Consider the following 144,179-nt stretch of genomic DNA (forward strand, 5'->3'; position numbering starts at 1 on the left):
GTAGTGTTTCAGCGGAAAACTTTTACTTAGTGGAGTAAAATTATTGGGATTTAGGAGATGTCTATTTTTTCCTAGTCTACCAATGAGAAAGAAGAAAGACATAAGCAATTTATCCTTAAACTCATAAGGAAGGATCTTATTTATCAACCCTCTGGTCCACCAGAGAGGAATTGAGATAATGATTTTATGCACATAGTTGCACAAATATTGGTCTTTTATTGAATGCACCTAATTTATCTTCTACAGATTATTATAAAACACTAGTATCGTTACTAGATTTTCATACATTAAAAAAGTCACCATCTAGGTGTTTAATTATAAATTTGGAGTACCATAGCCAATTTATACCAGGTTTAAGGATTAAGCAAAAATATAGCTATTCTGTTGTTGTTAAAATAAGGTTTGAATATATCTAATTTTACTTTACGTCCTTTCTGATATTTCCTATATTAGAAACCTTTAAAATGGTCTTTCCTTTTCAGTTATCAGCTTTTTTCTTCCCCGTCATATATGATTTTATCATATCATTATCCCATCATATCATATATGATTTCTTGCCAACTTTATATGTCAAGTTATATATGTACATGTTATCATGCCAGATCAAATGCTCAATTATATGCTTTAAAGTTTCAGGAAGCTTAATTTTTAAACACATTACAATTTCTTTACAGTAGATATCCATTGATAATTGTTATGCTTTCCTAATTAAATTGGCCCTTTATTATTGTGAAATGTCCCCTTTATTAGTTAATATTTTTTTGTCTTGAATTCTGTTTTACCAGCTATAAAAATATTCACTCCAATCTTCTTATGCTTACTGTTTCCATGGTATATTTTTTGCTATTTTTTCAACCTATCTGTGTCTTTATATATTTAACTGCATCTCATCCATAGCATATAGTAGGGTCTTATTTTTTATCCATTTTGTCGATCTCTGCTTTTTGATATAATTTTTGATATATTTAGATTTAGGTCTATAATGTAACCTATTTTATTATTTGTTTCTGTTGTTCAGTCTATTCTTTTGCTTTTTTCCCCCTTTCTATCTTTGGACCATTTGAATATATTTTAATATTCCATTTTAAATTACATATTGGCTTCAGCTACATTTTTTAATATATATGATGAATTCTTACTTCCATTTACATATATAATAAACTCAATGTTTAATTTTAAAAATATTCTAAATTTTAAGCATATTTGAGTATATAATGCACTGAATACATTGTTTTACCATTTGTTATCATTATTATTGTTATTAATAGAACTTAAAAAAACATTGCTTTATAGTCATACAAGAATATAAGTAGAACCCAAATGTGAATTGTGTATGTGGAATTACATATACATAATTATTTTTATTTTGATCCAAGAACTTAAAATTCATGGCATGTTAATTAATTAATTAATTAAGTAATTAATTTATTCATGGTATGTAAATTTAGACAAATATCCAGGTTAGTATAATTCCAATGAATATTCTTAAATTTCCTGAGATCTTCATTAGGGAAGATATATTGTGTTTTTTTGTTTGTTTGTTTGTTTGTTTGTTTTATGGCCATGGGTCATGCTCCACCCTCCCTGGGTGGGCCTCAGTCTCCCCTCTGGGCACAGACTCATCAAGTGACATGGCTTTGGCACAGCTGGGGCCATGGGCAGAGGCAGCCTACAGCCACAGCCTGGGTAGAATGAGGCTCCCGGGGACGGTAACCTCATCTCCTAGATTCTCACAGACGTTCCTGGTGGCGAGCAGCTCATGGGCTCCATGTGGTCTGGGCAGAACACTGGGAAAGCCATCCTTCCAGCTGTTCTTTCTGGCCCCTCCTTGCAAGTTCTCCCCACCCCAGTGCTCACCACAGTTACTGTGGACACAGGGAGGGACCACCAACCGTGTGCCTCTACATCTCAGGACTTGGGCTGAGCCACTGTCTCAACTGTGTGTGGGGGGACACTTTATCCCATTTTGGAGATAAGAACACTAAGGCTCCAGAAGAGGTAATGTGCCCAAGGTCACTCAGCAGGACAGTGGCAAAGTCAGGATTCAAACTCAAGTTGGGGCAGTAAATCCATAATCTGCACTAGGCTTTAGAAGTCCACCAGAAATTAGAAAGCCCAGACTGCCGCCAGAGGGACCTGACAGAGGAAGATCCCTGCCCCAGGGGGAGGGCCAGCTCTTTCTAACATAACAGAGCAGCAGGCCAGAGGCCAGAGCCCAACAGGTCCCCTTGCAAAAACCACAGCGGGGCCCTCAGAAGATGCTCTGGGGCCAGCTGCCACACGGTCACTCCTTTCTGGGTCTTCCGACTCTAACGTTGAATAATGTGGCTCAGAAAGGAAGGACAATCTGCACTAGAGCTGGCTTACCTAGCCCTCACAGGGCTGGCCTGATGAGGCCATCTGGTTGGCCCCTGGAAGCCCTCATCAGGGCCTCTATCCTCACATTTTTACCCAGCCTTCAAGGTCTAGCCCAGACTAGGTCTATCCAAGAACCATTCTCCAGTCTCACACTACCCTCCCATATGGATCTCTCACCTCTGAATTCTCTGTACTAGGGGAGGGGGGGATATCTTCTTTGCCAACTTGGCACTCAGCACAGGGCTGGGGGCAGCAGGTGCTCACCCTTGGTAGAAGCATGGCTTCTATCCAGCACCCTTCCCACCGCTCAGGGAGGGAAGTCAACCCTGGTCACTTTATGTTCACTGCCTCTCTCAAGATAGCTGTACTGTTTTTAGCTGCCTTGGATGAGGTTAGCTCAGGAGTAGAAGAGGACTGCATTGTGGACAACAAGGGACCACCATTTTCCTGTTCCTAGGCTCATAGAGAGTCCATCTGGCCCTCCCCCCTCCCTTGGGAAACCAGTGGAAGCTCAGCACAGCAGGAGGAAGAAAGAGCATGGGATCCAAGATATATTGTGTTTAGATAGCATAGCACACATGATTACTAAATAGCAAAATGATAGATATAAATAAAATTTTGAGACGTGTAAACTTTTAAAACTCCTTATACATTATTAGAATTACAGATATAACTGTCATATACATACATAGTATACATACATAGTCTGGTTTCAAACTTTTAAATATTTAAATATCTAGAAATATACAAAGATTTTTATTAATGTACGTACATATTCAAAAGTCAGTGAAATGCCACAAATATCTGACTTTTTAAGGAAATTAACTTGAACAACCAATAATTATTTAGAATACTACTTAATTTACTTGCAGACACATATTTATATTGTATTACATGTCTTTAAGTATCATTTTAGTAATGATAACTATTTTGACATCAAAACAAATAATTCAGAAAACTTTCTTTAAATCCTTTGTACAAATATCCAAATTCTTAGAAAAATTCAAGTGTCATGCTTTTACTATAATCTCTTTTGTAATCTGTAGTAACTATATTATTCTTAATTCAATTTATTAAAAGGATTTTTAATCAGGAAAATTATGCAAATTTTTTCTGTAAATTTTAAATTAAACTCTTGATTTTATTTTAACATAGAATTTAACCTACTTTAAATTTAAAATTAAAGATTTCTCAACTGGAAATTATTTCTAATTTTTTTTTTTGAAAGTATTACCCGTTAGTAAAAGAATGTTGTGTTGGGAAGGACCGTTTCTGAGTCTGAGCCACTTTCAAACCAAGATGCTATACTGTTTGAACATCTGGCCTTCTATTTTTAAAGATTTATTTATTTATTTGAAGGAAAGAGACACAGAGAGAGAGCGTGACAGAGAATGAGTAGGGTATGGCTGGAGAGAGAGGGAGAGGAAGAGAATATCAGGCAAACTTCTCACTGAGCATGGCGCCCTATGTAGGGACTGATCCCAAAACCCTGAGATCATGACCTGAGTCAAAACCAAGAGTTCCATGCTTAATTGACCCATTCAAGAGTCCCTGCACATCTGGCCTTTTAATGACAACTTATTACTATCACATCCACTTGAAAATCTATGTTCTTTTTCACTTGCTAAATTTATAACTCAGAAGGAATACTTAAGTATATTTAAACCAAAATTAAATGTAAAGTTCAGAAGCCAATTATTTAAAGTAAAGCTCAATTTAAACCAAAACTAGATTTGAAATTCAAAAGTTTTTAAAAAAGAGCTTGATTTAAACTTAGTCTAAACTAGGGGAAAAAAGAAGGAAACTTAAAATTACTTGATTACATAATTATAATTTTTTATGGCTGAGTGGAAGGAAAGGAGGGGGTTAACTGCCCTTTTGTCCATGCATGAAGCCTTGATTTTTTTTTTAAGATTCATTTATTTATTCATGATAGACAGGGGGCGGGGGGGCAGAGACACAGGCAGAGGGAGAAGCAGGCTTCACACCGGGAGCCCGATGCGGGACTTGATCCCGGGACTCCAGGATCATGCCCTGGGCCAAAGGCAGGCGCCAAACCGCTGGGCCACCCAGGGATCCTACCCCCCGCCTTTTTAAGAGAGAGTGAGAGAGCTCACACATGTGTGTGGGGGGTGGTGGTGGAGTAGGGGCAGAAGGATAGGAAGAGGGAGAATTCCAAGCAGTCTCCACACTCCCCACAGAGCCAAATATGGGGCTTGATCTCATGACTGTGAGAGATCATGACCCAAGCCAAAATTGAGAGTTGGGCACTTAATTGACTGAATCACCCAGGTGCCCTGAATCATTGACCTTTTTATCACTACAGATTCTCCAGTTGACCTGAAGCTTTCTATGAGAAATAAGACAAATGAAAAGGATTAAAAAGAATGAAATTCATTAAACTTTTCTCCCCACATTAAAATTTTCTGGGTAACATCTGCTCAGACTCCTATTCTCTAGTCAACTGAATATGGGTACACTTTTTTCTGATTTTTATTTATTTACTTATTATTTTTAAAGATTTTATTTATTTATTTATTTGAGAGAGAGAGTAAGAGCAAGAGCTCAAGCAGTGGGGGTGTGGAGCAGAGGGGGAGGAAACAGAAGAGGAGGGAGCAGAGTGAGGGGAGAGGGAGGAAGGGAAAAAAATCTTAAGCAGACTTATGATGAGTGACAAGCCCCATGTGTGGCTCAATCTAAGGGCCTTGAGATCATGACCTAAGCCAAAAACAAGAGCTTCCAACTGACTGAGCCACCCAGGTGCTGCTTTTTTTGACTTTTAATGCAAACATTAAATAATATAGAAAATTCAGATTTATTAGTTAGTTATTGTATTGTTTTTACTGAGTTGTCCTCTAGTATTTAATTTCATTTCTCAAGAATTACAAATTTAGACTTATGTTCACAGCAAATTAAGAGATCTACAACTTAACTACGACAAGATTGCTTCTACCAAATTATACTAAGCTACTTTTCCTCGACATAAAGTAATGCTTGTTTCTTGGCACTTAAATATGCCTAAATGTAAGACAGGGCCTTTCTGGTACATCACTGCAAATTGAATAAAAAGCAGGATATTTTTCCTCTTGAAAATACATTCACTATGAGACAGTCAAGGCTTTTACCAAGTAGCAATAAAGTCAATTTCAATTAAACTTTAGTTCATAAGTTGATTACATAAGAGAAAGGAAAAAAGAAAAAACATTCTTACTTAGGGGAGACATATTTTCCTGTCTGTTTTGATTTGACCATACAGAAACTGTGTTCTTTTTTCTTTCCAATAATTTTTAATACATTTTAAGCCTTTTCCTTTACCTTACTTTAGAGATAATTCTTACAAGTTCAGTAGCAAAAAAGGAAGCAGTCAGCACTGCAATGCTCAGTGGCAAATTGACAGGAATACCCAACTGTATTTCTTAAAATTCCCTTTGGAGACTTGGAACCTCACCTAGGGTCTGAAGATTTGGCAACAGTTGCTGTCTTGCAAGTTTGCTGTTTAAATGACAGCAAAACTTTGCTGGGAGCATAAGTAAAATTCTGCATTATGTCCATTTTTACCATTGTCAGAAGTTCTTCTTTATGATTTGCTTAGTCTTTTGCAAACCTGAGTCTGATAATAGAAAACAGTCAACACAAAAAAGCTCTTGCGGAACTTTTCTGACATTTTGGGGAGCGAAAAATGTAAAGGGAAAAACATACATAATATCATTCCCACTTATGGTGTAAATTTATCTGTTTATTTTATTAACTAACACTATTTCCTTAAAAAGGGATTGTTCTCACACCTAGGAAATTCTGTTAATAATGGAGGTTAGAGGTTACATCAAAGATATAGCTGTCATAATAAAATTTGACACAAATGTCCTTGGAAAGATATCACAAATGATAAAAAATCTGCTTCATGAAATATAGAGCAGAGTATGGTTAAATTTAGTCTTATTAGCACCTTGCTTTACTTGATAAATCAGCAAATCAAGTTCTTCTTTAGTGTCAGTATCATTATCAAGGAGATCAAGTCTTTCCAACATATAATCTGCACAGGTCAAGTATCTTTCAGTCCAAAGAGACTGTTCCCTCTTTGGCAATAGTTTTTATTTTTGTTGGAAAAATGGAGACCAACAGAGACACAGAAATGTCTACTTTTATATTTTGATTAATTTTACTCTAAATATGAAATATTAGACATAATAAAAAGGTGGAACAGCAAAACAGAACAAAGAATCCCCATGTACCAGCCAAAGATCTAAATATAATCAAAGAATTAGACACTTTTGTAACCCCCATCCCATCTATTTTCCTCCGCAGAAGTGGAGGAAATTTCTTCTCCACAAAAATAACTACAATTTATAATTCTTATGAAAGTCATTTTATTATATTCATAGGTGTTTCTATGAATAGCTCCAATTAAAATTTTATATTTGAAGCTTTTTTCTTTGTTGGATGTGTTTCTTATATGTTGGTCTGCTTACTATTTTTGCTAGAGTGTTGGATCATGCTTTTTATTTAAAATTTTTGGTGGATAAAGATGCCTTCTTGCCATACCTTAATATCCTCCAGCTTTATTCTGTCTTTGCTGTAGTCAATTAATTTTGTTACTTAAATTCCATTGACTTTCTCTTCTTTTTCTTGACTTTCTCTTTGGACCATTTATCTCATATTTGAGATTACTTTTTTGTACAAATTTTTGGTTTTAACGTAACATATAGTTTACATCCATTTTCAAAAAAAGTATTCTTCACCTTGGTCAGATGGCCATTTTTATTCAATTTCTCAGTTATTTAGTATTCTTTGCACCCCATAATACTTACTTTCAAGCTCTTCATCCTCCCTATTTCAAGCTGGACAGGATATTCTCCATAACTGCCCTTCTGTATTGGGTCCCATTGTTCCCATTTCCTCTTTCTTGGTTTACTTCCTCTAGAATTTCAAAAAGCTTCCTGAGCAAAGGTGTGTCTGTAACTTGTTATGGACTCATATCTTTCCCCCTTTCCTTCCATCCTTACTCTCTTCCTTCCTGCCTTCCTTCCTTCCCTTCTTTCTTTTCCCCTTATATTTTAAAGGTAGCTCAGGAAGAGGAGATTAATAGCATATGTTCATTATAATCTTGGTACAGCAGTCTCTGTAAATTATTATTTTTTAAAATTTCAGATTCATAGAAAAGTCATAAAAATAGCACAGAGAGTTCTCAAATGTCCTTCACTCAGATTCTCTAAATGTTAATATTTTACCATATTTGCATTACTTTTTAATTTGAAATATTTGAAAGAAAGTTGCAGACAGGATATCCTTTCTCTCTAAAGACTTCAATGTGCATTTTCTAAAGATGATGACATTCTCCTACATTAGGACTTTGCAATGATCAAAATGAGGAAATTAACCTTGAAATAATACTTAAATTTATAGGTTTATCAAGTATTTAAATAATGCCCTTTATTACAGAAAGAAACTTCTCCCCTTATTCAAGGTCTAATTCATGACCACACATTGTGTGTAATTATCATGTTCCTAGTTATTTTGGAACATTTCATCAAATTTTCTTTATCTTTTGTAAGTGTGACATATTTTGATATTTATTATTTATTTTTAAAGATTATTTATTTTAGAGAGAGAGCACGCACATGCACGTGGGGGGGAGGGAGTCTGGGTGGGGCAAAGTTAGAGGGAGAACATCTTAGGCAGACTCTATGCTGAGTGTGGAGCCTGATACAGCGCTTGGTTTTACAACCCTGACATCATGACCTGAGCTGTAACCAAGAGTTGGCCACCTGAACAGCTGAGCCACCCAGGTGCCCTCCATGATGTATTTTTAGTATCAGAGGTCAATTATTTGTAAAATGTTCCTCAGTTTGTGCTTGCTGAATTTTTCTTTATGACTAGATTCACAGTATGCTTTTTTTTTTTTTTTTGTAGGACTATTTTAGAAATGCTCTTGTATCTGCCTTAGTTTGCCATATCAAAATCCATAAGATGTCATTTGACCAATTAATGGTGATACTAATTTTGGTCACATGGTTAATACTGTGTTAAGTTCTCTTTTAAAATTTATAAGGGAGATGTGCCTGGGTGACTTAGTTGGTTAAGTGTCCAACTCTTGATTATGGCTCAGGTCATGATCTCAGGGTCATGGAATCAAACCCTGCATTGGGCTCTGTGCTCAGTACAGAGTCTGCTTGTCCCTCTCCCCCTGGTCTCCACCCTCCCCTCATGCTTGTGCTCCCTTTCTCTCTCTAAAATAAACAAAATCAAGAAAATAAAATATATAAGGGCTTTCACAGACAGGATAATGAATAATGAATAGAGAGGGTCAGAAGATCAGATAAAGAGCCACTAATCAATCTTCCTGGGACACAGAAACAGATGGCATGACATGTAACAAGACCTTGCAAGGGAATTCAAGATACCAAGCATATCCATTTGCCAAAGTAGGAGACTGAGGGAGAAGCTTTGGGAGAGTTCTACAGGATCCTGTTGTGTCTACCTGTTTTATTTCCTCTGTAGATATACAGATAAGTTCTGGCAGGGGGTCTAGAGTTGGTCTTCCTCAGCAGAATGAGAACTATGTGGATAAACTTTTCTTCTTAGCTCTGAATGTCAAAAAAAGTGTCAAATGACAATACTATTTATACTTGTATTAAAAATATGAAATTCTTTGGAGTAAATTTAACAAAATATGTTTAAGACTTATATAGTCACAATTACAAATCAATGCTAAGATATATTAGAAAATACCTAAATAGATAGAATTATACCATACCAGTAGACTGGGAACGTCAACAGTGTTAAGATGTCAATTATTCCAAAGTCAATCTATAGTTAAATGCAATCCAAATAAAAGTCCCATTAGTCCTTTTTTTTCTATAGAAATTGACAAGCTCTTTTTGTGATTATACAGAACTAAAAAGGGCACAGGGTAATCAAAATAGTTTTGATAAAGAAGAAGAGAGTTCAATTACCATATTTCAAGATTTTTTTCAAGCTACACAGATCATAACAGGATTGGTACATTAGGATCAATGGAACAGAATGCAAATTCCAAAAATAGGCCAAATATATGGCCAGTTGCTTTCCAGCAAAAGTGTCCTGGCATGTCAATGAGAAAAGGACAGTTTTTTTTCCACAAGGGGTGCTGAAAAAATTGAACATCTATATGCAGCAATATGAACTCTTACCTTACTTCATATTTTATATATATATATATATATACCCACACATACACATATATGCATACATGTATATGTGTATATATATACATACACACACACATAGACTCAAAATTGATGAAAGACCTAAATGTACCTGATAAAACTGTAAAGTTTTTAGAAGAAAATATGAGACAACCTTAGTGAACTTGCAGTAGATAAATATTTCTAAGTAGGACATGAAAAGCATGATTTACTTTAAAAATGATAAATTCATTTCAACAGAAAAAGGATATTTCTATAAAACATTAATTATTGTCCCTGAAAAGTTAAAGATTGCTTTATGAATCTCTGTCACCTAATTCCAGGAAGGAAAAAGTGAATCGATCTTGTAAATTTTCTATTATTCAGTATTTAATTGCTAAATTATTATTTGTAGTGGGGTGAATGTTCTGAACTGCAAGTTAACTCATGAGCATTACCATTTTTGAGAAAAATAGCAATATGCTTTTCAAACATGTTTTCTGTGTAATTTGGAAGTTTGGGTTCCACTTACCTCTTCAAGTTTATTTTTCCCAGCATGTGGCACAGTAGATAGTCTCAACTAGTTTTTTGCATGGTTGAATTAATAGCTTAAAAACTTAGGAGGACTTCTTGAGATAAATAATCAAGGCAATATAATTGGATGTATGGTATTTAACTATATAATGCACAAGAGTTCATTTTTAAGTATATATTTATAGTCAGATGGTAAGAATATATTCTTTTATATTACTTATGAGAGCTGCATATATTCTCCCTGCCTCCTCATAGTAAACATAAAAGTATATATGTGTGATGTATATATATGTATATATATATGTCATATATATATGTTTCACATTAAAAACTTTTTTAAACCACATAGCTTTATTATCTTACACTTCTGAAGGTCAAAAATCCAAGTCCTGCATGGCTCAACTGAATCCTCAGCTTAAAGTTTCTCAAAAATAAAATCAACGGTTCAGCAGGCCTATATTCCTTTCTGGAGGTTCTGGGGATGAATCTGCTTCCACAACATTGAAAAAATTATTAATTACAGATACTTATATCTCATTGGGATAAACGAAAATACAATAATCAGGCATGAAATAAGGTAATGGGGATATATGCACATCTGGAATATAAAATAAGTGAATTTAATAATGAATTTTAAAAAGTAAAATAGTGTCATGTTTTTAAGGCTATGACAAATGATTTTCCGAGATTTCAATCACATAACAAATTGATAAAATATAGTGCTTGTTCTTTAAGAATTATAAATAGCATATGTTTTCCTACTATTTTTAATTTTTCACATTTGGCATTTACTTTTGCCTGACATTTAAGACATTTGAGTGTGAGAAAAACAACAGCCTTTTAGTATTTTAGAAAAGGTCAATTAATCTAATTTGATATCTCTAAATGACATCTTACACTTTCAACAATAGGTCTTTGAAACTGACTTGCTTACTGAGTGGTAAATGAGAAACTTGTTTTAGAAAACACCACCATCATAGAAAGTCTTATGATTCCTTATTTCCTTTTGAATTAACAAAATAAGGAGTAGATAATATCCATGAGCCAGTAGTGTCTCGCTTTCATTTTGGGTTGTTTGGTTCAGTTTTAGTGGGGAATATGCAAAAGGCCAGATGAATTCCATTTGATGGCCACTACTAGCGCTGCCTTCCCTAGGGATGTCAAAAGAACAGCCCTGCATGTTTTCCTGACTGAGAAATGACAAAGGATCTTGTTAAAGGCCATTTACTAGCTTCAGATCAATATCAAAAATATGTACTAGCCCTTTATTGAGTTCTGGAATACATTTAGAGGTTTTATGCTCAGGTAGCTCATAATCTAGCAGAAAGACAGACATGCCAACTTAATTATAATTTAATATGACAAGGAATATAATAAATCTAGCCAGATATATACTTGAGATGCAAAACATACCATTCACTTAGTTTTAGAACCAAAATGTAAGCACAATTGGTGAAGGCCTATAAAGTTGTTTCATTCAGACGTGGCCTCTATGTAAACAGACTTACAGGTGAAGTGAAATGGAGTAAGGAAGAAATCTACTCATTCTCAATCAATGATTTTCCATCTAACTAGGACAAAATCCAAAATTCTTCCCATATCTTTTTTTTTTTTCTTCCTATGTCCTTTGACGCAAACATGATCTGACTCCAGGTTATGGATCCAGCCTCACCTTTCTCTACCCTCCCTGCGCTCCCTATGTTTTGGCCACATTTCTCCTCAGAATGGCTTCCTGAAACATCTTATATAAAATAGCAATGCTCCATTGCATTTTCCATGTTACACTTTTCTTCAGAGCACTTAGCATAGATGACATATATTTGTGTCTGTGTTTATTACTGACTTCTCGACCAAAACATAAATCTCTAAAAGCAAGGACTTTTCCTATTTTATTTAATACTGTGTCCTAGTACTTGAAACAGTGTCTGCATTTTAGTAGAAATGTGTTAAATATTGAATTAAGTAATTACTAAGATACCAACTGGTTATCTTTCCTCACCATTAATCATTAGGAACTTAGAGCTTCTCAAAAGAGAGACAGAAAGACTAAGCTATATCTATTTTATGCTCCAAATACCTCTTATCAGGGATAGTGATTTAATAGTGGCCTTAGATATATATAATTCTCTGTCTCATTGCTAACAGTTTCTGCTTTGTTTTGGCATAATTTTTTGGTAGCTAATTCTACTTTGTTCTCATATAAAGTGTTCATCATGTTGTTGTCAAATCTTCCTATAAATTTAGGCCAAAAGAAAAAAACCTCTCAAATACTAATTAAAATCTAAATTGATGTAACTGCAAAAGCATGTGCGAAGAGAGAATACTCAAGCCCCAAGAAGGTAACTTATCTCAATTAAGGACAAGAAAAGAGAAAGAATAAAAAGCACCTGAAGAGTACTGCCCAATTAAGAGCTAATTGGAAATGAATAGTGCACAAAAAGAGTGCTGAGAAAAGAAGTCAAATTGTACCCAGAGTACTTTGTTAAAGTGAAGATCTGGAACTGACCATTAAAAGCTGGCTACAAAATGTTCAATTATTTGCTAATGTCAACAAAGTATAATTGAATTATGCAAAATGACATCCTATTAAAAGCCCAGTTAACTGCTTGAATCAATAGCAATAATTTCCCCTCTATTTTTGTGTAAAATAATTAGCAGTGATTATAAAATCCATAACAGGCTTCAGAGTAAGGTTGGCTAAAAACGATTTCTCCTCATTTTAAAGTAATGTGGGAAGGGTTCATCAACCTAGACAATTTCATTATATAGGGGACACATGTAACCTCATATGTGTTAAAACACTCCAATGTTAGTCCTAATAGGTTGATAATGGAATTTAAAAAAAAAATCATTCAGCCTAAAAATTGAAAATCTGCTTAAAGCATACCTAGATATATGTCTTATCTTTATAGTTGTGGTACAATGATTATAAGTAGGTTAACTTTGAAGTTTGATGAGGAATGGTAAAGTAAAAATTATCGATATGTTGTACAATGTTTAAAGAAACAAACTAAAATTTTGTCAGGATACTAGCTCATGACCTCTATTGGCACCCCTAAACCAATATGGTATACAGAATATAATTTGTGGGGGCTTCATCAGTTAAGTGTCTGACTTTGGCTCAGGTCATGTTCTCAGAGTCCTGGGATCGAGCCCAGCTCCGACCCTGCTCCCTTTATCTCGCTCTCTCAAACAAACAAACAAACAAACAAACAAACAAACAAACTCTTTAAAATATAAAGAATAGGATTTGGAGTTACCAGATCTGGGATCAAATGATCAAATCCTTTCTTTGGCATTTAATGTTAGGGTCCCCTTTGGCAAGTAAAATACGCCTTTTGGAACTTTAGTTTTCTTGTATGTAAAACAGGTGGATACGTATGCATGTTTGTGCATGTAGTTTTTTTCCCCTAGGATTGATTATGGTGAGTGCCTGGCAATGAGTATATTCTCAATTAAATATAACTATTATCATCACTGTAGTAATCGATCAAGTACTCTAAAAGTAACCAAAAAGATACTAGAGTTCCCTTCTAATTAGCTAATTTTCATGTTTCCCTGTTTTCAAAAATAAAAATGAAACAAAAGTATAGCTGGTTCTCATTAAGAGCAGTATCCTTTATTTCACTGCTTTTCAGGTGATATCTATCTATCTATCTATCTATCTATCTATCTATAGATATAGATATATATAAATTCATTAGTTTTTGTCTTCTTTTTTCTTTTTTTTTATTGTATTTATTTATTTATTTTGATTTTTTGGTATTTTTTTAATTGGAGTTCAATTTGCCAACATATACTATAACACCCAGGGTTCATCCCGTCAAGTGCCCCCCTCAGTGCCCATCACTCAGGCACCCCAACTCCCCCGCCCACCTCCCTTTCCACCACCCCTTGTTCATTTCCCAGAGTTAGGAGTCTCTCATGTTCTGATCTCTTCCTGATATTTCCCACTCATTTTTTCTCCTTTCCCCTTTATTCCTTTTCACTATTTTTTATATTCCTCAAATGAATGAGACCATATAATATTTGTCCTTCTCTGATTGACTTACTTCACTCAGCAAAATACCCTCAAGTTCTACCCACATTAAAGCAAATGGTGGGTATTTGTCGTTTCTAATGGCTGAGTAATATTCCATTGTATACATAGACCACATCTTCTTTATCCATTCATCTTTCGATGGACACCGAGGTTTCTTCCACAGTTTGGCTATTGTGGACATTGCTGCTATAAACATTGGAGTGCAGATGTCCTGCAGTTTCACAGCATCAGTATCTTTGGGGTAAATTCCCAGCAGTGCAATTGCTGGGTCATAGGGTAGTTCTATTTTTAGCTCTTTGAAGAACCTCCACACAGTTTTCCAGAGTGACTACACCAGATCACATTCACACCAACAGTGCTCCCCTTTCTCCACATCCTCTCCAACATTTGTTATTTCCTGTCTTGTTAATTTTCATCATTCTCACTGGTGTGAGGTGGTATCTCATTGTAGTTTTGATTTTTATTTCCCTGATGGCAAGTGATGCAGAGCATTTTCTCATGTGCTTGTTGGCCAAGTCTATGTCTTCCTCTGTGAGATTTCTCTTCATGTCTTTTGCCCATTTCATGATTGGATTGTTTGCTTCTTTACTGTTGAGTTTCTAAGTTCTTTATAGATCTTTGATACTAGCCCTTTATCTGATAGGTCATTTGCAAATATCTTCTCCCATTCTGTAGGTTGTCTTTTAGTTTTGTTGACTGTTTCTTTTGTTGTGCAGAAGCTTTTTATCTTGATGAAGTCCCAATAGTTCATTTTTACTTTTGTTTCCCTTGCCTTCGTAGATGTATCTTGCAAGAAGTTGCTGTGGCCAAGTTCAAAAAAGGTGTTGCTTGTGTTCTCCTCTAGGATTTTGATGGATTCTTGTCTCACATTTAGATCTTCCATCCATTTTGAGTTTACCTTTGTGTATGGTGTAAGAGAATGGTCTAGGTTCATTCTTCTGCACGTGGTTGTCCAGTTTTCCCAGCACCATTTATTGAAGAGACTGTCCTTTATCCAGTGGATAGTCTTAACTTCTTTGTCGAATATTAGTTGATCATGTTGTTGAGGGCCCATTTCTGGGCTCTCTATTCGGTTCCATTGATCTATGTGTCTGTTTTTGTGCCAGTACCATACTGTCTTGATGATCACAGCTTTGTAGTACAACTTGAAATCCGTCATTGTGATGCCCCCAGCTATGGTTTTCTTTTTCAATATTTCCCTGGCTATTCAAGGTCTTTTCTGATTCCACACAAATCTTGAGATTATTCGTTCCAACTCTCTGAAGAAAGTCCATGGTGTTTTGATAGGGATTGCATTGAATGTGTAAATTGCCCTGGGTAGCATTGACATTTTCACAATATTAATTATTCCAATCCATGAGCATGGAATATTTTTCCATCTCTTGTGTCTTCCTCAATTTCTTTCAGAAGTGTTCTGTAGTTTTTAGGGTATAGATCTTTTACCTCTTTGGTTCGGTTTATTCCTAGGTATCTTATGCTTTTGGGTGCAATTGTAAATGGGATTGACTCCTTAATTTCTCTTTCTTCAGTCTCATTGTTAGTGTATGGAAATGCCACTGATTTCTGGGCATTGATTTTGTATCCTGCCACATTGCCGAATTGGTGTATGAGTTCTAGCAATCTTAGGGTGGAGTCTTTTGGGTTTTCTATGTACAGTATCATGTCATATGCAAAGAGGGAGAGTTTGACATCTTTGCCAATTTGAATGCCTTTAATGTCTTTTTGTTGTCTGATTGCTGAGGCTAGGGCTTCTAGGACTATGTTGAATAGCAGTGGTGAGAGTAGACATCCCTGTTATGTTCCTGATCTTAGGAGAAAGGCTCTCAGTTTTTCCCCATTGAGAATGAAAATTGCTGTGGGCTTTTTGTAGATGGCTTTTAAGATGCTGAGGAATGTTCCCTCTATCCCTATCAGTTAAGACCTGATTTGTGACCCAGTATGTGGTCTATTCTGGAGAAAGTTCCATGTGCACTTGAGAAGAATGTGTATTCAGTTGCGTTTGGATGCAGAATTCTGTAAATATCTGTGAAATCCATCTGGTCCAGTGTATCATTTAAAGCTCTTGTTTTGTTGGAGATGTGCTTAGAAGATCTGTCATTTGCAGAAAGTGTCATGTTGAAGTCTCCTACTATTAGTGTATTATTATCTAAGTATGTCTTTACTTTGGTTAATTGATTGATATACTTGGAAACTCCCACATTAGGGGCATAAATATTCATGATTGTTAGGTACTCTTGTTGGATAGACCCATTAAGTATGACATAGTGTCCCTCTTCATCTCCTACTACAGTCTTTGGGATAAACTTTAACTTATCTGATATGAGGATTGCTACCCCTGCTTTCTTTTGAGGACCATTTGAATGGTAAATGGTTCTCCAACCTTTCATTTTCAAGCTGGAGGTGTCCTTAGGTCTAAAATGAGTCTCTTGTAGACAGCAAATAGATGGGTCTTGCTTTTTTATCCAGTCTGAAACCCTGAGTCTTTTGATAGGATCATTTAGCCCATTCACGTTCAGAGTTACTATTGAAAGATATGAATTTAGTGTCATCATAATACCTATTCAGTCCCTGTTTTTGTGGATTATTTCTTTGGGCTTCCTCTTTCTTTTACAGAGTCTCCCTTAATATTTCTTGCAGAGCTGGTTTGGTGGTCACACAGTCTTTCAATTTCTGCCTATCTTGGAAGCTCCTTATCTTTCCTTCCATTCTGAATGAGAGCCTTGCTGGATAAAGTATTCTTGGCTGCATGTTCTTCTCATTTAGGACCCTGAATATATCCTGCCAGCCCTTTCTGGCTCTCCAGGTCTCTGTGGAGAGGTCTGCTGTTAATCTAATATTTCTCCTCATATAAGTTAGGGATCTCTTGTGTCTTGCTGCTTCAAGGATTTTCTCTTTATCTTTGGAATTTGCAAGTTTCACTATTAAATATTGAGGTGTTGAACCGCATTTATTGATTTTAGGGGGGTATCTCTCTATTTCCTGGATCTGATGCCTGTTTCCCTCCCCAAATTAGTGAAGTTCTCAGCTATGATTTGTTCAAATATGGCTTCTGGCCCTCTGGCCATCTCGGCACCCTCTGGAACCCCAATTATATGTAGATTTTTCCTTCTGAGGCTGTCCTTTATTTCCCTTAACTTTTCCTCCTGGTCTTTTAATTGTTTTTCTTTTTTTTCCCCTCAGCATCCCTCTTTGCCATCAACTTGTCTTCTATGTCACTCACTCTTTCTTCTACCTTATTAGCCCTTGTTGTTAGGACCTCCAGTTTGGATTGAATCTCATTTAATTGATTTCTAATTTCAGCCTCATTATATCTGAATTCTGCTGTCATGAAGTCTCTTGTTTCCTTTATGCTTTTTTCCAGAACCACCAGTAGCTTTATAATTGTGCTTCTGAATTGGCTTTCTGACATCGAATTGTAATCCAAATCTGTAACTCTGTGGCAGAGAGTAATGTTTCTGATACTCTCTTTTGTGATGAGTTCTTCTTTCTAGTCATTTTGCTCAGTGCAGAGTGGCTGTATGAGTGGGCTGCATCGAGTATCAACCACAACCTAAGTAAATTTTACCCTAGATGATTCTGCAAAGGTCAGAGACCAGAAATTGAAATCAAGGATAAGAATGAAATAAAAAAAAGAAGGACCACTAAAGTGGAAAACAAATTTTAAAACAAAGTTGTAAAAAATAAAGGCCAGGAATCTTAAAGAAGAGGAAAAAGAAAGAAAAGAAAAAGAAAAAAGAAAAACAAAGGAGAAGAAGAAAAAGGGGGAGGGTCTGGGAGATGGTGGTGGTAAAGAAGTTGTAGTGGAAGGAGAATGTAGTCTCCTTGAGGGGTCCTAGATGGTGATCCTCTTGTTTCTGAGTATATTAAGTTCTGTATGTTATCAGATGCTCAGTCCCAAATTTTTATAAACCAAAAATACTTATAGAGGGCCCCAACATTGACTACCAAAACATAGATAAAAAGGGGGGGCAGAATGGGAATGAGGAATCTCAGAGAATGAACCAGGATGGTATACAACTTGGTTCTGGATGCATACTGGTCATGTTTTAGAAGGTATTAACTTCTGCCATTGTAGAACAAAATGAGGCAGAGAATAAAACAAAATAAACATATCTTGTATATTTCCCCAAATTGAGTATGTTGAAGGGAATTTAGAAGTGGAAAATATCTAGGACCTGTAATTGTAGAAATATGAAAGTCAAAAAGGAAGAATCTTAAAAATGAAGAGGTGGTAAAATATTTTAGTAAGGGGGGAAAGAGAAAAAATAATTGGAAATTTACAGTCTGATATAAAAACGATTTGTATTGGAAAAAGGAAGAAAAAAAAAGGAGGAGTACCCTCTAGTTCTATATACTGTAAATCCCTCAACTTTCCCTGGATCTTTCCAGGGCTGCTTCCTCAAGAACTTGCTCTTCCCCTGTCCTTCTAGCTGGTCTTCTGGGGGAGGGGCCTGCTGTGCTGATTCTCAGGTGTGAGCACCTGGGGGAGCTGCCCCACCCCCCACCAGGTGCCGGGCTCAGTGGGAGCTGTTGACCCCGTGAGGCCTCTGTTCCCTGTGGTCCCCCCCTCTCAGGCACCGGTGACACAAGGAGGAATAACACTGCTGGGAGCCAGCTCCCCAGCTTTGGAGTCAGCTCCCGCAGTAACTACCCCAGCTCCCAGTCTGTACTGACCTGGATGCTCCTGGGGCGGGGGGCGCTGATCTGCACAGCTCGGGGCCGCCCGGCAGCAGGAGCATCCTCGCTGTCCTGTGCCCTCCCTGCCTCCGCCTGTCCCGGAGGGAGCACAGCATCCTGGGCTGTGTCCCCGGCACCCTGGGATCCCGGGCCTGTGCTGCTGGAATCGAGCTCCCAGGTCACGCAGCCCCCTCGGTCTGGAGCCGCAGCCTGAGCTGCTCCCCAGGCCCCGCTGCGTGGGCTCCAGCCCTTTACCAAGCTCAGCCCACGGGGTGTGGGGCGCTCTCCCCCGGGCGCACGTCCTCTGTTAGTGATCCCGGGAGACTGGAGGCTCTACTGCCCCTCCTGCGATCCTGCCCAAGTTCCTTGCTGAGTGCCTTCTGTCTGGGAAGAATGCTGGTCGGATTTTTAAAGTTCCTGCTTCTCCGGAGCGGGGATCTCCTGTCCCAGGAGGCTCTCATCGCCCCCCCACCCCCGGCCTTTGGCCCCTTATTTCTTCTTCTCCCCCCCCCACACCTTCCTACCTTGTTAGAAGCAAAAACCCTTGTCTCTGTAACATTCCAGCTATTCTCTGTTTAAATCTCAGGTCGAATTAATAGGTTTTCAGGATGATTTGAAAGTTATCTAGGTTAAGTTGGTGGGGCCAGGTGACTTGGGGACCCTGCTCCTCCACCACCTTGCCCCATCCCCCCACTTGCCATTTTTACATTTGTGCTGTGATATGTAGCAATGTAACGTATCTTTTGTTTTCTGACGGATCTTAGATTTGCTCTTTATCATGGGGGTCAGCAGTATGATTACTTAGCTCTTTAATTTTCATAAGGTGACATATTTTTTTTCTCTTGTTGATTGGTTATATATTCTTGCTTCTTTTTACGACTCATAATTTTTAATTCTCTACCATGCATTGCATATGGGAGATCAGGGGAGACTGAAGTAAATAATATTTATGCCCAGAAGTGAGCATTCCCCTTTTGTTAGAGTGTTGGTGTGGGGACTTGAGTCAAATTTGTAGCTAAGATGTGGCTGGATTTTCTGGTCACTTTAGATTTTTCACCATTGGATTCAAATAATATGAAGTTAGGATGAGGACCTTCTCTTCAGTTTGGGACTAGAGTGCCTGAAGGTTTTATTGCCTACTCTTTCCCGTCAGACTTCTACAGTCACAATGTCTGTGTTGTAGATGGTGTGTCTCAGTTCTCCTGCCTCTCTCCCATCCATGTGTTTTCTCTCCCTAGTATTTAGTCTGGTTACTTGAATATTTTTCTCTCATATTTTTCTGTCCTCAGCCTTTAGCAAATTTAAGTTTGGTAAATGCATATTTCTTTGCATTCTTAGCTCTGTAATGGGTTTAAAATACAATTTTGTAGTTACTCAGCTATTCATGTCTGAGTAGTGACAATTTTCTCTTCTGATTTTCTTTGTTGTAAATAGAAGTGGAAGTCACAATGTAATTTTTGATGAAAAGAGCAACTTGGTTTTACAATGGTTCATTTATCAATTTTTTCTTTGGAGTTAGGGTATTTTTTTAGCATTTTTTTGTGTTATATTTGAGAAATCTTTGCCCATTCCAAGAACGCAAATGTATTCACCTCTATTTTCTTCTAAGAGTTGTATTGCTTCTTGACAATTACTTTAATGAAATTTTAACTCTACTTGAGATTTGAGGAGAAACATGTCTGCTTGAGAGATGTATATTTTATGTTTTATTGAGGGTGGTCCTCACCCCTTATATGTGTTTTTTCTTTTCTTACTTTCATTGGGTTTGAGAAAAAGGACCAATAACAATACTTTTAGTTTGCTCCTTTTAATAAAAGTCTCTTTTATTGCTAAATATTTTTAGATTATAATAATTCTCTAACATCCTTGGAATTACATGAATTCATCTGAACTAATTAAGAGTTTGACAGCACTATTCCAATTTTTAGCAACATAAAAAGAATTTAAAGTGGATTACTTAATCCCAGTATAAATGTCATCAGAAATGAATAGGCTAAAGTTTTGAAAACTTAATATGTCTATACGTATGGCTCAAAGGATTTTATTGATTTTACCTCTCTAATCAGTCAAATTCCAATTACATGGTCCAGCCTAGATTCATAAGAAGCAATCCATCTGATTTTTGTATTACTTGCCAGATCTGCTTATTAGAAGAAAAGTAGGTTGTTAGGCTATTTAAAATAAAAAAGATTTTAGCCTGAATTTGAGACCAATTTCTTTTAATTTATAGGTTTATTTAAAGCTATGTTTATAGGAGATTAATGTTTTAGAGGGAAAAATCTCAATGGTAATTCATACTAATCTTTCTATCATCTGGAAGAAATAATATGTACAGGTGACATATATTATACGTGGTTTTTATGCTGTGCAAAGGTGATTGATTTAAATTTCCTTTTCTATAAATACAGAAGGAAAATTGTAGAAGGACCTAAATCCTTATTATCACAAAAAAATTCTAAAATCTTTAAAAGTAGTTTATCTTCCTTGTTCCCCTGTTCTTTCCAACAATTACAATATAGTAACTTATAGCTGAAGTCACATAATTTTGTTTTTATAGAAAATATATCGTGTTGCAAAGACAGGGAATATAGGTCAGTCTGTTTTTGCAATAGTAAGTTTAATGTAGCATTTTTATATTAAAAAGAAATATGTTTTTCTCTTTACAGAGGTATCTCTCATAAAAAGATATTAGAATTTCATCATCCAGATTGTTTATCAGTGAGCAATGTTTGTTCTTTCATTTAATATTTATTTAATGTATCATTTATCCTATGCTCTCCCAGAGATATAAATGCATATGAAAGGTACCATATTGATGAACAACAACAACAACAAAAACAACCAAACAAACCCAGTATGCAATTCTCAGCTAGTTTAGTCGGGAGAGCATGAGACTTTTAAAAATACAACATTCAATTTTTATGAAAAATTAAAAATTATGGTCTAGCCATTAGTGCTTTCAGAATTCTAAGATGACAAGACTAGCTAAAATTAGAATTTGGAAATTGGAAATTAACCATTAATTCCTAATTGTTTTCATAAAGTTTTATAGTAGTTGAGTAGTTGGAGGTTGAATGTGAGATGATATAGTAGACAGCTTTCACAGATGGTCTCCATAATCCCCACCTCCTGGAATTTACAACCATATCCTGAGTGTGAGCTAGGGCTACTGACTTGCAAAGAACATAAAGCTAAGTGATGAAATTTTACTGGGGTAATTAGATTGCAAAAAACTGTAACTTTGATCTTACTGGTATTCTCTATTTTTTCCTCAGCTTTTACACTTTGATTAAAAACCAAACAAACCAGGGCACCTGGGTGGCTCAGTCAATTAAGCCTCTGCCTTCAGCTCAGGTCATGATCCCAGGGTCCAGGGATCAAGCATCAAGCCCCACATAGCATCAGGCTCCCTGTTCTCTCTCTCTGCCCCTACCCCTGCTTGTGCTCTCTCACTCACTCTCTCTCAAATAAATAAACAAAATCTTTAAAAACAAACAACACCTTAACTGCAGCCTGTGAGATAGTCTGAGCAGGCACCCTAGATAAGCCATGTCTGAATTCTGGAATTTCCAAAACTACAAGATAATAAACGTTCTTTCAAGCCACCAGGTTTTGGGGTAATCGTTGCTTACACAGCAATAAATAACTAATAGAGGTAGAAAAGTTGAGGTCTAAAAGAATGGGAATAATGGGAATGAGCAGGTTGAGGAAGAACATTTTGGATCAATAAACAGCATGAACAAAGACAAGGAAGTAGAAATTAAATTGGGCTAAAGTAGAGAAGGTATACCAGGGAATACTGAGGAAGACAAACATAGATATAAATCTTAACAATCTTGTAAGCTAGGACCTGGAAGGCACATTAATAACAATAGAGATGGCAATAATAGCTAGCATTTAATTGTAGTTAGTGTAGCTAATATTTAATTTTATTAATATATGTACTACATGATTTGCTGAGCATTTTATGAGCATTATCTCATTTGATCCTCACAATCATTCTTTGAGAAAGAGATACTTTTTATTTTGCTTACAGATGTGTAAACTGGGGCTCAACTTATTTATTATGAGCAGTTTTCGTCTGGAAAGATCTTAAGCATATTACTTTTTCTCCTAGTTTAGTGGAACAAATATCTCAGTTCTGCATCTATTCAACTGTTATATAAGTTGATACATTGATATAGTTTCATGAACACGTAAATATTTCTTCTGTCAAAAATAACTATTTGAATGATTAATGCTTTAATGGTTAGGGCACAAAAATTTTACAAATTTTCAACTGACAATTAGGTTAGCTCAATAGAAATTAAGCAATTCCTCTCACTAACTTTCCATCAAGAGATTCTATTTCTATATAATTAACTCTAGAAATAAGTCATGATGTTAAGAAAAATAGTATATGGGAAACATCTTGCTCATTGTCAGTGAGACTTTATTTTTCATTTGATAGTAGTGACTCATTGACTAAAAATTAGTGTATTTTTAAAAATGTGATGAAAACCAATGTTAAGAATCAAATGTAAATGAAGAAATATAAGAGAGAGGAGCTAAGTAGTGTCTCTACTTTGCAACTTAAGAATTCTAAGTCACAACAACAACAAAGCTGATTTGTGAGAGAGTTGCAGGGATAGTTTTCTCTGCAAAATGTAAGTTCAGGGTTTTAGAGAAGTGGAACTCTTTTAAGTGATATAGTAATAATTTTGCGATTAACTCAGTTATAGCAAGATAAAAATAATCATGATTACTTTGAAGAAGGGAGTTCAAAATTGTTATTTATTTGTTTATATTTAAGCTGATAATAAAGCTGCTTAAAATTATGGCAAAAGAAGGATATAGGGGAAGATGTTTTAAAAAATCAAATGCCAACAGGGGAAATCTGTAGAATTTCTAAAACAAATACTATCATCTCCTTATCAATTCATATATAATACTAACTTGATTAAAAAAAGTTGCTCAGGATTTGAGAAATATAGAAGACCTGTCTAGTTACTCTATGAATTACGGTTACCTTATTGATTATTAAGCAATTGGTAGGGACATTAAAAGGAAAGTTGAGTTGGATTATTTATTATAGAGCAACTGGAAGATAACCTTTTGAGACTATGAAAATAATCAGCAATATTTTATCATTTTACCATGAGGTGTTGCAAATGTATTTTTTCACTATAGAGATAAACTTATATGAGAGAAAATAAACTATGAAAAAATAATATTAAGTTTTTAAAGAAACTATCAGTATTTTAGTCAGCCTTCTTGAGCATGAATATTGTACTTATTTCTTAACTATCACTCATTACTTTTCTATTCATTTAACTATTTGATCAGTGAGGTGAAATTGAAGAGAGAGATTTAGGCCTTTCCTCACATGCAAAGAGAGCTGAAAGTAGCATAAATATTACATAAAATCATGTGATTTGGAATAGATAAATATGTTCCAGTGCTAAAAAAAAAAAAGGCAGAGAGGTCCTGATTGTTCTCTGCTCTATGAAGAACTAAAATTAAAACCTCTACTCCTGAAAAGGTGATTTATCTTGTGCAAGGCCCATATATATGTCTGGAGGAACTTTATTTCTGCCCATTTCTGATATGCTTACTAAGACACTTTTGAAATTTGGTGACTGACTTTTTTAATGATGATGAATTTGGCTAGTATTATTCTCTGAGATTTTTCCATCTACACATATACGCAGTGTGATAAGGTTTGTACTTAACAGGAGAGAGTGCTCTTTTAGGTTGTGAGGCTGGGAATATCCTCCCAAGGACTATGAGTTTTCTTTGGCCATCAGCTTTTAATGCCAGGTGGTTTCCTAAGGCCCCTATGGGAGAATTTCTAACACGTGGCACATGGAGAGTGAGAAGAAAAGGTAGTTGAATCAAAACTTGTTTTTTCCGGGGATCTCAACTCATATTTGCCATATCTGGCCCCTTAGGCAGGATAAAGCTTGCAGTATGAAATGTATACATTTTAAATGCAAGTCAGACACTGCCCACAATCCAGCGATCTTTTCTGAGGAGTCCTTCCCCTGAAGCCTTCTCAAGGAGTAACTTTTTCCACTCCAGCCATCCTCCTTCTGGCCTGGTTCAAAAAGTAGGATTGATGCCTTACTGTTTTCCATTCTCACTTCCAGACTACTTTCTCCCTCCTCCCTAAAACTCCCAGCATTGGATTTCTTGTCATCAACATTTATCATCCACTATCAACTGCTGGTCCCAGAGTCATTCTCCTGTATACCCTTATACTTTTTAATTCCTGGCTCACTGTCCTTCTCTCTGATACGATTTCTGTGTTAACGCTGAGTGTCTCTGAAATACATGTGGATGATCGTTCCAAAAACTTGGCCTCTCAATTGTGTCAATGCCTCTTCAATTATTTTTGTTCTCGTCTTATCTTTTCAAGTCATATACTCTCCTGGTCAAGCATCATGGACCTTGTCGTTACCAATGACTGCAATCCCTCCAGTGTCTAAATTTTATCCAGCCCACTCTCACCTCACTTCCTAAGTTTCAAAGTAACTCCCACAATTATTCTGGTGCTGGCAATTGTTTGGCTCCACTAAGACCTCAATCCATTGATTTCACAGCTTTTTGTTGCTCTTTAACTGTTTCATGCCCTCTCTTTTCAGTGAACATAAACTCCATGATAATCTAGCTAAATTACTTCTTTGCATTCATTCCATAAATCCACTGTTTCATCATGTTCCATTGGCAAAATCATAGCCCTACATGCTTTGTACCAGCCCTCATGTTATGGATGGTGGCTGATGAAAACCACACAGACATGTTGGGTATGCCGTGGTGACATCAAGTGGACCTTTATGCTGCCTGACAATCATAATCCACTGCCCTAGGCCATGCATTTGTCCCTTCTCTGAAACAGGTATTGTATCCCTTCTCCTAGCTCCTCAAACTCCTGACTTTTCTTCCCCATATTTACTTAAGTCCCTATTTCACTGAGATTAAAGCAGCCAGACATTAAAAGACATTTCACAGATTGCCACCATTACATCTGTCACGTAACAGCATCTGCAACCACACACTCTGCCTTCACACCTATGATAACAGTGAGGATTTTTTTCTTCCCATCTCAGACTGACTTTTCCAAATGTGGCTCCCCCCACCCTTTTCACTTGCTTCCTGTTGTTGTTCAACTATCACTTCGAAATTATGCCTACAGTTGCAGTCCTCTTTAAAATTGCAAAATGCCTTCCCATTCTGATAACTGACCTTACTTGCCTCTATGTATTTCCATAGTACCTATCATCTTCTATATGCTATGTAATATACTCATTTATTATAATTTTATTTTTAAAAATATTTATTTACCCATTTTAGGGAGAGAGATAGCACAGGGAGGAAGAGCAAAGGGAAAAGGCAAGAAAGTGAGAGAATCCCAAGCAGACTCTGTGCTGAACATGGAGCCTTACAAGAGGCTCAATCACATGACCCTGAGATTATGACTTGAGCTAAAACCAAGAGCCAAAGGCACTACCCAAGTCCCCTTTATTGAACTTATTTATATTGCTTGTTCCCCTGCGAGAAAGCAAGCTCTGGTGAGGGCAGAGATGTTTATGTTTCAGTCTAGGACTGTGCCTGGATATAATATGCACTAAATACTTTCCATCAAATCTACAAATTATTATTCAAAAGAATGTAAGTAATTCAATGTGCGAATTGTTGCAGGACTAAAACTGTGGTAATTGGCTAATTTCTTGGAATAAAATATTTCCTATCTTGCACTTTTTTCACCTATTTTGGAAAGTCTGTAATAATTAGATTACATGTTATTTATTATATTATGTTATTTATTATAAATAACATAATTTATCCTTACAAAAAGTATTTGGGCTGAGGATCTTTGCTATGATATGTTTAAAGGATCCTTTGGAAGCCACCCCTACTTGAAAGCACTTATGTCCTTCTCTCCTGAACCCTCACTTTCTCTGCACTTTCTTTTAGAAGAGCATTGACCTTGAAGGGCACATATATTTCCTTACAGACAAAAACTGCATAGTAATAACCATATTCTTTGAATGCACAATGTTTTCTAGATTATATATTTTTAAAAGTTTATTATTTTTAGAGAGAGAGGGAGAGAGTGCATGTGCACAGGGAGGAGGGGCAGAGGGAGAGGGAGAGAGAGAATCCCAAGCAGAATCTCTGTTGAGCGTGGAGCCCAACATGGGGTTTGATCCCACAACCCTGAGATCATGACCTGAACCAAAACAAGAGTCAGATGTTCAACCAACTGAGCCACCCAGGCCCACCTTCTAGATTATGTTTTTTTAAATACATAGGTGTTTTTGTTTTTAAAATGAGGAACTGTTGATATGCTCTAATTTTAGACATTCAAATAAAATATAAATACACATTTTAATTTAACCATGTATTTAGAAGAGTTACCTTATACTGCCATGGTACTGTATTTACATGTCACTACTTTTACTATTTCTTCATTCACAGGTATGCAAAACATTTTGCAAACAATTTTAAAAAGAAAATCGTTACAGTGTTATTACTTAGAAATCAAAACTTCATTGTAATTCAAGATTATCATCTCTTTTTAAAATATCCACTTAAGTCTATCATTTCATTAACTCACATCAATTCAACATATAAGCCCCCATGAGTGCATTTATTCCATAACTTTTTTTTCAAAATGCTATTAATATTTTCTGATTATACAGCAGAAACCTGAAAAGTCCCTGGAGTCACTAAAACTGCCTTAATTGATTTGTGTGTAAGGCAAGCTAAATTCAGACATGCATTTATCACAGTTGAAGTATTTCCTTTTTTTTTTCATGCTGAAGTATGTATGAAGAGTACAAGTGTCACTCCAGCGTACTCGCATTTGCAGGCAGCCTGCACATAGAGGATTCTCCAGCACTTGTAAGGTCACGCCACTGGCACCCAGAGAAGGGACCAGAGCGGTGTGTGCTCTGCTTCAGCCTCCCTAACCCCATTCTCTCAGTGCTCTTTCCTCTCTTCTGGTCACAGAGTGCCAGGAACCGTCATACTGACAGCTTTCTCCATGTCTGTGAACTGATCTGAAGCTGCATTTTCGCTTTGTTCTGTGGATGGCTTTTTCAGTCTACCGCCTGTTTGCTCCCGGCTCACCTCCTCACCAGAAAGAATATAAGTGAGGGATGAGAGAATGGTAATAAAATATTCTTTTCTTTCTTTATCAAAGGCAAATAGTACATTCACAAGGTCAGAGTTCTGATTTTTTTTCCTAAAGACTTCAATTCAGAAGTTCCTTGAGGTGTCTGGAGTAGAATAAGTATCAATTGGAAAGCTTTATTGCTTTGAAACTTTACATTCCTTTGTCTTCAAAAGCAGTTTTATTAAGTCAAGCTTGCTATTTACCTCAGACTTGCCACTCTATGGGGTATGAAAAAGGATTAAGCTAGACCTACTTAGATGCTGGAAGTTATTACATATTCCATTAGTAAAAGGCTTCCTACTTGGTAAAAATGGGATGTAAAATTGGTGAAATAAGCATATTGTGATGCTCTTCAGAACTTAGCTCACTGTCATATCATCTTTTCAGTGTTTTTATTCCTGAGTAGATGGGGAGCTGCATTAAAATACTAGGCAACTACCCATATTGATATAATTTGAAAATTTTCCAAACTTCTTTGTCTAGAAATCTCTCCTTATCAAAGATTCCTTAAAACTCTTGATCTGCAGGATCAAGACAGGGAAGTTAGCTTTTAATATGATGATATTATTGGGATGCATTTAAAGATCATCAATAATTTAGCTTAAGTGTACTGATGAGAATAATTAGCTCTGAGGGTATAAGACTACTACTAATTTTCTGTGGTTAGGCTAAGTGTGGAATTAGAAAATGTGAGTCCTATAGGGACTTTGGAGAAATGGTAGCATGGTAATAAAGAAGCCATATGGTGGCCTTTAATGATTTTGAGAAGAGAATGATCAAAATGAGTTAGAGAGGAAGCAAATACTAACTTTATATGTCAATTGTTCAACTTAGCTATTTTAATGTGCATTTAATAATTATTTTTAAAATTAATTTTGTCTAAGAGAACTATTTTAACATTTGCTGAGAGAAAGGAAGGAAGAAAGGCAGGCAGACAGGCAGAAAGGAAGAAATTCAAATTCAAAGGGAGCAGTAGTGGGCAGAGCAAAACAGAAGGTGAATTCAGGCAGAGTCAGGAGCCAGATCATGCAAACCTATATTAAAAACGGCAAGATAAGCCTTTATCAAATGCAACCTGATAGTAAACAGCCCAAAGGGGGGCTCATCTGGTGGAGGACTGAGAGGCTGTGTGGATTTCTTGGGACCAGGGCCTCTTGTATTCTACTTCTGGCTGGCTCTGAACATCCTGAGGCAACACCAGGGAACCCCAGGGTTCTGTGAAATTTAGTTAGAAATCACTGAATAAGTGAAAGTTTTTCTTTTTGAGGTAATTTTAGATCAGTATTTTTTCCTTGAAGGTCAAGGAAGCACTTTTTTCTACGGCCAACACCTGAACTTCACTAACATGTTTCTATCACTATTTTTATGGGTTAGATTCCTAAAAGAGGGATTGTGATCCCTATAATTAATGTTATTTTATCTGTCACTGCTAGCTTATATTTGGTCAACTAATATCCCAAAGCCTTTTTATATACTCTGCTGCCAAGTCAGTTCTCCTTCATTTGGTTTTTGCATAATTGAAGTGTTAATCCCATCCTTCCTTAAATGGGAGATTTATTACCAATGGAACTCTTGAACAATGTGGCTTGAGTATTTCATAACAATGGCTCTTCCTATAGTTTCCTCCAGAATTATGCAGAACTTTCCCATCAGACAGGCTCTGTGAAAAACCACAGGGCTTTCTGGTGAGGGTGGACCCACATCCCCTCACTGAAGAGAGCAGAGCTGTTTACGTATTTTCTACAAGCATGTAAATCCCAATGGGCAATGCGATAGGAAGGTTCAGGGGCCACTCATGTCCTATTCTTCTTCTGGATTTGACCAATCTGGTAACTGGTACTCTCCTTCTAGTCAGGAGTGAATTCAGTGGCAAGGAGAGCCTTGAGTGTAATTCTAATGGAGGTCCCTCCACATAGAGACCAACACTATGATAAAGGAAGTTTCCCCCTCGCAGGCTGATCCCTATTTAATTCTTAAATATGTGACTGGAGATGGGGAGTGGAAGTAGGGTCACCCCAAAGGAGGCATTTGTTGCCAGTAAAACGGGAGGACAGCTCTTGCACTAACCCATTTAAGAGGGCCTATGTTTAGGATTTCCTGACTCACATACATATCTCCCTAGTAATATTCTGCTAGTTGTACTCTTATGTTTAGGTCTCAAATCTGCCTAATTCTGTCTTTTCCTGGGTCTTGTTTTCTCAAGTATTGTCTGTCCTGTATTTATCTGATTCTGAGTGACAGACCTACTTCCTCTAAAATGCCCTAGGATTATATATAATAATGTATTCCTGAGTGTTTCTAGGGATCTAGAATTCACAAATCTTATTCTGTTTTTGGAAATTATGATATGTCCCCTCACTCATAGATTTTTGACGTTTCTCTGGTTTTCTTAAAAATTGCTTAAATTATTTTGATTCCACACCCTTAGTGAATTTGATATGGAACTGAACACTTAGGTGCATTTAAAGCCGAACTTCCATAAAGTTAATTGATTTTATCAGTAATCTGTATGGACAATATTTACCTGTAATTATTTTAAATCAAAACAATATGGGCACAAGGCAAAATACCCATTAGTATAGTATGAGTGGTTTTTGATAAAAAGGACCAGTCTCCTAACTTATGCTTCCTAACCTCATTCCCATTCCCCAGAGGCAAATCTTTTCTACCACTTATGTTTTTAGCTTTTTGAAGGCCACCTTCATAACTCTAGATAATATGTTTATACTGCCATTTCTGAACTTAACCACTTTAAACACTCTCTTATGACTTTCCATTTTGAAAGAGTGAAATTTATTTCATATCTTCATGGTACCATATCCTTCTTCTCTATATTCAAAATCCTTACATTTTTTACTTTAATTCTTTTCTGGTTTACTTTTGTAACTGAAAGAGCTGTATTTCTTGCTTCTATCATTTTAATCAGCAAATGATATCATTTTATATAATTTTAGCACTATTCTTCCCTCCATATTTCCTACCTGCTTTTTCCACAGGTGTAATTTTACTTTTCCTTTTCACATTGTCAAGGCTGTCAGCATCTACATTATATGAACCTATAAGTTAAGTCTTCATGTTATATTTGTGAGTTGACTATGAATGTTCAAAATTAATAAGTAGCTTATATGAATTTTGACTAGGCAAAATGATATAGTTCATATTTTTCATTATTTGGTTTTGGTTTTCTATATTCCACAAGATTTTTAAAAGTTTATTGACTATTTATTGTAAAGTTTATTGACCATTTCATTTCAAAGCATATTTCTAACCTTTTAATGTTACGTGTTCTCTGCCCATGCCTTCTAATTCCTTCTTTATTTTTATTTTATGAATTAAATATATTCTTATACTTATTGAGTACATAGAGTAGAATTTTATTTAAAGAGTTCTCTTTCTTGAATTAGTTCTACTTAAGATTTTTTTCCCAGAATTTTTTAAAGATATTTTTTATCTTGTTATTTCTTTTTTATGGCTTTCCTCCTATGTCTGGCCATCCTTGGTCATTCACATACCTGTTTACACTTGAGCAAATCACATATATTTGCTCTAAGGCCTCTTGTAGTCTCTCTCTGGATATTTTTCTTGATTAGCTAGGTCACCAGTGTTGTCAGGATTATGAAGTTACTGATTTCTCAAATGCAAACATCAGGAGGATTTTACCCTGCTGTACCACCCTCCTTACAAGAAATTGTCAGGCTTCCCAGTTTAAGTGTCAATTAATTAGGGATGAGCTCTCTGATGTTTTTTTTGTGGATAAATCCTATTGTTTGCATTCTGCATTAGGGGTAAGAAAGAGGTGTTCAGATTACAGATCTTCGATTAAATCCCCTGTTTCCAGCTTTATTTTAATTCCCAGCCTTATTCCTTTTCCATGAGTTCTAGCCTGGAGTGTCTCTGTCACTATAGTAGATGGACTTCTCTCACCTGCAACCATTGGAGAGATGTGCTGGTCTGATTCTAGCTTCCTTGGGGCTTTTTCCATTTGGCAAAACTGTCCCATCATCTTTCCAGCTCTCTGAAATTTGTGAAATGGCCTTAATTCTGATGATGTTGACTTTAGCTTTCTTCACTCTTGTTCTTATTCCAAATTTATTTTTATTCTCTCATTTCAATGAGATTTGTGCTCTTCCTGCCAACTTGAAATAATAGTTAATTTCCTAATTTTCTCTAAATGCTACTAATCTTGGAAATGAAACCATTTTAAATGTGTGTTTCTAAACCTGCATTTTATCACAAATAAGTGGAAATGTGTTTATTCTTGATACGGACCATGGAAATCATTCATAGTTTATTTTACTGACAACTTGTGTGTGTGGAAGGTGGAAGGCAGGTGAAATGTTTAACTAGAAATTACTCTATGGTGAAGGTTCTAATATGGGGAGAACTTGCTGAAAACTCTTGTTTACCAAGTATTCTAGGAATCTTTCCCTCCAACTACCACTTACTGGCTCAGAGAGAATTCAGACTAGACCTGATTGAATCCTAATTCATACCAGACCCAATAATGACATCCATTTTTGTAAAAGCTGGGCACAGAAGCAAATTGCTGGCTTCATCGTAGTGAAGCTGCTCATGTGAGTCTGAGATGTGCAAGGGGCCATGCCTATATCTGTGTGGACGAAGTCATCCTGAAAGAATGCAGCTGACTTTTAGAAAGAAATGAAAATGAGCTATAAGACAAGAGAAGGTCCTTAGTTGTGTTTGTATTTCTTGTTCTGGCAGTTCTAGTCATTTGTGAGGTTGAGTCCACTTAGGCTCTTCTTATGCTTCAGCATCCTAGGCAAGAACATCTCCTTCTCACTAAAATAGCATACATTTCTGTCACATGCAACTAAGAGTTCTGATTTTAATTCACAGGGCAGCCATCATTTCAGCCTCTCAGAAACATATGCAAATTGACTCATAAATAATTTATTCATAAATAATTCCAACTCTGCCCTCTGTATTCGCTCCCTCAAGACCCAGGTATAGAAAAGATTTCACAAAATAACCAAGTGGCTCTACTAACTATGAGTGACACACAGACATATAAAAACAGTGATTCTTCTCTTAGATTCACTTATCTCTTAATAGAACAATCGAAAAACTTTCAAGTTATTCAAAGGAATTGAAATGTGTACTATCATTTGAAGTTTACTAAAGATGAGGATTAGAAAATAATTCACAACTATTCTTGCATCTAGTTAATAACTAGTATTTTCTGGACTCAGTAGAGAAGGTGACTGGTCAATTATTTGAACTTTTCTTCAGAACTGAGCTACTCTGTTAAATCTCTTCTAAAATAATGAAATCAATTATCTGGGTTGTTGAGCAGGTGTTAGCCTGGATTCTCTAAAAATAAATCATGTCAGGCTAATCTAAATTTTTTGATGAAGTAACTAAGTTAATTTATGAAAAGGCATAATTTATCTTGATTTTAGCGATGCTTTTGATAAAGCATCTTTCAAAAAGCTTGTGAATAAGTCCCAACATACTGGCATTAGCATAGGATTGCTAAAATAGATGACTAACTGGCAAACTAGAGAAGGTAATAATACACAGACAATAATTCTTTAGGGCAGAGTTGACAAGCAGGTTTCCCATGGGCTCAGAGTTCAGGAATACTTTAAATAAGATTTATATTGCTAATTTAGCAATAGGCTCACAGTGTGCCAGCAATGCAATCTGCTGATGACTCATAGACAGTAGTCTGAGATTAAGAGGAAGATGGGCAACAGGGATGGGTAAACAAGTAGGTCCCCAAAACAAGACCACAATCTGAATATCAAATTTCATCTAAAATAGTGGGTCAGTAACTGAACAGTATTACAACTGAGGTAGAGTCAGGTGGCTATGTGGATAGAGGTACTATGCATTAGACTTCCCCATTGTCTAATGGACTATGTTCTTTTTTAAGAAAGATTTTATTTATTTTTTTGAGAGAGAGACAGAGAAGAGTGTGAGAGAGAACTTGAGCATGAGGGGGGAAGGGCAGGCGCTCCATCCCAGGACCCTAGGATTATGACCCAAATCTAAGGCAGATGCTTAACTGACTGAGTCACCCACGAGCTCCTGGCTGTGTTTTACAACTGAAAAGCTAAAGGCTGGGGATTGTTTGCAATCCTCTATTATTAGTTTAAGCACTCTCATTGTTGTATAAAATTTCTGAGCTTCTAGTTAAGTGTTTGCCAGAAGAAACTCTGATGTCTTGTCACTTAGTCCTCTAATGAAAGGCCAGCATTCCTTACTCTGCTTTGATATGCATGGAGACCTCTTTCTTCTCAAATATAGTGTGTGATACAGTGAAGCTGATCATTCTGAAAAATCAGGACTCCCCAAATAATACACTTAAGTGCTTTTCCTACTGGTTGATCTCTTTGTTGGCTCCCAATATATGGTTCTCAGAAACTTCCTTTAATAGGGCTGCTCCTGGCAGCAGTAGCAGTTTCTCTGGTGGCAGTAACTCCCAGAATTAATTCTCTGTGGTGGCTCTTCTGTGACAAAAACCCAGCCCATTCTCTCAGTATCTCATCACCACAATCTCTGGTGGTGAGCTCTATCAGATCTAAAAAGAGTTGATCATAACCTGTCATAGTTCTAGATCCTTTCTTTGGCTGTGAAGAGCTCAGTATCAGACTTCCTCTGGACTCCTCTATAAGGGTAACTGATAGTAACATCTGAAATTCGCCCTCTAATTTCCATTTCATGAGAATTTTCACAGCTTTCTAAAAGAACTTAAGTAGTACAAGGAGTCTCTGGCACCTTGTTACTCAGAGGGTATTCTTCAGACCAGCAGCATTGGCATCATCTGGGACCTTGTTAGAAATCTAGAATGTTGGCCCCTTGCCATTGAAATAGAATATGCATTAAAATGATTTTCAGGTGATATCTATGCAGCTTAAAGTTTGAGAAGCACTGATCTGGAGTTGATTTAGGGACAGACTAATTGAGAAAACTGAATTTTGGTGTCACATGGTTCAAAATTGACAGCACACTTTAAACTTCAATTACATCTTTTTTCCTCTCTGCCATACTGTATTCTCTGGTTCCTATCACTCCTGGTATATCTAACAGTAAAAGGATGTGTTTATGCGGCCTAAGACATACCTGGTAGTGAAGGAGAAACTGCTGGAAACAGTTTTTGCACAACTACTACTGTATAGGAGGGCCATAACCAAGGTTGTACAGTCTTGCATATTAGCAAAGAACATGAAGTTAGTAGTCGATGTAAGTACAAAGAATCACCCTCTCCAACCCCATTGCTGTCATACTTGAAGAACAAAATTGTAGTGGTAGTGGTGGAACAAAATTGTCCTATTTCTTCTTATTGCACTGTATCTTCAGGGCCACAGCTTAGAGATTTGGAGGAGTAAAATCTCATTTAAAAATCAAGTTGTTTCATAGTGAACTTTGTTCTAAATCAAGGAAAATCATGCATCTGTTTTACGAGTCCTCACAAGCAATGCTATATTTGGTTCTAAATATTGAGTGTAATTAAAGAGTTTAAATTGGTGAATGATACTGAAAATGACTGTAAAATTTATTCAAAAATCAGAATAACTATTTTTTTGTGAGTGAAGATTCAAAATGAATACATTTATATCTGGAAAATACATTTTAAAGCAGGCTGAGGAGATCTGATTGCATCTAACAATTTTAGAGGGCTAGTAAAGAATGACTGCATAATAAGAGAAAAAGAATAACCATCTTGAAAGCCTGAACTGAGGAACAATACCAGTTTTAGTTGTTTAATGGTGTGATTGGGGCAAAGTCTGGTGTCAACTCAAAAATATAAACACATACACTGGAAAAACTCTTGAAAAGTAACCTAAGTCCACGTACAAATTGCCTAAGGAGATATGTATGTGAAAATTGCACTATTGGTTTTTTCACATTGTCTCAAATTTGCTCTTGATCTATCTACATTCTTTTTAACCCACCTATTTCTTTTCTGAGGTTTTTCTCATAAGGTAACTGTACTACTTAGAATCCCTTTTCACTGACTGCCCCCTTGTTAAAAATCTCTAATCCTCATTGCATGCCAGAACTCTTATCTTCTTTTAAGTTTACTGCAGATTAATTCTTTATGACTTCTATGAATCTAGCTTCTCCTGATTTTTTTCTATGCCTACTGTTTTGATCAGGGTAACAAAGTCTAGCTATTGAGTATGTAAACTGAGGAAGTGTAGAAATTTTCTTAAAAAGGGATGAGAAGAATCCAGGATGTGAATAGTAAAATAATACTTTTGGACTCTGTTACGATGATACTTCAATACAGTTCCTTGTTTATACTTAGCCCTTACTGGGCTCTGATTCTCTCAGAACAAAGATCGAGATGAAATTCTTATTTCTATGATCTCCATAGTCTAGCAGAGTGTGGAGTACACAACTCATGAAATGTGATTGCAACAGTTTGTTGCATAAATATATTTAAAGAAGAGGTTAGCATGCAATAATATAAGATTATAGACATGTTTGATATCTACTGACCATTTTAGCAAAAGATATAAAATGCTGTAGACTACAACCTTCCGACCAGAAGTGTGGGCCTTGGACCAGCAGCCTCAATATCACTGTGGGGCTTAGAAATGCAATCCTGGGCCCACTCAGGTCCTACTGAGTTAGAATGAGAATTTCAGTGAGGTCTCCAGGCGATAGGTAAGCACATTCAAGTTTGAGTAATATCACTCTAAACTGAACAAACATGATTTTCTTCTTTGTTCAACAGTGTAAAATGATCCATTACTCAAGACATTTCATATTTCTTATAGCACTTTTGTTACTGTTCCTTAAGATTTTATTGTACAACATGTGCTATAGTATAGAGTAAAATGCCAATTGGACACTGAAAACAAACAAACAAAAACATGAAGGGAAGATCTGTAGGCAGGTGAAGCACAGATTTGAAGTACATAGATTTCTGAAGATGGGACTATGTTCCCAATGAATCTCCAGGGTCTAGTTGTAAACCTGGAATGTAATTGGAGCTAAGTAGACATTTAATAAAGAATAAATGCATTTAGTAAATGAATGAATGAATTTTAATGAATTAATGAAGAAAGTCCACTGGCCTGTTACAATGACTTTCTTAGAAGCATTGTGCAGGGCACCCAGGTGGCTCAGTGCCTTAGGCTCCAGTCATGATCCGGGGGTCCTGGGATCCAGTCCTTCATCGAACTCCCCACAGGGAGCCTGCTTCTTCCTCTGCCTATCTCTGTACCTCTCTCTGTGTGTCTCATGAATAAATAAATAAATAAATATCTTTAAAAAAAACCATTATGCTAACTTTTATTTATTTATTTTTTTGAAGTAATGGCCTCTCACATATTGTTTTTTTGTGATCAAGTAGTTTCATTAGTTATCTTAACCTTGTTCAATGGGTGGTTGGGAGTCTTCTGTATGCCCATCATATTTTCTTGGCTTCCTCGCTTATGGTTATTAGCAGTCTACATTTGTTCTTCTTTAGTAGTAACTCCTTATTGCATTGAGGTAGCTCTATAAGGTGTTTACTGTTCACTATTCATTAGCAGACATCTTTTAGTTGGAAGTGTACTTGCTTCTGTTAACCTAGAACCACAAAGATTGCGCTTTGTTTTCTAAATTTGGAAAAAATATTTTGCCTTTTCTATTTCTCTGAGGTTGTCCTGCTACTTCCATTGAAACTTTGAATCTAGAATGTGGTTTGATATTTGTGGACCAGAAATAGTGGTTGGAGTGGGTAGTGTAACACAGGAGGATTGCTAGAAGGGACTTCACTGCATTAATTAATGTTCTGCACCAGGGAGAGGAAATTGCCTGCAGGCAGGGACCAGACATCTGCACAGAGGTATGTATTACAGACCAGGCTGTGCTTAGATAGTTAACTTGTTTATGGTCTGGCTTCCCTATGCTCACCACATATATTAAAATGTTTCCATAATGTATCCTCCTTACCTTTCCTTTCTTTCAATCCTTATCATTTGTCTTCTTACATGGGTGTTGTCTAAGCTAATGTCAAGGTGAGAAAGTATCTGATAAAGTTCCCAACTTTATGTAAACTTCAAAATAAGAAGTAAAGTTCACAATAAGATTTTGGTACTTGTCCAGGCTTAGCAAAGGCAAATTACCAAGAAAGTTTACATTTTAATTGAGCTAATTTCTTAATAACCTAAAGTCAACTACTGTTAGTACAGCTGGTGATTAAATATGAGAGAGATGGAAGTAGGGTCAGGCATGAGACAGAATAAGATTTCCCTCTAGAATTTATATTGATAGCAACTGATGGACATCTGGTTGGGTGATGTCACATGAGTAAATTAAATAAAGTGTGTTTTGAACCTGATTCCTGGGTCCAAGTATCGAAGAGCAGCATTAGTTCAATGAAACTTGCTTCTAAATTACTGCTCACTTATAAAATAACATTTAGACAAATTTGCTATTTTGGGGAACATTTTTTAAACTTGTATTAAAACACTTAAAAATACAGATTAAGAAGTTTTGAAACTTGCAAGAAAGAAAGATAATTCTATAATGATATTTTTGACCTATAATACTATCTTTCTTCATTGTGTCTTAGTGCCTTTCATACACTTTTTTCCCCTAAAACTTTTACATTTGAGAATTTGTGATATTGGCTTTGTTTTATTTCTTGAACTTGTTGAAATAGCATTGAGCCATTACTATATTTGGACAATTATATTAGAAGTTTTGTATCTTTGAAAAAGTACCATTTTTTTATTGATATGCAGCAAGTCATCTACATTTTATTAAAGAAAATTTGTAGGAGCCTGGGTGGCTCAGTCAGTTAAGCATCTGCCTTCAGCTCAGGCAGTAATCTGAGAGTCCTGGGATCGAGCCCCACCTACATGGGGCTCCCTGCTCAGCCAGGTTTCTACTTCTCCCTCTCTCCCAGCTTCTCCCCCTGGCTTGTGCTCTCTCTCTGTCTCTCTCAAATAAATACATAAATAAAATCTTAAAAAAAAGAAAAAAGAAAATTTGGATCATATAGAATGTTTCCTTGATGAAGCATGAGCCTCAAAATACACTACCCAGCAAATGATAGGAAATCAAAGAACAGAAACTTTACAGACATATATAAATTGCTTGAATGGCATAGTTTATTTCTTCAACTTTTTCACTTTCACTTTCAAAAGTACTTTTGTGGAAATGAAAAGGATGGACATTATATAGAAGGTTGAAAATAAAAATAAAAAAAAAATAAAAGCAAGGACAAAGAAATTGGATAGGTTAACACACTGATAGGCTACAAGTTGGTAGAAGGCTAACTCTTAGAGTATGCAGTGTTCGCAGTCTTCTTTCTTCCTCTGTTCTATAAATCTTCCTTTCTGATGGACAGTTACAGAAACCAGAGTGGAAGCGTGAGCAAGGAGGCCCATGAATAGAAGATGTCCTGGTCTGGTGACATATACTTGCCTATCAGGGAAAAGCAGAAGTCTCAATGCTAGATGCAGTTTAGACTGTTGAATATCCATGGGTTTTATTTACTGGTCCAGTCAAGAGCATACATGGGGCTAGAATGGGGACCTCCTAGGAATGACCAATACATACTTGTTTAGAGGTAACAGTTGTCAGACTAGAGGTGGCCTGATCATAACTTGGTCTTTTCATGCCTTGCTTTTGTGATACCGCTGTTTGTTTCCATTATATGTTCTATTTATATAATCTTTAACATATTTTATTTATATTTTTAAAGATTTTTATTTATTTATTCATGAGAGACACAGAGAGAGGAGAGACAGAGAAGCAGAGACATAGACAGAGGGAAAAACAGGCTCCATAAAGGGAGCCCGATGTGGGACTCGATCCCCGGACTCCAGGATCATGCCCTGGGCTGAGGGCAGGCGCTAAACCGCTGAGCCACCCAGGCGTCCCTTTAGCACATTTTATGTTACTAACTTACCTACACTTAACATGTTTGACAAATTCTGCCTGTGGCTAACCACCTACTCTTTTGCTCATTCTCTTGACATAGTCTATGAGTTCCATTTATATTTCATAAGCTGCTAGCTTACTCACTATCTATGTTTGCTATTTCTTGTGAGTTTCTTCTATCCCATTTCTTTTAATTACACAGCAGAATGAAATTGCTTTAAAAAATCCAGCAAAGGAACAATACAATTTGCATATGGCATTTCATTGCTAATACACTTTTATTTTTTTTTGTATTTGAAGGCTGTTTACTTAAGAAAATACTATTCAAATTTCACTGCAATATAAATCATATTAGTAAACAGTGTTAATGTGAACACAATGCTGATATTAACAGTATCGATATAACATGAGATTAGTGTTACCATGGATGAAAGACCAAGAAAATTAGGATCAAAAAAAAAAAAAAAAAGAAGAAAGAAAATTAGGATCAAGGGTGAGAATATTGATATTGAAAGTCCAGCTGATGTTGGACATATGCTGAAGAGTCACATAATCCACTGAAATCAGTTCATCTAGGGTTTTGTATTTTTTTTCCCCTACAATAATAGTCTATTTTTAAGACTTTTTTTGTGATCTGCAGGTTTTATTTGCCTTAAAGGACTAAAGGAACAGGAATGTATAAGGGATTTCAAGAAACAATCTTTCTCTTTTTCCTTAAAGATTTTATTTATTTTAGAAAAAGAGAGCACAAGCAGGCATTGAAGGGAGCAAGGAAACAAGCAGACTTCCTGCTGAGCACAGAGCCTACATTGAGCTCTAGCTCAGTGACAAAGGATATTTGGAAGGCAGGCAGGGACAAGGGGCTCCCAGCCCTAAGAGGAAACTACTTTTAGAAGGACTTAATGCTTCCCTGAAATGAGCCTTCCACCCTTTCCCAAGTGACAGGTGACACACACACACAAAAAGCTTGATTGGATGACAGGCTCAGGGAGGGTTAATCAGATCAAAAACAGCCCCCTAACAAGCCCATAAAAACTCCTAGACTTAGAAACTCTGGTGGCAAACTTCTCAGGTCCCCTCCCTCCTTGGGAGCTTTGTACTATCACTAAACCTTGCTTTGCTACCCACCACTCTGTCTGGTCTACCTCTTCATTCTTCAAAGTGGAGTGACCAAGAACCATGGGCACCATGGAAGGAGAAAAAATCCTGTAACAGCAGGATCTAGAGATCATGACCTGAGCTGAAGTCAGAAGCTCAACTCATTGAGCCACCCAGGTGCCCCAAAACAATCTTCTCTTTAATTTGTCAGTTTGGGTGAACAGGTTGGCGCCAAAGCACTTCTTCAATGCTTGCTGCTAAAATGTCTCTGTAGCACTGGCTATCTCCTAAGCTAGTTTCCCTCTGCCTGTTATGCTGCTTTCAAGGCAATATTCAGTATGCAGAAACCTATCTGTATTTTTGAATTCATTGAGTCAAAGACTGTTGTTTAGCTTTTCTGCTCATACACAGTGCTGTGTAGTGGCTGTGTGCCAAGATTTTGGAGTTGGGTTGAATCCCAGCTCTTCCATTAACTAGTTGAATCTAGTTCACTCCTCCTGACTCAGTTTCCACGTATGTATAATGTTTCCCCAAATAAAAATATAAGTTAAATAAGAGCAGGATAGTCCTACCTTCAAAGATAATTATGAAAGTTAGGTTAGATAATATTGCCCATCTTTTTTTTTTAAAGATTTATTTATTTTTGAGAAAGAGAGAGAGGGCATGATCAGGAGAGGCAGAGGCAGAGGGAGAAAGAATCTCAAGCATACTACTTATTGAGTGAGGAGCCCAATGCAAGGCTCAATCTCATGACCCTGTGATCACAACCTGAATGGAAACCAGGAGTCAGAGGCTTAACTGACTGTGCTACCCAAGTGCCCTTGTTTTGCTCATCTTTACAGAAATGTAGTAAATTTCAGAGTTCAGCAATCATTTCTACTAAATTTCAAGGATTTTAGGATTCTCTGTTGAGGTTCTCTTGCCCACTATATTCAATTTTACATGTGCTATATATAGAAATGAGAAGGTAAGGTTTTTCTTTTCTTTAATGAATGAGTGAAAAATTCACTGAACATTAACATTTTTAAGACACTTCAACTCCTAATACTTTCATTTTCTTGATTTATTTAGGTAAATGAGAAAAGAGAAGCATTTTTGGTCTATATTTTCTGGGTTACTGAAGACCTTTTAAAGATAATTTAAAACTTTTTTTACTTCATTTTAATTTTGTACACTTGATATTAAAGTGTCCTTTTGACCATTTATTTAAATAATATTCCAGTCTTTTCCTTAATCTGTGTAATTATATCCTGCTTAAAGATTTATATTACATTTTCCTAAGTATCATTTTTATGTTGCTATTAAAATTTTATTGGTATACTATGTCACTGTATTTTTCATTTTGTTCTTATTCTATTGAGTTTCATAAAGGGGTATTTTTAAGCTATGCTAATTTGCTTATACAATAAATATGACTAAAAGAAATGACTTACTGATCACAGTAAAACTTAATCATTTTCTGAGTAAACAGCTTGAACCCAGTATGGCTATTAATCTGGTAAAGAGAGGCAAGTAAATATACTCTTACTAACTTGATTACATTTGACTTTTGGCAAAGAATCAGCGTATTTAACCTATCTGTAGCTTTCTCACTTTTATTATTTTTCAGACTTTCAGTCAGAATACTTAGAATAACAAATACTAAAAAAATTAGTAGTATTTCAGTGAATGATTTGGAATTGATCTTCTTAGCAGGGCCAATTTTGCAAATAACAACAGATTTTGAAATAGAAAATGGACTTGTCTCTCTGGACAATATCAGAAAGAAGTATTTTGAATGAGCTGATTGTTTTCTTACTGGGTTGACCAGATGTTTTGTCATTATTTAGAACGACACCTTGTATTCTTTCAACATAGAAAACTCCATTTCATTTTCAGATACTCATGTAATCTTCAGAAATGGCATCACATTTTGCAGAGGAAGTAATAGATATAAATTTTGAAAGACAAAAAGTGTTTGCATTTAAAATGCCCCAATATTTCTCTGTTCCCAAGCCTCCCAAATGTTTGATCACTTGAAAAGGATACCTGAATTTATTCTTTGTGTTTTTTTGGGGGATTTATTGTTTGTTTTGTTTTTTATTATTTAAAAATTTTTTTTCCAACAAGAACATTTTTTACTTGAAGCATATTTCAGAATGGTTTTAAAAGATACACACAAAATATTCTATCCAAGAAACATGGAATACACATTTTCTTAAAGTACATACAGAAGAATCTCCTGGCTAAATCACATAAAAAGAGACAAAACAAATATTACAATTTTAAGAAGACTGAAATCATGCCAAATATATGTTTTTAACCACAATGATTCAAAACTATAGGTCAACAATAAAACAAAACTGGAAATCTACAATATAAATAGTACATATTCAATATGTAAACATTAAACAACACACTACTATACAAGCAATGGGCCAAATAAGATAACAAACAGCAAATCAAAATATATCTCAAAACAAAAGAAAAAGAAAATACAATATTCTAAAACCTATGAGATGCAGCAAAAGCAGATGTTAGAGTGAAATTTATGCGATAAGTGCTTGTATTAACAAATAAGTTCTAACAACATTACACCACAGGGAACTAGAAAAAAGAAGAAACTAAGTTTCAACTTAATAAAGGAAGGAGATAACAAAGAAAAACTAGAAAAAAAAATAAAATAGAGACCAGAATAAACAATAACATAACACTGGAAACTAATGACCAGATTTCCCAAAAGAACAAAATTGGTAATGCCTTAACAACATTAATTCAGAAAAGAAAAAGAGAGACAAGACTCAAAAAACCAAAATGAGAAATGGAAGAGAAAACAATGTAACAGATAATCACAGAAATACATAGTGTGATAACAAATTACTATAAACAATTATATAGTAACAAATCAGATAACCTAGAAAAAAAGAAACAGACAATTCCTAAAAATGCACGTTACCACAATTGAATCATGAATCATGAGAAGAAACAGGAAATCTTCTTAGACCAATAATAAGAATTAAAGTTGAACTAGGAATCAAAAATCTCCCAGCACAGAAAAGCCCAAGACCATGTGGTTTCATTGGTGAACTCTACCAAAATTTAAAAAATAATAATAGGGATCCCTGGGTGGCGCAGCGGTTTGGCACCTGCCTTTGGCCCAGGGCGCGATCCTGGAGACCCGGGATCGAATCCCACGTCGGGCTCCCGGTGCATGGAGCCTGCTTCTCCCTCTGCCTGTGTCTCTGCCTCTCTCTCTCTCTGTGACTATCATAAATAAATAAAAAATTAAAAAAAAATAATAATGACAATCTCTATCAAAATTTTACATATGATGGGATAGAGGGAACACTTTCAAAATCATTCCATGAGGCCAATACTCATGATACCAAAGCAGGATAAAAACAACAGAAGACAAAAAAAAAAAAAAAGTCTAGTTTGTCCAATATAAGTATTGCTACTCTTTCTTTTGAGATCTGTTCACATGATAAATGTTTCTCCACCCCCTCACTTCCAATCTTCAGGTGTTTTAGGTCTAAAATGAGTCTGTTGTAGGCAGTATATAGATGGGTCTTGTTTTTTAATTCGTTTAGACACCCTATGTCTTTTAATTGGAGTGTTTCGTCAATTTACATTTGAAGTAATTATTGATAGATATGAATTTAGTGCCATTTTATTACTTGTTTTTTTGTTGTTTCTGGAGATTTTCTTTGATCCTTTGTCAGTTATGTTCTCTCCTTTGCACTCAAGGAGTTCTTTTTAACTTTTCTTGCAGGGCTGGTTTAGTGGTTATGAATTCTTTCAGTTTTTGTTTGGGAAATTCTTTCTCTCTCCTTCTATTCTGAATGATAGCCTTGCTGGATAGCATTTTCATGGCTGCAGATTTTTCCCATTCATCACATTGAATATAGTATGCTACTTTTTTTCTGGCATATTAAGTTTCTTTTGAGACCTCTGCAGCTAACCTATGGGTCTTCCCTTTTAAGTTAGGAACTTCTTTTGTCTTGCTGCTTTTAGAATTTTTTTTTTTTTTGTTATATTTTTGCAAATTTAATTTTAGTATGTCTTGGCATTGGTCTGCTTTTACTGATTTTGATGGGAGTTATCTGTGCCTCTTGGATCTGGATGTCTGTTTCCTTCCCCAGATTAGGGAAGTTTTCTGCTATTATTTCTTGAAATTAATTTTCTATCCCCTTTTCTCTCTCTTTTTCTGGGGCTCCTATAATATGAGCATTATTACATTTGATGGAGTCACTGAGTCTGAAGTCTATTCTTGTATTGTGTGATTTGTCTTTCTTTTGTTCAGCTTCATTATTTTCCATTATTTTGTCTTCTAGGTCACCAATTTGTTTCTCTACTTCTTCCATCCTGCTGTTCTTTGCATCATGCCTGTTTCCAGTCTTGTTTATTGTATACTTCATCTCTGGTTGATTCTTTTTAGACTCTTTTATCTCTACAGTAATGGTTCCACTGATGTCTTCTTTTCTCAACCACAGTGGGTATTGTTATGAATATTGCTTTTAATTCTCCACCAAGCATTTAACTTATATTTCTTTTGCTTAGATCTCTGTCCATGACTTTATTTTGTTCTTTAATTTATGATAATTTCTTCCATCTTGGTATTTTGTCTAAGTTTTTGCCTTCTTCTGGGTGTTAGAAAAGCCAGTTATGTCTCCTGCTCTTAAAAGTAATGAATGGCCTTTTGAAGAAGAGGTCATGTAGTGCCCAGGGCCTGGCACATCTGGAAGTAACTCTAGAGTGTGCTGTGTGCACTGTGTTATTGTGTTTTGACTGCTCTAATCTTCAGGCCAGTTGTTTACAGAGGTTCTCCTTGCCTGCTGTGGACAGTTTTTGATCCTGACCTGAATGTGGCACATTTCAACTAGGTGTGCTCTGGTCTTCTTGTGAAATGAGACCTGATGCCAACTCCACCAGAACTGAGGCTTTGTAGAACTTTCTGGTTGGGAGATATGGTGTGGGAGGGGCTTGTGCTGGTCTTTGGGGGAGAGGCCTGCCACAGCTGTGACTCAGGTGAGATTGACTGAGAATGGCAGTCCTGCTAGGGTGCAAGTGTGTGGGGGTTGGTGTAAGGAAATTAGTCAGCTAGTGTCAGGGCTGAACTGCCTCTTGCTAGTGGCTCTGTGTTTATGCTGAAGGGAAGGGAAAGGAAATGTCCCTGGCAAGTTTCCTTGTTCTTGGAGAGATGTCTTTATGAATGCTGCCTCCCACACATGCTCTCCAGAGATGAATGAATAAGTCCTTCACTCATGCCCCAGGCACTCTTCACTGTTTCCATTCTGTCTGCTAATGGGGTTGTTTGCCTGTCTTCTCTCCAAGAGCAGGGCTGTGGCCTTCAGGATCTATACCAGCCAAATCTGTTGACCTTTAAAATTCCAGGCTTTAGCTCCTCTGGCTGCAAGAAATCATGAAATCCAGTCCCTTTCATTTTCTAAGCCAATGGCTTTGGGGAAATGTTCTTGTGCATTGTGCTTTTTTGTCTATTTGTTCATGCGTTCATTTATTGAGTACTAGAATGCTAAGCTCTGTTCTGGAATCTTGGTACTGGGATACAGCAGATAACAAAACTAACCAACTTCTTGCCCTTATGGAACTTATGTTTTTATTTAAGAAGACAGGAAATTGAAAAAAATGTACATATTGGCTTAATGCAAATTCTGGTACTAGAAAATGGACTGCTATAAAAATACCTAAAAGTATGGAAATAGCTTTGGAATTGGGTAATGCAAACAGTGTAGAAGAGTTTTGAAATGCTTGATAGGAAAAAACCTAGATTGTCTTGAAGAGAAATGTGGACATTAAAGGCAAGTCTGGTGAGGGCTGAGAAAGAAGAAAGGAGAGAACAGTAGTGAACAATTTCTAGAGAATACATTTATCTTCATGAACAGAATTTTGTGAGGAATATGAATGGTTAGATGCTTCTGGTGAGATCTCAGATGGGAACAAGGAACATTATTGAACACTGGAGGGAAGATGAACTTTGTTATAAAGTCACAGAGGACTTGGCTGAATTATGATTTGCTATTGGGAGGAAAGTAGAACTTGTAAGCAATGAGCTTGGATATTTAACTGGGATTTCTAGCAAAGTACAGAAGTTGCAGCCTGATTTTCCCTTGCTGCTTAGAGTAAAATGTGAGCAAAAAGAAATAAATTGAAGATGAAATTCTTAAGAAAGAATGAATAAGCACTTGATGATTTAGAAAATACTCAGCCTATCCAGTAGTGTGTTTTAGTAACCAGGCCAAAGCTGTGGCTGGTTACACACTTGCTAAGGAGATTAGAAGTTTGACTTACAGATCTATTCAACCAGAAATCAGGAATAGAGATGTAGTTATATAGGAAGGGTGTCTGGGGGTCACTTGTTTCTAATGGTGTGGGTCCTTTGACATCAATGGAAGACTAAAAGAAGTTTAAGAATTTTATACCAACAGAAAAGCTGCCAGCTGGGCTTTCAAAAGACAGAGATGGGGTAAAAAGAGGGAAGAATGACTGTGAAGGCAGAGACATGGATATACAGAGGTCTGGGCTAACAGGAATTCCTTGGACAGAGAGATTAAAGATGCTGCCCAGTGGGCTGAAGCAGTGGAACTGCCACCCATTGGTCCCAGAGTTCAGGGCTGCTGTTGGGGGAACAGGGGAACAAAGTATCCAACCATAAAGGATTATTGTCAGGCCCTGAAATCTAATGGAATATGATTCCTTTTTTTTTTCTTCCAATTTCTCCCTTTTGGAATAGGACTAGCTACCTATGCTTGTCTCACTGTTGTATTTTGGAAATAGATAAATTTTTTCCAGGTTATACAAGTCCACAAATAGAGAGGAGTATTGCTCCAGGATGAATCAAGCTCAGAGTCTCAACTATACCAGATTAAGATGATTTAGAAGATGAGATTTAAGACTTTTTGAGTAACTCATATTTAGATGAGATTTTAGACTTAGAATTGATGCTGAAATGGGTTAAGGCATTTGGGGATATTGGGATGGGTGAAAGTATTTTGTTTGTGGGAAGGTCATGAATTTTGAGGGTTTGCTGAGGAAAGGCTGGTATTAATTGGACTATGTCCTACTAAAAGATGTGTTTAAGTTCTAGCCTATAGTACCCCAGAATGTGACCTTATTTGGAAATAGGCTCATTGCAGATGAATAAGTTAAAGTGAGATCATACTGGAGTAGTGTGCATTCCTAATACAGTATAACTGGTGTCCTTACGAGAAGGACATGTAGATACAGACATGCACAGAGGGAAGATGATGGGAAGATATACAGGAAGAAAATGCTATGTTAATACAGAGGCAGAGATTGGAGTGATACATCTACAAGTGGAGCAATGCACAGATAGGTAAGAAATGCTAGAAGCTAAAAAGAGCAAAGTCCCCCCCAGAACACTCAGAGAGAGGATGGCCATACCAAAATCTTGATTTTGTGAAGTTAGAGTGTCCAGAACTGTAAGAGCAATTTTATGTTGTTTTAAGCCAGAAATTTCTGGTACTTTCTATGGCAACCCCAGGAAACTCCTATACAGGCTTTAGATTCAAACACACAAATAGGTTGAAAGGAAAATGGTTAAAAGATGTAGAATACAAACAAGTGGAACTGAATTGGAGTAGTTATACTGATAGCAGAGAAAAAAGACTTTAGCATAAAAACTGTGACTGGAGATAAAGTGATAAATGAAGGAAATTTGATAATGCTAAAAGAATCACTCCATCACGAAGATATAAAAATTGTAAAAATATATGCACCTAACAACAGAGCCCCCAAAATCATGACACAAAAGTTACAGACTAATAGCCTTTGTGATTACAGACATAGAAATCCTCAATAAAATACTAGCAATGTAGTAATATGTGGAAATGACTAGATACCATATAAAGCTCTACACAGGAATATTCATAAGCGTATTAATTGTGATAACAACTGTGGTAAAAATTGATAATAACCTAAATATTCATCAACAGGTGAATGGATAAACTCTGTCATATATCTATTCAATAATACTACCTAGCAATAAAAAATACTGAATCACTGATATGTTATGAATAAGTACCAAATAATTTGATGAATAAAAGGAAAACATATTTATGATTCCATCTACAAAAAAGGGTAAACAATATAAATATCTAAAGTGATGGAAAAATATATCAATGTTTGCCTGGAGACTGAAGTAGAGGAATAAAAGAGAGGAATCACAAGGTAGCAAGAGGAACTTTTCAAGGTGGTGATGTTCATTATCTTGAGTGTGTTGATAGTTTTATGCATATGTACATATGCCAAAATTTACCAAGATGTACACTTTATTATATTCTGCATACTATACATCAGTTAAGCTCAATGAGGCCCTTGAAAAAAGGGAAATCCAGTGAAAGAATGAAGAAATATGAGGTGAGGTATTTGTTCTCACATAAAAATGTCACATGCTTGTTTTGAATTTAATTATTCTTACTTGAAGTCTTTCTTGACATCATATTTTAGCATAAAGCCTACTCAGAGTTATTTGTATTGACTAGAATTAAAAATGAGCAGTGTTTGGGGCACCCGGGGGGGCTCAATGGTTGAATGTCTGCCTTTGGCTCAGGTCATGGTCCTGGGGTCTTGGGATTAAGTTGTGCATTGGGCTTCTCGCAGGGAGCTTGCTTCTCCCTCTGTCTATGTCTCTGACTCTCTCTCTCTCTGTATCTTTAATGAATAAATAAATAAAATCTTTAAAAAAATAAGCAGTGTTTCATCCACATAGTTAGGTAAGTACCCAATGCTGAGTGAATAATTCTATTCACTCTTTTACCTATAATTTTTCATTGGCTTTAATTGAATGCAAATTTTCCAATGTTAATCATTGGTGTTTCTAATTAAAAACAGAAGCTAGAGATTATATTACAAATATTAGAAGAAATGAATAAAATGGATCAAGAAATACTTTCCTTAAGAGGCTCATGACATATTCCTGGGTGTCATTAAATCAGAACAGGTGAAGTTGCCCTACTTGTACCAATGGCAGGAGAGAAATCATTAGAAATAACCTAGAAATAATATATGAGGTCAGTATCTTCTAGGAGAGTGAAAAGTATTCCTATGGCTCAAGCACTTTTTCCAATTTAAAAAATTAAAAACTTTGAAAATGATATTTAATTAGTTCAAAATTGCATTGGTGTAATGAAATGCAGGTCAAAAGAACAGGCATTCTAGAATACCTGATTTTTACAGTAAAGTGAAAACATGACAGATTGAAATTTTAATGAATATTTTCTGGAACCAAAGACTCAAATTTCTTGGCTTTGGGATGTGATAGAAAATACTTGGTAGATGGAATAAGGCTTGGTACTCTAGGAGCATAATTTAACCATAAATATCTTTCTGATTTAGTTAAAATTTTTTCTTTTCAGTTTGTTCTGTGATTACTAAGTCCTTGATTTGGATTTACAAATTCTTTTATAAATAGTATTAAAAGAAAAAGGAAAACAATTTTTTGCTGCTAATTATATAAGTAGCAAGTGTAGTATTTCTGTGATTAATTTATAGTATGTTTATCTATAAGTTATAGGCAATCATTTTTTTTACTAGTATTATAATCTCCCACTATTTGAATTTTATTTGACATCTTCAATTTTTTTAAAACTTATCTTTACTTGTATGTAGACTGCATCTAATGCTTTCAACATAATATTTTGCATAATGATCAGTATTTTTAAAGGTTTAAAGATAGTGACTGGTTTATATATGAACTTTTTCATATGAACAACTGCTTAGTAAAAGTTTTACCAGCCAAGATCCTTCAGCAGTGTTTTCCTTCTTCCCTGTTTAGCTGTTGCCTATGAGTAATATCCGGTTCTTACTTTGTTCCAAAATTTGTCTTTGGTAGTAATTGATGGAAAGGGGACATTCAAAGCAAAGCTTACACTCCTCTTCCTTGTTATGTCTAACTAAAGTTGCATCTTTCTGTATCCTATTCCCTTCTATATACTTTCCAGGTCCATAGAGTCCAGATTTATCTCTAATTTTTCTGAGAAGTCTTCAGCGTACCTAGGAAGTCAGGGGCTCAGTTCTTGAGTTAGCTCAACTGGCTGCTCCTGGTTCTGTTTTCTGGGAACAACTCCCTTCTTCATTCCTCTCCATGGCCTTCTGGAGGGTTCTTCCTTGTGACTTACTCTTCATGGAAGCAGGTAGAATGGACACAGGCAGGCTTTTTCAGTTCACTTTCACCCTGAGAACGTTTGCCGTTCAAGAGATTGTTTTGAAGTTTGAATAGGTACAGGTTTTTGAAAGATATGCTTAGGATTGTCTTGACCATACAGTTTCCTCAAAAAAACTTAGTGAATCTCTGGTCTCTATTTCTGGGCACTTCTGTATGGAAATAACCATGCTGAAGTTCCTCAGAAAGCAATTTTTAAACATGAAAATGGGTCTTTTACTTGTACGTTCCTTCTTTGGTTATCTTTCTGGTTGTGACACATCTGAAACAATGCGCTTCCAAACAATGAGGAAGGACGGCAATATTCTTAAGAAAGTACAGGGAGCTAGCTACCTCACAGGCTCCAATTGTCCTGAGCTTTCCTTGCTTGCTTTAGTTTTAGTCTCAAAACTACGTATTTTGGGATCCCTGGGTGGCTCAGCGGTTTAGGGCCTGCCTTTGGCCCAGGGCGTGATACTGGAGTCCCGGGATGGAGTCCCATGTCGGGCTCCCTGCATGGAGCCTACTTCTTCCTCTGCCTGTGTCTCTGCCTCTTTCTCTGTGTCTCTTGTGAATAAAGAAATAAAATATTAAAAAAAAAAACCTACGTATTTTATGGGTTGAATTAGGTGAGAGTACTTTAGTGAGAAAAATGAGACTGACTTCTAAGTTAAGCTTATTTAATAGGTCTGAAGAGAATTTTGTGACTATTTTAATAAGTTTCCACAAACTTGTCAAGAATACTTGCCGAGGACACTTGCAAATTTATGAGTTATTTTGATGTACTAAAATTTAATGAAATTATCTGTCAGATATTCATTAATTAATATGGTAAACATTTTTCAACTCAATATCTGGTTAATCATCTCTGAAGTGTTTTCTGGCCACTTCTGAGAATGATAATCATTCGAGGGAAATAAGTTTGGGTGCTGAAATTTTGTATTTTGGGATGTTTGGATAATCTGTGAGGATAATCAGCATATATAATAAGATTCTCTATAATATTTTATGCCACTAATGTGAATATTTTAAAAGTGAGGAATAGTTAAAAATACATTTTATCTATACTATACCAAATAGCTTACTTTGTCTTCTTGGTGAATTGTCTGGATATTTGAACATCAAATATTACTTAATGAAGTAGATTGAGGCTAATATGATATAGCTGCCCAAGAAACTATATGTTAAGACTTGTTAGAAATTATTTTAAGAGGTAAAATCTCTAATGTCTTCTAAGAAAATATATTGTGGATAAGCATATCAGAGAACACACTTGATGGTATAATTTGGTGATGATGTGGATGCTGATGAAGTGAAATTGGGGCAGGTATCTTAATTTGAAGAACGTACATGAGATGACACTGCTGCTGAATTTTATTCTAATGAAGCATTTGCCCTCAGAATATGTTTAGTGCTAACAGTTGAATCATTCTATTAACAAGGAAACATAATGCAAGAGAACTAATAGTCATTTACTTCTTTATAAATAATTCTTGAAAAATGCCTGAGCAGCAGGAAGTCTGTTTGTTTTAATTTGTCTTCACTTCTATCATATAAAATTGGTACCTCATCACACTTGCATATGAACTTATCAGTGTTGCAAATTCTAGGCCAAAAGGGTACTTACTAAATGCAATTCAATGATTCTATTTGTCTATTCATTAATGTTTGAGAGTAGTTAGAGCAGCGAGCTGCAGATGTGTGACTGACCTGTAACAGTAGCAGTAATGGAAGTACTTGGGTCATTACTGAATAAATTGTTGTTTCTGTTCTAGAGCAAATCATGAAGAAGACAGGTCAATTAGGGCCTAATTAATTTTCTCTCACTATTTGTCAAGCATACAAATCAAACAATCTCCATCATGTTGAAAAGGGCTTTTTTAACCCCAAATTTTTATAGTCTTGATTGTAATTATCAGAGAAATTAATAATTCCACTTCTTGTGTGTATATGTGAGTGTGTTTGTGTGTGTTTGATTAGCCTCCAGGGTCCAAGCTGAATTTTTCTCTTTACCATAATAAGGCTTCTTATTAGAATATGGCAATGATGGCAGAGCATTAAGGTAAAATATATCAAATTTCCTAGGTTGTTAATGAGAAGAAATGGTGTGATTTGATTTTCTTGTATTGGAACAAGATTTTCTTCTGATATAACTGGATGCTCTTTGAACTGTTTAACCCCACTAGGCTATGACTATTATGATAGCCCATTAGGCTAATGACTTTATCAAGATTATCTCCCAGTTGGTAAAAGAAGTTAAGTATCATCAGGTTTAAAAAATACTCTGAAATAAATATGGTAAATGTATTAAAAATAGAGGAAAATATAGAAAATAGATTAGAAGATGGATAATTTCACCAGAAAAGTGGAATCTATAAAAAATATTATGTAGATTTTAAAAATGAAAAAATAACTGAAACAAGCAACTGATTAATATCATTATACATGCAGCAGATGTGAACATTAGAAAAGTGGAAGAGAGGTTGAATAGAAAGAAAATGCAAACTGAATTTCAGAGAAAGAACAGATTTGAAAACAGAGGAAATGCAAAAGAGATGTGTGGGATACAATTAAATGTTCAATGTGTGTAATAGGAGTTAGTAAGGGGAAAGAGGATGTGAAAGAGGCAATAACTTGAAAAATAAAAGTATCCCAAAACCAGTGAAAGACAACAACATACAGATTCAAGAAGCCCTGTGAACCCCAACCAAGATAAGTTGAAAGAGAATCATGCCAAGACACATCATAATAAAAGTCTTGGAAAACAAAGGCAAAGAGAAAACTTAAACACAGTTGGGACCAAGATTGGGAGATGGGTAGAAACATTATCTTCAAAGCAGAAACAGTAAAAAAGAGGCTGACAATGGACCTTTCAATAAAAATGATAAAAAGCAGATGATAATGGAATGATGTCTGTAAGTTGCTGGCAAAAATGGAGTTACTAACTTTGAACTCTATACCCACAGTGAACTATATTTTTTCAAAAATATGGTCTAATAATTCTCAGCAAAGGAGGCAAGAATATGCAATGGGAAAAAGTCTATTTATGACTTTGAGTTGGGAAAACTGGACAGCTCCATATAAAAGAATGAAACTGGACTACACTGTTATACCAAATGCAAAAATAAGCTCAAACCAGATTAAAGACCTAATTGTGAGAGATAAAACCAGAGAGCGCAGGCAATAACTTCTATGACATTGGCCATATGGAGATATGTCTCATGAGGCAAGGAAACAAAAGCAAAGATAAAGTACTGGGATTACATCAAAATAAAAAGCTTCTGCACCTCAGGGGAAACAATAAAACTAAGAGACTACCTACTAAATGGGAGAAGATATTTGCAAATGACATATCTAATAAGGGGTTAGTATCCAAAATATATAAAGAACTTATACAACTCAGCCACAAAAAAACAAATATATAATCCAATTAAAAAGAGCAGAAGATATGGCCAACAGACACATGAAAAGATGCTCAATATCGTTTGTCATCACAGAAGTACAATCAAAACCAGAATAAGCTATCACCTCACACTTGTCAGAATGGCTAGAATCAAAAACACAGGAAACAATAGGTGTTGGCAAGGATTTGGAGAAAAAGAAATCCTCATGCACTGTTGGTGGGAATGCAAACTGATGTAGCCACTGTGGAGGATAGTATAGAGGTTCCTCAAAAAATTAAAAATAGAACTACCATATGACCTAGTAATTCCACTATTGTGTACTTACCCCCAAAATACAAAAACACTAGTTCAAAAAGATACATGTACCCCTATATCTATTGCAGCAGTTTTTACACTATTTGAGATATGAAAGCAACCCCAGTGCCCATTGATGGATGAATGGATAAATAAGATGTGGTACATTTTCATAATGGAATATTACTTAGCCATAAAAGAGAAAAAAAAAACTTTGCAATAACATGGATGGATTTATTTTTTATTTATTTATTTTTTTAATAATAACATGGATGGATTTAGACAGTATAATACTAAGTTAAAAAGTCAGTCAGAGAAAGAGAAATCATACGGTATTTCTCTTTCTAGTATATGGAAATTAAGAAAAAAACAAATGGACAAAGAAGAAAAAGAGACAAAAATCAGGCTCTTAAATATAGAGAACAAACTGATTGTTACCAGAGGGGAGTGGGTTGGGAGATGGGTGAGACAGGTGAAGGGAATGAGGGTACACTTATGATAAGCATTGAGTAATGATGTATAGAATTGTTGAATCACTACATTAAGTACTTGAGACTAATATAACACTATGTGTTAATTATATTGGAATTAAAATAAACACATATAAAAATTTTAGAACAGGAAACAAAAATTATAAAATTTTGACCTAAGAAGATAATTCTGGTAGTGCCTGCAGAAAAAAAAAATTTTACAAAAGGTAAACTGGAAGTAAATGAGCTAGAAGGAAAAAAAATAACTAAATAAAATTATTTGACATTTCTAGACAGAAAATTAGATATATATATATATTTTTTTTTACCAACTGACCTGAATTAAAATAAATGTTAAAGGATTTAACATCATTAAGGAAAATGATACCCAATGAAAAGAAAATGAAATGCAGGAAGGATGAAGAACAACAGAAATGATAAATATGCAGATAAATACTGATGAATAGTGACTGTTCAAAATAGCAACAGTAATATCTAGTGGAATTTAAAATATATGACAATGTAACACAAAAGGTGGGATTGGGGCACATGGAGTTAAAGTCTTCTAAAGTTTGAGAAATATTAGTAAAATATTAAAGTTAATTTACTCTCTCCTGTGTAATAAGTCAAGGACTCATGTAAATCTTTTGGATAAAGTAATAATATACAAATAAGTAAGTTACAATTCAATAGAGTTAATATGGAATTACCAAAAATATATGATAAATCCAAAAGAAGTTTGGAAAGTAAAAAGAACATTGAACATATTTTATATTAGGGTTCTCCAGAGAAACAGAACCAATAGAATATATGTAATGAGATTTATTTTTTATTTTTTAAATTTTTATTATTTTTATTTTTTTAATAAATTTATTTTTTATTGGTGTTCAATTTGCCAACATATAGAATAACACCCAGTGCTCATCCCATCAAGTGCCCCCCTCAGTGCCCGTCACCCAATCACCCCCACCCCTGGCCCACCTCCCCTTCCACCATCCCTAGTTCGTTTCCCAGAGTTAGGAATCTCTCATGTTCTGTCTCCCTTTCTGATATTTCCCACTCATTTTTTCTCCTTTTCCCTTTATTCCCTTTCACTATTTTTTTATGTTCCCCAAATGAATGAGACCATAAAATGTTTGTCCTTCTCCGATTGACTTATTTCACTCAGCATAATACCCTCCAGTTCCATCCACGTCGAAGCAAATGGTGGGTATTTGTCGTTTCTAATGGCTGAGTAATATTCCATTGTATACATAGACCACATCTTCTTTATCCATTCATCTTTCGATGGACACTGAGGCTCCTTCCACAGTTTGGCTATTGTGGCCATTGCTGCTATAAACATCGGGGTGCAAGTGTCCCGGCGTTTCATTGCATTTGTATCTTTGGGGTAAATCCCCAGCAGTGCAATTGCTGGGTCGTAGGGCAGCTCTATTTTTAACTCTTTGAGGAACCTCCACACAGTTTTCCAGAGTGGCTGCACCAGTTCACATTCCCACCAACAGTGCAGGAGTGTTCCCCTTTCTCCACATCCTCTCCAAAATAATAAGATTATTATAAGAAATTGGCTCTCATGATTATGAAGGCTGAGAAATTCCATGATATGCCATCTGCAAACTAGAGACCCAGGAAAGCTGGCAGAACAAATTCTAGTCCAACTCCAAAGGCCTGAGAACAAGGACAGCATTGGTATAAGGCCTAGTCTGAGGACAAAAGAAGAGTGGACATCTCAGCTCCAGCAGCCAGGCAGAGAAATAATTCAAATCTTCTTCTCCTTTTTATTCTATTCAGGTCTCAGTGGATTGGATGATGCCCAACCACATAGCAGAGCTCAGTCTACTTTCCTGAGTCCACCAATTCAACTGCTAATCTCCTCAAGAAACACCCTGATAGACACACTCAGAAATAACATTTAACCAGATATCTGGGCATCACATGGCCCAATCAAGTTGACATACAAAATTAACCAAATTAACCTTCACAGTGTATCAAATTGGAGACAAATAGCAATATGGTATATACTATCACAAATATATCAGTAATTACAAAAATGCAAGTGCTCTAAAATTCTCTAAGGAAAAGTCTAAGATTGCCAGGCTGAATGCAAAACCAAAACGCTACTGTATGCTGCTTTATACAAGTACAACCCAGGTACTACCTGGATGGTTAAGATAAGCTTCCTTGAGAAATGAGATTGGAGAAAAGACAGGTTGGGTTGAACAAGTACATATTAGGAGGAATGTTTGGGCGGAAGTAACAACATAAGCAGTGGTTCTCATTGGATATAGGTGAAACTCAGACTAGAATTAGAGGGGTGGACCTCCCTGCCACTGGCTTGAATGTGTCCACAAATAATCTGATTTAGGATTCCATAAAGCAGAGCCAAGATACAGCATTTAATGGTGATTTTTAGCCTCATAGATGACTGAGTAATTGTATTAGTGAACATAAACCCATCATATGTGGGAGGTGAAGTATTACAGAGTCAGTAAGACAAGAGGCAAAAATGTCCATGAATCAGTAATGCCTACACTTCTATTACATTTGTTGAGCGTCTTTCTCTTTGAAGTTAGGTGTTGATGTGGGATTTTACTGCTGGAAAAGCAAGCATTTTCAAAGGCAAATGCATTATGGATGAATGTACTTTTTTAAAAAAGAGAAAAAAATATCTGTCATTTTTTTCTTAAACTAAGATATTTATAAATAAATATTGATTTCCTTCCTCTCTGCTACCTATCTTAGCATCATGCTGAGTGTTTAAACATGCTCTGTTAACAATGAATTAGTCATACAATAAATGCTGATCAATGATAAATTTGAAAAGAATATTTACAAAACATAAGTTACTCTTTCTGACCTAGGTGCATTTATCTTATTTTTTTATCATAATAAATATACTCTTTACATTAAAAATTCCAGTAAACATATAGTGTTATATTGGTTTCAGGTATACAATATAGTGAGTCAACAATTCTAGACATCATTACTCAGTGCTCATTTTGATAAATGTCTTAATCCCTATCACCAATTTCACCCATTCCCCCACCCACCTCCACTCTGGTAACCATCAGTTTGTCCTTTACAATTAAGAGTCTGTTTTATGGTTTGTCTCTTTTTTTCATTTTGTTTCTTAATTTCCACATATGAGTGAAATCATATGGTATTTCTCTTTCTTTGACTGACATATTTCTCTTAGCATTATACTCTTTAATACATCCATGTAACAAATGGCAAGATCTCATTTCTCTTTTATAACTGAGTAATATTCCAGTGTGTGTGTGTCTGTGTGTATGTGTGTATTTACATTTTTATCCTTTTATTTATCAGAGGGCTCTTGGGTTGCTTCCATATCTATCTGGACCATTGTAAAAATTGCTACGATAAACATAAGTGTTCACGTATCTTTTTGAATTAGTGTTTTTGTATTCTTTTTTAAAATTAATTTTTATTATTTTTTAAAGGAGGGAAAGGGCAGAGAGAGAGGGAGAGAGAGATTTATAAGCAAGGAAGTCTGACTTGGAGCTCTATCTCAAGACCCTGAGTTTATGAAGTGAGCCAAAATTGAGTCCAATTCTTAACCGACTGAGCCACCCAGGTGCCCGCAGTGTTTTTGTATTCTTCGGGTAAATAAACTGTAGTGGAATTACTAGATCATATGGTAGTTCTATTTTTAATTTTTTGAAGAACCTCCATACTATCCTCCACAGTGGCTACACCAGTTTGCATTCCCACCAACAGTATATGAGGGTTTGTTTTTCTCCAAATCCTTGCCAACGCCTGTTGTTTCCTGAGTTTTTGATTCTAGCCATTCTGATAGGTGTGAGGTGATAGCTCATTGTGGTTTTGATTGCATTTCTGTGATGATGAGTAATATTGAGCATCTTTTCATGTGTCTCTTGGCCATCTGTATGTCTTCTTTGGAGAAATGTCTGTTCATGTCTTCTACCCATTTTTAAATTATATCTCCCAAGGCTCTTTGTTGTTCTGTCTCTTTACAGGCAGGGATTCAGTTTCCTTTCCCCTCTCCTAGTTCTCTTGGAGCCAAGCCTGCTGAATTTTAAAGTTCCAGATGTTAAGCCTCACTTAATTAAGAACTCACAAAATTAGGCCCTTCTGGTTTTCAAAGCCAAATATTATGGGGATTTATCTTCCCTGTGTGGGTTTCCTGTGCCTAGGACTCTGGGTGAGAAAAACTGTTTCTCTTATCCATGCCCATAGCATCCCTCTCTCCTGAAAACAGTCTTGAATGTTCATTTAGCTCAGACAGTGTCTCTGGCCTTCCTACCGTCTTCGACGGCCTTCCTACTGTCTTCTCTCCGTTTACCTGTGGTAAGTCTGTTCTTCCAGTCTTTGGGTTGTTTTCTGGGTTATTTACACTGATGTGGGTATTATCTAGTTGGATCTGGGGAATGAGGTGGGCTTGTGATCTTCCTACTCTGCCATCTTCCCCAGAAGTCTCTAGGTGTATTTGTAACAGAAGATAATTCATTCTATAATCCATAACAGGCATTTTAATTTTTAGAAAGCAATAATCCATATCTATTTTTTCCTTGTAAAAAATCCTATTGTAGGGATCCCTGGGTGGCGCAGCGGTTTGGCGCCTGCCTTTGGCCCAGGGCGCGATCCTGGAGACCCGGGATCGAATCCCACGTCGGGCTCCCAGTGCATGGAGCCTGCTTCTCCCTCTGCCTGTGTCTCTGCCTCTCTCTCTCTCTCTGTGTGACTATCACAAATGAATAAAAATTAAAAAAAAAATCCTATTGTATCCTATTGTTATGAGCATCAGTTAGTTAATCCAGTAGGGACAAATCAATGACACCACAAAGAGTAATGCTCCTGTGATTTCTAAGACAAGAGTATTTTAAAGCCTATTGATTGAATTGCTATCAGCATCTTGTCAAATTATATAAATATCTACTATAGGACATTCTTCTGCAAAGAGCAAGATTGGGGCATTGCCTTTAATCAAGAGATAGATATATACTCTCAGGGTCTCCTATATAATTTGCTTTATAAAAGCCTAATACTCAATTATAAAATATTGATTTTTGCTAAATTAGAAATCAAATTTTGTTTTAGGATAAACTCTATGAAAGAGAGGCAGGTTACTAGATCTTGTTTACTTGGTATCCAAGACACTTTGCAAAATGGCAGGTCCAGAGTTGACACTTCATGCATCTTTACTGATACATCATGCAAGATACAGAGTGCTTATCACCTTGACAAAATGCAGAAAACTTTTTGTTTTTCCTGCATCTATATAGAGAATATCATGAAATATGAGGTTAGAAGGAAAGCACTTGTAGAGGAAAACTGCTTCTTTTCATTTTAACCATGAAGATGGATATTTTGTACAATTAATGAAACTGGAGCAATAATTCTAATACTCCTCACGTTGGTGAGCATTAAGAAAGATAATGCTTACAGATGAAAATTTTGCACAGAGATCAAAACTTTGCATAAAAACATTTAAAAATAAATTCTAAGTAAAAATAGTAGTCAATTGATTAAATGGTGAAGTTCTGGGAGAAGAAAGTAGAATCCTATTTGTATGGTAAGATTATAATATTTAATGAAGGAAAGCCTACCATTTTAAGAGTGAGATCATTTTTACCTAATTCCTTCCTAAAAATTATGATTAAAAATGCAAATAATTTCTTTAGAAAATAAATCTAAAATAAAGAAACTTACAGTGAGAAACTTATAAAAATATTGCTTTTATTAACATCAGGCAGGTGCATAATGCTGAGAAAACTTGGCTTTAAAATTGCACGTATTTCAAAATTTGCTATGTGAAATCACATTTGGAAGAAAAGAATGTGTCACTTTTGTCTGAAGAATCTGAGCCACATGGGTCATGATGACACAGAAAAGCAGCTTCTATTTTCATAATAGGTACAGAGCTTCCATGAGAATGTTTTGAGCACAATGTTCCACATATATCTTAATTTTGTATTTTCTAAGGAAATAGGACCCTGAATACTCTCGTAGCCCTGGTGGTAGTCAGATTATGACGTTTCTAATGTACTTTAAAAAAATCCTAACAGGATAGAGCCTTAGTTACATAAACAATGCTTTCAACAGGCCACACTCTGGCTGAAAAATGATTGCCATTTCTCTTCTTTTGGGTGATGACTATTTTCTTACCTATGACTCCTTTAGCCCCACTTTGTTCCTTCTCTGTTTTGAACAGAGATTACATAGAATCCAATTTCTAAATTTGTCTTATGGTCTGGTCTCCTGTTTCCCTAGTACTTAAAATCATTCTGCATTGCCCATCCCCTATAGAGGGGCCCTTTCATTACCCTTTTTCTGAGCCACCCCACGATCCCTTTTGCATATCCTCCCTTGCTTGCAGCAAAAGTCAATACACAACAGACCTAAATTGGCTCAACCATAATGTACTTGTAGGGTTTTTTTTCTCTGCTGTTCTATATTAAAACTCTAGTTGTTACACCAAACCTGAATACATAGCAAAAACCATATTCTTTTCTGGGACATAAACTGAAGGACAGCAATCATTTTAACTCTTTTTTGGTATTTACATTGATATCACTACAAGCCTGGAAAAAAAAAGCTAGATAATTTCAAGAGGAATTGTAATTATATTATAATTCTCCAGGGAATGTTTAGAAGATGTGCTTCTAGGACATCTAGGGTAAATTATATTTTTTTAGAAGTACTAAAAAATGTAGAATGGGTAAAAGTGTGGATATAGGTTAATACCTGGATTTTCAGAAAAAAAGAAAAAATGAAGTATGTTCCAGAAACAAATTTGGGGAACTTGATATTAATTCTTATGGGTGAGGAGGTTGCTGATTAATTGGTAAATTTCTGAATAAAGTTAAGCAGCCCTAGACTCAAAAGAGTATACTTGGGAATGGGATAGAGGAATAAGGCAGTGAACTGGTTACTAGAAACCCACCAGTCAGATATAGGGGACAACTTCAGTTCTGCTGGGAAGCAAGTTTGTCTTCGGGTAGCATGCCAGTGCTTCACTAAGGCTCTTCAGTCCTTTCTGATAGTCACTGTCCATCTGGGAATGCATGGGGCTGATGTCCAGGCAAGGAAGTAGGAGAACCTGCAGTTCTGTCAGGGGCGGACATCCTCTGCTTATGTCCTATGTATGATAAGGCTGATCTTGAGGCTCGTGTTTTCAGATATCAGTGAAAATAACCAAGGGGGAATTCGCAATAGAATTGAACACTTGAAGTCTCAATGCATAATAAAGGCAATATTATTCAAGCCAAAGATATTCACTTCATTATATACATGATGAATAAATGAGGAAGACAAGACAAAACTTTTAGTGAATGATCGTACTTCTTTGAATATTTATTTCTCAATATTGTATGCTCCAATTTTTTGCTACTGCGTGTGTGTGTGTGTGTGTGTGTGTGTGTGTGTGTATGTTTTAACTAGTTTTTCTATACAGGGCAATTACAGTCAGAGTTAGTTGGTGGCCCTATGTAGAATTGAGCACAAAAATCAATTAGAAAAAAAAAGGATTTTAGAGTGAAATAAACATTTAAAATGCTTTTTTTTTTTTTTTTTTGAGTTTTTGACCTTGGCTGTTACAACCAAGCCAATCAAGCACTAACATAAGTCGAACTAATGCCTGCCAGTCATCTAGCACCCTTCCTTTCATCTTTCTCTCCTTTGCAGTCCTTCACTTTCTTCTCTTCCATAGTGTTTTTCTTAAGCAGTGTTGGTATTTTAAGATTAAAGTTCCCAGTTGCCTTTCCTCCAGGCAGAAAATACTGTAGAAGGGAAGGCAAACTATTTCCAATAAACGTGATGTAGGTGTGAAAGTCTTAAAGAAAGTGACATTGCCTGTGTTCCAACAGGGAAGGATTTAACTGTGTTTGATATTAAGGTGTTAAAAAATACATTTCCTCTAATTCTGTGACTTCTCAAATAAAATTGCCTTGTCTGGCCTACTAACAAGCAGCCCACAGTCTTTATCTACAAAGTTAATTGAGAGAGGGAAATGCAGAAAGAAACCCCAGAAGATAAGAGTAATTTACTCACTCATTCAGCAAATATTCTATTATATGCCTACCATGACAGCAAAGCAGGCTACTAAGTTCTAGAGATAAAATACTGAACTATATTGCCTAGACTCACTCAGTTTTAGTTGCATGGAGTGAAAAAAATAAATTTTTGTGTTACAATAGGTATCTATGGCTGTATAACAGTGAGTTCCAGCTTGAGGAGGAAGGTGGGTCAGGGAAGCTCTCTAAAATAAATTTAGGTGGAGACAATCTAGAGATGAAGCTAACACTACCACTTTTTGAGCTCTTCATAAATGCTTAGCATTGTGCTAAGTATATATATTGTAGAATTTAATTCTCTCATAAATCTAGAGTAGGAGCAGCAAATTATCCTTTTTTTCCAGTTAAAATATTAAGCCTTATAGACATTAAGTGATTTATCCAAGATCAGAGCCCATTTGGGACAAATTCAGGTTTGAAATTCATGTCACTCTCACTTCAGCACCACTAAATTTTTTTATCTTCTCATATATTGAAGGCATTATGTTTAGTAACTCATGAGAAATGTGGTTAATAATGTTTTCCTTCACAACAGTTCTGGTGGCTATGGTAATAATATAGATATCCTCATATAAAAAATTCTTAGGCTTACATTTATAATGTGAATATAATATTATAGAAAGGCAAAATGTTAATCTTTGATGCAGTAGAATAAATACCTTGATTAGGTAACTCTTTATCAGAACATGGGGTTGGGCAGCCTGGGTGGCTCAGCAGTTTGGTGCCACCTTCAGCCCAAGGCATGATCCTGGAGACCCAGGATTGAGCCCCACATCGGGCTTCCTGCATGGAGCCTGCTTCTCCCTCTGCCTCCTCTCTCTCTCTGTTTCTCATGAATGAATGAATGAATACATGAATAAATAAATAAATGAATCTTTAAAAAATGGGTCAATTTGGAATAATTGAAACAGATTAAACTAAAAATTCAAGTTCTGATGTTTTTAACGTAATGCATATCTTTCTTTACATGGACAGTGGGGATATAGTGATTGTCTCAATCACTACTAGCAGTGGTGTCAACCCACCACCAAAGCATCTGCTACTTCAGTCAACAATAACATTAAAGATTAATGTGATAGGAAAAGCGAGCCATTTGTTCACAGTCACATAGCAGAACAACTCGTTTATTGACTCAGCAACTCCCATTTAAATTAGTCTCTTCAATATTGTCAGTCTGCCATTGTATACCTTAAGCAGATGTAACACATTATCCCAGTACACTAGACTATGTATTCTGATTTGTACTATTTATTTACTTTGACATTGATATCTTGTTTCAGGTTTCCCTTTTTTATTGTTTTAATTATTAATACACTGTGAAAGTCCTACCTAAGGCATTTGGCAAGAGTTTCTATAGGGAATAACTGGAAAACAGACTGCATCATTTAAGGATGATTTTGGCTTTAAGAAACATTAAAAAAAAAACAACAACTCCAAATGGCTAAATGATAAGAAGGAATATAATCTACAAAACAAAGTTTTAAAGTAGAGTAGCTTAAGGGGTCTTTAATTTCTTGACTAAATAACAATATTAAGGATGCTGGCTCTTCGCTGCCATTCTCCATGTCTTCACTAGCTCCTCTCCTGGTAACAAGTTGGCTATACTAGCTCCCAGCATCACATACAGACTAACCACACTCTTCTTGTGTGACTGCTTTTATGATAAAAAAGAAATATTTGGTAGAAACTGCCTTGTAGACTTTCCTGACATTTGTCAGAAGTGGGACACACATGCTGCTTGTTCAGGTCTCTTTGCTCCGTATCACAGGAGGGGTTGGACTTTCTAGGCTGTTTCTCACTCTCCTGGCTGGGTTTGACAAAAGGGAAGGCATTCAAAGGAAATTGAAGGGTAGAAAGAAGAGAGAAGAGTATTTACTTCTCTTCCTTCGACTCCCTCAAACTACACCTCCAGCAACTGCTTGTCTCTTCTGTTGCTCTTGTACCTGCAAGACTGGCTGGGTCCAGATTCTGTAGACAATCTAGGAAATTCAGGCTGCTGGGTTCTGGTTAAGCTTCACATCCTATTTTTTTTTTTTTTTTTCTAATTTGAGATAGTTGGGGGTTGGTTGACTTCCCTTCTCAATGTCTGGTTTCTCCATCACTTGTGTGGAAAATCCATGGCACTAAATATTCTTTGTTTCAAATATTTGCAGTATTTATGTTTTCCTGCTTAAATCCAGAATGAAACCCATGTCCACCTCTAAACCAATTACTAGCAAGGAGAAATGGGTCTCCAGGATTAGATAAAACCATTCAGAGTTCACTTTGAGATGGAAATCTACCAGATTTTCCACATTTTTCTTGAGTGTAGATAACCTCAAAAGAAGGTACCCCTAGTCACAAGGATAAGGTAGGCGGTTTGTACTATACAGATTATGGAGTTACTCTTCTGTTTTCTAAGATCCTGTGTATGTAGTGGAGAGAAAAATATTCCTATATTTGACAGTAAATTTTTTTTAATTTATTTTTTATTGGTGTTCAATTTAGTAACATACAGAATAACCCCCAGTGCCCGTCACCCATTCACTCCCACCCCCCACCCTTCTCCCCTTCCACCACCCCTAGTTCGTTTCCCAGAGTTAGCAGTCTTTACGTTCTGTCTCCCTTTCTGATATTTCCCACACATTTCTTCTCCCTTCCCTTATATTCCCTTTCACTATTATTTATATTCCCCAAATGAATGAGAACATATAGTTTGTCCTTCTCCGACTGACTTACTTCACTCAGCATAATACCCTCCAGTTCCATCCACGTTGAAGCAAATGGTGGGTATTTGTCATTTCTAATAGCTGAGTAATATTCCATTGTATACATGAACCACATCTTCTTTATCCATTCATCTTTCGTTGGACACCGAGGCTCCTTCCAAGGTTGGCTATCGTGGCCATTGCTGCTATAAACATCGGGGTGCAGGTGTCCCGGTGTTTCATTGCATTTGTATCTTTGGGGTAAATCCCCAACAGTGCAATTGCTGGGTCGTAGGGCAGGTCTATTTTTAACTCTTTGAGGAACCTCCACACAGTTTTCCAGAGTGGCTGCACCAGTTCACATTCCCACCAACAGTGTAAGAGGGTTCCCTTTTCTCTGCATCCTCTCCAACATTTGTTGTTTCCTGCCTTGTTAATTTTCCTCATTCTCACTGGTGTGAGGTGGTATCTCATTGTGGTTTTGATTTGTATTTCCCTGATGGCAAGTGATGCAGAGCATTTTCTCATATGCATGTTGGCCATGTCTATGTCTTCCTCTGTGAGACTTCTCTTCATGTCTTTTGCCCATTTCATGATTGGATTGTTTGTTTCTTTGGTGTTGAGTTTAATAAGTTCTTTATAGATCTTGGAAACTAGCCCTTTATCTTATATGTCATTTGCAAATATCTTCTCCCATTCTGTAGGTTGTCTTTGAGTTTTGTTGACTGTATCCTTTGCTGTGCAAAAGCTTCTTATCTTGATGAAGTCCCAATAGTTCATTTTTGCTTTTGTTTCTTTTGCCTTCATGGATGTATCTTGCAAGAAGTTACTATGGCCGAGTTCAAAAAGGGTGTTGCCTGTGTTCTTCTCTAGGATTTTGATGGAATCTTGTCTCACATTTAGATCTTTCATCCATTTTGAGTTTATCTTTCTGTATGGTGAAAGAAAGTGGTCTAGTTTCATTCTTCTGCATGTGGATGTCCAATTTTCCCAGCACCATTTATTGAAGAGACTGTCTTTCTTCCAATGGATAGTCTTTCCTCCTTTATCGAATATTAGTTGACCATAAAGTTGAGGGTCCACTTCTGGGTTCTCTATTCTGTTCCATTGATCTATGTGTCTGTTTTTGTGCCAGTACCACACTGTCTTGATGACCACAGCTTTGTAGTACAACCTGAAATCTGGCATTGTGATGCCCCCAGATATGGTTTTCTTTTTTAAAATTCCCCTGGCTATTCGGGGTCTTTTCTGATTCCACACAAATCTTAAAATAATTTGTTCTAACTCTCTGAAGAAAGTCCATGGTATTTTGATAGGGATTGCATTAAACGTGTAAATTGCCCTGGGTAACATTGACATTTTCACAATATTAATTCTGCCAATCCATGAGCATGGAATATTTTTCCATCTCTTTGTGTCTTCCTCAATTTCTTTCAGAAGTGTTCTATAGTTTTGAGGGTATAGATCCTTTACCTCTTTGGTGAGGTTTATTCCTAGGTATCTTATGATTTTGGGTGCAATTGTAAATGGGATTGACTCCTTAATTTCTCTTTCTTCAGTCTCATTGTTAGTGTATAGAAATGCCATTGATTTCTGGGCATTGATTTTGTATCCTGCCACGCTACCGAATTGCTGTATGAGTTCTAGCAATCTTGGGGTGGAGACTTTTGGGTTTTCTATGTAGAGTATCATGTCATCGGCGAAGAGGGAGAGTTTGACTTCTTCTTTGCCAATTTGAATGCCTTTAATGTCTTTTTGTTGTCTGACTGCTGAGGCTAGGACTTCCAGTACTATGTTGAATAGCAGTGGTGAGAGTGGACATCCCTGTCTTGTTTCTGATCTTAGGGGAAAGGCTCCCAGTGCTTCCCCATTGAGAATGATATTTGCTGTGGGCTTTTCATAGATGGCTTTTAAGATGTCGAGGAATGTTCCCTCTATCCCTACACTCTGAAGAATTTTGATCAGGAATGGATGCTGTATTTTGTCAAATGCTTTCTCTGCATCTAATGAGAGGATCATATGGTTCTTGGTTTTTCTCTTGCTGATATGATGAATCACATTGATTGTTTTACGGGTGTTGAACCAGCCTTGTGTCCCAGGGATAAATCCTACTTGGTCATGGTGAATAATTTTCTTAATGTACTATTGGATCCTTTTGGCCAGTATCTTGTTGAGAATTTTTGCATCCATGTTCATCAGGGATATTAGTCTGTAATTGTCCTTTTTGGTGGGGTCTTTGTCTGGTTTTGGAATTAAGGTGATGCTGGCCTCATAGAACGAATTTGGAAGTACTCCATCTCTTTCTATCTTTCCAAACAGCTTTAGGAGAATAGGTATGGTTTCTTCTTTAAACGTTTGATAAAATTCCCCAGGGAAGCCATCTGGCCCTGGACTCTTGTGTCTTGGGAGGTTTTTGATGACTGCTTCAATTTCCTCCCTGGTTATTGGCCTGTTCAGGTTTTCTATTTCTTCCTGTTCCAGTTTTGGTAGTTTGTGGCTTTCCAGGAATGCGTCCAATTCTCCTAGATTGCCTAATTTATTGGCGTATAGCTGTTCATAATATGTTTTTAAAATCGTTTGTATTTCCTTGGTGTTGGTAGTGATCTCTCCTTTCTCATTCATGATTTTATTAATTTGAGTCTTCTCTCTCTTCTTTTTAATAAGGCTGGCTAATGGTTTATCTATCTTATTAATTCTTTCAAAGAACCAACTCCTGGTTCTGTTGATCTGTTCCACAGTTCTTCTGGTCTCGATTTCGTTGAGTTCTGCTCGAATCTTTATTAACTCCCTTCTTCTCTTGGGTGTAGGATCTATTTGCTGTTTTTTCTCTAGCTCCTTTATGTGTAAGGTTAGCTTTTGTATTTGAGTTCTTTCCAGTTTTTGAATGGATGCTTGTATTGTGATGTATTTCCCCCTTAGGACTGCTTTTGCTGCATCCCAAAGATTTTGGATGGTTGTATCTTCATTCTCATTAGTTTCCATGAATGTTTTTAATTCTTCCTTAATTTCCTGGTTGACCCTTTCATCTTTTAGCAGGATGGTCCTTAACCTCCACGTGTTTGAGGTCCTTCCAAACTTCTTGTTGTGATTTAGTTCTAATTTCAAGGCATTATGTTCTGAGAATATGCAGGGGACGATCCCAATCTTTTGGTATCAGTTCAGACCCGATTTGTGACCCAATATGTGGTCTATTCTGGAGAAAGTTCCATGTGCACTTGAGAAGAATGTGTATTCAGTTGAGTTTGGATGTAAAGTTCTATAGATATCTGTGAAATCCACCTGGTCCAGTGTATCATTTAAAGCTCTCGTTTCTTTGGAGATGTTGTGCTTAGAAGACCTATCAAGTATAGAAAGAGCTAGATTGAAGTCACCAAGTATAAGTGTATTATTATCTAAGTATTTCTTCACTTTGGTTAATAATTGATTTATATATTTGGCAGCTCCCACATTCAGGGCATATATATTGAGGATTGTTAAGTCCTCTTGTTGAATAGATCCTTTAAGTATGATATAGTGTCCCTCTTCATCTCTCACTACAGTCTTTGGGGTAAATTTTAGTTTATCTGATATAAGGATGGCTACTCCTGCTTTCTTTTGAGGACCATTCGAATGGTAAATGGTTCTCCAACCTTTTATTTTCAGGCTGTAGGTGTCCTTCTGTCTAAAATGAGTCTCTTGTAGACAGCAAATAGATGGGTCCTGCTTTTTTATCCAGTCTGAAACCCTGCGCCTTTTGATGGGGTCATTAAGCCCGTTCACATTCAGAGTTACTATTGAGAGATATGAATTTAGTGTCATCATGATAACTATTCAGTCCTTGTTTTTGTGGAATGTTCCACTGAACTTCTTCTTAAAGGGGAATTTTAAGAGTCCCCCTTAAAATTTCTTGCAGAGCTGGTTTGGAGGTCACATATTCTTTTAGTTGCTGCCTGTCTTGAAAGCTCTTTATCTCTCCTTCCATTTTGAATGAGAGCCTTGCTGGATAAAGTATTCTTGGTTGCATGTTCTTCTCATTGAGGACCCTCAATATATCCTGCCAACCCTTTCTGGCCTGCCAGGTCTCTGTGGAGAGGTCTGCTGTTACCCTAATACTCCTCCCCATCAAAGTCAGGGATTTCTTGTCTCTTGCTGCTTTAAGGATCTTCTCTTTATCTTTGGAATTTGCAAGCTTCACTATTAAATGTCGAGGTGTTGAACGGTTTTTATTGATTTTAGGGGGGGATCTCTCTATTTCCTGGATCTGAATGCCTGTTTCCCTTCCCAGATTAGGAAAGTTTTCAGCTAGAATTTGTTCAAATACATATTCTGGCCCTCTGGCCCTTTCGGCACCCTTGGGAACACCAATTAAACGTAGGTTTTTCTTCCTCAGGCTGTCGTTTATTTCCCTTATTCTATCTTCATGGTCTTTTAATTGTTTGTCTCTTTTTTCCTCAGTTTCCCTCTTTGCTATCAACTTGTCTTCTATGTCACTCACCCGTTCTTCCACCTCGTTAACCCTCTTCGTTAGGACTTCTAGTTTGGATTGCATCTCATTCAATTGATTTTTAATTTCTGCCTGATTAGCTCTAAATTCTGCAGTCATGAAGTCTCTTGAGTCCTTTATGCTTTTTTCTAGAGCCACCAGTAGCTGTATAATAGTGCTTCTGAATTGGCTTTCTGACATTGAATTGTAATCCAGATTTTGTAACTCTGTGGGAGAGAGGACTGTTTCTGATTCTTTCTTTTGAGGTGAGGTTCTCCTTCTAGTCATTTTGCTCAGTGCAGAGTGGCCAAAAGCAAGTTGTACTGGGAAAAGGAGAAAAAGAGAGGAGAGAAAGAAGGAAAGAAAAGAGAAAGAGAAAAAAAAGGAAGAAAAAAAACGAAAAAAAAAAAGAAGAAAAAGAGAAAGAAAAAGAAAGAAAGGAGAAAAAAGGGGGGTGGGGGAAGGAAACAAATCAAAAAGCAAAGCAAAACAAAACAAAACAAAAACAACAACAACAAAAAAAGAACCACGGGGGAGTATCTTCTGATTCTGTGTACTTTAAGTCCCTTGACTTCCCCTGGAAGTTGTCCGTCTAGCTGGTCTTCTGGGGGAGGGGCCTGTTGTGCTGATTTTCAGGTGTTAGCAGTTGGGGGAGCTGCTGTGCCCCTGCCTGGTGCAGGGCTCAGTGGGGGTTGTTTACCCCGTGAGGCCCCAGGAGCAACAGCCCTAGTGGCGGGGCCAGCTCTGCAGCCCTGGATTCAGCCCCCGTAGGAACTCCGGGGCTCTCCGTCTGCAGGGCCTGGAGGCTCCGGGGCGGGGCCGCTGATCTGCTCAGCTCGGGGCAGGAGCGTCCTCGCTGTCCTGGGCCCTCCCGGCCTCTGCCTGTCCCAGAGGAGGCGGGATCCTGGGCTGTGTCCCGGCGCCCTGTGCTCCGGGGCCTGCGCTGTTGGATTCGCGCTCCCTCCCGCAGCCCCCTCCGCGGAGCCGCCCCCGAGCCCCCCCCCCCCCCCCCAGCTGCTCCGGGTGCGCGCTGCAGCCCTTAGGGAGCTCGGCGCACTCTCCCGGGGCGCAGGTGTCTGTTAGTGTCCCCGAGAGCCCGAGGGCATCCCCGCCCTCCTGGGTCCTGCTCCACCTCCCTGTGAGCCCCTTTCCGCCCGGGAAGGTCGGTGCAGCTCCTGCGTCTCCGGGACGGGGCTCTCCTGTCCTGGGGACACTCCCCCGGCCTCAGCCCGGCTCCTCGCGGGCCCCTCCCCCTTGGAGGCCTTTGTTTCTTTATTTCTTTTTTCCCATCTTCCTACCTTGATAGAAGCGCGAACTCTTCTCACTGTAGCATTCCAGCTGTTCTCTCTTTAATTCTCAGGCCGAATTCATAGATTTTCAGGATAATTTGAAGGTTTTCTAGGTAATTTGGTGGAGACAGGTGATTTGGGGACCCTACTCTTCCGCCGTCTTGCCCCTCCCTTCCCCCCAGTAAATTGATATAAAAGTACACAGGGGATAATTATTGCAAAGTAAGAGGTGATTGAAAAAGGAATTCAAAGGTTTGCATATGGTTCCTGTATTAGTCTGTTTGGGCCACCATAACCAAAAAACATGGACTGGGGGCTTAACCAACAGAAATTTATTTCAAAGTTCTGGAGGCCAGAAGTCTAAGATAAATATGCCAGTGGAGTGATTTCTGGTGAAGACCCTCTTCCTGTCACATACAGCCGTCTTGTCACTATGTCCTCACATGTTCTTTCCTTCCTGCATGCGTATGGCAATAGAACATGAGCTCTTTGGTGCCTTTTCTTAGAAGAACATTAATGCTATTGGATCACAGCCCCACCTTTTTTTTTATCTCACTTAATCTTAATGCCTCCTTTAGGCCCCATCTTCAATATAGGTCCATTGGGTTCTTCAACATACAAATTTTGGTGGGATAACACTCAGGCCATAGCATTCAAATATTGATTTTGTCATATGTGATGATGTTTTGCAATTTTGTGTAATTGCAATGCATATCAGTTTCCTGTCCTGAAAAGGAATGTTAACAGATTTTTATCAGCATGTAGGGGGCCACATGTAAGAGAGAACAACAGACGTTGTTGATCAGACCTTATATACTGTGACTAAGAAAAAATAATTTAACTTCTTTTATTTAGCTTGGTTCTGTTTTGAAGGCTATGCAAACAATATGGATACTCTTTCATCTTGCTTCCCTTGTGTTGACTGTATCTGTTACTGGTGGGTTATGAATTGATGAATTTTCAATGACATAGCAAGGACTGACTTAAGATTTGAAATATAGGTGCCAAATACTCTAAGAGGAACAATACATTTTCCTTTGCTGACTAAATCAAGACATGGATTTGAGATACTTAAATTTCATGTTAACTAGTGTGAAGAATTAATCACGTTTCCCCATGTGTTGTAAATATTATCCGACGTCTTTATTCTATGTTCCAGACCAAAGGTTGGATATGAATATGAAAAATAGAGGTCTAGAAACACTGATTTTTGTATAAATTAAGATTTATTAATAAGAAATCTAGAGATCTGAATATATGTAATGAGAATAGACCCAACACAGAAATAAAAGTTAAATATTTAGAAAGCAACAGGATTTGACTGAGGGTATAGAATATGCATGAGAAGTTGGAAATTAGTGTGTGTTAGTAAGAAGTTGTTAGAATTTGCCATGAAGACAGAAAGGAATTTAAAAAGATGTAAAATCAAGTTTTAGAAAACACAAATAAAAAATCATGATACATACTCTCAGGCTTTATTCTCCTGTGAATAATAAAGAAGGTGAATGTTCTGGAATGAGATGAGTTGAAGAAAGGTCCTGAGAAGAGGTACAATAAAGGATAAAACTCCTCTCTTTCCAGGTTATTAATGGTACATGCATAGTTATTATCTAGAAACAGGGCTTTGCATGCTTTGGAACTTAGCCAAATCAAGAGAATGGTCTCTAAGGATAGAGGAAGGATTATGAATGGACTTCATGAACAGAGTTATGAATGGAATAGAAAATACTCTACAAATGTAGGAAATTAATTAGTTGCAAATATGGACAAGATTAGTAATTTTGTTTTTCTTCATTACTTACCATTCTTTATGCTGTAATAGCTAACATAGCATATTTTTGGCTGGATTTTTGACTGGGACTATAAAGCCAAAGGGAACTCTGGATTTCTTATCTTCTTTTTTTTAAGATTTTATTTATTTATTCATGAGACACACACACACACACACACACACACACACACACACAGAGGCAGAGACACAGGCAGAGGGAGAAGCAGGCTTCATGCAGGGAGCCCGATGCAGGACTCGATCCCAGGACTTCAGGATCACACCCTGGGCTGAAGGCAGGTGCTAAACCACTGAACCACCCAGGGATCCCCTGGACTTCTTAATTTCAAAGAAAAAAATAAAACAGAACAGAACCTTTGAGGTAGATATAATTAGCTCTCTTTTATTAATTTTTTACTTATTTATTTAAAGATTTAGTTATTTGAGAGAAAGAGAGTATTCATGCAAGTGGGAGGAGGCACAAAGGGAAAAAATCTTCAAGTAGACTCTCTTCTGAACATGGAGCCTGATGTGGGGCTCAAACCTACAAAACCTGAGGTCATAACCTGAACCGAAACTAAGAGGCACTTAACTGACTGAGCCATGCAGGTGCCATTTAGCTCTCTTTCAAAGATGAAAAAGTTGACACCCAGAGAATTTATAATTTTCACTCCAAAATACGTGAGAACTTCGTAAGACTAAAATTGAATTCTGCATTTTAGAGCTTCGTCCATTTCTTTTCCCTAGTGATAAAGGAGCATTGCAACCGTGTAATAAACTTTGTATTTAGGCCCATTATGTTGGCACCTATATATGAGGTAACATTCCTGTTGTTTCTGCCACTGACAGTGGGATGATTTCTTTCTTGATGAATGAAATAGAAATACAGAAAGGATAAGTCCCTCTCAATGGAATTTACTATATATACATAGAAATGTGTCCATGGTAACAATGTGAATGGATGGAAATACCATAAACATTTACATTTTGTAGTAGGTTCAAATTTCTTAAGTCATAAGTCTCTGATATGAGAAAAAAACCCATAATTTTCTAGCTGTAGATTGCATCACAAACTCCCATGTAGTCTGCTGCCAGAAATCTTAGAAAAGCCATGTGAAGAGGGCCCCCATCTGTCTTCTCTCCATCTCCATAGGTATTTTATCCCACTTGGCCCTTCAATGTGGCCATCTTTCCACTGGTATTAGTTTAGTCTTCTCTTTCCCTCTGTCTTTTGTCTTTACGGCCTATGCTACTTTCCACTTTGGCAGCCATGACACACAACCCACAGTCTCTGTCTCTATCTCTTCTCTCTCCCTTCTGTCTTCTAATTCTCTCTCCTCATCTCTGTTGAGGCACTGGAGAGGTTTGGTGGCCCCACCTCTCTGGTCTTCTATGACACTGGGTGGGGCAATCAGAAGCCCTCTCTCTGATCGATAACCATCTATTTCCTATTGATCTCTCCACACTCTGATGAGGTAGGAACTTTCCAATGTTTCAGTGAAGCTTGGAACAATTATCTTCTACTTTTGATGTCTCACATTAACTGAGGAACTTTTCTTACTTCCATATCTACTATTAATATTGGGGAGTGAAGGGCAGGATATATGGTGCTTTTGGAGAACTATCTAGTCTGATGCACAGTTAGCAGTTGGTGGAAGGAAGAAAGATACTGTTTTATCCATTTTTAAACTTTTAAAAACTCAGAATCTGATGCTTTTGTTTTCATGCTGCAGAGTGACTCTTCCCTTTTGGGGCAAAGCCAAAGTCATAAATGGCACTCAATGTAGGAGAATCACAGGGATAAAGAAATACAAGAGTCTTATCTCACTGTAATTATTTTGATTTCATTTTGAACAAAAACTCCATTTTTTTTTTCTGTATTTCACAGCACATAAATCTTCTGATCTACACTGGTCTGTATAAGTTTGAATTCTTCTTTTGTCAGTGAAGTATAATGTAAGTCAATGAGTGGTTACCATTATGTTACATCTTTGGGAGAATTTTTTTCACTCTTGTCCAATGATTACTTGCAATAAAATCATTTGTGATAGCTGTTGAAAATGAAGATGCAGGTACATTTATTGAATCTAGAACAGGACCTACGCATCTGCATGTTAACCCCCCGGGCCCCAGAGATTCCTAGATTAATCAATTTTGAAAAACACTGATGTAGGATTTAAATAAGGCTGAACAATTTCACTTGTAACGGTAGTGAAACAGGAACACAGCTAACTGAAGATTTTTTCTTTTTTTTAGAGAGAAAGAACTTAATATGTACTCATGTATTAGAAAGACTTAACAGTTTTATTTATGTCATATTTCTAAAGATAACTATTTATAGTAATGGAAATGGAATTTAACTGGAAAATCCTCTAAACTTTTGTCACTCCTATTATGTTTAAAGAGATGAAATTCTGGTTTCTGATAGTAACTACACAATATATTTGAGTTATATTTTGGAAAAATTATTGATTATCTATGCTTATCTTAGACATATGCATATATATATATATACACACATATACATATATACCCTAAAACACTCTTCTGCTTTCTGTCCAGAAGAAAAATAGAATGTGGATCTAAATCATTATTTTATGATTTAATTTCATGACTTCATTACTGGGAAGTACCATATACCACAAAGTTGAAGACTTAAAACATAGAAATTTATTCTCTGGAAGTTCAGGAGGACAGAAGTCCAAATCAAGGTGTTGGCAGGGCTGTACTCTCTCTTCCTTTCTAGTCTGCTTCTTCTAGCTTCTGGTGGCTTCAACATCCTTTGGCTTGTGGCTACATAGCTCCAACTTTGGCTTCTGTCTTCCTATACCTTTCTCCTTTTGTCTGTGTCTTTTCTTGTCTCTTCTAAGAACACTTGTCATTGGATTTAGGGGCCATTCAGATAATCCGACATGATCTTATTCTTCATTTATGTATCTGCAAAAATCCTCTTTCCAAATAAGTTCTTATTCACAGGCTCCTGGGTTAGGATGTGAAGATGTCTTTTAAAGAGCCATGTTTAAAAAAAAAAAAAAAAAAAAAGAGCCATGTTTTAATTCACTACATATAATATGATCATATTTCATTTTTGCACCTTGTAAATTTTCCCACAATGGCCCTGTGTACTGCTCCATGCCTCCCTTCCTACCTTGTGACAGAGTGGCTAATGAGGAATTAATATCCCAAAGAAGAGAGCAAATAGTGGGGGACATGGAGATTGGGTCATCCTGTCTGCCATGATAAGGGCTGACATTAATCTTTTTCCCTAATTCCTTTCAAAACTTGACATCAGGGGGATGGGAATCTATTTCTTGAACTTAGAATGTGAATTAAACTTAGCTCTGAGCCTGGGAAATAAATTCTTTTCAGCTTGTAGAAATCGTGACTTATGTTTTTAAGTGGATTTTAAGTCTTCTTGCTTAATGAAGGCATCTCCTATGAGTAGCCACTCATCTGCTAGCCTGCGGGAGCCATGCCAGTGTTAAGTCCTCAGACTGCCTGTCACATCATTAACTTGATTCATTCCTAGTATTAATAAAAAGATGAAAGGAAAAGGAAAACTAATTAAAACATAAATGGTATATCCTTTTCAGTAGAATTTAATCTAAAATGAAAATGTAAAGTAGCCTTTAAGCAAAATGCTAGCAGAAGAGGGAAAAGGAAGAAATGTGAACAAAACATACATGGAAATTTTGAATGTTGGCTGATGGCTCTGGCCATTTCTTCCTATCCAAGGAGCAATTGTTAAGCCTTTCCTACAGGATTAATTTAAAATGGTTATGATTACACAAAAATCCTAAAAATTTGCAAGACCAATGTTGTTTTTCATAAGCATATAGTGACAGGAACTGTAACTTTTGAACCCATGCATGGTTCCCAAAGGGTGGTCTTAACTTTCTAGCACAAGGTCCACAGCAAGTATCTGTTGAAGAAAAAGACTGGGCAGTATGCAGAGGCTACATGCTTAAGACTGTGAAACAAGACAAGTGTTTGCCTCGCTTTCTAGAAAAAAATATCTCCAAATGTAAAGGAAGTGAATCATGTGCATTTTCTTCCTTTCTCTGACAGGTGAATTTAAGCTTTGACGTTGAATTTTTGACACAAATGATTTAGAGAAAATTTCATTCAGGCAAAAAACATGTAAAATGTGTATATAACAGGTTAGATATTGAAGGAAGACATGACCGGAATGTTTTTGATATCACATTTAAGGAACTTAGTCCAAGGTCAATTTAGAAAGGTTATAGGCCATTGCATGGAAATATGATGCTGGAACAGCTTTTAAAGATCTTAAAAAAGAAAAAGAATATTGAATAGACCTAAGCCTTACAGTTTAGAACAATACCTTAGAGAAGTTATCTGTGAAATATGAGACTACTTTTTAGGTAAAAGGTTGAAGTATTTTAAGCTCAAAATATTAATGGCAGATTTCTAAAATATTTCTTGTGTCTATAGAATGCCTTTCTGAAAGTGAAGTGGCATTGTTAGAATTAGTGCAATCTACAACTTACTTCAAAAGTTCTCTGTACATGTAGCTGTTTTGCTTTGGGAAGATGGAATCAAGAGCATCCTATGACCTGTTAGCATAAAATTCTGAATCCTCCTATAATTTACATGACAGAGTTATGAAATTGAAGTGGGCCACCTGAGAAGACTGTTTAAATATCATGTAACTTATCTTTACAGCTTCTGATTGGGTAAAAATGCCAATAATCATCTCTTTCTAATCATCATATTTTAAAAATAAAAAATGGTAAATTTATGTATTATAAAAATGATTCTGTAACCACAAGCTGTTTTCGTCAACTATCATTACTGTCTCTTTCAAAACAAACATTTTATACTTCTACAACTAATATTTGTCCTTGAATATTTATTACAGGATTTTAAAAAAAGATTTTATTTATTTATTAATGAAAGCCACAGTGAGAGGCACAGACACAGGCAGAGAAAGTAGCAGGTTCCCTGCAGGGAGCCCCAAGTGGGACTCAGTCCTGGTACCCAGGGGTCATGACCTGAACCAAAGGCAGATGCTCAACCACTGTGCCACCCAGGCATCCCTAGAATGTGTTCTCTTAATTATTTAATATTATATATTTATTATAGCTTTTAATCACAGAAATAGTATATCAAAGTAACAAAGTTTTGTCCTTTTCATATATTAAATCGGAAAGAATCAGTTTTGAATTATATCAAAGAAATATTTCAGAGACTTCTAAAATATAAACTTTTTCATAAATAGTTTTTTCGGGCAAGCACTTACAACCAAATCCTTAATAGATAGGAACTCTATAGGGGATATTTTTTTCCCTCAATAAAAATGTATCTTTTGGGCATTAGAACTACAACAGTTTCTGCAAAGAAATATATGTAGGAGCAACAGAGAGGGAGCAAAAAAAAAAAAGTCCCTTGTGATAAGTGTAATATGAAAACTGTTACCAGTACTCAAAATACTTCAAATTAAATGGTAACATAACCTAAATATTTTAAAAATTAGGTTGTATTAATTGGAGTAGTCTTTGCTCTAATACTGTGTTTAACATGCTTGAATTTTGTTTATTTTCATTCTGTTTAGTTATCAGTACAACTTTTTCAAGAAGTTCCTGAATGTCTCCAGAACTTTTTAGCTCAGGTGCTCTAAATGATTGTTCTATTCATGAACTCAAAGTTTAAGTGAAAATAGCCACAGAGAAAGAGAGAGAGAGCTAGTAATAGGGAGAGAAAGCTTTGAGTTTAAAGGGAAATGATAGAGATGGTCCACTGAAGAACAATGGGTATTGTAAAATTCTTTATTCCATTATTTATCTATTTGCTTTGTTTTTGAAAAACACATGACAGTAATTTCATATCCATAAATTCAGATACAGCTCCTTATGTATGCGAAAGGGCATGAATAATTTTTTTTATCCTTCATAGCTTTCTCTTGGCCTCCAAGAGAATAAGTAAAAGAAAGAGAGTGGGTTGGGAAGGGATCATTTTATTTGAATTTATAAATGATGTCTTCCATATTATTATACATGTGACTGCAGACTGGATTATCTATTTGGATTTTTATGCACCAGTAGACTTCTCTAACACAATAGAAAATTTATATACTCTATTACCGCAGCATTTTATTTACCTAGGATCACTAATACAATGTACAGAAAGGCTATTTCACTGAGACACTAGTCTCCCCAGATGCTATTATGAGTCCTATCTCACTATTTTTAGGTCTCATATTATCAGCCTTAAACACCACTTCTTGCCTTGTATTAGAGTCAACTTGCATTGGGGTTAAATTTAAAAGTGCAATTAGTTTTTCCAAGAGCTTTCCTATAATTAAAAGTTCCCAAGGCATTTTGCAGAGTCACCCAGGGAGCCTGATGTCAAAGTGATTCTGTACTGAAATAATTTCATGATCTTGACTATGGCTATTGAACTCTCTCTAGAAATCAGCCCGACATGTTGTGTAGACATATTAAGACTGGGAGAATAACAATGGCTTAAAATTTTAGTTCTTTTGGGCAGGATGAAATTTCTGGGAAATGAGGAGATACTAAGTTGTAAAGGTGTTATGATCATGCAAAAGTCTTAAACATTGTGTGTTGGGCCTCACAGTTTTATTTCATTAACATATAAGCAACAAAGATTGTCTCAGAGATTCTACAACTCCAAATATTTTGCATGTAAATGTATATATTTATATGTGCTTCAGAGTCATAAAGGGGACATTTTATCTGAAGAACTAAGATAAAATAAATATCATCTATCAAGGAGAGTTATGGTCCTTCATTGTAATCATGAAAAACTAATTATATGATGCTTATGCCCCTTACACACATTGTGATAAAGATGAGTTGAGAGTGGATTTTATAAAGAAGTTCTAGAAGGGATTCTTTAAGGAGTGCTATGTGTATATCTGGTATGGGAAGAAGAACGATGATATCTACCTTCATTTCAAGCCTAATGGAAAGGAGCTTAAGTAATATCACTTGTAAGGCCTGATATGGGTGACTAGAAGCTGAGAGGATACAATAAACGTGTGTTTGACTCCTGTCTTGAAAATACGGTGAGTAAGACAAAAAGCTGATTAGCTTTCCCATGTAATCGGAACAAAAGGGAGGTGCTGCTTTGGAGTAATTCTGCATTTCCAAAATTGGTCAAAATAAGGGATGCAGCAGTGCTTCTTGTGGATAAGATATGAGCTACACATGTAGTACAGTATGTGGATTATAATAGGTCTTCTTCAAAGCCAGTGAGGTGGCCCATGCAGCCACAGCAGATGAAGAACGGGAGTACTGTTTGATCTCACCAGTCTGCAAGAGATTTAAGCAAGCATACAGACGTACTTGCCCTATTGAGGGAAACTTCAAGTACAAAATTCTCAGTGGTGGGTGGAGTCTCTAAGAAACCAAGAAAATACTCATAAGAGCCTGCCACCCCACAGCACATGAAGTCATTTTACAAAAACTTCAGTCCAGTTAAAGCTTTCTGGCTTTCCTCTGTTCCAGCCAGAGGGGGTCAAAACAGATAGGGAGTGTTGGGAAAAGTGAGTAAGGGAGAGCTAACTATGCCTGTTTTCACCATGATAAGCAATCTGGTAAAAACATGCCTCTTTAGAAGAGGAAATTGCATCTGATTTAGGTTAAAAGCTTTGATTCAAAGCTCCAAGAGGCTACACTACTCTCTGAGACCTTCCCTGGGATTAAATGCTAATTTCTGAAATGAGTCCATGTTTAACAATTTGAAAGGAATATAGGAGTAAGGATTATACAAAAGTTATTGGACTGTCCATATATCCATCTAGTGACAAGGGAAGTACTAGGTCTGATGAGTAAATTTAATGTAAACACTGGGGAAAAATTAAGTTGTTTTCTGATTATATTCCATAAAATATATTAGCCATATTTTTCTTTTAAGTTTTTTTTTTGGATAAGTATTTAGTGAGACATAGTAATATTATTTCATTCTTACGACGTATATGGGGAGAGTTAATCAAAATAGAGATGTTTACCAAAAAGAGCTATTGTTTTCATATTTGTGGCAAAACTGGGTCATAAAAAAATCAAGCATTGCTATCATGTTATTATTCAATGTTTCTGATGCATTTAAAAGAAAACATTGAGAGTTAAAATACAGAAAAATGTAGGCCAAAATACAAGATGATGAATGGAGGGTCAATGAAAGGACATTAAGGAAAAGCAATGAGAAACAGAGTTCATGTAGGTTTTTCAGTTCTAAAAGGTCTCAGTCCCACAGCCCTGCCCGGGGCTGGGAGAGGTACATGTGCTAGCCAGTCTGTGGGAATGGTGGCAGCTGGAGAGCACCTGACCCCTATAAGGAGGGCACACGATTCAAACCTGGCTCATTATTTGAGCTCAATGTGCCCAGGGCTTCAGTTTATTATTTTCTCAAGAGAAGATAGAAATCTGGATTTTTATGTGAACTGTATTATGTGTTGCCAAAACTAAATACATCTGTAACTTGTAATGGACTGGGGTACACAGCTTTGTGGGAGGATTAAAAAGTAATGGTGACTTAGCATATTAAGTCAGGCTTTTACCATAAATAAAGGAATGGGCAAACTACAAAAAAAAAAAAAAGAGAGAGAGAGTTGAAAGAATAGAAAAAACAATTCCCTTTACTTAGATTCCCCATATGTACACACACACATTTTTTCTATACATTTGAGAGTAGATTGCGGAAAGCATGTTTATTTACTCTTTTGTATATAATTCCAAAAATAAGGACATTTTCTTATATACTCCCAGTATATAAAATCAGGAAATCCAAAATCAGGAAATTAACATTGATACTATATTATTATCTCATCTATAGACTTATTTAGATTTTGTCAATTGTCCTAATATTGCCCATCATAGCAAAAAAAAAAAAAAAAAAAAAAATCCTAGATCATGTGTTGCATTTAGTGGTCTTGTCTTTTTAATCTGTTTTAATATGGAAAAATTGATTAGACTGTTTTGTGCTTACTGATGTTTATATTTTTGAAGAAAACATGGCAGTTATTTTATAGAATTCACAAAGTTTGGATTTTTTAATATTATTTCATTATTAAAGTCAGGCTATTGGTTTTGAGGAAAATACTGCAGAAGTGATGTCTTTTTCTCAATGCATAATACTGGTAGACACAGGATGGATTTTGTCCCATTTTTGGTGCTATTAGCTCTGTCTGTGGTGTTTGTCAGGTTCCTCCATTATAATTTGAGTTTTTTCCTTTGTAAATAATATGTATGGACAGAAATTTTGAAACTATTAAAGTATTCTGCTACTATTAGAATTTTTGCCTAACTTTTTAGCAGTTGTTAGTTTTAGTGCCCACTGAGGATTCTTTTTAGAATCAACTTTTGTTGTAATAGTTGAAAATAATGATTTTCTTATTTTATCATTCCTTGCAATTAGTTGATTACAGAGTTACTTTCTCAATTCTCCTTTATTTATTTCGTAATGATTATTTATTCATTTGAGAGAGAGAAAGAGTGTGCAAGCAAGGGGAGGGGGAGAGGGAGAGAGACAGAATATCAATCTACCTACCCCACTAAGTGCAGAGCCCAAAGCTTCCATCCCACAACCCTGAGATCATGACCTTCGCCAAAATCAAGAGCCAGAAGCTTAACTGATTTTAGCCACCCAGGCACCCTCCAGTTCTCTTTTATATCTTTGGACTCAAAGATTCTTATTTTATTCAAAGAATTACAACCCATATTTGGCTACTAGAAGCCTCAAGTCCTGATGACTCTTTCTGTATTCTTTTGATACCTCCTTACTTTGTGTCATAATAATATGTTCCAGATTTAGCTCATGCTTTCTTTACTCTATCTCTGGAATTAGGGATTTCTAGAAAGATATTTAGTGGAGAATTATATTTAGAAATCAAGGTATGCTACTGGAGTGTCATCACTCCAACCAACCTTATGTTGGTTCACAACCTTCTCAGGCTTCCTGGGTGTACCCTGAAACCAGTCCTTGTACTCAGAGGGCAGGGAGAGATGGAAGAAAGAGACAGGCCACTCCCAATTGGTAGGTGGCAGGTTTAATAAGCAAAGTGAAGTTACATATGAGGCTTGTCTTGGGTGGCATAAGGTGACTGGATCATCACCTGCCAAATCTTAAAGAAGTTTCATGAGGCATAAACTGGATTCAGATTCATATACTGTATAGGTGGTCTCACCCCCATCACAAACTCAAGGCTGTGTTCTTAGAGCAGTCTCTGGTAGCAAGAAAGGCAAGCAAAATCCATATTCCAAGGACAAGGGGGGAGGTGATGATTTTCCAATCACGCTGGGGAGCTCATGGGTCAACTGATGCTCATGTCTTCTCAGTGACCTTCACCAGCACTTAGAGCACTTTCTAATTCTATATCTATCCATCTATCTCAAACACCATGGGTTCCCATGCATATCTTATATTCCAATTTAACACCAGAGGGTTTGTTTTAATCCTTCTCTACATCCATATTTGCAGCTTACTTCTCCAAGAGTGAGAAACCTGCCTCTAATTATCCAAAATATATTTACCTAATTTTTTGCTACTAGAATACACAATAATTTTGAATTGCTGGCCCATGTGTCTGTGAAAAATGAGCCTCCTCACTAGAGTTACCATTTGTTTAGATTTTCTTTCTTTCTTTCTTTCTTTCTTTCTTTCTTTCTTTCTTTCTTTCTTTCTTTCTTTTCTTTCTTCTTTCTTTCTTTCTTTCTTTCTTTCTTTCTTTCTTTCTTTCTTTCTTTCTTTCTTTCTTTCCTTCTTCTTTATCCTGTGGATACATTGTCTAAACGCTATGTTTGAAAGTTGCCCAGGGTTATTCCTCTTTCACTCCCACTCCCTACTACCCTCATAGTGTGATTGATTATAGTATTAATTTAAAATATGGCTTCAGTTTGTTTTTATTTTTTTATTTTTATTTTTTTATTTTTATTTTTTTATTGGAGTTCAATTTGCCAACGTATAGCATAACACCCAGTGCTCATCCCATCAAGTGTCCCCCTCAGTGCCCGTCACCCAGTTTTTTTTTGTTTTTTTATTTCAGAATTCCTCCTTTTAATTTTCTTTTTGACTATGTGAAATATTTGCATGATTCTGAAAGTTAGAACTGTAAAAGAAGGTATTGTCAGAAATATGTTATTCTCTACTAATTCCTCCCATTCCCACCCACCCTGGAAGGTAACCGTTATCAATAGTATCTGATTATTTTGTGCCCAAGTGAGCAGATACATGTATTTTCTGATTTTTCCTTTCTTCTTCTTCTTCTTTCTTCTGATATGACAAAAAATGTCATATCATAGAGCTTTCTTGCACATAGCTTTTCTCACTGAGTCATTTATCCTGTAAACTACTCCACAAAAAGTCACAGAGTCTTGATTCTTTTACATAAGTACATAAGTCTTGATTCTTTTACATAAGTACACAATGCCATTGTGTAGATGTATCATAGTTTTACCACTTTCCTTTTATATTAGGCAGATAGTTTCTCGTATCTGGAAACTATAAACAATTTCTTCATAGATAACTTTTTGATTCATATTTTCATATTGTTGGACATGTCCCTTCAGGGTATATATAGTCACTTTCTTTACATTATTTTCATTAAAACAAGAAATGCATGTGATAAAATTGAATAGAACAAAGTGACACAAAAATAAAAAAATATCTCTATACCTCCCACCACATTCCTACCATATACTTCTTTGAGTCAATCTCTTTTAGCCATTTCTGTTTCAGTTCTTCTGGTTGTGGTATCTCTAAATATTGTAAATCTCATGAATTTGGTTGGGGGGTGGGAGGGAATTTAGATAATCTTATGTCTTGTTCCTCTCTTGTTTTTAGAGATATTTGGAACTTAGAGATAAGGATCAAAGGCTAATAATCAAATATCAATTTTACTAACATTCAAGCTAGACTGAATAATAACTCAAATCTGTTGGTGACTATAATTAGGTTTCTTAGTACCTCCCTCTCAGTCCAGACTTTAGAACAACCCACTTGAAGGAATATTTGAGACTATAGAGAAAACAAAAACAAAAACTCCTACCAAGAATCATTATTGCACATACTTAAAGTATACTTAATACATATCCTTAGGTTTGTTCTAAATTCTGAAATATTTCACTTATAAATGCCTAGGACTTTCATAATAAAGTATGAGGAAGATGAATTTAAGTCTTGAAAATGCCTACATATACATACTTTATACTCAAGTTTTTGAAGTACTATAACAGAGATTTCCTGTATATGTCCTTTTAATGCATAATACATTGCCCATGTAAATAGTGTGTTATCAATATTACTAACCCAAATATTAGGAGTAAGGTTATAGAAAATTTTTAAATAAATTTTAAGAGCAAAATATAGATTAAATAGAAATTGTCTGCTATTATAAATACTGTCAGTAGTCTACACTTTTCACTAGACTTCATCTTAAATATGTAAGGACATAAAATAAATCAAAATGTATATTTTATTCCTGACCCAACCTAGATTTAGCCAAGCAAATCGGCAAGGGAATAGTTACAAGACGAATTGTATGTCTTTGCTTTGTTGCAAGCCATTTGTCACCATAACATATTGAAATTAAAAGAGCCATCTTTGATAGCATTCTTTAATAATATATTCCATTTTGTCAGTATTCTGCACATTGTATTTTCCTTAAAAAAATTAGAGGACTTACTTTTGATACATTTAAAATGGCTTCCACAGTACTTGTTTGTATGTTGGAAAGAACTTCATAAACTCACAAATAATGGATCAGTAGAGTACTTTGACAAGAGAGGTTATTGTGTTTTCTCCTCCTTTTAAATGCTTTTTTAAGAGGCAAACCTCTTGCATATGTGCAATAATTTAAATCCATGATAATTTGGAGGCAGAGGCATCAATTAACTAAGGCAATTAAGAAACTTCTAGTTCTATGATTTTTCCAAATATACAGCTGACTTTCAAGGTGAGAGTATGTAGTTGATAGTGCATAATATTTGCCCATGGTAAACAGAGATTTATTGGAGGTAAGAAAAGGTAACATCTGGAAAAGCAGGTAGTGTGTACCATTTAAACACCTTGATTTCTTATTCAACATTATTTATGAGAGAAACTTGACATCTTTTGCTCTCAGAGGTTTAATGCAATCTCTGAACAGCTGCATAGGCACACAAAGTGGTGTGGTTTACATAAGGAATAAAGGAATATACAAAAGTCTTTAATCACAAAGATAAGCTAAGTAAGATGTTTAAAAAGAGCTAAGATATGAAAAAGGGAAGTTCTTGCCAGATAATTTGCAAAAGACTATTCAAAAAATTACTTTAAAAAATTTTGGCTTCCCTTGGAAGGTCACTTACATTCTGCCATCAGTGGCCATTGTTAAATAGGTGGAATGGTGTGAAAGTTGCTTTAGCAAATGAAACGTGTTCCAGCATAGGCGTGTTGCTGTCTTGGCACACTTAAGGAATTGGTTGTAGACAGCAAAGAGCACTATCCATTACTTCTAAGAATTTACTAATAATGAGGGTCAATCGTAAAGACTGAAAAAGGGCAAACATAGAGTCTCCTGTGGAAGAGAGAAGCTGAACAGGGTAGAAGCAGCTTTTTAACCTTGGCAATATGTGACGTATTATTGCAATAATTCATCCAAGCTGACAAGTCCTGTCAACTTAAACTGGATTTTTTTCCCCCTACGAATGCGATTGCCCTAGATAATAAGAGACAAGGAGCAAAAAGTACTATAATTTCATCTTGGTGAGGCTAAAGGTTTTATATCACAGAATGTTGATCAAAACATTGTAGAAATATGGTTTAGATCAAAGAACTCTGAGGTGAAAGCAGAAGTTACTGACAGGAAAACAAAATAAAAAAGACTATTCTAAATAAATATAAGGGAGTGACTGAAGTGCATTAAGCAGGTTGTTGGTGGTATTGTCTTATTTGTTGTATTAAATAAAGACTTAGATGAAAGTATATATTATATCCATTCAATACAATAGTGCTGCCTAGTTGGTGACTAATTTGGTAAAATAGAAAATTATAAATATAACAAATGATATTGTAAACAAGAGAATCTACTTGAAAAAAATGAACAAAAAATAAATTTAGACAAGTATAAGGTTAGTATAAAATAGCTTTCTAGAAGTGATGCAATAAATGATCAAATGTCAAATATGGATAAGCAAGATATTGAAAATTATAAATAGCAGTCTAGATAGTAGGAACCCTTCTACTCAGCATAGATCACCCCCCTCACTAGCAAGCCTTATGAAAATAATATATCTAATTATTTTTAAAAAAGGAGAATTAATGGAAGACATTTTGCAAGAGGCAGACTGTTCATTTTACTGGGTGTCCAATTTTAGATTGAGGACTCACTGGGTCTGTGAGAAATCAGGAAGAGGTCAAGAAAAAGAGAAATAATTAAAAATAGGAAATGGGGGATCCCTGGGTGGCGCAGCGGTTTGGCGCCTGCCTTTGGCCCAGGGCGCGATCCTGGAGACCCGGGATCGAATCCCACGTCAGGCTCCCGGTGCATGGAGCCTGTTTCTCCCTCTGCCTGTGTCTCTGCCTCTCTCTCTCTCTCTCTCTCTCTCTGTGTGTGTGACTATCATAAATAAATAAAATTTAAAAAAAAAAATAGGAAATGGGTCAGTTTAGAAAGGGAATTTTATTTGGAACAAAATATAAAATGGGACTAAATAGAACCAAATGAATATATAAAGTAAGATGATACTGACATATTTAGTGGCTCCTCCTGGTCTCCTGTAAGGATAAGTCAGTGTGGTTTTAAAAGTAGCAGAAATGGCTATGGAATTCTGTTTGGAATTTATAGCCAGAATGACACCCAGTGTCTTATCAAAACTATGCAGTGTGAAATGTATTTCAACTTGGTACTCTTGATTCTCTATCAAAATATGAGGCTACTCCAGGACAGAAAATGAAGTTAATCCATGTTTCTCAGGGACTGAACTAGCAAAGTCAATAAGCAAGACTCCTCTCTATATCCCACAGAAGACACTGTCTCTCTCTTCTTGATGCTTCTTGGCTTCTCTCTTGTTTATTTGCTTCATTCTTTCTCACTCTTTAAGCTCTCGGTTCCTTCCTCCCATAGCTGGTAGGGATGGCTCCCCCTGGCCCCTCCCTGGCATTCCAATGTTTAAAGTGTAGGGCTCTCCACTCTCTCACTGTTTTTAGTCTCTGGTTCTCCTAATTAAATTTCATAAGATAAAGAATCTAAGAATCAGCTCAAAATGGCTGTCCCTTGGTAAGTTTCCTTCCTGATTTCAGTAATTGCAGAGTTGGGAGGTGTAGTTTGATGCTGGGCCTGTCTTTTTCAGATACTGCAGTCAGCAAACCCTGGTGAAAAGACAAAGAACCAATCTACATGGGGAAAGCAGTGGGCAGTGACATCAGTGAGAGCTCATTTAGTTATTAAAAAATAATATTGCACTTATATAATTTGAAGGCATTGAATCAAACACTGAGAATAAGGTGGTAGACCAGAAAGACATCATTCCTGTCCATTGGGATCAGTCAATCAGAGATTCTTACAGGGAAAGACCCATCCTACAGAGCTGTGCTAATATTCTAGAATAGTCCTTGAGAAATTTTAAGAGACTGAAATTTTGTAAATATTTTATTATAATAGCATACCAATTACAAAACACATGTCATTGACTTTCCATTCTTTTAATATATTAATTTTAATAAATGGTGCTCAGCATCCTTAAAAAAAAGTAGTTTCCCCCTACCTGGGTGTTTTGAATAGGAGCTTAAGCCCAGAGAAGTGTGATAAGATGCTTAGAAAATAACATGGACTATTTGGATTACAGAAATTATTGGTTTAAAGGCTACAAGTACATACCAGAAAGTTTTAGGTAGTTATAATGTAAACCTTTCGACATTAGAACACTGTACCTAATTATAGATATTCAAATCAAAGTTTTATTCATTATATATGCAAGTTTGTGAAGGTGATTTTTTCATTCATAGAAACCTACTTATAATAACAATAATAATACTGAGGTAATAATAAAAACAACAATGGGTTGCCTGGGCAGCTCAGTTGGTTAAGTGTCTGCCTTCAGCTAAGGTCCTGATCTGAGGGTACTGGGATTGAACCCCATACTGAGCTCCCTGATCAGCAAACAGTTGGCTTCTGCCTCCGCTGCTGCCCCATCCCCCCTTCACTTGTGCACTCTTTCTCTATCAAATAAATAAAATCTTTAAAACAATAACAGCAATAATAAATGACATTTATTGAGCTGTTAGTATATACTAAAGACTGTGTGGGCACTTTACATGAATTGATTCATTTATTTTCACAACAGTTAACATGACTTAGGTTCTTTTGACTCTCATGATCATTTAAAAATTAACAATGAGGGGAAAAAATAAACATGAACAATGCAGGAACTGAAGCAGAGAGTAAGTAATTTGCCACAGATCATACAGCTATTATGTTGTGGACCTAGGTAGGGTCTCAGCACAGCAGTTTGACTATAGATAGATCCACCACATTTCATTAGTGATACATAACACATGAGGCTGTACATTACTAAATGATTTATATTCAGGACTACAATTAATCATTTGCAGTTCCTATTATCTATATGTTCAGGGTATTGACCTCTGGAATATGACACAGAGTAAGAGAAAAAAATGTGGTATTTTCTACTAATATTCTGTAATGAAGATACTGCTTTCTGTAGACATGACACTGAAGATCACTTTATAGAAATGCCTTTAAAATACTCTGTAAATATGTTAAATTGGTGCGGTGTTATGGTATCAATGTTTATTATCTGCAAATTTAATTGTGTAAATGTCTACTTGAAAATAAAGATTTGATATTAAACATGATGGTAAATAAAATGCTTTTTTTGAGTTTCAGAAGATTCTTCTTAAGTTTTTTTCTTTTGCTAAATGAGATTGTGGCATATCTTGCTTTTTAAAACTCTCATAATTTATTAAATGTAATAGTCAATATCTGCTTTTAGAAAATCTTTTTTTTTCAAGGATCTCTTGGTATAAAATTGTTATTGGAAATCAATACTTATCTAATTAATTAGCCATAACATTAATTACTAGCTCAGTTTCTCAGATCTTAACAGGATTGAAAGTGAAATCTATAAAGAAACCCACCAGAGGGGCATCTGGGTGGCTCACCAGTTGAGCATCTGCCTTGGGCTCAGGTCATGATCCTGAGGTCCTGGAATCAAGTCCCACATTGATCTCCCGGGAGGGAGCCTGCTTCTTCCCCTGCCTATGTCTCTGCCTCTCTCTCTGTTGTCTCTCATGAATAAATACATATAATCTTAAAAAAAAAAAAAAGAAATCCACCAAATTGGCATTGGTGGTCTCCAGATATAAGGAAGAAGAGGCCAACATCGAGAGTGATGAGGTGGCAGCAATCTATGTTAATAATAATACATTTAAATATTACATTTGCATTTAAAAGCTAATTTTTAAAAGCTATATTCTTTTCACTTATAAAGATGATCAAGACAGGAAGAGAAAAAAATTATTTCATCCTGAAAAATCAATGCAGTGATAAAAATATTTAATTTGGGATCCCAAATTTTGAATGTATCACTATTTACAAGAGTGTGATTTAAGTGATGTTGGATTTCCAGATCTGGAGAGGACCTTAGAAATCATTAGAATTTTGTTGTGTGACTTCATTAATTAGCTTGGCATGTAATTTAAGTCCTATTAATCAGAGAACAAGAAGGGACCAAGCTTGGGAGAACTAATCTGACAAATGTTGTAGTAGACACATTTCATTTGTTGGAAATGCCAGGGCTGGAGATTCTTGTGGCTGGGCTTGTTCTCATAGACACTGGACAGTGGAAAGAAATGAAGGTTCAACAGAACAGTCCGCTTGGAGTGGTTGTGCATTGCCTTCTGCAAAGTATTTGAGTCTGGCTCACTTGGGCCAAGAGCCAGGTCATTTCATTTAGTAAATTTCTTTTCTGTATCAGCTACACAGACTACCTTTTGTCTTTTAGTTCTTTTGTTAAAAACCCTGAGTGATATATTTCTGTTTCCAGCTTATCCACCTGTGTGATATTCTTCTCCTCAGGAGAATATCTTTCCCCCATCTCATCTTTTCTGCAGAAGTATATATTAAAAATTAACTGATAAATGAGATAGCTTAAATGTCCATAATACTTATAAAATAAGTGCTAACTTGTGTAAAATGAGTCTAATTCAGGTTTTATAGAAAACCATAGAATCCAGAGAAGTTTTAGTTTCTTTATTGGTCCTTTAATTTGTCATTTGCTAGGAGTTTTTGGGCAAAAAACAGAGGCCTGAGACTGAAAATTCTATTTCCAAAATAAGAATGTAGGAAGTGTTGAAAGAAATTGAGAACAAATGTGCCTAAATTCATATAAAACCTTTTATTAAAAAAAAAAAACCCAAACCAAACCTAAACCAAACCCTTAGGTGCAAGTCATTAATGATTGTGACTCAATTACATACTGTCATGGTTAAATTCAAGACTTCCTGGTGCTTGCTTATGTTTCAATGCTCTATTTTACATGAGAATACTTACAGTCTTCCCTATATTGTCACTGGTGCATCCTCTGAGGTCAAATTTGGGTAACTTCAGGCTCAGGCTTCCTGCATAGTTTTCACTGCCTCAATCACTACTGTTGAGAATCCAGTGTCTCATATTACTTCATTTCCCTTTCTCTCTCCAGGTTCTACTATCAAGAGAAAGATAACAGTAAGTTTCCCTAATTGAGTTACAGGGCATTTCCAAGATATGTCCATCTAAGGCTGATTAATTTCAAAACCTCTTATAGCTTGGTCTGTCTCTGTTGGCTCATTATCACCCAAAGTCCTTCTCCCACGTGGGAAACATCTGTTATTGCTCATTTTACCCGTTGCTAACCTCAGCCCTATCTCTCCTATTTGCTAAAGAAATGGGACCTTTCTGCTTTATTTTCCAGTTTCTTGTCCATTTTAAAGACAATGTCCTTTCTATAGTGATTCATTCATTCATTCAACAAGTGTGTACTAATGGTGCCAATTATGAGCCTGGCAGTGTTCTAGGCTCTGTAATATACTCATATAAAAATGGATTTTGGAGACAAAAAGATTGCTGGTATTACTTTTAAAGTTACACAAATCAGAATGCCTGTGTGTGTGTGTGTGTGTGTGTGTGTGTTCATCCACATTCAGTTACACAAGTGCAGAATGCAGTAGTCAGAAAGTTGGACCTAACAAGAGTTGTGGGTACAATGAAGCCAGAGAGGCTAAAAAAATTGAAAATGTGACTCTACTGATTGCCCATAAAATTTATACTGGGTACAAATAGAAGAAAGGTTTATTGTGGAGATGAAGACAATTAGAAGGTGGGAGAAATAATTGATTTCATGTCCTTGTAGAGTCAATGGATTACGGGAAGCTTGCATAGTGATATTAATAACTACACCAACATTTACTAAACACCTGATATATTTTGGGAGTGGTTCAAAGTGTTTCACATGGATTATCTCTTTTAAGCTACACTAGGGGGTAGTTACAAACTGTAACCAGTTTCATTTTGCAGGTGAAGAAATTGGAAGTGAAATTAATTTGAGGATGACCCTCTCTAATTCTCTGGATCAGTCATATTAGGAAAGGTATCATTATTTTGTTTGAAACCTCTAAGCTGCTATAGAGATATAACTATTATTCAATGGATAGAAAACTTGAACATATACAGTAAGAATTATTGAAATGGCTAAGAACTGCAGTGATGACAAGTCTTCAGTGTCCTCAAACATAAACCTAAAAGTATCCTATGGGTTTAGGGATGTGTTATTTCCATGCTCAATAATCTGCTATTCATACCTATCAAAGGAAGCCCTGGATATGCATGCAAGGAAAATTAAGCTATTAAGATAGGATATTTTAATTTCTAGAAGCTTATTGATTTTTTTTTTTTTTGGAAAAAGGTAAGAGTTCTTGATTTGTGGGTTTTAAAGCACAAACCAACTTTTAACTAAGATTTTTTTGTATTTATGTCCAATTTCAGAAGTAAGAAAGCATGAGGCATTTTCCACATAAATGTAAAAGGGCAGAATATATATTTGTCAGTAAGTACCAAAAATCTAGTACAATTATCAAAGGCCAATATGAATTAAGTAGTTTCTTTAGATTAGCCTCTGAAAGGAAAGAGGCACCTGGGTGGTTCAGTTGGTTAACTGTCCAAGCCTTGATTTTGGCTCAGGTCAGGATCTCAGGGTTGTGAGATGGAGCCCCAAGCATGGAGCCTCCTTAAGATTTTCTCTCTTTCTCTGCCCCTCCTGTAGCCTCCTCCCACCCCCATTCATGAGTGTCTTTGCTCTCTTTCTCTCTCTCAAAAAAAATATTCTGAGAGGAAATTAAAACTCATCCAATGGGTTCATAAAGTTAAATTATAAACTGATAAAGAGCTGCCTCTACCTTGGACATCCTTTCTAACCATCATTTGTAATCTGTAACTTCAATTTAAGAAACGTGACTCAGCATCTCGCAGAGAAGAAACCATTATCAGAGATTGAGTCATTTAAGAGTTGTCTTTGGGGTTCAAAGCCCTTGGGCCTCTGATATCCCAGTTGTCATTGCAGTGGATATAGTAACCAGAGGTGCACTTCCCTGATAGTTATTTTCTCTCATCTTTCATATTTTGAGTTAATGGGCACTATATAGTTGTGTGTTTGGGTAACTTCTCTTAATTACTCATGTAATTGGCAGCTTTATAACAGAGTTTTTAAAATACCTGGATAGGGCAGCCAAATTAACCTCTATCCATGAGTATTTAAAGGATGACAGTAGACAAATGAGAAGAGCTTTATCCTGTGATCACGCATGCCATGCTAAATCAGGGAAAAAAAGCAGACAGTATCATTTGAAACATCGAATCCATTCCCATAGTACTGAAGAACCATCAGTTATATTTTATTTCTCAGTGTTTTTTTTTTCCAACAGAGGCTGTCACTTTTAATTGGTGGAAGTGATAGAGATTTCCTGAACTCTACTGGGAGTCAGTTCTGGGCTAATATACCACATAGTTTTTTTCTCAACTTCATTTCATTTCGATTGTGCTTAGGAAGACAACAACTTTATCTTTATTTACTTCTTTCTTTCCTGTAATAAATCTCTCTAGAATCTTTATGCAAGTCTATAGAAGATTTGATCTCAAGCTATGTAAGGTCATTCTCTCTATGGAGGGAGAGAATATACTACTATATGGAGTACTCTTACCCCTAAGGATTTGTATGCCATATCAGTCTGATGTTCTTCTGGAATATTTTGTCTTTATCCTTTCTCTCTTTTCATTTCTTTGCCCCAGTTGCTTTGTCTTGCTTCCAGATTTCACCAAATAACAAATGAAAACCTCAGTGGAAAAATGGGCAGATGTTATGAACTGGCAATTTTCAGAAGAGGAATCTTAACATTTCATTAGTAATCAGAGAAATATATATTAAAATGACTATGAGGTAACAAGTGACATCTTATTAGAAAACTTAGATGATGTCAAGAGTGAAAAAGGATGTGTTATTATAGGATTCTCATCTGCTACTCATGATAATGTAGAAAGCTACACCCATCCTGAAGAGCAACGTGGGGCAATTTAAATTAATTATCTATGTCCTCCAAGACACAGAGTCCTCTGGACATATATCCCAAACAATTATTTTAATCCATCAAAGAACTTGCAAGAGGATGTTCATCACAGTAAATTTGTTGGTGAGTTGGCTGGGTTAAATGTGGTGGATTCCTACCATGAACTACTCTGGAGCAGTTAGAAGCAACCAACTAGATAAACCCATAGCAACCCATAGCAACATCAGTGGATCCCCAAAACAAATTGTTGAATGAAAAAAGTACACATAATTTCTTTTTTTCCACCCTGTTTTCCTCTACTCCTACTTTTTATTCTTTCCCCCAGCTTTATTAATATATTATTGACATATAACAGGTATAAATAAGGCTAACTTTATTTTTAGCTCAATCCCTTCTTACCTCACCTTATTTCTAATACCTGCTCAGTCCACCTCCCAATCAGTGCCTCAAAACTGTAAGTTAGCTCTTGCCAGAATCTTCCTGAATTCTCTCTTATAACATGGACTGGATTCCATCTGTGGTTCCTAATTTGTAGTTCATCAGTGATGAAAGTCAACAAATACTTAAATGATTTTTAGTAGGATTAGTCAGTCTCTCTAAAATATTGGTGCACTTTTAACATTTTGGCAGGATTTGTTTACCTCACTATAGGAGGTTAAATAGTGTCTCTTCAAAATCTGTGTCTACTCAAAACCTCAGGATGTGATCCTATTTGGAAGTAGGGTCTTTGCAGATATGATTAAGATAATAATCAAAAAGAGATAACAGTGGATAAGGGAAAGTCCTAAATCCAATGAGAGTCCTTAAAAAGACAGAAAAGGACCCCCACGGATAGGAAGGCCATGTGAAAATGGAAGCAAAGATTGGAACTGTGCTGCCACAAGCCAGGGAGCACTTGGTGCATCTGGAAGCTGAAGGAGGCAGGGATCTTCCTTGCGCTTTCAGAGGGAGTATGACCCAGCCGACACTTTGATTTTGGACTTCTGGTCTCCTGACTGAGAATACATTTCTGTTATTTCCAGTCACCAAGTTTTTGGTAGTTTGTTGCTGCATCCCTAGGACACTAATGTAGTCAGTATAGCACATGGTTCATTATTTCATGACAATCAAAGTCTTGGATTGATAATATATATACACATTATATATATGTAATAGCTATATAATTATATATATTGTTATATGTATAGCCAATATAAATGAAAATATATGAACAATAATATGTATATTCATCAATAAAAATGAGAAAATATTTCCTATTCTACTATTATTATATATGGGCCTTGGTAATTTGAGTTCTAGTAGGACTGAGAAGTATTGTGTGTCATAGTGGTTAAGAGCCAACCTGTGTGGGTTCAAATTACAGTTCTGGTAGTTACTAGGACTGCAAACATGGGCAAGTTATTTTTCTCTGTGCCTCTGTTTTCTTACCCTTAATGGATAGTTATAGCATCTACCTCATAGAGGTACTATAAAGATTAAAAACAGGTTAAAATATTTTAATCACTTGGAACTGTGCCTAGAGTACAGTAGGATTTGAGTAAATGTTTGCTAATGTTATTTCATGAAGATACTTGTCTTCAACCCTTCATTTCCTTTTTATTATATCTATATGTAAATTGGGTAATAGCTATTGTATACAGAGTGCGCAGGTAATGTGGGCCAGTAGGCAAAGACTGTCCTTTCCCTAGGTAATTTTCTTTCAATATGGTATGCAAAAAATAAACTAAGAGATTTATAATTTCATTAAATATATAGACAAAAATATTTTTATTGATCCTGAATATTTAAATTATTGTTTGCAAATTATGTAGCACTGTTAAATTTTACATGATTTTCTGGGACTCCAGATAGCATTTCTCAAATAAAATTTTTCTGATTTATTTTGTATTTCACTGTACTGTGTAATGAGACTGATTTTGGAAAAAAAGTATAATTCCTAGGGAGAGAAAAAGGAAATCCTCTTCTTTGGGATCCATGTGTCTGTTCTATAGTATTATACTCCCAGATGTAATAAACATGTTTTTTGGTTTGTCTTGTTTTAACTGATAACTTTGTTATTGTTCTTGATTTAGATATCATTAATACCAAATGTCTCACTTACATCATGCTCACTTTTTGAGTTTGCAAAACCTATTTTTCCTTTCCTTCTATCGACTTCTGATTAATGTGTCTCACATAATTAAAATTCTTGAGATCTTTACTATCCAGAATCTTTATTAGGTAAGATTAGAGAGCTTTTAGTTAAGTGCTTGGAAACTATGCACTGTAGTTAATAATCTATTGAGCACCTACTATATTTTAGCATGTTGTTAGTCCTGTTACATACTTCACTGGTAATTGTGATGATTAATTTTATGTGTCAACTTGACTGGGCCATAAGATGGTGCCCAGATAATTGGTCAAACATTATTCTGGGTTTATATCTGTGAGCATATTTCTGAATGAGATTAACATTTAAATCAGTGACAATAGAGATTGCTCTCACTAATGTGGATGGTGTTCTTCGATCAGTTGAAGACCTGACTAGAACAAAAAGGCTAAGGGGGAACTTTGCCTGTCTGACTGATAAGCTGGAACATGGGTTTTCTGACCAGAAATTGTATTGGAATTAATGCCATTGGTATTCCTGGTTTTCAGGTCTTTGGACTCCAACTGGAACTACACTAATGGCTCTCTTGGATCTCTAGCAGGCCAACCGCAGATCTTGGGACTTCTCAACCTTTATAATTATGTGAGACAATTCTTGATGGTAAATTACATATATATATATATATATATACACACACACACATATGTATACATGTATATATATATGTGTGTGTATGTCTCTGTGTGTGTATATACGTACATATATACAAATACACACATACATATGCTTAGATACAATTTACATATATATCTCCTATTGGCTTTTTTTCTCGAGAAAACACTAATAGAGTAATCCAATATTTTTGCAAATGTGATATTATAATCTCTATTTTGCAGATTAGAAATATGAAGATTCTTCAGAGTAGACATAATCCTAAATTCATACAACAAACGGGTGGCAAATCTAGAATTTCAATCTAGGCCTGAAAAATTTCAAAGTTCATGCTGTGTCATGTTGTGACTTCATATTTGCTGCTAAGATAGGAGGAGCAAAACATGCAAGAAGTACTGAATTCACTCCAATACATATCAGCTCAGAAAATATTTTCCTAAAGGAGATTGACCACTTTTGAGAAGTTACACATATCTATTCACACTGCACTATCGTACTTCCCTCCTTAATTCATGCAACCTGCAATCTCTATAAGTGTGTTTCAGTTCAAGGCTGAAGGAACAAAATCAATTTATCATTTATTGCATTTTATTCATGCAGTTTATTTCCATCCCAGTAATAGATAAGAACTGATACTATTTATTATTCCCAAACAATTCCATTTAATTCTCAATGAGTCTATAGTACTCAAATTCTTAAATGATTACACTGCTTCATGTGAATAATTGTGGTAGAGCCTTTTTATGAAAACTTTTTATAAAAAATAGTTAATCAAGATCACCTCTCTTCCAACTGATGATTATGGTGTATTGAACACTTATGAGTCTAAATATTATTTCAAGATCTATGAATCTTTTCTCTGCTTCTATTCTTAAAATTTCCAATCAATTAGATTTGGCACAATTGATCCACTTTTTGCTTCTTTTTGTTAATGGAGCATGCATTTTTTCATTGAGGAGAAATTACTGCTACCTTTTTTTTCTGTTTTGTCAGATGAATTTAGCATCTTCAAATAGTTTTCATGTCCTTGCATATTGGCTCTTCTATTATTCAGTTTTAATGTTCAATGGAGTAGATTTGAACTCTGCCTTGAAATAATCTTGCAATTGTTACTGACTCTTTTGCAGAGTTGATCTGTTTTTGGCTAGCTTCCAGGACAGTTATTTAAGCAGATTATTGGCCAGGTTTTGTTGTGCTTCCAGGCCTTATTCATTTTCGTATACACCCTCCAATTCTGTTTAAAAGCGACCAAGCATATTTTCAAACTAAGAACTCTTCCCCTCTTTAGGAACCCTTTCACTGACTATTATCTATGACATTCTTTCATTTTTAAAAGTAAATATAAACCAAAAAGCCATCTTAAAACCCTCTTTTTCTGTCAGCACAAATTCACTCTAAGAGCGATTTCCACTCAAGTCAGCTCTATGAAGCTCTTGTTCTCTTCAATTACTGCTTTTTCCTTTTTTTTTTTTTTTTTTTTTTTTTGGTATACTCTCGCTGTGTCCTGATCCTACTCTTAGGATATTCTAACAGGTCACCTGCTTTCTAAATTCACACTTTCAACCCTTTATAAGCTAGCGGGGCATGACAAAGGGAAGCCACTTAATAGTTTTGCTGCCTAATCTTAACACCTTATATTTCAAAGGGGTTTCTTACAAATGCTCTCACTTCTTATCAGATCTGAAGGAAAGAGTATCTCAAAGAGCAGCCCTTAAGCACTTGCCAATTAAATCTGGGCTATTTCCTATAATATTTTTGAGCTCCCTTTGAAGAAGGATTTCTCTATGTCTCAGATCTCTTAAATTGCACTCTTTATATTGCCGTTTATGCCACAAGAGGTTTGTGACCTCTGAATAAATTTTTTGAGATGGATTTTCATAGCATGTATGACTTCAGTTTTGAATTTGTCAGTCTTTCCTCCTGTACAAGAAAGAGGGCAGAAAGGGTATCCCATTTTCTGAAAAGAAAGCTGATATATAACGTATAATACAATTTTATAACTACTCAAAGCTTGTGGAAAATATAGAAAAAATCATGTAACAGTTTTGCAAAAAGGGCCTCAGCATAAGAAAATATTCAGAAAGAATAACTGAATATAAAATTCACGTACTAAAACTGTTGACTCCTGAACCATACAACATTTCATGAAACTAATATATAATATCCTGTACTATAAGTACTCACTTTGTCAATTGAATGGTGATGATAAGGATTTAATTTTTAAAATCTCAGAACAGTATTGATTATTTCCCATTCTTATAAGAGAGTATAATCTCTCTGTTTAAACACAGGAAAATAGTGAAATTATTACATTAAAAGGTAGTGACAAGAAGACCAGTACTTCTGGAAAGAATGGAGTAGATACATACGTTTCCCTATTCTTCCTTCTAAATACAACTAAATTTTCAGGATGTATATATAAAACTATCATAAGACAACTGAAAGGTGGAGAGAAAACAAAAACCAGTTAGGGGCATTAGGACTTAAGAATGATATAATGCTTAGCTCCCTGAGTGGTTTGTCTTTTTTGTTTTTTGGTTTTTGTTTTTGTCTCATATCCTAAACTTGGAGCTGGCAATCTAGGAAAAGCCCCAACATAATCTTGTTGCCTTTAACCAAAGGTCAGGACAGGGACGGCCTTCAAGACAAAAGTTTAGACAACAACCACTGTACTTTAGACAAACATTACAGTGATAAACTGTGGCCCTATTCCTACTTGCGACAATAAAAATTAATGGGAGTAGCCTAGACTGCCATCCTTCTCGGACTGTAAAGATGTGCCCCAGCCACTCACTGGAGCAGTGTCAGAGAAGGCTGTGTAAGGAACAGGGACTTTCTTTCCCCAGAAAGCTGTAACAGTAAAAATCATTTGGGACATCCCCACCAGTAGTAATGAGGTAGCCCTTCCTCTACCCTCTGGGATACTTTCATAAGAGATATGGTGGAAAGTCAGTCAGGAATTTCAGCACTGCTCAGTGGTACATAAGCAACTACTTCCCTCTTTGCAGCATCAGTGGAGGTTATGTGAAGCACTCTGGCCCACTGGGTTGTCCATGAAGGCCTATTGAAATTCCCACCCCTTCTTAGCAGTAATGAGGAACCCCCTACCTTGGTTGTCAGGGGAGGCCAAGTTGGGGATCTAGACTTCTACCCACATCTGGTGATAATATCTCAGCATCATCCTTTTCATCTACCAGAATGGTGTCAGAGAGAGTCAGCTGAAATAGAAGATTTAAATGATCCAAGGTCTCATAACATAGTATCCCAAATGCCCAGGTTTTAATAAAAAAAAAAGATCTAACATTTTTGCTTTTCAAGTTCTACAGGGAGAAACATGATGGTACAACTAAACAAGCATTTGAATAAGTAATGGCTAAAAACATCTCCAACGGGCAAAATATATGAATCTATAGATTTGAGAAGCTGAGTAAATTCCCAATAGTATAAGCTCAAATAATTCTATACCAAGACACATCATAATAAAACTTCTACAATAGCCAAACTATGGAAGGAGCCTCGGTGTCCATCGAAAGATGAATGGATAAAGAAGATGTGGTTTATGTATACAATGGAATATTACTCAGCCATTAGAAATGACAAATACCCACCATTTGCTTCAACGTGGATGGAACTGGAGGGTATTATGCTGAGTGAAGTAAGTCAATCGGAGAAGGACAAACATTATATGTTCTCATTCATTTGGGGAATATAAATAATAGTGAAAGAGAATATAAGGGAAGGGAGAAGAAATGTGTGGGATATATCAGAAAGGGAGACAGAACATAAAGACTCCTAATTCTGGGAAACGAACAAGGGGTGGTGGTAGGGGAGGAGGGCAAGGGGTGGGGGTGAATGGGTGACGGGCACTGAGGGGGGCACTTGACGGGATGAGCACTGGGTGTTATTCTGTATGTTGGTAAATTGAACACCAATAAAAAATAAATTTATTAAAAAATACTAAAGAGAAAGAAAAATCTTGAAAAAGTGGGAAAGAAATGAGACTTTACCTATAAAGGGACAGTGCTTTGAATGACTGAGGATTTCTTACTAGAAACCATAACGAATAGAAAGAGGTGGCATAACTTTTTTCATATCCTATGAAAATATTTCTCAGGAATGAATGGGGAAATCAAGGCATTCTTGGGTGAAGAAAAAATGAAAAGAATATATGTCAGCAAAACTACCCTTAAAATAGTGACTAAGGGAGTTCTCTAAACTGAAATAAAATGATAAAAGAAGGAACCTTGGAACATTAGGGAAGAAAAACACAGTAAGAAAATAAAATGACTTTCCTTTTCCTCTTAAATTTTCTATGTTTGGACATTAAAGTAAAAATTACAGCACTGTCTGATTTGATTCTAAATTTGTATTAGGGAAAATATACAATGATTTTACAATTAAGAAGTGTAAAAGAACATAAAGAGAAGTAAATTTTCTGCTCTTAGACTGGCCAAATGAGATTACCAGTAGACTGTGATAGGTTGTGTATATATAAATGCAATACCCAGAGCAACTGCCAAAATAGCTAAACAGAGATGAAATCAAAATTGCTGTATATAAATGAAAATGAAATATTAAAAAATGTTCAAGTAACACATAGGAAGGCAAGAAAAAGAAAGAGAAGTGAAAAACAGAGAATGAACATTAAACAAATACTAAAATGGCAGATTTAAGCCCTAAAATATAAATTATTACATTAAATGCAGATGATGTAAATGCACAAATTAAAGACGGAGTTTAGCAGAATGTATGAAAAAGCATGACCCAACTATATGCTGCCTGCAAGAAACTGACCTCAATTATAATAATAAAAGCAAGAGTAATGATATAAATATAAAAAAAAGTAGACTTTAGGGCAAAGAAAATCAAGAGTGATATATAATGATAAGAGTCATTCTGCCAAGAAAATATAGCATCTGAACATGTATGTATCAAATAACAGCACCAGAATATGTGAATAAAAAACTGATAAAACTGAAAGAAGAAATAAACAAATCCACATTTATAGTTGAGGACTTTAATACTCTTCTCTCAACAACTGATAGAGCAACTAAGCAGAAAAACAGAAAGGCTTTTGAAGACCTCAACATCTAGCAACATAATTTTATAGACATTTGTGGAGTACTCCAACCAACGGCAGTGAGAGATACATTATTTTCAAGTCCCAGAAAATGTCTCTACTAAGACATACCAATCTTGGGCCATAAAACAAAGATTATCAAGTTTTAAAAAAAGATACAGACCATGTTCTCCAACCAAAATGAAGTTGAACTATCAGTAAATAACAAGAAAATCTTCAAACATTCAGAAGCTAAACAACTTCTGAATAATCCATGAGTAAAACAGGAATTTCCAAGTTAATGAAAATAAAAAATATAATCAAAATGTGTGGGACATAGTTAAAATAGTGTTGAGAAGGAAAATTAGAGCAGCAAGTGCATGCATTAGAAGAAAGAGGATGTTTTCAATCAATAATTCAAGTTCCCACTTCAAGAATGTAGAAAAAAAGAGCAAAATAAACTTAAACCAAGTTAAAGGAAGAAAACCAATGAAGAGAATATATAAACCAATGGAAAAAAATCCAATAGTAAATAAAACAAAAACATTCTTGGAGATCAATAAAATTGATGAACCTCTAGAAAGGCTGACAAAGGAAAAGATGAGACACAGATTATGACTGTGTGGGAATGAAATGGGATATGACTATAGACCCTGGAGACATTAATAGATAATCAGGGAATATGCAACACTACTCTACACACACAAATTTGACAACTTGGATGAAATAACCAAATTCCTCACAAAACCACACTACCACAACCAATATCTAAATTGATAATTTGTATAGCACCATATTAAGGAAGCAAATTTGTCATTCAAAAATTCCTGAAAAGAACTATGCAGGGCCAGATAGATTCATTAAATAATAATCCAAAATGCTTAAAGAATCATAACTCCCTATACAATGTGTCTTGGGTTAAGTGTGTGTGTGTGTGTGTGTGTGTGTGTCTTTCTCATCTGAATAAGGCGGTTACTAGATGATGTCTAAGGATTCCTCCTGAAGACAGTCTACCTTGCAGAGAGTAAAACCTACTGAAAACCTATATTAAACATATTACTAAATAAATATCTGAGAAGATGCTGGTAACTAAGCAACATTGGCCAAGGTATTGGGTTTTTCCACAGGGTGGAATAACAGAGGGGCACAGACGTTCTCCTGTCAATCAATGTTGCTTTGCTTTCTTATAAATTACAAAGTTATGTTAAAATAGCATCTATGTGAACTAAACTCTCAGTACATGCCTTTTTCTACTAAGATTAAAGGTACCATTTAACACATTATAAGTAAACAGAAGCCAAAGTTTTAAGTTCTATAACGTCCTAAGTACCTTCCAAATTTTCATCTCTTTTGAATGTTAGGTATTTCCAACCTGGGATTTTTCAAAAGACATATACAATATATGTGAGACTTTCCTTATGTTTTCATGCACTTAGTAATCACTTAAATTATTTTGCTTACTTAATCACAAGCAAATATTTTTTCCAAAACTTTGTTATTGACATTTTGAAGATTTTATTAATTTATTTATTTTAGAGAGAGAGCTTGCACAAGTAGGGGAAGGGGCAGAGGGAGAGGGAGAGAGAGAATCTCAAGCAGACTCCATGTTGAGTACGGAGCTGGATTAGTGCTTGATCTCTTGACCTTGAGATTGCCCTGAGCCAAAATCAAGATTCAGAGGCTTAACCAACAGAGCCACAGTCTTCCCTATAAACATTTTAAATATCACATTCTCTCTTTTTTTTCTTACTATGACATCTATATTCCTTATTATTTGAATAACTAGGATTACAATTTCATAACTGAAGAATAACCTTATAGTGCAGTTTATTAGTTGTGTTTGATTGATTTTTACATATATGATTTTTGTATTGTTTTTTTGATTCTCAAAAATACTCTAAAACTTTACTTAATTTTTAGCTTCCTGGGTATTGAACAAATTGTGCCCATTCTGGAGCATGTGTTTCAAAAAACTTAATTATATTTTAAATTGACTTGATTGTATTGTTTTTTTTTTTTTTTTGATTGTATTGTTTTTGATGTGAGGAAGATGAGCTTCAAAATTTACATTGTGGCAAATTATAACCTTTTAGATATTGACAAGACCCCATTTAGAGTGACATTATGCATTTTTATAGTCTAAAAACTCTGAAGGGGCATTATGAAAAACACTATTTCCTCATTTAATTTACTTACTACATTCCTATGAAGAACACTAGTGGGACAGAATGTTGAAAAAACACAAATAAACTTTTAAAGTTGTCAGTGATTTAATTTAACACAAGTTTCCTTGGTATTTGCATACACAGATTGTATTATTTATAATTAAGTTCCCTGGCTGTGTATTTACAGCTTTCCAAATCCCTCAGTATCCTTCTGCCTCTTTGAAAAGTTCAGTCACATTTGACAACACCAATCTGGCTTTAAATGTAACAAATGGAGACACCACACTCTTTCTTTAAATAACATATACAAAGTTACATACCAGTAGACTGTCTATGCCATGTCCCTTGTCATCTCTTTCATAGACCAGAGCTTCCAAGGCTGAGGACGCTACCTATTACACTGAGAGGGCCTACTTTGTTCTGGTTAATTTTCATATAAAAAAAAGGGAAAGATGAACATTCTCCTTCTAAATGTTTGTTGTTTCTAGAAAACATTATTGGTAATTTATTTTTTGTTTTATTATAATCAGTAAGTCTATATAAGACTGGAATTCACTCCAAATGCAGCTTTATAAAAAAGGAAAGGAAAAAGAAAGAAATTCAATGGCTCAAGTCTAAGTAGTCTTTATTGGATGCCTTCTCAGTGTATTGTGACTCCCCATTTCATTATAAAGCCGTAAACTTGCTCTATAAAAAAACGATGTTAAATACACCAAATATAACTAATCTCTCTCTCCCCTTAATTACATGTTTCCCCTGCCTACACACAGCTCAAACCTTATGTCGAATCAAGCTGGAAGTTTTGTTTCTCTTTTCCACTTTACTGATTAGGGAATACTTTTATTATGTCTTTTCTCCTATCTTGTTTCAGTGCATTCCTCTCATTACTTTTCTTTTCATTTCAGCTACCACTATAGATCCTAAGAGCCAAGTGTATCAGTAACTCTTTTCATTTAGTGTTTCCAAGTGGTATGACATATATGAAAATTTTGTTTTCTTACCTTGTTCCATGCTAAGATATCTTCATGCTAGCAACTACTGGGCCACAAATCCAGATCAAACTGAAAGTTTGTCTGGTGAATTGAGAGGTAAATGTGTCACCTGCATTCTGTTAAAACCTGTTGGATGGCAATGAACACACAGATTTTGCAAATCATCCAACTGTTTCAGTGACTATTATAAACAGAAGAAAAAGAATGAGTAATTCAGGCAATCAGTCCAACACTTGGTATCAAATTGAAATTTGGACAAATTGTAGTCTTAAAGAATGAGTATTGGGATCCCAGAGGATAAGTTAAATTTTCACTCAGAAAGTTCACAAATAACAGACAACCAAACATAGACAGTGAGTCTCACTTACACATTTATTTGCTATATAGGGCAATGTGACCCATAGCCTCGCTTGCCTACACTTCCCCAGTTTTAGCACTCCAAGTCCCCTGTCCCTGAAAACTCTTCAGTCCTAGGCAAGCAAGGATGTTTGTTGGTATCAACATGATGAGATCATTACATTTAATTAAAATTATTCATTTGTTTTCATTCCAATGCATTTGAATAAGTATGTTTTAAGAAAATTAAATGCATTATTTGTTTTATACATACTTGACTAAACAATCACCAAATTTACTTTAAATTATCTATTTTTAAGCAGTAATTTTTCAACAAAAAATTTTATTTTGGGCATAATACAACTAAATCTGAAGGTTTTTTGTTTTGTTTTTTAAGATTTTATTTATGAGAGAGAGAGAGAGTGAGAGAAGAAGGTAGAGGCATTGAGAAGCAGGCTCCCCACAGATCAGGGAGCCTGATGTGGGGCTTAATCCTCAGACCCTGGAATCATGACCCAAGGCAAAGGCAGTCACTTACCCAGTTGAGCCACACAATTGCCCCTAAATTTGAAGTTTTAACTAAAACAGACTTTTGAGAGATAATTTATGTAATTAAATAACAAACATTAAGACTCTTGTTCTAAACCTTTTGCTGGGCCCTAAAATAATAAGATAAATAAAAGGTAATCCATTTTGTCTAGAAACTTACAAGTCCAAGTTTCCAAGTTTCTATGGAAATAATTTTGCAATTTTAATAGTAGAGAGTCATGTGTTCATAATGTTCATAACTAGTTATGGTTACTAAAGGTTGATGTAGTGATTTATTTTGTCATAAGTGTAGTGCACTACAGGCTAAAGTTTGGTTCTCTTTGTCTCTAAATAGGCTTATTTGGAAGCAACAGTTATTTGGATCAACTAAACACCAATTTTCAAAAAAGTAACAAATACTTGTATTCTTGTATGCTGGAGTCAGGACCACCACATTATTGAAAAAAAATAATATAATATGAGGCATACGCAAATATATCTAAAGGACAACCTAGAGTAAGAGCAGGTGCACCTATATGACTGATTATTTTCTTAGTCTTTTTATAAGCTATTTGGTATTGGATGGTACTGTGTCTTGCAAAGAATGCTAAAAGCTTTGGTAAGATTTCTAGGCTAGCTTGAATGAAAACAAATTCTGTATATACATAGACAAAAACTTTATATTCACAATAAAGAGAACATATTTTGTAATGCTAGTGGTAAATAAAAAAAAAACAAAGTAATAAAAATTATTTTTAAGATTTCTCTACCTCTGATCCAGTATAATCTTTTGGCAATGCAAATTTGAATATGTCACTTCTCAAAATATACACACTACACACTCACATATTCACAATTAAAACCTTTGATTGGATTAGGATGAAAATGAAAATATTTCATTACTGTCTCTTTTCTGCACTAGTCCATAGACTTCATTAAATCAGGGGCCACATCTGGTTGCTCATCACTATTCTCTTAGGCTAGCACAGTGCTTCGGTAGTAGCAAACACCCGACCTGGATAAACACAATTTTGTCTTACATGTTGACATTTTAAGAAAAGCAGGTTAATTATTAGAGGATGGTAAGAAAAGTGAAAATAATTTGAAAAGGGAATTTTAAGGTTCCCTTTAAGGAATTCTTTACATTCTTTACATTTAAGGATATTCTTTACAAGAATATTCTTTTAAGGTATTCTTACATTATATGAGCTTCAAAGCTCATAACTTCCCTTTTTCTTGATACAGGTAGATAGCTAGCACTCCACTAGCATTCATATGCCAAATGGAGGAAAATTGTTTTAATCTATAAAATGTCTGAAGAAGAGAGAAAGAAAACATTTTCAAGTAGTTGGTTAATAATTGGAAGTGGTAAGAGTTGATTTAGCTGGATCTGTATTTGTACATCAGGAGAATTTATGTAAAGCAGTAATCTGAGAATAGTTGAAGATCAAAGATATTTGCTTGAAGGGGAGACAGATGAGTCTCTGAGCCAATTAACAAATAACAACTCAGTTCTTCTTGAGTTTGAAGGTGCCTGCTGGAGAGCTAAATGACAAGCAGTGGATAATCTGCCCTTCATTTGTACAGAAGTAAAAGAAATCAATGAGAGCCAAAATTTGTTCTGATAATTAGATGGAAGCTATGAGATATTAATAAGCTGGTTAAATTAATAAAGTAGACAAAATTATTGATTGCTGTTTTCTTCTATAAAAAGTAATACCACATTGCATGTAAGTTCTTAGCAAATTAACTGCACTTACACCAAGTTAGAAATATTACCACACTTTTACATTTGAAAATTGACTAAATAATTTAGAATTCAGTATAACTACCTGAATTCCATGTAGTGTAATTTGGCTTAACACACCAATAAATGAATAAGATAGAAAGATACTTAAGTGATAGCTCCACACCCCAAAGATAAATGGATGTCGATGATATTTTTAATGATCATCACAGATGATAATTAATAGCTTCCCATAGAATCGCATCTCAGTGTTAAATTATACTGTAGTCAAAAATTATTTTCGGCTTATGTAAAATCTCTCTTGGGGGCATTTTAAGCTCCTATAATTTTATTGGTCTTTTGTGAGGATGGAATACAATTGTTCTGTGCTCTCTTTATGATTAGTTCCATGTGTATTTGAAGGAGGCTTTTGCAACCTTTAGTGTTATATTTTACAACCTATATAAGCCAACATGCACTATTTGTAGGCATGAAATATCTTCCATTCTCTTGAATTCTTTTGTCAACTTACAACTATTTAAGTTTCAATAGAGCCCTCTTAAAATACAAAAGAAGTTAAAAGTTCATCAGCTTACACTGGCCATGAGGTTATAGTTATTGAAGCTGGATATTAGGTGCAAGGATGTTCATTTTACCATTTTTACTTTTGTATATGTTTAAAATTTTTTATAGTAAAAATTTTAAAAAGATATCGAGTCTGTTAGCTAAGGGCCAAAGCATGTATGTGTGTGTGGTGTGTATGCATCTGTGCATGCACACATGTGTGTGTGCGCGTGTGCACATATGTGTGTTTGTTTGTGTACCCTCGCTTGCTCTTCAACATTTAGATTCAGGGTGAGTGACTATTTCTTTGAGCTCGTATAGCTCTGTGCTTCAGTGATTCTGGGTAATGTCAGTGAAAGTAATTTTGTTTTATTAAAGTAACTACATTTACTCAGGCAGGACGTATTGCTCAAAGTCCCCTGGTTTCAATATTTGTATTCTCTAAGTGGTTATTCGATTCTGATAAGGGCCTGAAGAGGGTGGCTTTTTGCAGAACAATATTTCTGGACGCTCTCAAGTCATGTGTCTGATAATACTGGCTCTATGTACCATATCATCCACTGGAGCAAAACAAGAGTCTGGCTTCTTTTGCAGAATAGTTCCACTAGCCAATGTTGCATTTTAGTGGAGAAAACATTCAGCAGGAGTCAGGAGAGGGAAATTTTAATTCTTTACCAGCCATCATCAGAGAGAGAAATCCACATAACTCTCCTTCCTAGCTTACTTAAAATTCATGAGGCCTAAACTCATAACTACAGGTCATGCTTCTTGTTTATTTCATCTTCAACCTCTGCTACTTCCCAGAGGTGTCACACTCCACATCCCCTTCACCTAGGTTCTCTCCAAAAGTGACTTCCCTCTTCACTGAGAACACAGGGTCCTAAAACACACATTCTTTCAGTTATCCTTCTCTGTATTGATCAGTGTCTCCACACCATTTTCCTCTGATTTTTGTTTCACTTATCTGTGACTCTGCTCACAGTCTTTTCTCCCTGAATTTCCCTTCCACAACTTACCTACCTGGGAAAATCCTAGTTTTAACTCTAGTCACAAGTTGATGTCAGTTGTTCCATAACTTCTCTCCCTGTTGCTGCAGTGGCAGAATCAATGTCATCCCGCTTCCTGGGACACTTGGCTCATAGCTCTATGATGGTGAAATTTTACAAAGCAATTATTTGCCTTTGCTTAATTTAATGGGCTGCTCCTCCCACTCAAGTATGAGTTCCTTAGAGGGAGCACATCTTTTCTCATTTGTATCTCTAATTCCAGGGCATAGAACATGGAATATGGTACTAGGCACTTAATAAATGTTAACTGGAATTGAAACATTTCTCTCTGTGTCTGAAGAAAAAAATGAAAACATAGTACCTCCTTTTCTAAAAAAAAAAAAAAGAAACACTCTATTTTTATTCTTGATCCTCTGTCTGTATTTTAAAACATGTTACAGTCATAGAATATCCTTTATTATGCTTGAATTTCCCCCTTTCTACTGGCTTTTGTTTTCTTCAGGAAGTAGATGCTTTTAGTAGAATATGGGAAAAAAAGAGGATAAATGTAAAAATAGCATAGTTATGCAAGAATTCTATCTTTGCATTTATAGAAGATAGATACATTCTTCTTTTGCACTTCTGACTTGTGTATGGGAGATTTATTGTGTATATATTATATTTACATGTATATAACATGTGCAATATGTTTGCTTCACTCTCTCTCCACCCCAGGAATTATTGCACAGTAGAGCAAGGCTAGATTTTCACTGATATTTCTCTGCCGAAGAGAAGTAGGGGCTAGAAATTGGCTTCAACTGACTTATCATTGTAACCTAGTTATTCAACTGCTTTATATTATATGCAGTTAAGATTTGGCAATAACAGAAATCGAAATATTTTCTAGTTTCTTTGTCCTGGAAAAAATCTAATCATCTCTGATTTAGTAAAAGTTTTTTCCAAATATATCTATTGTATACATATTGTAAAAGGCTGATCTTTCCTGGTCAAGGCAGAGTATAGGGGCTGGGATAGAATATTGATTATTCTATTCTATGTTATTACTATTTTATATTATTATTAACATAATCATTAATAATAATAGTTCATAGTTATTCTGCAAAGAAATATCTCTAATACTCAAACCCCTGCTTCTTTGCCTCATCCTCAAAAGTCCAGGTCTTACAAGTATAATTTTAAGAAATATTTTCTACCTTCACATTTTCAAATGTATGTAATTCTATAAAAAACTTTCTTCACCATGCTTGTCACTAAGATAAGGTGTAAGTTTTTTAAAAAATATATTATTTATTTATTTATTCATGAGAGACACAGAGAGAGAGAGAGGCAGAGACACAGGCAGAAGGAGAAGCAGGCTCCATGCAGGGAGCCTGATGCTGGACTCGATCCCGGGACTGCAGGATCATGTCCTGGGCCAAAGGCTGACACTCAACTGCTGAGCCACCCAGGCATCCCAAGGTGTAAAATTTTTAATTTAACATTTACTAAGCGTGTGTGAATAAGCATGTACAGTATTCAAAGTGTTTTTTTCTTTTCATTATTAACTCACAAGGATGCTCTGAGGTTGCTATGTAGTATGCACTATTGTTAAAACTTCAGCAATGGTGAGTACTTACCAAATTCTAAGGTAAATATTAGGCTCTTAATACTTATATCATTAGTAATAGGTAAAATTTATTGAGCTACTTTATGCCAAACTGTAAGAGCCCTATATACATTAACTCACTTAAACCATGCATCTTGTTATCCCTATTGTATGCATGACAAAACTGATGCTAAACGATGTTTGAATTAGAGACCATAGGTAGGAAGTAACAGTGTCATGATTTGATCACATCTCTTCATCCCCAAGCTGATTATATTCAGTACATTATATGCCCCTTTGCAGGTCAAGCAGTGTAGACATCAGACTCCTTTTATTAGCCTCCTCTTGCTTGCTACCCTCAGAGAACATAGCCCATTATAGTCTGACTTCTCTAGTGATTGTCTTAAAACTCTTTCAGCAAAGGTGGACAAGGACTGTCCCCTCAGCAAATTCAATTAGCTTTTCTCTGTCCTCATCTCTGATCTTGTTGAAGTCTTCTTATGTGTAGAGTGGATATAAAAATACTTATCTTATGCTACAGGGTGGTTTTCAGAATTAAGTAAGATATATGCACAAAGTACCGAACCATGTGTGGCACCCAGACTTATTTTCACAAAAGACTAAAGCAATTCTAGTCACAAAGTTGCATAGAATTAGTGCAGGTAAGCAATAGAATAAAAAAAAAAAATTCTGCAGGCGCCTGGCTCAACAAGTAGAGCGTGTGACTCTTGATCTCTAGGTCATGAGTTAGAGCCCCATGTTGTGTATAGCGATTACTTAAAAATAAAATCTTAAAAAAAAGAGAGAAATTCTGATCCCTTATTATGTTTCTCAAAGAACATGAAAGGCAACTCATTTATAACCCCCGCCAATACTTAGCCAGGTGCAGTCTCCTCTCTCCAGATGCCCCACCTCTGCTGCTCTGGAGCATTTCACTTTCAAATCTAAAACCCCAGTTATGTGGTTATCTCACTGATTCTTTTTTCTGCTCTTCATTCTCTGGCTCATTCTCTGTTCTTGTAATGCTGCCTCAAAAGATGTGTGAGTCCAGGGCAGGTAGATGCAGTTTCGGGGAAAGAGAGATGCCTGTAGGGACGGGGAAGGGAAGCACAGGTCCCGCGCTCACCTTTAAAGGCTTCCTTTCCCACAATGCGGCTATGTTCCCTTTCCACTTCTCCAAACACACTGTGTTCATGTGCTTCTCTGACAGCTCTTCTTTCTACTATAAAAACTGATTGAAGAAAATAACCCCCAGCACTGTCTTCCATTACTCTATCCCTCTAGCTGTCTCTCTTGATGTTAAACCTACTCCAGAAACCTTATCACCTCCATGCAGTGACTCCAAAACCTGGCTTTCTAATTTCAGTCACTCACAAGTTCTTCATCTGCTGTTGCCCCCTTTTACTGGATAAATTTATCTTTGCTCACCTGAGTGGAATGCATTATTAATATATCAGCCTTAAGGTCAAAAACCTAACCATTCATCTTTTCTCCCCAGATGGACTTTCTTTCTCCTGTTGCTTTTATCTACTTCTGTTCAAGGCTCTCTCCTTTTATCTTTGGCTCTCCCTATTCTCTTAATCCTAAATTTAATATGTTGCCAAACACAATCAACTCTACTATTATTATATTTCTTTTTTCTTTCTTCTTCTTTCCATGGTCCTTATCAATATGCTAGATCAAGTATGTATTTCTGACCAATATTTCAGTGAAATAAACTCATATGCCCAGTTCTAGTTTCTCCCTGATGGAAACCATTCTCACAGCATTCATAGATCTATCTCCCTAAACCACAGTTTATAAGAAGCCATTCTCCTTATGAAGAGCCTGTGGTGTCTCCCCAGCTTTCTGAATTAAGTTGCAACTTCCCTAGCTGCTGTTCAAAGCCAGCAACAGTACAGTCCAAACCTTTATTTACTGCCTCCTCTCTGATTTTAATCATTCTTATATTCAATGTACAAATCACACTGGAAGCCCTATGGCCTCTGGATTTGCCCTTAATTTTCTCCTGCTACTTTTGCTTCTGTTGATCCTTCTACCTAGAAGGATGCTCATTCACACATGGTGAAATCTAAGGTAGCATTGAAGGCTCATTGGCAAGTTCATTAAAAAAAAAAATCTTTTCTGTCTTGCATCCAAGCAGAAATAATCTCCTTTTTAATCTGCTAGACCACATTATTTGCTCCTTTTTTATGACAGTCTTCATCATATATTTTATTAACATTTTTTGATACTTGTATTTTCTCCTCTCATTAATGAAAATTACTTGGAAGTACAGCTTATACATTCTTTATGCTTTATTTCTTGTAATAGCAAGCAGATTGACTTGGGCATAGTAAATACTCAATAAATACTCAATAGATCTTGGATTGAATGAAAGTAGGTAGAGAACTCTTGGCATTGCCTCTGAGCTGCACTTTGCTCATCAGCAAAACCAGGTGATTATACTATGAATCCCCATCTAGCTTTATAATTATATAATGATAATTATATTTATAGTTCATGACATATATATTCATAACTAGATTCATAATTTTTTGGAGTTTAGGATGTGAGTTTGGAAGAGTTTTCACGGATACTATAAACTTTTTAACTGACTTCTAAAGCTATTGCTTTGAGGGATCTGAAAGATGAAGAGGGCTGGTGCTTTCTTATGCAGAACTGGATTCACATTTCTTCCCCAGTTTTTGAGTAGTTTAGGGTATATATGATATACACATATATATGATTCTGAAATGGTTCTTGATAACAAAATTTATTGAAAATTACTAAATTTCCAGGCATTATGCTAAACCATTCACATTCATTTTATTATTTTCACAGCAACACATGCAGTAGGTATGCTTATCCTTACTTCACACATGAAGAAAATTCAGGAGAGTGTTTGGTACTTTATAAGCATTTAGTAAAATCTGTGACCACGGTCTTCATGTGTGGCTTGAATCTAAACTCTCATAATTGTGATTAAAATTTCTAGAAAGTTTGCTAAGCCTTCTGACTATATTTATTGTGTTTTCCATAACATTAAAAAAAACTTAATCTTACTATTTTCTAAGGTTTTATCTTTCATATAAGAAAAATATAAAACTTGATCAGAAAAATCCTTTATTTGACACTAGGAGAAATTTGGACATTTATTGATCTGAAGTCAAACTTTGCTCTATAAAAGTGTTTATAAGTGTGTGTGGTTCATGTCCACTGGTGGTCCTTATTGGACAGTGGAAGTGTCTATGGAATGGTCAGAACTTATCAACAAGGTGCTGGCAACAAAGGCAGGGAGACATTGATGCTTTTTTGTATTGTCCATTTTTAAAGCAAAGTTCTATAATCTGCCTAGCTAATTCAGTGAGTTTTCCCTGAAATGGTAACAAAATAACATTCTCTTGCATGTGATAATCTAACACTATTGCTAATGGCACATAAACTGAAACTGTAGAGATTTCATTTAAAGTAGTACTTTCCAGAGCAAAACCAGGCACACATTGCAGTCCATATTTTGTACTAGTTTTGTGACAAACTTTACTTATTATTGGTGGGAAAGCTTTGCAGTATACAGCTTAGAGTCTTGTTGGGAGGAGGTAAATAACAGCCCAGTCAAGATCAGTTTCAGATAGCGACAAATGCTCTGCAGAAAATAGAAGAACTTAATGTTGTCAGGTTATATGTCCAGTAATTATGCACCAGTATAGATATCCTTGTTGTCTATAGCCTATGTCCCTTCTGATTGGTGCCCATGCTTACTGATCATTAATTAATGTTTGATAATCCCTGCTAGATGTGATGGTAAGTGACTGGAAATGTGGTAAATATACATGGAGATGTTTGGCTAGATGTTACTGAAGAGCTACTTTTAACTGAGATCTAGATGACAAGAAGAAGGAAGCAGCCATGTGAGATAAAAGATAGCAGAAGGAAGCAGCCATGTGAGACAAAAGATAGCAGCCTATCTCCATGTGGGGATAGAAGGACAAGCTCATGCAAAGATACTATGGCAAGCAAAAATTGGGCCTTCCCATGACTAGAGAGAAGATCTGTATGACTGGAACATAATGTGTAAAAGAGACAGTGGAAAGAGATAAAATCGGATAGGTATCAATGGCATATATTAGGAAGAGAAATGATCTGTGCTTTGGCTAATATTTTGCTTAATGGGTATAGGGAAGTCCCAATGTTAATCCATTCCCCATTAGTGTATGGGCAAATATACAAATCTTTTAAACTAGACTGGATAAAGGTTTTTGCTATCAATAACCAGCAGAAATCACTATTTGTCATAAGTATGGTTTTGCTATGCAAATAAAAATTATGCACTTAAATGTCAAATATTGTTTCTATTTAGCCAAGAATTATGATATGTCCAATCAAGATTTAATATTCAAGTAAATAGAAAACATTCTGAATGTGAGTAATCATGACCATTGAATGTTTGACTTTTCAGATTGCTATTCAAGGAAATAGGCTAGAAGTGAAAATAAGGCTCAATTTTTCCCTCTGAAATATGCTAGTTGTTGAGGTGAAAGTTGCTCCCGGGAGCTTTTCAAATGAGGGATACTATTTCTTTAAAGATTCACAGCACTGATAAAAGATTAAGGCCTGTTTCTTATTCCAGATACTTTTGCTTTGTGACATCTCTCAAAAATATGTTTGATAACTTGAATAGTCTTAATTTATTACTTTAGTGACAACATGATATTAACAATGATAAGACAACAGGATTTCTTAGGAAGTCTAAATTGGTGCATATAACTCAATTGCCAAAAATGTGATTCTTTTTCAGCTCTTGAATTCTTCACTTGTCAGATAAAAAAATGAATGACACACTGTGATATATTTTTAAAGAGATTTAAATGTTGCCACAGAACATGAAAAAATATTTTCTATAAATAAATACAAAAAGAGACATATATTATATTTACCACTATGCCCTTTCCCAATAGTTTTAAAGCTATCTTTTAATTTTACTTTATTTTTTATGATTTATTTTAAGGAATGTTTCGTAGGAAGCAGCTTAACATCTTTTAGCACTTACGACATGATATTTAATGTGAAGTCTCCCAAAGATTTGAATGTAATCTTGTGTTTGATCCAAATAGCCAGAACTATAAGACAGAGATACAAAATATTCAAACTCATTTTGAGTGATGTGTATTTGTTGGTTAAGAACTTCTGATTTAGTAGAAATAAATAATAATAATAATAATTTAATTATAATTATATAATTAATAATAAATTAAAAACCAACTGGATATAGAACCTGGTCTATAACTCACAATATTCATTATTAGGCTTACTGTAAATAAATTGGTGAAAATTTCAAATAATATCATCCATCTCACAGACACAAAATATTCTAAATATTGTTAATTTAAAATCTGGTTGTCAATTTTATGATTTAAGAGCTTGTGATAATCCTGTTTCTCAATTTGTCTAGAATTGGTATCTTATGAATGCAATGAAAACACATTAAGTGGTCTACAAACGAGAAACTCTGCTCTGTAAAATAGGAGATTTGTGCTGTAAATGAGACTTTCCTGAGTGCACAGAGAGGATTGATTTAGGGTTTAGGAATGATAGTTAATTGGAAAAGAGTTCATTATCTTAAAAATAATGAGTTCAAAAGTCCATTAATTTTTAAGTCTTTTTCTGTAATTAGATTTAGATATATAGTAATGCAATTATTATTGCATCAAATAGATGGTTTGGACTTTACCATTGTCAACTGAATGAATGTTTTGAAATCTGTAATTTCTTTTAAGGTATTAGCTGAGTTTTCATGTGCACTCTAGCAGGATGACACTTTGCCACAGAAAAGCATTGGTTTCTGCATATGAACATTATCACATGAAGATTGAAAGGTAAGTTTGTATACTTCCAAAAAGAAAAACAAGAAACGGACAGCTGAAGAAAAACATTATCAACACTGCAAGAAGACAGCCAAAACAGGAATGTGGGACAATTTTATGATACAAATGATCACGTTTCCATAATAGATTATAAGAACTTTTGGTATGGTAACATGACATGGTGGTGATGTTAATAATCTGTTTTTATTTGTTATAATGGAATGTTGATGTATTACAGATGAAATGACATGATATCTGGGTTTTCCTTTAAAAATCTTCAGAGAAAGAATTAGAACAAAGTGAGTAAAACTGGATGTGTAAAATATTGATGGATGTTGAACCCGGGTGAGTGGTACATATGTTTTCATTAGGCCATTTTCTCTACTTTTGTGTACATTTTTAAATTTTCTGTAATAATAGGTGATTTTTCCACCTTTATTAAAATTATCTATTCAACCGACCATTGTATACATTCTTTTGGTTCACAGAAGCAGGTGTCTCAAGAACCTTACTAAACAACATACTGTTGTTTAAATGGGAGAATTATTTCTTAATCCACTTTTACTCAGTCATTTCTCATATATGATTTTTCCTTTTTGCTTTTTTTAAACACTTTTTTAAAAATGTGAAATACATCCAGAAAAGTACATAAAAATAAATTCATGGTTTAATGACTCATTAAGAAGTAAATACTATGTTACCTTCACACATATTAAGAAATAAACTATAATAAGAACCACAGAAATCTACTTCATGTACCTTCTTGATCATAGCCCTTGCCCTTTACCTTGAGACATTTCTTAATTTTGCCTTAGTTTTGCCTGATTTTGAATTTTATGTATATTGAGTGATATGGTTTGTATTATTTTCCTTTTGCCTCTTTTGTGCAACATTATGTTTTTGAGATTTTCTTGTGCTTTTGCTTATTACGAAGGCTCAATAATTTTTATAGCTGTGTAGTATAATAATGTTGCCATATATAACTCTTGTATATGTATCTTTGGGCGTATAGACACAATCTCTTGAAGACTATACCCCAGGAGTAAAATGGCTACATCATCAGATGTGCTACTCCATAACAGATGCTCAGATCACTTATATTAATCTTTTCTACTTTTCTACTATATGTATTAACTTAACTTCATCCCACTTGTTTTTATATATAATATTTTCATTATTGTTGTTTAAAATGTTTCTAATGTTTATTATTTATTTTTTGACCTGATTTAGAAGGGCGTTTCTTAAAAACATTTTGAAAAAATATTTTGAAATTGAAATACAGAAAATTGCACAGATTTAGGTATTATAGAAAAAACAAACAGCTTCATATAGCTACCATTCAAATGGCCCTCTCATGCCACCTATCAAGGCCAAGATGAGTGTGGAGCAGGAGTGAGTAGTGATTAAATCTAAGAAAGCACTTACTCTCAGGGTTGGGCAAATGCAAAATTGGCACTTGCAAGAACCTAAGAGTGAACGCCTCCTTAAGTATTGTCTCACTGGTTTCTTGCTGTTCTAAATCCAGTTCCTGCCCTGGAAACCATAGACAATACATAAATAAATGATTGTGGCTGTGTCAAAATAAAACTTTATTTACAAAAACAAACAGAGGACCAGGATTTGCCTGTGAACTTTAATTTCCTGACTTCGAATATAGATTCTTCCTTCTAACATATATACCAGCTCACTAATTCTCCCTTCAGCTTCATCTAATCTATTGTTAATCCCATTTGTTTACTTTCTTTTTCATTTCCAGACTATCTACTTGGATTTCTTTTGGGATATCTGTGATATCAATATTTATAATTTCCTAACTATATTTTAAGATTGGCTTTTATTTTTTAAACCACAGATGTTAAACAGTTATTTCATGATCTGTGAATGCTAATCCCAGTATTTAACGTCTTACAGTTCTGCTTTTGATTTTTGTCCATCATTATCTATTTCCTTGAGTGCTTATTTCTCTTTTATCTTATGCTCCTTGGTATCCTTGCAAGTGTGTGTGTGTGTGTGTGTGTGTGTGTGTGTAAATAATAATTTGAGGCCTAGGATAAAAGTATATTCATCTAAGATGTGGTCCCTGGACCAGTAGCATCATCAGCATCACCTGAGAATTTGTTAGAAATGTAAATTTCAGGGCCTCATCCCAGACCTACTGCATCAAAAAGTCTGGAGTCAAGGCCCAGCAATCTGTGTTTGAACAGTCCTTATGTGATTCCATTGCCTGTTCATGCTTGAGAACCTCTCTTTTAGGGACTTTTTTCAGTGTTTATGTTCAGCATCTGTTCTATCTGAAATCCAGTTAATTTCATGTCTTGAGTTTTTGGTCCTCTTAGACAATGTCAATTTGAGTGGCTAATCTCACTGACTTGCATAGCAAGTTTACCTTGAAGTTGTATCCACTGTGGCCTCAGCTTCATGTAAGGAGAGTCTCCTATTAGACCTTTCACCTTGAGCAGACCCTGAATTTTTATCTGTTTCCCTTTCTATATGCCCCCTCCAACCAAAATTCCAAATTCCCAGATAGCAAAGGCTTCTGATAAAGAGACCATCATTGCCTCTTTTCTCTGGATTGAAACTTGCCTCTCAGATCTGGCTAGTAATTCCTTACCATCTTGTCAGCTCACTGACGCTTTTAAGAAGATGTTTTCATATTTTATTCAGCAAATTCAGTTCGCTTCTACCATGAGTCAGTCCCAGTTTCCTAGCCAGCATTATAGAAAATGACCTCATGTGGGTATTTCTAGGACTGGTTTGTTTTTATATAAACACAAGAGAAAATTAAAAAAATGTAAAAACAGTTTACCTTAGTGGAAACATGACATTGATATGAAATGTTCTTAAAATGCTTACCTTGTGTTTTGAGATTTATGCCTCAAATATATACAGATTTACTCTTCAAGAAAACATGTTGACCTTGTTAAAACTGCTGCTTTTGGATGTTGGAAGTACTTTTGCTTCATTCATACATCACAAGCCTTTGAAAGTGATGTGGCAATCACCTGAGACTTAAATTTAATCTTTGACAGTTTCTATTCATGTACTTATTATGAAAAATATTCATATAGGCAGAAAGTCGATGGGTTCTATCATTCGGAGGTAGAATGTTGCTACAAGGAGGTGAATTATTGACTGTACAGTGAAAATAATGTATTTATGCAAAAATGTTTCTGTAAAGCAACATCTGCTTTTTTGCTTTAAGGAAGATAGTCACACAAGAATGTAGACAGACAAGTAAGTGAAGTTAATTTAAGATCCCAGATCTCTTTATCAGGCCCTCTTTACAGATAATGTGAAAATATTTTATTTCCACTGACAGATACTGAAATTTCATAAAGCCACAGTGATCTGTGGGAGACCTGGCAACATTTAAACTTGCTGATGAATTCTAAACAAGGGCACATAGATTCTAGTGAAAGGGGACCATATGTAATTCTCTGCAGAAATTTGGATTCAGTTAAATCTCTCTGTGTGTTTTTAAATGACTATTCTGTCCTTTGAGCATATTGTGTTCAGACAACAAAAATAAGTGCTAGAGGAATTTGGAAAACTCATGAGCAGTCACGGTAGCAATAGAGATTATGCTACGAGAAGGAAGGACTTAAAATATCATCTCAGAAAATTTCCTAAATTGTTGAGATTAGTAATCGAAGCTATGTGTCTTTTTAAACCTAAATCACAATCTCTATCTTTAGATACTGTTAGTTATGGCAGGGAAGGAGCATGGTCAAAATAGCTGCTCTTGTATGCAACACATTTGTAGCAAATTCTGTAAAATGAATCTGTGAGTGAGCTTGTCTATTAGCTCAAGTGATATGATTTCCAGAGCTATCAAATTTGTTTTTTCAACTTCTTTCTTAGCTCTACAGCTAAAATTTTGATGTCCGTGATATGAATTATTTTAAGGCAGATCAAGAGCCTAAAATTCCCAGAAGGTCCTACTGCTTTAATGAGTAACTTATCTGCCCGCCCCCCCAACAGCCCTTTTCACAAAAAGCTCAAAAACAAGTATGCTCACTTTTGAGATCACTGAAAAATTCTTTGTGAGAACACATTTTCAGGACCTCAACCTGTCATTGCCCTCTTTCAGATGTTTATGTGCTTTTTTGTGCTGCTCACTGAAAATACACAAGCTGATCTGCAGGAGAAATTGTCCAAAGATTTTAGGCACGTTCTCTGCTAATGCCATCCTATGAAACTGCTTTTCTTTCTTACTTATATCCCAAAGCAAATATGATTAAGATAGAAAAAAAATTTATGCCTAAAATGCTTTTTCCCCCTTTGTTGAATCTGAATACCTGGCCTGTTTTTAGACAATTACTCCCTTATCTTCGTCTGCTTTGGGTTGTCTTGACTCACTGTTCCCTTCAAAAATCATAGATGAAACACCTATTATGTGTCCAATACTATACAAAAAAATCTAGACACCTATTTCTGCTCTTGAGAAGCTCAATCTAATGGCTGCTTAGAAAACAAATGAGTGTGTGTTCTAGTTTTAAAATAGAGGTATGGACAATGATTTATGGGAATTTACATAACTGGAGAGAGAATTTCTACTGTACAAGGTGTACATTTTATTTGAAAAATAAATACAGAGGCATCATCAATATAATCGATAATTTATAGATAATGAAAATCAAGCAAAGAGACACAATCAGTTGGAAGATCAGCTGGAGAGCTGGTACTACAGAGTTGATGAGCAGTCCATCAGCATGCTCCCAGTTACTTGGCCCACGTTGTCAGGTGAGCTCTAAAGCTCTTAGTGTGATGGAGTATGGCTAAGTAGCTCACTGAGCAAGGCCACATCTGCCCACTTCTCATGTTGTGATCATCTGTTCATGTGTTCTTTCCAATACGGTCTCCACAGAATGAATGTTTGGGGAACATGAAGTGATATTACTGACAGAATTGTGGTAACATTGTTACAATTGTATGTTTTACATAGGTATTTAAAATGGTTGAATGTTGGAATGTGCTTTCAGAATATGGTTGCTGAGTACATGCAAACCTCTTTGACCCTCCGTTCTTAAGCTTTTTCCTTTGCTTACATGGAGCCAAGAAAACTGAAAGTGGCACTGAACAGACTGAAAAATAATACCCTGTGTAACCTCAAGTTATTTGTCAATGACTTTTATCAGCATTACATTACACCAGACCTGTTCTTACTATAAATTGAAATTATAGGAGCGCAATCATACGTGAGTTTTGTATTGTTGTTGCAGTAAAACTGCTATGTTATTTAACCTTTGGAAAGAAAAGTTGAAAGTGAAATGTATGCAAAGAAAAATGAATGTTTGGATCTCTGGGTGTTTTAGGGCTGTGCCTAACTCAGTGCATTTAGGCACTTTCACTTTGTGTACAATACTCATAGTATATACAATTGTATGTCTGGAAAATCCTAGGCGAGTACCTGAAAAATTAACAAAGTTAAAATATATGTGAGTAGCCCCATTGAAAACTATTTAAAAATCAATAACTTTTCTATATGCCATCAATAATCTCTTAAATTTAATAAAATAATAATCTCTTAGGAAATATAATAAAAAACAGATCTTAGTAATAAACATGGAAAATTTTAAAAGATCTGTAAATAACCTTTAACAAGAAATGTGCAGGACTTATATCAAGAAAACTGAAGAAAACTGTAGGATATCACTGGAGGCCATAAAAAAGAATTTAATGAGTGGAAATACTTTTTCCTAGAAGGAAAACAATATAATATTTTATTTTCTCTAAAATTATAAATATAAATACAATTGCAATAAAAAATTGCAACTCAACCACTCTAAAGTTTATTGGTAAAAATGAGAGTAAAAATGGCTGAGATGTTTTTTAAAAAGAAAAATGATGTAGGGCTTGCATTAATAGATAATAAAATGTTATGGTGATGATAATCAAACCATATATAGGTAAAATTCAGTATGGCAAAAGACCGTTTTCTAATAATAATACACTATTCAATGTATGCATGGCATTGGGACTACTGGTTGTATATAAGAAAAATATAAAATTGAATTAGAATGCAAAAATAGCTTCATACTAGTTTCTGATATAGACATGATTCATTGTATTAAAAGAATAAGAAGAGTTGTGTCAATGAGAATGAAGTTTTTATCTTTGATGGAGCAACTCTCGTAACCATTTCTGATATAATGAACTTGTAGAAGATGGATCGTCTCAGTGTGTTGCTTTTAACAGAAATAACAAGAAGACTCAGACTTCTAACAGGGCATAGGCTCGGCAAGCAAACATGGCTCAAATAGGAGTCTCTCTACTCTCCTATTCCCCAGGACTTTGGGCCAGGAAACATCATGTAGTGCAGTGCACTTACTGTGGATGTAAGCCCTGAGAGGAGTGTTGTATTCACACAAACATTCTGGAAGTCAACCTGACATATTGCATGTATGTATCTATTTTTTTCCAGCTATAGAAATGTATCCCAGGGAGATGATAGGAAAATTGTCCTATTGACAATTTTTAAATAAGCAAATTCTTTATGAATAAGGTGTTGGTTAAGGAATTATATACGTTTGTAAAATAAAATTCTTTTTTTTTTTAAGATTTTTATTTCTTTATTCATGAGAGACACAGAGAGAGAGAGGCAGAGACATAGGCAGAGAGAGAAGCAGGCTCCATGAAGGGAGCCTGATGTGGGACTTGATCCCGGAACTCCAGGATCACACCCTGGGCCAAAGGCAGACACTGAACTGCTGAGCCACCCAGCCATCCCTGTAAAATAAAATTCTTTAAAAATTTTTAACCAATGTCATATGTTAAAGAGTCCATATTATTAGAGTTATAATTTCTATCTCTTCCACTACTAGCTGTAGTAAGCATTTCTCTCTCAATATTAATTGGCAGTTTGTATTTCTTTGATTTAACTGTGTCCTTCGAATGTCTTCCTTTTTCTTTTTTTCTTTCATTTCTTTTTTTCATTCTTTTTCTTTCAGTTTTACTATTCATTATATACATTTAAAACTTCTTTTATATTGGGAAAATTTTATAATCAGAAAAAGCACATTCTTGAAAAAAAAAAAGAATCCCACAGAAGCTACTTGAAGAAAAGTCAAGAGATTGGTTTGTTATTTGTGGAAATTTTCTTTATAATTAAAGAATGGAAGTGAAGGATATAAATAATAGCTAGGAACAAGTTTGCAATATGCCTTGAATCCCAAGTAGAACAAATTGAACTTTGTGCTAGAGACAGTAGACAACCGTTAGAAATTTTGAGTTGAAATATGGTGTGTGAGAAATGAAGTGTTTTAAGTATCATTTACTTCATAAAGGAAAATAGTATGGAGCTAGCTAGCTCTCAACTCTGTCTCCTGTCTCCTCTCACTATGTGGTGATGAGCTATTTTCTCTTAAAGTTCTCTACATTTGTATTTTCCTGGTGTGAAAAAAGATGAGGTATAACGAAGAATATTAGAAATTTTGCTGCAAGGTGAGGATATTAAAATAAGAAACACTTTTCAAAAACGAGTGATGAGGTGAGGTGCTGGAATAATTTAAAATGAAATGGGTCAAACCCTATTAATAATTTGAAGAGTAATTGGGAAGAGCAGCTGAAATTAGGTGGCTTTTGGTTTTTTTCTTTCTCTAATTTCTGTGATTAACCTATTACAAAAGAATTATGTCTTTTTTATGAAAATGGTATAAATTTGAAAGAGCCACAAATAACCTTTAGTTTCTGATCTTAAGTTTTAATTTATTTTTAAGGATTTATTGATTTATTCATGAGAGACACAGACTGAGAGAGAGAGAGGCAGACACATAAGCAGAGGGAGAACCAGTCTCCCCATCAGGGAGCCTGATGTGGGACTTGATCCCTGATCCTGGAATCATGACCTGAGCCGAAGGCAGGTGCCCAACTGCTGAGCCACCCAGGCATCCCTTAATTTTTAAATTTTTGATCCAAGAATAGAGGATGGAAAGAAGCTTTTATAGCCTATGGTCCCACTTTACTTTTTCTGTTTGCACCCTAAAGTTGGAGCTATTGGACATTTCAGTGTTCCAACAGCACTTGGTTAACCAACTCATCTAGGAGAGAGAATTCTCTGAAGTACTGCTATGCCTGATCTCCTTGCTGAGACCCTGATTGCCTATGTGTATTCCAGACATTCCAACCCCTTCTGGGAAGCTGCCTGTAAATCATCAGAGACATACTATATTAAGGGAGTTATGGTACTGACCTGAGAAAGGGAAATAGGTTGAACAATGACAAAAGAACTAAATCCAAGTTTTTCTCCAGGGAAAACTTGGAAAAAGTGGTATATTTTTTTCCTTGCTCCCAAAGTAAAAGAGAATTTCAAAATTTGGAAGAAAGGATGATTCAGGACAGGAATATTTGGAGCCTAAAACCAAGAACACTAAAGGAACTATGATCTTAGCTTTGGGAAAAGGTTTTCTTTTGGGTTTTGGATGTTTGGAGGCTCCAGTGGCTTTGGGGTTGGGTATAGAGGAGCTTTGTTTAAGGGACAACTTGGTCACCAGTGCAAAAAATGTGGGGAGCCCTTTGCTTCAGACTTGGCTCTGGTGAGAAGGGTAAGGGGCCTTTAAAGTTTCATTTTACCTTCTCTGGTCCAGTAATGAGTGCAGATCCTGATCCCAGAGAAATCAAGTGACTCCCTGTGTTTCTGGGACTTGAGGACAACAGATATTGGGAAGAGGGTAAGGCACTCCAACACCCTCTTTTATTTATTTATATCTGGAATCAAATGTTGATGATAGACATGCTTGCTTAAGGATGTAAAACACTTACTAGCAACAAATTATTCAGATGATATCAAGCACAAATTTTAAATGTTCACTATTATTAGATATTGTAGAGGACCTAAAGTCTCCATGAATTATTTTTCTTGAATGACATATTTTTCCTAAATTGAAAAGATAATGGAGTGCTGATTGAATTCCCAGATGTATCAAAGTAAAAACTAAACTGCTAAATCAAAATAACTTGACTCCAATAGAAAGTATATTAGAAAACACATTTATTGAGCTTTGACTATATTACTGCATTTTGCTGGACCCTTTGACATACATCATCCATTTACTCCAGACAATAATTCTGTCAGTGAAAGACTAATATTGCTATTTTACAGGTAAGGAACAGGAAGCTAGTGGAGGTCAAGTGTCATCTAGAATGCACTGGATATGGTATTCTAATGCAATTCTTCTGAAAACTATGCAGTAGTCTTTCCCTTGTACCAGGAATATATGGGAGGACTATCAGCATTTACAAAATGATTCATTGAATTTTCATCTCAAACTTGAATTTTAGTAGGGCAAAAGAACCAAAATATCCTCTAATGTTAGTTCATAGCTGGGTGAACACTCTATTTTTACTTATTTTTTATTTTATAACATTTTATCTAAATATTTTGATTTCTATATTTAAAAATAAGCATTTACAATTATGATTATTAATGGAATGTCTATAATGCTATGTCACAGCTGAGGTTTGATAAAGAATGTTGATTTGTCTATTTTGGGGCAATTGCATATTTGTGTATGAACTACATTTTTACTTGATGACCATCTAACTTGATAACTTTCAGTATGGCCAATGATCTCATTTTTTTATAACAAACCTCAAAGGCAGATTTAATTATTACTATTTCATAAGAGAAAGAATGAGGCAGAAAACAGTTAAATGACTACTTGGATTCATGTGTCTAGTGACATAGTTCAATCTAAAAGATGATTCTAAAATAAATCAGATATTACTCCCTCAGATGTCTCCAAGATGCTTCTAAATTCTGAGGTTACAACTTTCCTTTAATTATTAAACTGAATGGCTTGAAGTCCTCTCTTATGTATTAGAAGGAGGCTATGTTCTTCTCAAACATGACAAGTATTCTTTGGACATTTATGTGTCCATGGTTGCGTTTTGCTTTTGAATCCTGGGAACTCCAAATTCTTGTTATCTCAATTGCCAATTTCCTTCTAAAACAAGCACTATTGAATATGAGGCATCACTGTTTAAATGTTCTCCACCCATGCCCATCACAGAATATGTCCATAAGCATCTTTCTCCTCAGAGTTATGTAACTGCCCCAGGCTTCTCTGTCCTGAAGACCTTCTCTTCCATCTAGATTTTCCTGTTTTATTTTTCTGTTCTAAAACTTGTCTCCAAAACATACAAATGAATATTTAATTATTTCTTTTATTTGGTATGTAAATAAGGTCTTTGATGAAGGGTATCTTGGTTAATTTATGCATACAGGTCTTCCTTTTTTTTTTTTTTCTTCCCTTTTTTTTAGATGCCTTTTATTAGTTTATTTTTGTCGTCTGATTGCTGTGACTATGACTTCCAGTACTATGTTGAATAAAAGTGGTGAGAATGGACATCCTTGTCTTGTTCTTAACCTTATGAAAGAAGCTCTCAGATTTTCCCCATTGAGGATGATGTTTGCTGTGGGGTTTTCATATATGGCTTTTATTATATGGAGGTAGGTTCCCTCTAAACCTACTTTTTGAGGGCTTTTATCATAAATGGATGTTTTCTTTGTCAAATGCTTTTTCTGCATCTGTTGAGATGATCATATGGTTTTTATCCTTTCTCTTATTGATGTGATATATCACATTGAGTGACTTGTGAATACCACTCTTGCATCTCAGGAATAAATCCCACTTGATTGTGGTGAATGACTTTTTAAAATTTATTGTTGGATTTGATTTGCTAATATTTTTTGAGAATTTTTGCATCTATGTTTTCAGAGTTCTTGCCTGTAGTATCCTTTTCTTTTGGTATCAGGGTAATGCTGTCCTCATAAAATGAATTTGGAAGCTGTCCTTCCTCTTCTATTTTTTAGAATAGTTTGAGAAGAATAGGTATTAGCTCTTCTTTAAATGTTTGGTAGAATTCATCTGAAAGCTATCTGGTCCTGGACTTTTTTTGGTTTTGGGGGAGTTTTTTGATTACTAATTCAGTTTTATTCCTGATAATTGGTTTGTTCAAATTTTCTAATTCTTTCTGATTCAGTTTTGAGAGGTTATATGTTTCTAGAAATTTATTCATTTCTTTTAGGTTTTCTAATTTGCTGGCATTTACTTTTTCATAATATTCTCTTATAATTATTTGTATTTCTGCCATATTGATTGTTACTTCTTTTATATCTGGTTTTATTTATTTGAATTCTTTTTTTATATAAGTATGGCTGAAGGTTTATCAATTTTTTTGATATTTGCAAAGAACCAGATCCTGATTTCATTGATCTGTTCTATTGTTTTTCATTTTGTTTTGTTTTTTGTTTTAGTTTCTATGTCATTTATCTTTGCTCTAATCTCTATTATTTCCTTCCTTCTACTGGTTTTGAATCAGGTATTACTTTTTTTAACCAAATACGCTAAGCTCTGTTTTTCTAAACATACAATAAGTTCTCCCCTTACAAGGAATTCTACCTATAGAATAGGAATAGATTTGAATTCAGCTAAGTTTTTAAAGTATAAATTTTTTCTTTTGGTTATATTGATTTGGGGAGCCAGAGACTCTCTCATGTTCTTTTGTCTTGATTATACTCTTTGTGGCTTACATCTTTAGTTTCTTATCCAATGTTTATTCTACTTTTCCTCCTTTATATCAAAACTATGATTTTTTTTGGAAGATGGGGGACAGTGATGTGCTCTGTTGAAATACTGATCTCCTTGTTTCTCTTTTAGTTAGGAGCAGGCTGGAATATTCTGAGAGTAGTGCTTTCAGATCCAGGCATAAGGGCATTTGCCCAGGGTTCTATACTTCAGAGAACTCCACATACCACAAACACAAAAGGAAGTTATTAAGGAACATAAATATCTCTGTTACTCAAGATCTGTCATTTAGCATGGATATACCCTAAACAACTGCTCTCATGAGTGACACTCTTCAGGCCCAAGAAATGGGGAATATTTAACATCTTTTATCCTCTATACAAAACAAAAGCCAAGTATACCCAAATACTAGGATGTATTGTGTATAATACTGTTGCTGACTTTAGAGATGAACTTTTCTTTGAAGTCAGGAGGATTTGAGTAGCAGGAAGGCTTATATAAGTAAAAAGAAATACTAATTTGTTAAATCCTTCCTTTCATATGGCATGAATGAACAAGATTCTTCCATAATAAAGTTTAACTTTATAATGGTACTTAGTTTCCACTTTCTTGCTCCTTTTTGGGCTCCTTTTTGTGATTCCAGAAGGAATCATTAATTAGTATTTACATTGTATAATATTAAATAATTCATATTATACTTAAAATGAAATATCTGTAGACCTAGCCATAATGTATGGAGCTTGATAACAGTTTTTGACATTGGCAACAGACACAAATTATGAATAGTTTTATTTTTATAAAGATATTTAATGTAATTTAATGAAATTTCAAATATAAAACTTTTTAGTGCAATCTAAGTAACTTAATATAAATAACTAAATAAATTAAAAACTAAATTATGCTTTTTAGCTTAACCTAAAACTTAATCTAAATAATGAAATAATCTTCCTCTGTGTACCTGGTATTTATAACCACTTATATAGTTAGTTTAGTATTTACAGTTTCCTGCTAAATTCATAAGGGTGGAAGTTGTTATAGACTGAATATTTGTGTCCCCTCTACCCCCAAATTCTTATTATTTTGATTTTTTAAAATTTTTTTTTATTTATTTATGATAGTCATACAGAGAGAGAGAGAGAGGCAGACACATAGGCAGAGGGAGAAGCAGGCTCCATGCACCAGGAGCCCGAAGTGGGACTCGATCCCGGGTCTCCAGGATTGCGCCCTGGGCCAAAGGCAGGCGCCAAACCACTGCGCCACCCAGGGATCCTGTCCAAATTCTTAAATTAAAGCCATAACCTCTAATATTATGGTATGCAGAGGTGGAGCCTTTAGGAGATAATTAAGTTTTGATAGTCTTGAAGGTGAGGCGCCTATGATAAGATCAGTGTACTTATGAAAAGAGGAAGAGAGGTCAGAGCTATCTTTCCACCATGCCATGTGAGAACACAGAATGTAGCCATCTGCAAGCTAAGAAGAGAGTTTTCTCCAAGAACTTAAACTGTTGGCACTTTGAACTTGGACTCCAGCCTCCAGAGCCGTGGGAAATAAATGTCTTATGTTTTAGCCATCCAGTCGATGGTATTTTGTTTATAGCAGCCCAAGATAATTAAGATAAAAGTACTTTGAGAATAAGGACTATGTATTATTTCAATTTTATCGATACTGCAGGAGAAATCTATAAAATCTATTTACCCATGTTCTCTTCTACAAGTACAGTTTCAGAGGAATCAGTGCTGCTGTTCCTATTGGCAGCCAATTTCTCCATTCTTGATCTGGATCCCAATTCCCCATGTATTATCTCATGACGTACACCTGGAGTTATCCCTTCTCACATTTTTATTATTTATTTATTTTTAAGATTTTATTTATTTATTCATGACACAGAGACAGAGGCAGACACATAGGCAGAGCCAGGTGTGAGACTCAATCCAGGACCCCAGGATCACACCCTGAGTTAAGGTAGATGCTCAATCACTGAGCCACCCAGGCATCCCTCCCTTCTCACATTTTTATTGTTAATACCATCTTTTCTTGAAACTCCAGGAAACTTTGAAATATTTTATTGTATATTCTATGATGATAAAAATAGAAATATAACCTAAGCAAATCATTATACTATATTCCTTTACTGCTACCACCTGTGCCTATACTTGTTTTCACAGCTGCATTTTTTGAGTCACCTAAGATCCCTAGCTCTATTTCCACCATAATTTCTCTTTGGCCACCATCTCTACCACTTCATTGGAACTACTTTTGTCAATAACTTCTGTGTTTCCAAATCCAAGAACATCTTATGTTGATACCTCCCAAATTTAAATCTTTGACCAGTGTCATACTTACATTGTCTATTACCTACTAGTCACTATCCTAGGTGCTAGATTTTCAAACTAGATTAAAAAACAGTCTAAACTCTCATTGCTCCTCATGAATGTAGTTGTATGAGAGATTCTAGTACAAACTAAGGCATTAAACCACGGTTCTGAAGACATATAGCCAACTTACTCATAGTGATATTCTGAGGAAGAGCATAAAAACTACTCAATCTGTGACAGGCAACTGCTTTCTATAAGAGGTCTGATGCATTTATATAATTAAATTAAGTAAGCTATTTTATTGCCTCTGTTTTTTGGTAGTTGCTTTATGTCCCACTATTTTTACATGAATAAACTTGAATGTTTTTCTGTATTCCACAGTTATAACTACAACAATGTGGTAGAAAAGAAATTCAATAAATTTATTATGAATGAAATGTCATGATACTACTTCCCCCTACTAAATTGTAAGACCCTAAAATTATAGAAACATTTTCTTAGTGTTAGAAATGTGTTACAAATAATAGATAAGTGCTTCCTATATGTTCACTCTTTAAGCCCATGAGAATATGACTATCTAGATTCCAATTTATCATTGTTTCTCTTGTCAGTCATGTTTTTACTGTTCTCTTTACACAGATAGATTTCGTGGCACAATAGCATAAATTATTCCTTGCATACATTCTTAATAATGCTTTTCTTTTATTTAATTCACCTGGAAAACCCTCGAACTGGTTAAATCCAAATAATTCACAAACTTTCAACCTGGACTATGAGGCTGAATGTGGCTAAAGAAAAAATACATGCATCATCTATCTTAATCTTGTAAATAGTAATATCAGGCAGCTTCATGGTATATTCTGGCAAGTTTAGTATATTTCCCTTTTTTTTTTTTTTCAAAGCTTTTATTTATTTATTCATGAGAGACACAGAGAGGCAGAGGGAGAAGCAGACTCCGTGCAGGGAGCCCAACGTGGGACTCGACCCCAGGACTCCAGGATCAGGCCCTGGGCCGAAGGCAGGTGTTAAACCGCTGAGCCACCCAGGGATCCCCTATTTCCCAAGTTCAATTGCTATCCCACTCTGTTAGACAATTATTTCATCCCTTTGTCTTCTCAATGCTCTAATACTTCTTCTATAAGTTGTGTTATCATTTCATATTACTTCCAATTTTTCTCAGAACATAGAGTCAATCAGAATAGAAATTTCTCTAGATCCTGTACTTACCACTTTATACTTACCCACCTATCTGCACCTGTGCCTATGTTCTCTGCCTCCTCTCCTGTAATCATAGGTAAGTTGTCAATGATTCAAAATCAGTAGTCTCACTTCTGGATCTATTGCCTCATCAAGATTTCCTTTTTTACTTGATCATTACCATCAGCATAGAAATAGAATGTTTTACAAATGATAACCTAGTACATAGGAGAGTGCCTGGTACATGGTAGGCATCCTGTGAGTGTTTGTTGAATAAACAAATGCATCAATTTTTAATTTAGTGAAATAATAGAAAAAGATTCTTGGGGAGGTAAAGATGGTAGAAAAATAAATTGTTAGATCTCTGACAGTATAACGAATTTAGCTTTGATGAAAGGAATTTCATCCAGTTATGATCTTTTCTCTCTGAATTAAGACTTCTGATATACTTCGTTCCTTTTTCCTTATGGTGGTCTGATTACAAGTCAAGAATCATACCTTTGAGGTTATAAATTATAAAATACAGATATGAGTCTTACATATTTTAAATCAGTTCCCTATGTAAATAGAGGAAATTCTAGCTTTGGTTATTGATCTTAAATGTGAGGTTATCTTACAAAGTTTCAAAAAATGACTATAACTGCAGGAGATTAAGAGTCTAAAGCCAAGATTTAAACACAAATACTGTAGTGTAGTCCTAAACTCAATGTATTAACTAGAAACATATAACCATACTAATTTTGGCATGAAATAAATTATCCCTTAGTTATAAAATTAAGTGTAATTAAATTTTGCACCAATTAAGGTTAGATTATTTTGAAAATAAGCATCTGAATAGCATTAACATTATTGTTTTTAGTTTTATTACTCTCCTTACAAGTGGCTTTGGATGCATATACAAGCTAAGGAGCAGACTATTGCCTGGCAGCACTTACGAAATGATTGCATTTACCTTCCCAAAGGATCAGAGTAGCTCAATATGTTACAAATTTCATCCTCTCAGGAAAATGTTTCTTACTTTCAGGTTATAATTGACTCATTCTCTAATGATAGTTTACTCTATAAAATAAGCTAATCCTCCCAAATCCTCATCTCCACTGGTGATGAGGATGAATTTAACTATTAATTTAAAAACGACATTCTATTTGTAACTTTATTATTATAACTTTATTTACTTATTTTGCCATGAGTTTATTTGCTTTTTTTTTTTTTAAAGATTTTATTTATTTATTCATGAGAGACACACAGAGAGAGGCAGAGACACAGGCAGAGGGAGAAGCAGGCTCCATGCAGGGAGCCTGATGTGGGACTCAATCCCAAAATTCCGGGATCACACCCTGAGTGGAAGGCAGATGCTCAACCGTTGAGCCACCCAGGCGTCCCGGTTTATTTGCTTTTTAAGAGAAAAAGAAAATTCTTTTGCTCAAGCAGTTGATGAAAGTAAGAAGTTCATTATATGGCCTATGTTGGTTGATAAATTGACAGCTCTGGAACAGTCTCAGATAATCTGTCACATTGTCACCACAGACAAGTTCTGTTTAACAAGCCCCTCTAGCACAGGTTAAACTATTTGATTATTCCTAACGTGTTTGACCTCTTTCCTTGTACCCTGCAGGGGAAAATGTTAACATTTAACCAACAGTGAAGAATCCTTGCTGAGGGTGAAATATTCTTTTTTTCTCAGCTAGTTGTTTGTTCAGCTGACTCATGGTTGAAATATTCTAGTTTAAATTTATTAGCTGTGAAGAGGGAATAATTATTTTCCTTGATTCCATGCTTTTCTGTGCTTCATAAATTCCTGGCAAAGGCTATTAAATATATTTTCATATTTTCTCTAAAGATTGTAAAAGATCTTCCATGTTGTCTGATCTGTGAAATATCTTCAATTGCCATTACTTCAGTGGTTTATTTTATTGTTTTTCCAATATGTGAAATATAGTATAAGTTCACAGGAGAATATGAAAATATATATTACACTTAAGGAAAAGTAATAAATACCCACATACTCACCACCCAGGCCAAGAAATAGACATCTTAATATATCTATATCTATATATATGTAAAATATGTGTGTGTATATATATATATATATATATATATATATATATATACACTCTACTTTTAACCCTTACCCATGTATAATTTTATGTGTTCCTAAAACAAAGTATGGCTGGATTTATGTTTTTAAATCTTAATGAAAAAAATTTTTTTCTTTAACTTTCAGGACATTTACCTTTTTAAAAAACTGTTTAAAAATTTTATATTTTTAATAGTGTTGTTTTAGAAAAAAATTGAGGGGGAAGATACAGAAATTTCCCACATATATCCTGCTCCCACAAATGCATGGCCTGCTCCATTATCAACATCCCCACTAGAGTGGTACACATTTTACAACTGATAAACCTATATTGACACATCATTATCACCCAAAGTCCATAGTTTACACTACAGTTCATTCTTGGTTGTATATTCTTTGGGTTTGGACATATAATGATGTGTATTTATTGTACCATACAGAGTATTTTCACTGCCCTAAAATCCTCTATTAGATGTATTTTTCTATAGTCTGTAGGTTTGTCTTCTCATTCTCTTGACATTCTCTTTCATAGAGCAGAAACTTTTAATTTTAATGAAGTCTAGATTATAAATTATTGCTTTCATGGATCATGCTTTGCTTGTGGCATCTAAAAATTCTTGCCATGCCTAAAGTCATCAAGATTTGTTCCCATATTATCGTCTAGTGGTTTTATAGTTTTGGATTTCACATTTAGGTCTGTGATTCACTTTATTTTTTGTGAAGGGTGTAAAGTCTGCATCTAGATTCATTTCTCTCTCTCTTTTTTTTTTTGTATACGGATGTCCAATTATTCCAGAATCATTTGTTGACAGTTTTTGCTCTATTATCTTTGCTTCTTTGTCAAAGAGAACTTGAACTTATTTATGTGGGTCTTTTGCTAGGAACTCCATTCTGTTCTATTGATGATGATTCTTCTTCTTCTTCTTCTTCTTCTTCTTCTTCTTCTTCTTCTTCTTCTTCTTCTTCTTCTTCTTCTTCTTCTTCTTCTTCTTCTTCTTCTTCTTCTTCTTCTTCCTTCTTCTTCTTCTTCTTCTTCTTCTTCTTCTTCTTCTTCTTCTTCTTCTTCTTCTTCTTCTTCTTCTTCTTCTTCTTCTTCTTCTTCTTCTTCTTCTTCTTCTTCCTTCTTCTTCTTCTTCTTCTTCTTCTTCTTCTTCTTCTTCTAATAATAATAATAATAATAATAATAATAATAATAATTGTCTTGAGTAGTACAGCTTTATAGTAAATCTTGAAGTCTGATAGTGCCAATTCTCTACTTTTCTTCTCCTTCAATATTATGTTGGCTATTCTGGGTCCTTTGACTCCTCATTTAAATTTAAGAATCAGTTTGTCAATATCCACAAGAAAATTTCCAAAATTTTTATTGGAATTATATTGCAACCTTACACCAAGTTGAAAATAATGTATATCTTGACAACACTGGATATTCTTATCCATGATATGGAATAGCTTTCCATCTATTTAGTTCGTTGACTTCATTAACCAGAATTTTGTAGTTTTTCTCAATTATATATAATTAGATTTATAACTAAATATTATAACTAAATATTATAACTAAATAATATTAACTAATACTATTAGTTATATTATAACTAATATTACAAAACTAATATTAGTGTTGTTTTTAACTTCTTGTTCCCTTTGCTATTTGCTTTGCTACAAGAAACGGATTGAATTTTATATATTAACCTTGTATCCTGAAAGCTTTGTATAATAGCTTTTTCCAGGAGTTTTTTGGTCAATTATTTTGGATTTTCTACATTAATGATGATGTCATCTGCAAATAAAGACTGTTAGTTCTTGCTTCCAATCTGTATACCTTTTATTTCTTTTTCTTGTCTCACGGGACTACTATGCAATTTTCAGTATGATAATTTAAAAAAAGGACATCATTACCTTGTTCCTGATCTAATGGGAAAATTTTGAGCTTCTCACCATTAAGTATATAATGTTAGCTCTAGTTTTTGTTTTCTTTGTTTGTTTTGTTTTTTAATAGATTTCTTTACTAAGTTGAGAAAGTTTCCTTCTGTTCCTAGTGTACTGAGAGATTTTCCACAGTGAACTTTGGATTTTGTCAAATGTTTTTCCTGGATGATATCATCATGTATTTTTTTTTTTTTTTTAGTATGGTGATATAATGGATTACATAAATTTATTTTCAATTTGCCTTGCATACCTGGGATAAATCACACTTGCTCATGGTATGTAATTCCTTTTATACATTGTTGGATTTGGTTTGCTAGTTTTTTGGAGGTGTTTTGTATCCTTATTCATGAGAGGTGTTGGTTTGTAATTTTCTTGTCATGTGTTTGATTTTGGTACTAGAGTGACACTGCCCTCATAGAATGAGTTAGCAAGTATCTTCTCTGCTTCTATCTTCCAAAAGAAAAATATAATTTTTTCCTTAAATGTTTGTTAGAATTCACTAGGTAGCCCATATAGGCCTGGTACTTTCTTCTTTGGAGGGTTATTAATTATTAATTCAATTTCTTTAATATATATGTTGATATATTTTCATAAATATTACATATATATATTCAGATTGTCTTTCTTTCTGTGTGAGTTTTGGCAAATTGTGTCTTTCAAGCAATTGGTCCATTTTATCTAGGTTATCAAGTTTGTGGTTTTAGAGTTGTTCATAGGACACTTTTATCATCCTCTTATTGTCCATAGGATCTGTAGTGATCTGTCCCCTTTCTTTTCTGATAATAACAATATGTGACTCTTTTTTTGTAGTTAACCTGGCTAGAATTTTGTTAGTCTAACTGATCTTTTCAAGGAATCTGACTTCCTTTCACTGGTTTTATTTTTTTATTTCCTTTTCTCAGTTTCATTGACTGATGCTCTAATTCTTATTATTCCTTTTCTTCTCTTTACTTTGGATTTAACTTTCTTTTCTTTTTCTAGTCTTCTAAGTGGATACAGGATATTGATTTCATATATTTACATATACATTTAATGTATACATTTTTATATGTTTTATATATTGATATAGTTGGATTAATATGTACCACATTTATTACTGGTTTCTATTTGTTGCTCTTTTCCTTTGTTCCCATTTTTTTTATCTTTTACTCTTTTTCTGATATTTGTGGTTTTAATTGAGCACTATAAATGATTGTTTTCTTTCATTTCCTAGCATATCAGTTATACTTCCTTTTTTTTTTTTAACCTTCTTTTAGTGGTTGCCCTAGGGCTGGTAATGTACACTTATAAGTAATCCACATCCTCTTTTAAATAATAATGTACTAATTCATAGGTAGTGTGAGTACTTTATAATAAAAATAATCTTAATTTTGTCTTCCTGCTCTTTGTATGATTGTTATTCATTTATAACTTGGATGGCATTTATATGCATGAGATACATATATAGGCATACACAATCAAATACATTGTTGATATTATTATTTTATTATTATTATTAAGTTGTTATCTGTTATATCAATTAAGAATAGGAAAAACATAGAAGTTTTTATTTTCATTTATTCTTTCTTCAATTTGCTTTTCTTATGTAAGTCTGAGTTTCTGACCTATATTATTCTGATCTTCTATATAGTTAACCCTTGAACAACACAGATTTGAACTATGTGGGTCAATTTATATACAGATTTTTTTTTATAAAGATAGTACAGTGCTGTAAATGTATTTTCTTTTCCTTATAATCTTTTCTTCTTAAAAAAATTATTTAATAGTCTTTCAATTCCAGTATAATTAACATACAGTGTTATATTACTTTCAGGTGTACAATATAGTGATTTAACAATTCTATACATTACTCAGTGCTCATCATAATAAGTATACTCTTAATCCTCTTCTCTTTTTTTAGTATATGTGCTGCCGAAGCGAGCACTTAATCCTCTTCTCTTATTTTACATCTCCCCTCTGGCAGCCACTAGTTTGTAGTTAGGAGTCTGTTTTTTGTTTGTTTCCTTTTTCTCTTTGTTTGTTCATTTGTTTTGTTTCTTAAATTCCACATATGAATGAAATTATCTGATATTTGTCTTTCTCTCACTTCTAGGTCTATCCATATAATGGAATATTACTTATCCATAAAAAGAATTAAATCTTGCCATTCCTTATGATTTCCTTAATATCATTTTCTTTTCTCTAGCTTCCTTTATTATGAGAATATACTATATAATATATAAAACATACAAAATAAGTGCTAATTTACTATTTATGTTATCAGTAAGGCTTCTAGTCAACAGTAAGAAGTTAGTAGTTAAGTTTTTTTGGGGTCAAAATTATATATGGATTTTCAACTATGTGGGGGGTTGATGCCTCAATTCCACATTGTTTAAGGATCAACTTTATGTGTTTTTTTCCTTCTCTCTAAAAATCTTCTCAACATTTCTTGCAAGGCAAATCTACTGGCAACATATTCCCTCAATTTTTGTTTGTCTGAAAGAGATTGTATTTCTCCTTCACTTTTGAAGGGTTATTTTTTAGGATACAATATTCTGATTGGTTGTATTATTTTTTCTTCTCAACGCTTTAAGTATTTCACTCCAGTCTCCTCACTTACATGATTTCTGAGAAGTTGTATGTAATTCTTATCTTTGTTCCTTATAGGTAAAGTATTTGTGGTCTGTTTTCTTCTTCTTCTTCTTTCTTCTTCTTCTTCTTCTTCTTCTTCTTCATTTTTAAATTTTATTTATTTATTTGAGAGAGAGAGAGTGAGAACCAGAGAGACCATGAGCAGGGGAAATGGGCAGACAGAGATGGAAAAGCAGACTCCCCCCTGAGCCGGAAGCCTGAGATGGGGCTTAATCCCAGGACCCTGTGATCATGACCTGATCCAAAGGCAGTCACTTAACCAACTGTGCCGCTCTGGTGCCCCCTTTTGGCTTCTTTCAAGACATTTTCTTTATCTTTGATATTCTATAATTTGAAAATGATATGCCTAGCCATAGTTTTTTAGAGGTAATTTATCCTGCTTGGTGTTCTCTGAACTTCCTGAATTATGGTTTGGTCTCTGACAATAATTAGGGAAGTTCTAAGTTATTATTGTTTCAAATATTTCTTCTGTTCTTTCTCTCTTTCTTGTTTTTTTGATGTTCCTATTATGCATATATTATACATTTTGCATAACAGTTCTTGGATATTCTGTTCCATGTTTTTCAGTCTTTGTTTGCTTCTTATTTCTCAAATCTTCTATTTATATATCCTCAAGCTCAGATTTTTTCTTCAGTTGTATCCAGTCCAGCATTTCTTTTTGGTTCTTTCTTAAGTTTTCCATCTTTCTACTTACACTGCCCATCTGTTCCTGCATGCTGTCTACTTTGTCCATCAGAGCCTTTAGCATACTAATCATAGTTGTTTTAAATTCCCAGTCTGATAATTCTCACTACAAAGTCTGCTTCTAATGCTTTCTCTGTCTCTTCGTATTGTGTTTTTTGCCTTTTGGTATGTCTTGTAATTTTTTCTTGACAGCCAGACATGATGGACTGAGTAAAAAGAATGTTGAAAATAGGCCCTTAATAATGTAGTGGTTAGATGTGGGGGGAAGGGAAGCATTCTATAGTCCTAGGAATTGGTCTTAGTCTTTCAGTCAGCCTATGCCTCTGAACTGTGAGCTTCACTAATGTTTCTCAGTTTTTAGCTTTCCTCTTAATTGGGAAGAGTGGGCTGGAGTTGGGTATTTCCCTTCTCTCATGTGGAAGAGCCTAGAGCTAAGTGGAATTGGGTATTTCCCTTGCCTGGAGTCAGTTAGGCTCTGGTTAACTAGTTTCACCTGAGGGCTGACCTTTTTAAATAGGAGAACACTCTGTGGTTTTTCAAAATGGTTCCTTTTCTCTTTTCCCTGTTGGAAACGAGAGGGGATTTTTCTCTAATATTTACTGTTGAAAACCTGGTCAAGCTCCTGGAAGTAAATCTCAAAATATTGTGATTATGTCCCTGGAGTTTTTATCTCTCAGAGTTTATTCCTAAGGAGTCTCTAGTAATTTATCAATTACAGTTCATGTTGTTCTACCCTGGCACTGGTTCCTGCAGCAGTTTCTGCTTTTGAGTCTCCGCTCAGGTAAGCCATGATTCCATCTAATTACCTGTGTGTCTCTACTATCCTGGGGGCAGTGTTTTCCCGTGTCCTGCCCTTCTCACAGATTTGAGAGGAATTGTTGGTTTTTCAATTTGTTTAGCATTTTTTTTTTGACATGTTGATAGAACAGTAGTGACTTGCAGGCTCCTTACTGAAGCTGAAAATTGGAAGTCATTCCATTTATTTTTACTTTAATTACTATATATTTAATGCATTCCTATTTATGTGGTTTATACTTTATTTTCATACTATCTTTACCATTCTTCTTTTTTTTTTTTAATTTTTATTTATTTATGATAGTCACAGAGAGAGAGAGAGAGAGAGAGGCAGAGACACAGGCAGAGGGAGAAGCAGGCTCCATGCACCGGGAGCCCGACATGGGATTCGATCCAGGGTCTCCAGGATCGCGCCCTGGGCCAAAGGCAGGCGCCAAACCGCTGCGCCACCCAGGGATCCCTACCATTATTCTTTTTGTTCATTTCCTTCATTGTTTGGAACTAGCAGATTGTTTTTTTCTCATTCAATTTTGAATTTTTTTTTTGCAATTTGTCTACATTCTGTAAATAAATTTCTGCTGGCTATTGAATTCTTGATTAATAGTTTTTCTTTTTTTTCCATCGGCATGCCCAGGAGAAATCAGCTGTCGATATTTTAGAGAAATCCACTGTTAGTTCATTGTCAGTCTTTTGAAAGCAATGTTTTCTTTTTGGCTACTTATTACTTCTTTTGATGGCCATACCTATTTTTTTTTTTTTATTTCACCATGATATTTCTATGTGAAGAGTTTATTTACTCTGGTTCAGATTTCCTGGGCTCATTAAGTATGCTTACTGGAGTCCTTCACCAATTCTAAAATTCTCACCTGTTTCCTTTTTAAAATGTTGCCTCTACATATTTTCTCTGTCTTCACACTCAGAAATTTTGGATATGTGATAAGCATTTTCATTCTTATTTTCCTGACTCAAATTCATTTGCATATTTTCTTTGCTTTCTATCTGCATTCATGATAATTTTTGCAGTTTTATATTTTAATAAATGTAATGTCTAGTCTGCTCTTTAACGCATATATCAGTATTCTAATTATACACTTTCAATCATTATTTCAATTATACATTTTCATTTCTAGAAGTATGGTTTGGTTTTGATATTTTTTAAAAATTTGATTGCTATTCATTGCTGAAAGTTCTTTCATGTTCTAAAATATAATAAAATTTTTATGTGTCTGTTGGTCTTGATATATGAAATTTCTGTAGGTCTGAATTTTCTCTTTGTTGTTTCAGTTGGCTTTCACTGATTTTTTTTGATGTTTCCCTCTGGTGTTAGCCACAGAACCAACAGGATGTATGTGTGTGTGTGTGTACAGAGAGAGATTTTAAAGAATTGGCTCATGTGATTATGGAGGCTGGGAAGCTCCAAGATATTGTCAAAACTTCAGAAATAGATTTAAAACTGCTGGATGACTGAAATATTAAAAGTATATTGTACACACATACACAACAGCTTGTGAACTGGCAGCACTCAAACTGAATGTTCAATGAGACAGTCATGTTATTGAAGCAGCAGTGGTGTAATGTAAATAGTGAGGAGGCAGTGGCTGTTTATTCTTCACAGTGATTGGTTATGACATTGGAGTTTTCCTAGTGACAGGGAATTGACTAAAAGTGGTTATCTCTTATCAGTTTTGGAGAACAGTTAACATTTTCTTTGTGGTTTTTAGAAGCATTAACAAGGAGTGGCCCAAGTTGTTTCACTCGTTTTGTAAAATAAGCTAAATTAAGTTTTTTTGTTTCTATGACTAAATTGGTTGGTCTGCTCAGGGGATTTCAGGTCTAGTGTCCATATGTGTTTGATTTTTAACAGTCTTCAGTTGGTGAGCTGGGGACATGGGAAAACTGATGGCATAGTTTTAACCTGACTCTAAAGGTCTGAGAACCAGGAGAGCCATTGGTGTAAGCTCAAGGCTTAATGCTCACAAAATTGAGACCCAAGGAGACTCATTTTTTAGTTTGAGTCCAGAAGCAGAAAAAGACTAGTGTCCCAGGTCAAATAGTCTGGCTGGAGGATATGCCTCTAAGTGGTGGGAGGGTCAGGCATTTTTTTCTATTTAGGTCTTCAACAAATTGGATGAGTGCCACCCACATTAGAAAGGGCAATCTACTTTATTCAGTCTATCAATTCAAATGTTAATCTCATCCCCAAAAGCCCTCACCTCACAGACTTACTCACAATAATGTTTGACTAAATACCTGGACAGGGCACCCTGTGGCCCAGTCAAGTTAACACTGAAAACATACCATCACATCCTTGTATTTAATTGTTTTTTGCAATAAGATATGTAGTTTTCTTGGAATTTGATCTGTGGAAATTCTTTGAAATCTGGGGTGAAGGTAGATTATTTAGAAAATATTTATTACCAATCTAGAAACAGGTGGAACATAAATCTTAAACATTTTTAGGCTACTCAGACGGTATGAATTAGTTTGAAAACCCGTGTGTTAAATGGCAGTGGTTTCAAATTCTTGAGAAATCTCACTCTTCTGTTGTACATGAAGCTCCAAGACTGACAACTTACCCTATAGACATTTTAGACATTTTAGGGAGTAATAACAGTTCACCATTTTACCAAGTCTTACTTTTTTATACACTTTCTCTTAGAGGAGAGTGGTGAGGCTGTGTTTATTTTTCTGTCCTTTGATGGGAAAATTCATCGGAATTAGGAAAATGCTCAAATGTGCAAGAGCAACTTCAGGTATTCTACTTCTCTGGGTGTCTTATTTTGCTCATTCCCTGACTTGACCTTCTTGCTGTACTGCCATCTCATGTAACTGTTTATGGTTTTTTTTTTTTAAATAAATTGATCCCATACTTTTTTGTTATTTTCATGGGCAGATTAAATCATATGTTACTAGCTGTAAGAGCATTAAGAGACATAAACTTCCAGTTATAAAATAAATAAGTCATGCAGATGAAAAGTACAGCATAGAGAATATAGTCAATAATATTATAATAACATTGTATGGTGACAGATGGTAACTACACTTATTGTGGTGTAATGTATAGATAGAATTGTCAAATCACTATGTTTTGTACCTGAAACTAATATAATATTGTATGTCAACTGAACTTAAATGATAAAAAATGCTTTGTAATGCTAGAAATGAAATTGTTTAGTAACTAATTTTAAATATTCCATTTACCATTGATCTGTTCATTACTTAGAATGCCCTAATATAGCCAATGTATTTTATTTTATTTTTTTAAAGATTTTATTTATTTATTCATAGAGACACACACACTCACAGAGGGTGGGGTGGGCAGAGGGAGAAGCAGGCTCCATGCAGGAAGCCCGAAGTGAGACTCAATCCCGGGTCTCCAGGATCAGGCCCTGGGTTGAAGGCAGCGCTAAACCGC

This window comes from Canis lupus, chromosome 25 (assembly GCF_003254725.2).
Source record: "Canis lupus dingo isolate Sandy chromosome 25, ASM325472v2, whole genome shotgun sequence".
Lineage (NCBI taxonomy): Eukaryota > Metazoa > Chordata > Mammalia > Carnivora > Canidae > Canis > Canis lupus.